At 43.3% G+C, this 144179-nt stretch overlaps 1 non-coding gene across 1 annotated transcript; it reads left to right on the top strand.

The window, feature by feature from the left end:
- The first annotated feature begins 47100 nt into the window (after positions 1–47100).
- TRNAN-AUU (transfer RNA asparagine (anticodon AUU)) lies at positions 47101–47174 on the top strand. The gene has a single exon. It is a non-coding gene; the product is annotated as a tRNA-Asn (tRNA).
- The last annotated feature ends 97005 nt before the right edge of the window (positions 47175–144179 follow it).

Here is a 144179-nt window from a genome sequence, read left to right as displayed (position 1 = left end):
ATATATAATGCTATATACTATGCCATAGTGGTGCTTACTATATAACACCTCCTACTGCGTTCCCCCTGGCAATGAGCATGACACCCAGAGAGTGAAACCCCTGGCAATGAGCATGACACCCAGCACGTGAAACTCTTGGCATTGAGCAGTTTTTGTAAAAGTAATTAGAAGCTTTACTGTAGGGCATAGTGTATCACAGATATTGTGGTGAGTGACATAATATGTTCCAAAGGGCATTAATGTGTGGGGCTTAACATGGTGGAAATTACTGTACTTTTTTCCCTGTGGTGGCCGAGGTCTGTTGGTGCAGGGTCAAGAACTGGGGTGTAAGGTAGTCTTTGCCTGCAAGGCTACGCTCATTTTATGGAGACCATACCCATACATTTAAGTGTGGCATATACCTGCGCTTGCTCGCGGGGTGAGAACATCTCCCTAATTGAATTCAGCGATATGAATAGAGGTTGTGCAGCAGCCACAGAAAGGGTTAATCTCTGCAGCTTGTCACTAAATTACATTGTTGCAATTTTAGCTGGGAGCTGCAATAATTACTCTAATACATAACACAGCCAACACTTCTATATTCACACAATATACTGCATGGTGAATATAGCAGTGGGTTGCAGAGAAAAAGAAATATGCTGGCAAAAAAATCCAATTGAGTGATTAAACAGCTCTTCATTTTCTGGCTTTATTTTTATGCTAACAAATTTGTTCTCTGAAAAGTGTCCACAAAGCCAAGTATCTGATTAACACCTTTGTAGGGATGGTTTTTCACCTATTACTAAATTAAACTTGCTTCATTGGAAAGGCAGCAAGATGCATCGTCATTTCAATATCTACTGAAATAATACAGGTTGACACCAGGAAACATTAACGCCACTGCATCCTTGCTGCTTTCTCATGTGGAAGTCTGTTTAATGTGAAAACAAGGTGATATCTAATTAGCACACAGGTAAGGAATTAAGAAAATCTTTATTTAAGGGTGAAGATGTTTCTCACAAAATCGTTACCCCAATGCATCATTGAAATTCAAGCTGGAAAGATGATTTTAATATATCACTTGTACATTTTGTATTGCTCTTCTGGTGACAATGTAGTTTGTTTTTGTCAATTACCATTTTAATAATAGGGTAAAGAAAATTAAGTGAATTTTTGAAAGAAAACAATACTGTCAATATACTATTAAACAAATTAAAATGGTAAAAGTTATTGTACTTTAAGTAAAAATAAAAGAGCTAAAATATCAATCCCAATTTTGGATTACTTTAATTAAAAAAAAATGCATATAGCAGAGGATAGTTTCAATCTGCCTACCTCTGGGTTATCGGCCCAGCATGCTTCCATTGCAGTACTCTGCTGCACATGTAAGTGCAAGAGATCCTGAAGCACTCACTCATCATGGGAAAGTACCAATGTGTTTCTTCGTTGGTTGATGGAAGAAACATCTTACAAAAACTCTCCAGATTATTGACTTTTTAAAGTTTTTCTAGGAAACGTTCTAGATGAATGCTTATTAGCCTTTGTCAGTATGTAATTTTTGCAAAGTGTCTCTGTGGCGCAATCGGTTAGTGTGTTCGGCTATTAACCAAAAGGTTGGTGGTTCAATCCCACCCAGGGATGTAATTGGCCTTGTGATCGGATTTTGGTGATATTTAAGTAGACAAGTCAAAATTTCAAACCCCCTGTTATGGTGTGGGTACCTGGCCTTCCCTGATGTAATCAGAGTTAGATTTGATTCAGTGATTTTATAAAAACAGCTAGGAAGCACAATTTAGCAGTAGGTTGCAGAGAAAAAAAATATGCTGGCAGAAAAATCCAATTGAGTGATTAAACAGCTCTTCATTTTCTGGCTTTATTTTTATGCTAACAAATTTGTTCTCTGAAAAGTGTCCACAAAGCCAAGTCTCTGATTAACACCTTTGTAAGGATGGTTTTTCACCTATTACTAAATTAAACTTGCTTCATTGGAAAGGCAGCAAGATGCATCCTCATTTCAATGTCTACTGAAATAATACAGGTTGACACCAGGAAACATTAACGCCACTGCATCCTTGCTGCTTTCTCATGTGGAAGTCTGTTTAATGTGAAAACAAGGTGATATCTAATTAGCACACAGGTAAGGAATTAAGAAAATCTTTATTTAAGGGTAAAGATGTTTCTCACAAAATCGTTGCCCCAATGCATCATTGAAATTCAACCTGGAAAGATGATTTTAATATATCACTTGTACATTTTGTATTGCTCTTCTGGTGACAATGTAGTTTGTTTTTGTCAATTACCATTTTAATAATAGGGTAAAGAAAATTAAGTGGATTTTTGAAAGAAAACAATACTGTCAATATACTATTAAAACAAATTAAAATGGTAAAAGTTATTGTACTTTAAGTAAAAATAAAAGAGCAAAAATATACATCCCAGTTTTGGATTACTTTAATTAACAAAAAAAATGCATATAGCAAAGGATAGTTTCAATCTGCCTACCTCTGGGTTATGGGCCCAGCATGCTTCCATTGCAGTACTCTGCTGCACATGTAAGTGCAAGAGATCCTGAAGCACTCACTCATCATGGGAAAGTACCAATGTGTTTCTTTGTTGGTTGATGGAAGAAACATCTTACAAAAACTCTCCAGATTATTGACTTTTTAAAGTTTTTCTAGGAAACGTTCTAGATGAATGCTTATTAGCCTTTGTCAGTATGTACTTTTTGCAAAGTGTCTCTGTGGCGCAATCGGTTAGTGTGTTCGGCTATTAACCAAAAGGTTGGTGGTTCAATCAGACCCAGGGATGTAATTGACCTTGTGATCGGATTTTGGTGATATTTAAGTAGACAAGTCAAAATTTCAAACCCCCTCTTATTGTGTAGGGTACCTAGCCTTCTCTGATGTAATCAGAGTTAGATTTGATTCAGTGATTTTATAAAAACAGCTAGGAAGCACAATTTAGCAGTGGGTTGCAGAGAAAAAGAAATATGCTGGCAAAAAAATCCAATTGAGTGATTAAACAGCTCTTCATTTCTGGCTTTATTTTTATGCTAACAAATTTGTTCTCTGAAAAGTGTCCACAAAGCCAAGTCTCTGATTAACACCTTTGTAGGGATGGTTTTTCACATATTACTAAATTAAACTTGCTTCATTGGAAAGGCAGCATCCTCATTTCAATGTCTACTGAAATAATACAAGTTGACACCAGGAAACATTAACGCCACTGCATCCTTGCTGCTTTCTCATGTGGAAGTCTGTTTAATGTGGAAACAAGGTGATATCTAATTAGCACACAAGTAAGGAATTAAGAAAATCTTTATTTAAGGGTGAAGATGTTTCTCACAAAATCGTTGCCCCAATGCATCATTGAAATTCAAGCTGGAAAGATGATTTTAATATATCACTTGTACATTTTGTATTGCTCTTCTGGTGACAATGTAGTTTGTTTTTGTCAATTACCATTTTAATAATAGGGTAAAGAAAATTAAGTGGATTTTTGAAAGAAAACAATACTGTCAATATACTATTAAAACAAATTAAAATGGTAAAAGTTATTGTACTTTAAGTAAAAATAAAAGAGGCAAAATATCAATCCCAGTTTTGGATTACTTTAATTAACAAAAAAAAATGCATATAGCAGAGGATAGTTTCAATCTGCCTACCTCTGGGTTATGGGCCCAGCATGCTTCCATTGCTGTACTCTGCTGCACATGTAAGTGCAAGAGATCCTGAAGCACTCACTCATCATGGGAAAGTACCAATGTGTTTCTTCGTTGGTTGATGGAAGAAACATCTTACAAAAACTCTCCAGATTATTGACTTTTTAAAGTTTTTCTAGGAAACGTTTTAGATGAATGCTTATTAGCCTTTGTCAGTATTTACTTCTGCAAAGTGTCTCTGTGGCGCAATCAGTTAGTGTGTACGGCTACTAACCAAAAGGTTGGTGGTTCAATCACACCCAGGGACGTAATTGACCTTGTGATCAGATTTTGGTGATCTTTAAGTAGACAAGTCAAAATTTCAAACCCCCTGTTATGGTGTAGGGTACCTGGCCTTCTCTGATGTAATCAGAGTTAGATTTGATTCAGTGATTTTATAAAAACAGCTAGGAAGCACAATTTAGCAGTGGGTTGCAGAGAAAAAGAAATATGCTGGCAAAAAAATTCAATTGAGTGATTAAACAGCTCTTCATTTTCTGGCTTTATTTTTATGCTAACAAATTTGTTCTCTGAAAAGTGTCCACAAAGCCAAGTCTCTGATTAACACCTTTGTAGGGATGGTTTTTCACCTATTACTAAATTAAACTTGCTTCATTGGAAAGGCAGCAAGATGCATCCTCATTTAAATGTCTACTGAAATAATACAGGTTGACACCAGGAAACATTAACGCCACTGCATCCTTGCTGCTTTCTCATGTGGAAGTCTGTTTAATGTGAAAACAAGGTGATATCTAATTAGCACACAGGTAAGGAATTAAGAAAATCTTTATTTAAGGGTGAAGATGTTTCTCACAAAATCGTTGCCCCAATGCATCATTGAAATTCAAGCTGGAAAGATGATTTTAATATATCACTTGTACATTTTGTATTGCTCTTCTGGTGACAATGTAGTTTGTTTTTGTCAATTACCATTTTAATAATAGGGTAAAGAAATTTAAGTGGATTTTTGAAAGAAAACAATACTGTCAATATACTATTAAAACAAATTAAAATGGTTAAAGTTATTGTACTTTAAGTAAAAATAAAAGAGCCAAAATATCAATCCCAGTTTTGGATTACTTTAATTAAAAAAAAAAAGCATACAGCAGAGGATAGTTTCAATCTGCCTACCTCTGGGTTATGAGCCCAGCATGCTTCCATTGCTGTACTCTGCTGCACATGTAAGTGCAAGAGATCCTGAAGCACTCACTCATCATGGGAAAGTACCAATGTGTTTCTTCGTTGGTTGATGGAAGAAACATCTTACAAAAACTCTCCAGATTATTGACTTTTTAAAGTTTTTCTAGGAAACGTTTTAGATGAATGCTTATTAGCCTTTGTCAGTATACACTTTCGTAAAGTGTCTCTGTGGCGCAATCAGTTAGTGTGTACGGCTATTAACTAAAAGGTTGGTGGTTCAATCCCACCCAGGGACGTAATTGACCTTGTTATCAGATTTTGGTGATCTTTAAGTAGACAAGTCAAAATTTCAAACCCCCTCTTATAGTGTAGGGTACCTGGCCTTCTCTGATGTAATCAGAGTTAGATTTGATTCATTGATTTTATAAAAACAGCTAGGATGCACAATTTAGCAGTGGTTTGCAGAGAAAAAAAATATGCTGGCAGAAAAATCCAATTGAGTGATTAAACAGCTCTTCATTTTCTGGCTTTATTTTTATGCTAACAAATTTGTTCTCTGAAAAGTGTCCACAAAGCCAAGTCTCTGATTAACACCTTTGTAAGGATGGTTTTTCACCTATTACTAAATTAAACTTGCTTCATTGGTAAGGCAGCAAGATGCATCCTCATTTCAATGTCTACTGAAATAATACAAGTTGACACCAGGAAACATTAACGCCACTGCATCCTTGCTGCTTTCTCATGTGGAAGTCTGTTTAATGCGAAAATAAGGTGATATCTAATTATCACACAGGTAAGGAATTAAGAAAATCTGTATTTAAGGGTGAAGATGTTTCTCACAAAATCGTTGCCCCAATGCATCATTGAAATTCAAGCTGGAAAGATGATTTTAATATATCACTTGTACATTTTGTATTGCTCTTCTGGTGACAATGTAGTTTGTTTTTGTCAATTACCATTTTAATAATAGGGTAAAGAAAATTAAGTGGATTTTTGAAAGAAAACAATACTGTCAATATACTATTAAAACAAATTAAAATGGTAAAAGTTATTGTACTTTAAGTAAAAATAAAAGAGCCAAAATATCAATCCCAGTTTTGGATTACTTTAATTAACAAAAAAAAAGCATATAGCAGAGGATAGTTTCAATCTGCCTACCTCTGGGTTATGGGCCAAGCATGCTTCCATTGCTGTACTCTGCTGCACATGTAAGTGCAAGAGATCCTGAAGCACTAACTCATCATGGGAAAGTACCAATGTGTTTCTTCGTTGGTTGATGGAAGAAACATCTTACAAAAACTCTCCAGATTATTGACTTTTTAAAGTTTTTCTAGGAAACGTTTTAGATGAATGCTTATTAGCCCTTGTCAGTACATACTTTTGCAATGTGTCTCTGTGGCGCAATCAGTTAGTGTGTACGACTATTAACCAAAAGGTTGGTTGTTCAATCCCACCCAGGTACGTAATTGACCTTGTTATCAGATTTTGGTGATCTTTAAGTAGACAAGTCAAAATTTCAAACCCCCTGTTATGGTGTAGGGTACCTGGCCTTCTCTGATGTAATCAGAGTTAGATTTGATTCAGTGATTTTATAAAAACAGCTAGGAAGCACAATTTAGCAGTGGGTTGCAGAGAAAAAGAAATATGCTGGCAAAAAAATCCAATTGAGTGATTAAACAGCTCTTCATTTTCTGGCTTTATTTTTATGCTAACAAATTTGTTCTCTGAAAAGTGTCCACAAAGCAAAGTCTCTGATTAACACCTTTGTAGGGATGGTTTTTCACCTATTACTAAATTAAACTTGCTTCATTGGAAAGGCAGCAAGATGCATCCTCATTTCAATGTCTACTGAAATAATACAGGTTGACACCAGGAAACATTAACGCCACTGCATCCTTGCTGCTTTCTCATGTGGAAGTCTGTTTAATGTGAAAACAAGGTGATATCTAATTAGCACACAGGTAAGGAATTAAGAAAATCTTTATTTAAGGGTGAAGATGTTTCTCACAAAATCGTTGCCCCAATGCATCATTGAAATTCAAGATGGAAAGATGATTTTAATATATCACTTGTACATTTTGTATTGCTCTTCTGGTGACAATGTAGTTTGTTTTTGTCAATCACCATTTTAATAATAGGGTAAAGAAAATGAAGTGGATTTTTGAAAGAAAACAATACTGTCAATATACTATTAAAACAAATTAAAATGGTAAAAGTTATTGTACTTTAAGTAAAAATAAAAGAGCCAAAATATCAATCCCAGTTTTGGATTACTTTAATTAACAAAAAAAAAATGCATATAGCAGAGGATAGTTTCAATCTGCCTACCTCTGGGTTATGGGCCCAGCATGCTTCCATTGCTGTACTCTGCTGCACATGTAAGTGCAAGAGATCCTGAAGCACTCACTCATCATGGGAAAGTACCAATGTGTTTCTTCGTTGGTTGATAGAAGAAACATCTTACAAAAACTCTCCAGATTATTGACTTTTTTAAGTTTTTCTAGGAAACGTTTTAGATGAATGCTTATTAGCATTTGTCAGTATGTACTTTTGCAAAGTGTCTCTGTGGCGCAATCAGTTAGTGTGTACGGCTATTAACCAAAAGGTTGGTGGTTCAATCCCACCCAGGGACGTAATTGACCTTGTTATCAGATTTTGGTGATCTTTAAGTAGACAAGTCAAATTTCATACCCCCTGTTATTGTGTAGGGTACCTGGCCTTCTCTGATGTAATCAGAGTTAGATTTGATTCAGTGATTTTATAAAAACATCTAGGAAGCACAATTTAGCAGTGGGTTGCAGAGAAAAAGAAATATGCTGGCAAAAAAATTCAATTGAGTGATTAAACAGCTCTTCATTTTCTGGCTTTATTTTTATGCTAACAAATTTGTTCTCTGAAAAGTGTCCACAAAGCCAAGTCTCTGATTAACACCTTTGTAGGGATGGTTTTTCACCTATTACTAAATTAAACTTGCTTCATTGGAAAGGCAGCAAGATGCATCCTCATTTAAATGTCTACTGAAATAATACAGGTTGACACCAGGAAACATTAACGCCACTGCATCCTTGCTGCTTTCTCATGTGGAAGTCTGTTTAATGTGAAAACAAGGTGATATCTAATTAGCACACAGGTAAGGAATTAAGAAAATCTTTATTTAAGGGTGAAGATGTTTCTCACAAAATCGTTGCCCCAATGCATCATTGAAATTCAAGCTGGAAAGATGATTTTAATATATCACTTGTACATTTTGTATTGCTCTTCTGGTGACAATGTAGTTTGTTTTTGTCAATTACCATTTTAATAATAGGGTAAAGAAAATTAAGTGGATTTTTGAAAGAAAACAATACTGTCAATATACTATTAAAACAAATTAAAATGGTAAAAGTTATTGTACTTTAAGTAAAAATAAAAGAGCAAAAATATCAATCCCAGTTTTGGATTACTTTAATTAACAAAAAAAATGCATATAGCAAAGGATAGTTTCAATCTGCCTATCTCTGGGTTATGGGCCCAGCATGCTTCCATTGCAGTACTCTGCTGCACATGTAAGTGCAAGAGATCCTGAAGCACTCACTCATCATGGGAAAGTACCAATGTGTTTCTTCATTGGTTGATGGAAGAAACATCTTACAAAAACTCTCCAGATTATTGACTTTTTAAAGTTTTTCTAGGAAACGTTCTTGATGAATGCATATTAGCCTTTGTCAGTATGTAGTTTTTTCAAAGTGTCTCTGTGGTGCAATTGGTTAGTGTGTAAGGCTGTTAACCAAAAGATTGGTGGTTCAATCCCACCCAGGAACGTAATTGACCTTGTGATCAGATTTTGGTGATATTTAAGTAGACAAGTCAAAATTTCAAACCCCCCTCTTATTGTGTAGGGTACCTGGCCTTCTCTGATGTAATCAGAGTTAGATTTGATTCAGTGATTTTATAAAAAACAGCTAGGAAGCACAATTTAGCAGTGGGTTGCAGAGAAAAAAAATATGCTGGCAAAAAAAATCCAATTGAGTGATTAAACAGCTCTTCATTTTCTGGCTTTATTTTTATGCTAACAAATTTGTTCTCTGAAAAGTGTCCACAAAGCCAAGTCTCTGATTAACACCTTTGTAGGGATGGTTTTTCACCTATTACTAAATTAAACTTGCTTCATTGGAAAGGCAGCAAGATGCATCCTCATTTCAATGTCTACTGAAATAATACAAGTTGACACCAGGAAACATTAACGCCACTGCATCCTTGCTGCTTTCTCATGTGGAAGTCTGTTTAATGCGAAAACAAGGTGATATCTAATTAGCACACAGGTAAGGAATTAAGAAAATCTTTATTTAAGGGTGAAGATGTTTCTCACAAAATCGTTGCCCCAATGCATCATTGAAATTCAAGCTGGAAAGATGATTTTAATATATCACTTGTACATTTTGTATTGCTCTTCTGGTGACAATGTAGTTTGTTTTTGTCAATTACCATTTTAATAATAGGGTAAAGAAAATTAAGTGGATTTTTGAAAGAAAACAATACTGTCAATATACTATTAAAACAAATTAAAATGGTAAAAGTTATTGTACTTTAAGTAAAAATAAAAGAGCCAAAATATCAATCCCAGTTTTGGATTACTTTAATTAACAAAAAAAAAGCATATAGCAGAGGATAGTTTCAATCTGCCTACCTCTGGGTTATGGGCCCAGCATGCTTCCATTGCTGTACTCTGCTGCACATGTAAGTGCAAGAGATCCTGAAGCACTAACTCATCATGGGAAAGTACCAATGTGTTTCTTCGTTGGTTGATGGAAGAAACATCTTACAAAAACTCTCCAGATTATTGACTTTTTAAAGTTTTTCTAGGAAACGTTTTAGATGAATGCTTATTAGCCCTTGTCAGTACATACTTTTGCAATGTGTCTCTGTGGCGCAATCAGTTAGTGTGTACGGCTATTAACCAAAAGGTTGGTGGTTCAATCCCACCCTGGTACGTAATTGACCTTGTTATCAGATTTTGGTGATCTTTAAGTAGACAAGTCAAAATTTCAAACCCCCTGTTATGGTGTAGGGTACCTGGCCTTCTCTGATGTAATCAGAGTTAGATTTGATTCAGTGATTTTATAAAAACAGCTAGGAAGCACAATTTAGCAGTGGGTTGCAGAGAAAAAGAAATATGCTGGCAAAAAAATCCAATTGAGTGATTAAACAGCTCTTCATTTTCTGGCTTTATTTTTATGCTAACAAATTTGTTCTCTGAAAAGTGTCCACAAAGCAAAGTCTCTGATTAACACCTTTGTAGGGATGGTTTTTCACCTATTACTAAATTAAACTTGCTTCATTGGAAAGGCAGCAAGATGCATCCTCATTTCAATGTCTACTGAAATAATACAGGTTGACACCAGGAAACATTAACGCCACTGCATCCTTGCTGCTTTCTCATGTGGAAGTCTGTTTAATGTGAAAACAAGGTGATATCTAATTAGCACACAGGTAAGGAATTAAGAAAATCTTTATTTAAGGGTGAAGATGTTTCTCACAAAATCGTTGCCCCAATGCATCATTGAAATTCAAGATGGAAAGATGATTTTAATATATCACTTGTACATTTTGTATTGCTCTTCTGGTGACAATGTAGTTTGTTTTTGTCAATCACCATTTTAATAATAGGGTAAAGAAAATGAAGTGGATTTTTGAAAGAAAACAATACTGTCAATATACTATTAAAACAAATTAAAATGGTAAAAGTTATTGTACTTTAAGTAAAAATAAAAGAGCCAAAATATCAATCCCAGTTTTGGATTACTTTAATTAACAAAAAAAAATGCATATAGCAGAGGATAGTTTCAATCTGCCTACCTCTGGGTTATGGGCCCAGCATGCTTCCATTGCTGTACTCTGCTGCACATGTAAGTGCAAGAGATCCTGAAGCACTCACTCATCATGGGAAAGTACCAATGTGTTTCTTCGTTGGTTGATAGAAGAAACATCTTACAAAAACTCTCCAGATTATTGACTTTTTTAAGTTTTTCTAGGAAACGTTTTAGATGAATGCTTATTAGCATTTGTCAGTATGTACTTTTGCAAAGTGTCTCTGTGGCGCAATCAGTTAGTGTGTACGGCTATTAACCAAAAGGTTGGTGGTTTAATCCCACCCAGGGACGTAAATGACCTTGTTATCAGATTTTGGTGATCTTTAAGTAGACAAGTCAAATTTCATACCCCCTGTTATTGTGTAGGGTACCTGGCCTTCTCTGATGTAATCAGAGTTAGATTTGATTCAGTGATTTTATAAAAACATCTAGGAAGCACAATTTAGCAGTGGGTTGCAGAGAAAAAGAAATATGCTGGCAAAAAAATTCAATTGAGTGATTAAACAGCTCTTCATTTTCTGGCTTTATTTTTATGCTAACAAATTTGTTCTCTGAAAAGTGTCCACAAAGCCAAGTCTCTGATTAACACCTTTGTAGGGATGGTTTTTCACCTATTACTAAATTAAACTTGCTTCATTGGAAAGGCAGCAAGATGCATCCTCATTTAAATGTCTACTGAAATAATACAGGTTGACACCAGGAAACATTAACGCCACTGCATCCTTGCTGCTTTCTCATGTGGAAGTCTGTTTAATGTGAAAACAAGGTGATATCTAATTAGCACACAGGTAAGGAATTAAGAAAATCTTTATTTAAGGGTGAAGATGTTTCTCACAAAATCGTTGCCCCAATGCATCATTGAAATTCAAGCTGGAAAGATGATTTTAATATATCACTTGTACATTTTGTATTGCTCTTCTGGTGACAATGTAGTTTGTTTTTGTCAATTACCATTTTAATAATAGGGTAAAGAAAATTAAGTGGATTTTTGAAAGAAAACAATACTGTCAATATACTATTAAAACAAATTAAAATGGTAAAAGTTATTGTACTTTAAGTAAAAATAAAAGAGCAAAAATATCAATCCCAGTTTTGGATTACTTTAATTAACAAAAAAAATGCATATAGCAAAGGATAGTTTCAATCTGCCTATCTCTGGGTTATGGGCCCAGCATGCTTCCATTGCAGTACTCTGCTGCACATGTAAGTGCAAGAGATCCTGAAGCACTCACTCATCATGGGAAAGTACCAATGTGTTTCTTCATTGGTTGATGGAAGAAACATCTTACAAAAACTCTCCAGATTATTGACTTTTTAAAGTTTTTCTAGGAAACGTTCTTGATGAATGCATATTAGCCTTTGTCAGTATGTACTTTTTGCAAAGTGTCTCTGTGGTGCAATTGGTTAGTGTGTAAGGCTATTAACCAAAAGATTGGTGGTTCAATCCCACCCAGGAACGTAATTGACCTTGTGATCAGATTTTGGTGATATTTAAGTAGACAAGTCAAAATTTCAAACCCCCCTCTTATTGTGTAGGGTACCTGGCCTTCTCTGATGTAATCAGAGTTAGATTTGATTCAGTGATTTTATAAAAAATAGCTAGGAAGCACAATTTAGCAGTGGGTTGCAGAGAAAAAAAATATGCTGGCAAAAAAAATCCAATTGAGTGATTAAACAGCTCTTCATTTTCTGGCTTTATTTTTATGCTAACAAATTTGTTCTCTGAAAAGTGTCCACAAAGCCAAGTCTCTGATTAACACCTTTGTAGGGATGGTTTTTCACCTATTACTAAATTAAACTTGCTTCATTGGAAAGGCAGCAAGATGCATCCTCATTTCAATGTCTACTGAAATAATACAAGTTGACACCAGGAAACATTAACGCCACTGCATCCTTGCTGCTTTCTCATGTGGAAGTCTGTTTAATGCGAAAACAAGGTGATATCTAATTAGCACACAGGTAAGGAATTAAGAAAATCTTTATTTAAGGGTGAAGATGTTTCTCACAAAATCGTTGCCCCAATGCATCATTGAAATTCAAGCTGGAAAGATGATTTTAATATATCACTTGTACATTTTGTATTGCTCTTCTGGTGACAATGTAGTTTGTTTTTGTCAATTACCATTTTAATAATAGGGTAAAGAAATTTAAGTGGATTTTTGAAAGAAAACAATACTGTCAATATACTATTAAAACAAATTAAAATGGTAAAAGTTATTGTACTTTAAGTAAAAATAAAAGAGCCAAAATATCAATCCCAGTTTTGGATTACTTTAATTAAAAAAAAAAGCATACAGCAGAGGATAGTTTCAATCTGCCTACCTCTGGGTTATGAGCCCAGCATGCTTCCATTGCTGTACTCTGCTGCACATGTAAGTGCAAGAGACCCTGAAGCACTCACTCATCATGGGAAAGTACCAATGTGTTTCTTCGTTGGTTGATGGAAGAAACATCTTACAAAAACTCTCCAGATTATTGACTTTTTAAAGGTTTTCTAGGAAACGTTTTAGATGAATGCTTATTAGCCTTTGTCAGTATACACTTTCGTAAAGTGTCTCTGTGGCGCAATCAGTTAGTGTGTACGGCTATTAACTAAAAGGTTGGTGGTTCAATCCCACCCAGGGACGTAATTGACCTTGTTATCAGATTTTGGTGATCTTTAAGTAGACAAGTCAAAATTTTAAACCCCCTCTTATAGTGTAGGGTACCTGGCCTTCTCTGATGTAATCAGAGTTAGATTTGATTCATTGATTTTATAAAAACAGCTAGGATGCACAATTTAGCAGTGGTTTGCAGAGAAAAAAAATATGCTGGCAGAAAAATCCAATTGAGTGATTAAACAGCTCTTCATTTTCTGGCTTTATTTTTATGCTAACAAATTTGTTCTCTGAAAAGTGTCCACAAAGCCAAGTCTCTGATTAACACCTTTGTAAGGATGGTTTTTCACCTATTACTAAATTAAACTTGCTTCATTGGAAAGGCAGCAAGATGCATCCTCATTTCAATGTCTACTGAAATAATACAAGTTGACACCAGGAAACATTAACGCCACTGCATCCTTGCTGCTTTCTCATGTGGAAGTCTGTTTAATGCGAAAACAAGGTGATATCTAATTATCACACAGGTAAGGAATTAAGAAAATCTTTATTTAAGGGTGAAGATGTTTCTCACAAAATCGTTGCCCCAATGCATCATTGAAATTCAAGCTGGAAAGATGATTTTAATATATCACTTGTACATTTTGTATTGCTCTTCTGGTGACAATGTAGTTTGTTTTTGTCAATTACCATTTTAATAATAGGGTAAAGAAAATTAAGTGGATTTTTGAAAGAAAACAATACTGTCAATATACTATTAAAACAAATTAAAATGGTAAAAGTTATTGTACTTTAAGTAAAAATAAAAGAGCCAAAATATCAATCCCAGTTTTGGATTACTTTAATTAACAAAAAAAAGCATATAGCAGAGGATAGTTTCAATCTGCCTACCTCTGGGTTATAGGCCCAGCATGCTTCCATTGCTGTACTCTGCTGCACATGTAAGTGCAAGAGATCCTGAAGCACTCACTCATCATGGGAAAGTACCAATGTGTTTCTTCGTTGGTTGATGGAAGAAACATCTTACAAAAACTCTCCAGATTATTGACTTTTTAAAGTTTTTCTAGGAAACGTTTTAGATGAATGCTTATTAGCCCTTGTCAGTACATACTTTTGCAATGTGTCTCTGTGTTGCAATCAGTTAGTGTGTACGGCTATTAACCAAAAGGTTGGTGGTTCAATCCCACCCAGGTACGTAATTGACCTTGTTATCAGATTTTGGTGATCTTTAAGTAGACAAGTCAAAATTTCAAACCCCCTGTTATGGTGTAGGGTACCTGGCCTTCTCTGATGTAATCAGAGTTAGATTTGATTCAGTGATTTTATAAAAACAGCTAGGAAGCACAATTTAGCAGTGGGTTGCAGAGAAAAAGAAATATGCTGGCAAAAAAATCCAATTGAGTGATTAAACAGCTCTTCATTTTCTGGCTTTATTTTTATGCTAACAAATTTGTTCTCTGAAAAGTGTCCACAAAGCAAAGTCTCTGATTAACACCTTTGTAGGGATGGTTTTTCACCTATTACTAAATTAAACTTGCTTCATTGGAAAGGCAGCAAGATGCATCCTCATTTCAATGTCTACTGAAATAATACAGGTTGACACCAGGAAACATTAACGCCACTGCATCCTTGCTGCTTTCTCATGTGGAAGTCTGTTTAATGTGAAAACAAGGTGATATCTAATTAGCACACAGGTAAGGAATTAAGAAAATCTTTATTTAAGGGTGAAGATGTTTCTCACAAAATCGTTGCCCCAATGCATCATTGAAATTCAAGCTGGAAAGATGATTTTAATATATCACTTGTACATTTTGTATTGCTCTTCTGGTGACAATGTAGTTTGTTTTTGTCAATCACCATTTTAATAATAGGGTAAAGAAAATGAAGTGGATTTTTGAAAGAAAACAATACTGTCAATATACTATTAAAACAAATTAAAATGGTAAAAGTTATTGTACTTTAAGTAAAAATAAAAGCCAAAATATCAATCCCAGTTTTGGATTACTTTAATTAACAAAAAAAAATGCATATAGCAGAGGATAGTTTCAATCTGCCTACCTCTGGGTTATGGGCCCAGCATGCTTCCATTGCTGTACTCTGCTGCACATGTAAGTGCAAGAGATCCTGAAGCACTCACTCATCATGGGAAAGTACCAATGTGTTTCTTCGTTGGTTGATAGAAGAAACATCTTACAAAAACTCTCCAGATTATTGACTTTTTTAAGTTTTTCTAGGAAACGTTTTAGATGAATGCTTATTAGCATTTGTCAGTATGTACTTTTGCAAAGTGTCTCTGTGGCGCAATCAGTTAGTGTGTACGGCTATTAACCAAAAGGTTGGTGGTTCAATCCCACCCAGGGATGTAATTGACCTTGTTATCAGATTTTGGTGATCTTTAAGTAAACAAGTCAAATTTCATACCCCCTGTTATTGTGTAGGGTACCTGGCCTTCTCTGATGTGATCAGAGTTAGATATGATTCAGTGATTTTATAAAAACATCTAGGAAGCACAATTTAGCAGTGGGTTGCAGAGAAAAAGAAATATGCTGGCAAAAAAATCAAATTGCGTGATTAAACAGCTCTTCATTTTCTGGCTTTATTTTTATGCTAACAAATTTGTTCTCTGAAAAGTGTCCACAAAGCCAAGTCTCTGATTAACACCTTTGTAGGGATGGTTTTTCACCTATTACTAAATTAAACTTGCTTCATTGGAAAGGCAGCAAGATGCATCCTCATTTCAATGTCTACTGAAATAATACATGTTGAAACCAGGAAACATTAACGCCACTGCATCCTTGCTGCTTTCTCATGTGGAAGTCTGTTTAATGTGAAAACAAGGTGATATCTAATTAGCACACAGGTAAGGAATTACGAAAATCTTTATTTAAGGGTGAAAATGTTTCTCACAAAATTGTTGCCCCAATGCATCATTGAAATTCAAGCTGGAAAGATGATTTTAATATATCACTTGTACATTTTGTATTTCTCTTCTGGTGACAATGTAGTTTTTTTTGTCAATTACCATTTTAATAATAGGGTAAAGAAAATTAAGTGGATTTTTGAAAGAAAACTATACTGTCAATATACTATTAAAACAAATTAAAATGGTAAAAGTTATTGTACTTTAAGTAAAAATAAAAGAGCAAAAATATCAATCCCAGTTTTGATTACTTAAATTAACAAAAAAAAATGCATATAGCAAAGGATAGTTTCAATCTGCCTACCTCTGGGTTATGGGTCCAGCATGCTTCCATTGCAGTAATCTGCTGCACATGTAAGTGCAAGAGATCCTGAAGCACTCACTCATCATGGGAAAGTACCAATGTGTTTATTCGTTGGTTGATGGAAGAAACATCTTACAAAAACTCTCCAGATTATTGATTTTTTAATGTTTTTCTAGGAAACGTTCTAGATGTATGCTTATTAGCCTTTGTCAGTATGTACTTTTTGCAAAGTGTCTCTGTGGCGCAATCGGTTAGTGTGTTCGCTATTAACCAAAAGGTTGGTGGTTCAATCCCACCCAGGGACGTAATTGACCTTGTGATCAGATTTTGGTGATATTTAAGTAGACAAGTCAAAATTTCAAACCCCCTCTTATTGTGTAGGGTACCTGGCCTTCTCTGATGTAATCAGAGTTAGATTTGATTCAGTGATTTTATAAAAACATCTAGGAAGCACAATTTAGCAGTGGGTTGCAGAGAAAAAAAATATGCTGGCAGAAAAATCCAATTGAGTGATTAAACAGCTCTTCATTTTCTGGCTTTATTTTTATGCTAACAAATTTGTTCTCTGAAAAGTGTCCACAAAGCCAAGTCTCTGATTAACACCTTTGTAAGGATGGTTTTTCACCTATTACTAAATTAAACTTGCTTCATTGGAAAGGCAGCAAGATGCATCCTCATTTCAATGTCTACTGAAATAATACAAGTTGACACCAGGAAACATTAACGCCACTGCATCCTTGCTGCTTTCTCATGTGGAAGTCTGTTTAATGTGAAAACAAGGTGATATCTAATTAGCACACAGGTAAGGAATTAAGAAAATCTTTATTTAAGGGTGAAGATGTTTCTCACAAAATTGTTGACCCAATGCATCATTGAAATTCAAGCTGGAAAGATGAATTTAATATATCACTTGTACATTTTGTATTGCTCTTCTGGTGACAATGTAGTTTGTTTTTGTCAATTACCATTTTATTAATAGGGTAAAGAAAATTAAGTGGATTTTTGAAAGAAAACAATACTGTCAATATACTATTAAAACAAATTAAAATGGTAAAAGTTATTGTACTTTAAGTAAAAATAAAAGAGACAAAATATCAATCCCAGTTTTGGATTACTTTAATTAACAAAAAAAAATGCATATAGCAGAGGATAGTTTCAATCTGCCTACCTCTGGGTTATGGGCCCAGCATGCTTCCATTGCAGTACTCTGCTGCACATGTAAGTGCAAGAGATCCTGAAGCACTCACTCATCATGGGAAAGTACCAATGTGTTTCTTCGTTGGTTGATGGAAGAAACATCTTACAAAAACTCTCCAGATTATTGACTTTTTAAAGTTTTGCTAGGAAACGTTTTAGATGAATGCTTATTAGCCTTTGTCAGTATGGACTTTTGCAAAGTGTCTCTGTGGCGCAATCAGTTAGTATGTATGGCTATTAACCAAAAGGTTGGTGGTTCAATCCCACCCAGGGACCTAATTGACCTTGTTATCAGATTTTGGTGATCTTTAAGTAGACAAGTCAAAATTTCAAACCCCCTGTTATGGTGTAGGGTACCTGGCCTTCTCTGATGTAATCAGAGTTAGATTTGATTCAGTGATTTTATAAAAACAGCTAGGAAGCACAATTTAGCAGTGGGTTGCAGAGAAAACAAATATGCTGGCAGAAAAATCCAATTGAGTGATTAAACAGCTCTTTATTTTCTGGCTTTATTTTTATGCTAACAAATTTGTTCTCTGAAAAGTGTCCACAAAGCCAAGTCTCTGATTAACACCTTTGTAAGGATGGTTTTTCACCTATTACTAAATTAAACTTGCTTCATTGGAAAGGCAGCAAGATGCATCCTCATTTCAATGTCTACTGAAATAATACAGGTTGACACCAGGAAACATTAACGCCACTGCATCCTTGCTGCTTTCTCATGTGGAAGTCTGTTTAATGTGAAAACAAGGTGATATCTAATTAGCACACAGGTAAGGAATTAAGAAAATCTTTATTTAAGGGTGAAGATGTTTCTCACAAAATCGTTGCCCCAATGCATCATTGAAATTCAAGCTGGAAAGATGATTTTAATATATCACTTGTACATTTTGTATTGCTCTTCTGGTGACAATGTAGTTTGTTTTTGTCAATTACCATTTTAATAATAGGGTAAAGAGAATTAAGTGGATTTTTGAAAGAAAACAATACTGTCAATATACTATTAAAACAAATTACAATGGTAAAAGTTATTGTACTTTAAGTAAAAATAAAAGAGCCAAAATATCAATCCCAGTTTTGGATTACTTTAATTAACAAACAAAAAAATGCATATAGCAGAGGATAGTTTCAATCTGCCTACCTCTGGGTTATGGGCCCAGCATGCTTCCATTGCAGTACTCTGCTGCACATGTAAGTGCAAGAGATCCTGAAGCACTCACTCATCATGGGAAAGTACCAATGTGTTTCTTCGTTGGTTGATGGAAGAAACATCTTACAAAAACTCTCCAGATTATTGACTTTTTTAAGTTTTTCTAGGAAACGTTTTAGATGAATGCTTATTAGCCTTTGTCAGTATGTACTTTTGCAAAGTGTCTCTGTGGCGCAATCAGTTAGTGTGTACGGCTATTAACCAAAAGGTTGGTGGTTCAATCCCACCCAGGGACGTAATTGACCTTGTTATCAGATTTTGGTGATCTTTAAGTAGACAAGTCAAATTTCATACCGCCTGTTATGGTTTAGGGTACCTGGCCTTCTCTGATGTAATCAGAGTTAGATTTGATTCAGAGATTTTATAAAAACATCTAGGAAGCACAATTTAGCAGTGGGTTGCAGAGACAAAGAAATATGCTGGCAAAAAAATCAAATTGCGTGATTAAACAGCTCTTAATTTTCTTGCTTTATTTTTATGCTAACAAATTTGTTCTCTGAAAAGTGTCCACAAAGCCAAGTCTCTGATTAACACCTTTGTAGGGATGGTTTTTCACCGATTACTAAATTAAACTTGCTTCATTGGAAAGGCAGCAAGATGCATCCTCATTTCAATGTCTACTGAAATAATACAGGTTGACACCAGGAAACATTAACGCCACTGCATCCTTGCTGCTTTCTCATGTGGAAGTCTGTTTAATGTGAAAACAAGGTGATATCTAATTAGCACACAGGTAAGGAATTATGAAAATCTTTATTTAAGGGTGAAGATGTTTCTCACAAAATCGTTGCCCCAATGCATCATTGAAATTCAAGCTGGAAAGATGATTTTAATATATCACTTGTACATTTTGTATTGCTCTTCTGGTGACAATGTAGTTTGTTTTTGTCAATTACCATTTTAATAACAGGGTAAAGAAAATTAAGTGGATTTTTGAAAGAAAACTATACTGTCAATATACTATTAAAACAAATTAAAATGGTAAAAGTTATTGTACTTTAAGTAAAAATAAAAGAGCAAAAATATCAATCCCAGTTTTGATTACTTAAATTAACAAAAAAAATGCATATAGCAAAGGATAGTTTCAATCTGCCTACCTCTGGGTTATGGGTCCAGCATGCTTCCATTGCAGTACTCTGCTGCACATGTAAGTGCAAGAGATCCTGAAGCACTCACTCATCATGGGAAAGTACCAATGTGTTTCTTCGTTGGTTGATGGAAGAAACATCTTACAAAAACTCTCCAGATTATTGATTTTTTAATGTTTTTCTAGGAAACGTTCTAGATGTATGCCTATTAGCCTTTGTCAGTATGCACTTTTTGCAAAGTGTCTCTGTGGCGCAATCGGTTAGTGTGTTCGGCTATTAACCAAAAGGTTGGTGGTTCAATCCCACCCAGGGACGTAATTGACCTTGTTATCAGATTTTGGTGATATTTAAGTAGACAAGTCAAAATTTCAAACCCCCTGTTATGGTGTAGGGTACCTGGCCTTCTCTGATGTAATCAGAGTTAGATTTGATTCAGTGATTTTATAAAAACAGCTAGGAAGCACAATTTAGCAGTGGGTTGCAGAGAAAAAAAATATGCTGGCAGAAAAATCCAATTGAGTGATTAAACAGCTCTTCATTTTCTGGCTTTATTTTTATGCTAACAAATTTGTTCTCTGAAAAGTGTCCACAAAGCCAAGTCTCTGATTAACACCTTTGTAAGGATGGTTTTTCACCTATTACTAAATTAAACTTGCTTCATTGGAAAGGCAGCAAGATGCATCCTCATTTCAATGTCTACTGAAATAATACAGGTTGACACCAGGAAACATTAACGCCACTGCATCCTTGCTGCTTTCTCATGTGGAAGTCTGTTTAATGTGAAAACAAGGTGATATCAAATTAGCACACAGGTAAGGAATTACGAAAATCTTTATTTAAGGGTGAAGATGTTTCTCACAAAATTGTTGCCCCAATGCATCATTGAAATTCAAGCTGGAAAGATGATTTTAATATATCACTTGTACATTATGTATTGCTCTTCTGGTGACAATGTAGTTTGTTTTTGTCAATTACCATTTTAATAACAGGGTAAAGAAAATTAAGTGGATTTTTGAAAGAAAACTATACTGTCAATATACTATTAAAACAAATTAAAATGGTAAAAGTTATTGTACTTTAAGTAAAAATAAAAGAGCAAAAATATCAATCCCAGTTTTGATTACTTAAATTAACAAAAAAAATGCATATAGCAAAGGATAGTTTCAATCTGCCTACCTCTGGGTTATGGGTCCAGCATGCTTCCATTGCAGTACTCTGCTGCACATGTAAGTGCAAGAGATCCTGAAGCACTCACTCATCATGGGAAAGTACCAATGTGTTTCTTCGTTGGTTGATGGAAGAAACATCTTACAAAAACTCTCCAGATTATTGATTTTTTAATGTTTTTCTAGGAAACGTTCTAGATGTATGCTTATTAGCCTTTGTCAGTATTTACTTTTTGCAAAGTGTCTCTGTGGCGCAATCGGTTAGTGTGTTCGGCTATTAACCAAAAGGTTGGTGGTTCAATCCCACCCAGGGACGTAATTGACCTTGTGATCAGATTTTGGTGATATTTAAGTAGACAAGTCAAAATTTCAAACCCCTTCTTATTGTGTAGGGTACCTGGCCTTCTCTGATGTAATCAGAGTTAGATTTGATTCAGTGATTTTATAAAAAAACAGCTAGGAAGCACAATTTAGCAGTGGGTTGCAGAGAAAAAAAATATGCTGGCAGAAAAATCCAATTGAGTGATTAAACAGCTCTTCATTTTCTGGCTTTATTTTTATGCTAACAAATTTGTTCTCTGAAAAGTGTCCACAAAGCCAAGTCTCTGATTAACACCTTTGTAAGGATGGTTTTTCACCTATTACTAAATTAAACTTGCTTCATTGGAAAGGCAGCAAGATGCATCCTCATTTCAATGTCTACTGAAATAATACAAGTTGACACCAGGAAACATTAACGCCACTGCATCCTTGCTGCTTTCTCATGTGGAAGTCTGTTTAATGTGAAAACAAGGTGATATCTAATTAGCACACAGGTAAGGAATTAAGAAAATCTTTATTTAAGGGTGAAGATGTTTCTCACAAAATTGTTGACCCAATGCATCATTGAAATTCAAGCTGGAAAGATGAATTTAATATATCACTTGTACATTTTGTATTACTCTTCTGGTGACAATGTAGTTTGTTTTTGTCAATTACCATTTTATTAATAGGGTAAAGAAAATTAAGTGGATTTTTGAAAGAAAACAATACTGTCAATATACTATTAAAACAAATTAAAATGGTAAAAGTTATTGTTCTTTAAGTAAAAATAAAAGAGACAAAATATCAATCCCAGTTTTGGATTACTTTAATTAACAAAAAAAAATGCATATAGCAGAGGATAGTTTCAATCTGCCTACCTCTGGGTTATGGGCCCAGCATGCTTCCATTGCAGTACTCTGCTGCACATGTAAGTGCAAGAGATCCTGAAGCACTCACTCATCATGGGAAAGTACCAATGTGTTTCTTCGTTGGTTGATGGAAGAAACATCTTACAAAAACTCTCCAGATTATTGACTTTTTAAAGTTTTGCTAGGAAACGTTTTAGATGAATGCTTATTAGCCTTTGTCAGTATGGACTTTTGCAAAGTGTCTCTGTGGCGCAATCAGTTAGTATGTATGGCTATTAACCAAAAGGTTGGTGGTTCAATCCCACACAGGGACCTAATTGACCTTGTTATCAGATTTTGGTGATCTTTAAGTAGACAAGTCAAAATTTCAAACCCCCTGTTATGGTGTAGGGTACCTGGCCTTCTCTGATGTAATCAGAGTTAGATTTGATTCAGTGATTTTATAAAAACAGCTAGGAAGCACAATTTAGCAGTGGGTTGCAGAGAAAACAAATATGCTGGCAGAAAAATCCAATTGAGTGATTAAACAGCTCTTTATTTTCTGGCTTTATTTTTATGCTAACAAATTTGTTCTCTGAAAAGTGTCCACAAAGCCAAGTCTCTGATTAACACCTTTGTAAGGATGGTTTTTCACCTATTACTAAATTAATTTTGCTTCATTGGAAAGGCAGCAAGATGCATCCTCATTTCAATGTCTACTGAAATAATACAAGTTGACACCAGGAAACATTAACGCCACTGCATCCTTGCTGCTTTCTCATGTGGAAGTCTGTTTAATGTGAAAACAAGGTGATATCTAATTAGCACACAGGTAAGGAATTAAGAAAATCTTTATTTAAGGGTGAAGATGTTTCTCACAAAATTGTTGACCCAATGCATCATTGAAATTCAAGCTGGAAAGATGAATTTAATATATCACTTGTACATTTTGTATTACTCTTCTGGTGACAATGTAGTTTGTTTTTGTCAATTACCATTTTATTAATAGGGTAAAGAAAATTAAGTGGATTTTTGAAAGAAAACAATACTGTCAATATACTATTAAAACAAATTAAAATGGTAAAAGTTATTGTACTTTAAGTAAAAATAAAAGAGACAAAATATCAATCCCAGTTTTGGATTACTTTAATTAACAAAAAAAAATGCATATAGCAGAGGATAGTTTCAATCTGCCTACCTCTGGGTTATGGGCCCAGCATGCTTCCATTGCAGTACTCTGCTGCACATGTAAGTGCAAGAGATCCTGAAGCACTCACTCATCATGGGAAAGTACCAATGTGTTTCTTCGTTGGTTGATGGAAGAAACATCTTACAAAAACTCTCCAGATTATTGACTTTTTAAAGTTTTGCTAGGAAACGTTTTAGATGAATGCTTATTAGCCTTTGTCAGTATGGACTTTTGCAAAGTGTCTCTGTGGCGCAATCAGTTAGTATGTATGGCTATTAACCAAAAGGTTGGTGGTTCAATCCCACACAGGGACCTAATTGACCTTGTTATCAGATTTTGGTGATCTTTAAGTAGACAAGTCAAAATTTCAAACCCCCTGTTATGGTGTAGGGTACCTGGCCTTCTCTGATGTAATCAGAGTTAGATTTGATTCAGTGATTTTATAAAAACAGCTAGGAAGCACAATTTAGCAGTGGGTTGCAGAGAAAACAAATATGCTGGCAGAAAAATCCAATTGAGTGATTAAACAGCTCTTTATTTTCTGGCTTTATTTTTATGCTAACAAATTTGTTCTCTGAAAAGTGTCCACAAAGCCAAGTCTCTGATTAACACCTTTGTAAGGATGGTTTTTCACCTATTACTAAATTAAACTTGCTTCATTGGAAAGGCAGCAAGATGCATCCTCATTTCAATGTCTACTGAAATAATACAGGTTGACACCAGGAAACATTAACGCCACTGCATCCTTGCTGCTTTCTCATGTGGAAGTCTGTTTAATGTGAAAACAAGGTGATATCTAATTAGCACACAGGTAAGGAATTAAGAAAATCTTTATTTAAGGGTGAAGATGTTTCTCACAAAATCGTTGCCCCAATGCATCATTGAAATTCAAGCTGGAAAGATGATTTTAATATATCACTTGTACATTTTGTATTGCTCTTCTGGTGACAATGTAGTTTGTTTTTGTCAATTACCATTTTAATAATAGGGTAAAGAGAATTAAGTGGATTTTTGAAAGAAAACAATACTGTCAATATACTATTAAAACAAATTACAATGGTAAAAGTTATTGTACTTTAAGTAAAAATAAAAGAGCCAAAATATCAATCCCAGTTTTGGATTACTTTAATTAACAAACAAAAAAATGCATATAGCAGAGGATAGTTTCAATCTGCCTACCTCTGGGTTATGGGCCCAGCATGCTTCCATTGCAGTACTCTGCTGCACATGTAAGTGCAAGAGATCCTGAAGCACTCACTCATCATGGGAAAGTACCAATGTGTTTCTTCGTTGGTTGATGGAAGAAACATCTTACAAAAACTCTCCAGATTATTGACTTTTTTAAGTTTTTCTAGGAAACGTTTTAGATGAATGCTTATTAGCCTTTGTCAGTATGTACTTTTGCAAAGTGTCTCTGTGGCGCAATCAGTTAGTGTGTACGGCTATTAACCAAAAGGTTGGTGGTTCAATCCCACCCAGGGACGTAATTGACCTTGTTATCAGATTTTGGTGATCTTTAAGTAGACAAGTCAAATTTCATACCCCCTGTTATGGTTTAGGGTACCTGGCCTTCTCTGATGTAATCAGAGTTAGATTTGATTCAGAGATTTTATAAAAACATGTAGGAAGCACAATTTAGCAGTGGGTTGCAGAGAAAAAGAAATATGCTGGCAAAAAAATCAAATTGCGTGATTAAACAGCTCTTAATTTTCTTGCTTTATTTTTATGCTAACAAATTTGTTCTCTGAAAAGTGTCCACAAAGCCAAGTCTCTGATTAACACCTTTGTAGGGATGGTTTTTCACCGATTACTAAATTAAACTTGCTTCATTGGAAAGGCAGCAAGATGCATCCTCATTTCAATGTCTACTGAAATAATACAGGTTGACACCAGGAAACATTAACGCCACTGCATCCTTGCTGCTTTCTCATGTGGAAGTCTGTTTAATGTGAAAACAAGGTGATATCTAATTAGCACACAGGTAAGGAATTATGAAAATCTTTATTTAAGGGTGAAGATGTTTCTCACAAAATCGTTGCCCCAATGCATCATTGAAATTCAAGCTGGAAAGATGATTTTAATATATCACTTGTACATTTTGTATTGCTCTTCTGGTGACAATGTAGTTTGTTTTTGTCAATTACCATTTTAATAACAGGGTAAAGAAAATTAAGTGGATTTTTGAAAGAAAACTATACTGTCAATATACTATTAAAACAAATTAAAATGGTAAAAGTTATTGTACTTTAAGTAAAAATAAAAGAGCAAAAATATCAATCCCAGTTTTGATTACTTAAATTAACAAAAAAAATGCATATAGCAAAGGATAGTTTCAATCTGCCTACCTCTGGGTTATGGGTCCAGCATGCTTCCATTGCAGTACTCTGCTGCACATGTAAGTGCAAGAGATCCTGAAGCACTCACTCATCATGGGAAAGTACCAATGTGTTTCTTCGTTGGTTGATGGAAGAAACATCTTACAAAAACTCTCCAGATTATTGATTTTTTAATGTTTTTCTAGGAAACGTTCTAGATGTATGCCTATTAGCCTTTGTCAGTATGCACTTTTTGCAAAGTGTCTCTGTGGCGCAATCGGTTAGTGTGTTCGGCTATTAACCAAAAGGTTGGTGGTTCAATCCCACCCAGGGACGTAATTGACCTTGTTATCAGATTTTGGTGATATTTAAGTAGACAAGTCAAAATTTCAAACCCCCTGTTATGGTGTAGGGTACCTGGCCTTCTCTGATGTAATCAGAGTTAGATTTGATTCAGTGATTTTATAAAAACAGCTAGGAAGCACAATTTAGCAGTGGGTTGCAGAGAAAAAAAATATGCTGGCAGAAAAATCCAATTGAGTGATTAAACAGCTCTTCATTTTCTGGCTTTATTTTTATGCTAACAAATTTGTTCTCTGAAAAGTGTCCACAAAGCCAAGTCTCTGATTAACACCTTTGTAAGGATGGTTTTTCACCTATTACTAAATTAAACTTGCTTCATTGGAAAGGCAGCAAGATGCATCCTCATTTCAATGTCTACTGAAATAATACAGGTTGACACCAGGAAACATTAACGCCACTGCATCCTTGCTGCTTTCTCATGTGGAAGTCTGTTTAATGTGAAAACAAGGTGATATCTAATTAGCACACAGGTAAGGAATTACGAAAATCTTTATTTAAGGGTGAAGATGTTTCTCACAAAATTGTTGCCCCAATGCATCATTGAAATTCAAGCTGGAAAGATGATTTTAATATATCACTTGTACATTATGTATTGCTCTTCTGGTGACAATGTAGTTTGTTTTTGTCAATTACCATTTTAATAACAGGGTAAAGAAAATTAAGTGGATTTTTGAAAGAAAACTATACTGTCAATATACTATTAAAACAAATTAAAATGGTAAAAGTTATTGTACTTTAAGTAAAAATAAAAGAGCAAAAATATCAATCCCAGTTTTGATTACTTAAATTAACAAAAAAAATGCATATAGCAAAGGATAGTTTCAATCTGCCTACCTCTGGGTTATGGGTCCAGCATGCTTCCATTGCAGTACTCTGCTGCACATGTAAGTGCAAGAGATCCTGAAGCACTCACTCATCATGGGAAAGTACCAATGTGTTTCTTCGTTGGTTGATGGAAGAAACATCTTACAAAAACTCTCCAGATTATTGATTTTTTAATGTTTTTCTAGGAAACGTTCTAGATGTATGCTTATTAGCCTTTGTCAGTATTTACTTTTTGCAAAGTGTCTCTGTGGCGCAATCGGTTAGTGTGTTCGGCTATTAACCAAAAGGTTGGTGGTTCAATCCCACCCAGGGACGTAATTGACCTTGTGATCAGATTTTGGTGATATTTAAGTAGACAAGTCAAAATTTCAAACCCCTTCTTATTGTGTAGGGTACCTGGCCTTCTCTGATGTAATCAGAGTTAGATTTGATTCAGTGATTTTATAAAAAACAGCTAGGAAGCACAATTTAGCAGTGGGTTGCAGAGAAAAAAAATATGCTGGCAGAAAAATCCAATTGAGTGATTAAACAGCTCTTCATTTTCTGGCTTTATTTTTATGCTAACAAATTTGTTCTCTGAAAAGTGTCCACAAAGCCAAGTCTCTGATTAACACCTTTGTAAGGATGGTTTTTCACCTATTACTAAATTAAACTTGCTTCATTGGAAAGGCAGCAAGATGCATCCTCATTTCAATGTCTACTGAAATAATACAAGTTGACACCAGGAAACATTAACGCCACTGCATCCTTGCTGCTTTCTCATGTGGAAGTCTGTTTAATGTGAAAACAAGGTGATATCTAATTAGCACACAGGTAAGGAATTAAGAAAATCTTTATTTAAGGGTGAAGATGTTTCTCACAAAATTGTTGACCCAATGCATCATTGAAATTCAAGCTGGAAAGATGAATTTAATATATCACTTGTACATTTTGTATTACTCTTCTGGTGACAATGTAGTTTGTTTTTGTCAATTACCATTTTATTAATAGGGTAAAGAAAATTAAGTGGATTTTTGAAAGAAAACAATACTGTCAATATACTATTAAAACAAATTAAAATGGTAAAAGTTATTGTACTTTAAGTAAAAATAAAAGAGACAAAATATCAATCCCAGTTTTGGATTACTTTAATTAACAAAAAAAAATGCATATAGCAGAGGATAGTTTCAATCTGCCTACCTCTGGGTTATGGGCCCAGCATGCTTCCATTGCAGTACTCTGCTGCACATGTAAGTGCAAGAGATCCTGAAGCACTCACTCATCATGGGAAAGTACCAATGTGTTTCTTCGTTGGTTGATGGAAGAAACATCTTACAAAAACTCTCCAGATTATTGACTTTTTAAAGTTTTGCTAGGAAACGTTTTAGATGAATGCTTATTAGCCTTTGTCAGTATGGACTTTTGCAAAGTGTCTCTGTGGCGCAATCAGTTAGTATGTATGGCTATTAACCAAAAGGTTGGTGGTTCAATCCCACACAGGGACCTAATTGACCTTGTTATCAGATTTTGGTGATCTTTAAGTAGACAAGTCAAAATTTCAAACCCCCTGTTATGGTGTAGGGTACCTGGCCTTCTCTGATGTAATCAGAGTTAGATTTGATTCAGTGATTTTATAAAAACAGCTAGGAAGCACAATTTAGCAGTGGGTTGCAGAGAAAACAAATATGCTGGCAGAAAAATCCAATTGAGTGATTAAACAGCTCTTTATTTTCTGGCTTTATTTTTATGCTAACAAATTTGTTCTCTGAAAAGTGTCCACAAAGCCAAGTCTCTGATTAACACCTTTGTAAGGATGGTTTTTCACCTATTACTAAATTAAACTTGCTTCATTGGAAAGGCAGCAAGATGCATCCTCATTTCAATGTCTACTGAAATAATACAGGTTGACACCAGGAAACATTAACGCCACTGCATCCTTGCTGCTTTCTCATGTGGAAGTCTGTTTAATGTGAAAACAAGGTGATATCTAATTAGCACACAGGTAAGGAATTAAGAAAATCTTTATTTAAGGGTGAAGATGTTTCTCACAAAATCGTTGCCCCAATGCATCATTGAAATTCAAGCTGGAAAGATGATTTTAATATATCACTTGTACATTTTGTATTGCTCTTCTGGTGACAATGTAGTTTGTTTTTGTCAATTACCATTTTAATAATAGGGTAAAGAGAATTAAGTGGATTTTTGAAAGAAAACAATACTGTCAATATACTATTAAAACAAATTACAATGGTAAAAGTTATTGTACTTTAAGTAAAAATAAAAGAGCCAAAATATCAATCCCAGTTTTGGATTACTTTAATTAACAAACAAAAAAATGCATATAGCAGAGGATAGTTTCAATCTGCCTACCTCTGGGTTATGGGCCCAGCATGCTTCCATTGCAGTACTCTGCTGCACATGTAAGTGCAAGAGATCCTGAAGCACTCACTCATCATGGGAAAGTACCAATGTGTTTCTTCGTTGGTTGATGGAAGAAACATCTTACAAAAACTCTCCAGATTATTGACTTTTTTAAGTTTTTCTAGGAAACGTTTTAGATGAATGCTTATTAGCCTTTGTCAGTATGTACTTTTGCAAAGTGTCTCTGTGGCGCAATCAGTTAGTGTGTACGGCTATTAACCAAAAGGTTGGTGGTTCAATCCCACCCAGGGACGTAATTGACCTTGTTATCAGATTTTGGTGATCTTTAAGTAGACAAGTCAAATTTCATACCCCCTGTTATGGTTTAGGGTACCTGGCCTTCTCTGATGTAATCAGAGTTAGATTTGATTCAGTGTTTTTATAAAAACATCTAGGAAGCACAATTTAGCAGTGGGTTGCAGAGAAAAAGAAATATGCTGGCAAAAAAATCAAATTGCGTGATTAAACAGCTCTTAATTTTCTTGCTTTATTTTTATGCTAACAAATTTGTTCTCTGAAAAGTGTCCACAAAGCCAAGTCTCTGATTAACACCTTTGTAGGGATGGTTTTTCACCGATTACTAAATTAAACTTGCTTCATTGGAAAGGCAGCAAGATGCATCCTCATTTCAATGTCTACTGAAATAATACAGGTTGACACCAGGAAACATTAACGCCACTGCATCCTTGCTGCTTTCTCATGTGGAAGTCTGTTTAATGTGAAAACAAGGTGATATCTAATTAGCACACAGGTAAGGAATTAAGAAAATCTTTATTTAAGGGTGAAGATGTTTCTCACAAAATCGTTGCCCCAATGCATCATTGAAATTCAAGCTGGAAAGATGATTTTAATATATCACTTGTACATTTTGTATTGCTCTTCTGGTGACAATGTAGTTTGTTTTTGTCAATTACCATTTTAATAATAGGGTAAAGAGAATTAAGTGGATTTTTGAAAGAAAACAATACTGTCAATATACTATTAAAACAAATTACAATGGTAAAAGTTATTGTACTTTAAGTAAAAATAAAAGAGGCAAAATATCAATCCCAGTTTTGGATTACTTTAATTAACAAACAAAAAAATGCATATAGCAGAGGATAGTTTCAATCTGCCTACCTCTGGGTTATGGGCCCAGCATGCTTCCATTGCAGTACTCTGCTGCACATGTAAGTGCAAGAGATCCTGAAGCACTCACTCATCATGGGAAAGTACCAATGTGTTTCTTCGTTGGTTGATGGAAGAAACATCTTACAAAAACTCTCCAGATTATTGACTTTTTTAAGTTTTTCTAGGAAACGTTTTAGATGAATGCTTATTAGCCTTTGTCAGTATGTACTTTTGCAAAGTGTCTCTGTGGCGCAATCAGTTAGTGTGTACGGCTATTAACCAAAAGGTTGGTGGTTCAATCCCACCCAGGGACGTAATTGACCTTGTTATCAGATTTTGGTGATCTTTAAGTAGACAAGTCAAATTTCATACCCCCTGTTATGGTTTAGGGTACCTGGCCTTCTCTGATGTAATCAGAGTTAGATTTGATTCAGTGATTTTATAAAAACATCTAGGAAGCACAATTTAGCAGTGGGTTGCAGAGAAAAAGAAATATGCTGGCAAAAAAATCAAATTGCGTGATTAAACAGCTCTTAATTTTCTTGCTTTATTTTTATGCTAACAAATTTGTTCTCTGAAAAGTGTCCACAAAGCCAAGTCTCTGATTAACACCTTTGTAAGGATGGTTTTTCACCTATTACTAAATTAAACTTGCTTCATTGGAAAGGCAGCAAGATGCATCCTCATTTCAATGTCTACTGAAATAATACAGGTTGACACCAGGAAACATTAACGCCACTGCATCCTTGCTGCTTTCTCATGTGGAAGTCTGTTTAATGTGAAAACAAGGTGATATCTAATTAGCACACAGGTAAGGAATTACGAAAATCTTTATTTAAGGGTGAAGATGTTTCTCACAAAATTGTTGCCCCAATGCATCATTGAAATTCAAGCTGGAAAGATGATTTTAATATATCACTTGTACATTTTGTATTGCTCTTCTGGTGACAATGTAGTTTGTTTTTGTCAATTACCATTTTAATAACAGGGTAAAGAAAATTAAGTGGATTTTTGAAAGAAAACTATACTGTCAATATACTATTAAAACAAATTAAAATGGTAAAAGTTATTGTACTTTAAGTAAAAATAAAAGAGCAAAAATATCAATCCCAGTTTTGATTACTTAAATTAACAAAAAAAATGCATATAGCAAAGGATAGTTTCAATCTGCCTACCTCTGGGTTATGGGTCCAGCATGCTTCCATTGCAGTACTCTGCTGCACATGTAAGTGCAAGAGATCCTGAAGCACTCACTCATCATGGGAAAGTACCAATGTGTTTCTTCGTTGGTTGATGGAAGAAACATCTTACAAAAACTCTCCAGATTATTGATTTTTTAATGTTTTTCTAGGAAACGTTCTAGATGTATGCTTATTAGCCTTTGTCAGTATTTACTTTTTGCAAAGTGTCTCTGTGGCGCAATCGGTTAGTGTGTTCGGCTATTAACCAAAAGGTTGGTGGTTCAATCCCACCCAGGGACGTAATTGACCTTGTGATCAGATTTTGGTGATATTTAAGTAGACAAGTCAAAATTTCAAACCCCCTCTTATTGTGTAGGGTACCTGGCCTTCTCTGATGTAATCAGAGTTAGATTTGATTCAGTGATTTTATAAAAAACAGCTAGGAAGCACAATTTAGCAGTGGGTTGCAGAGAAAAAAAATATGCTGGCAGAAAAATCCAATTGAGTGATTAAACAGCTCTTCATTTTCTGGCTTTATTTTTATGCTAACAAATTTGTTCTCTGAAAAGTGTCCACAAAGCCAAGTCTCTGATTAACACCTTTGTAAGGATGGTTTTTCACCTATTACTAAATTAAACTTGCTTCATTGGAAAGGCAGCAAGATGCATCCTCATTTCAATGTCTACTGAAATAATACAAGTTGACACCAGGAAACATTAACGCCACTGCATCCTTGCTGCTTTCTCATGTGGAAGTCTGTTTAATGTGAAAACAAGGTGATATCTAATTAGCACACAGGTAAGGAATTAAGAAAATCTTTATTTAAGGGTGAAGATGTTTCTCACAAAATTGTTGACCCAATGCATCATTGAAATTCAAGCTGGAAAGATGAATTTAATATATCACTTGTACATTTTGTATTGCTCTTCTGGTGACAATGTAGTTTGTTTTTGTCAATTACCATTTTATTAATAGGGTAAAGAAAATTAAGTGGATTTTTGAAAGAAAACAATACTGTCAATATACTATTAAAACAAATTAAAATGGTAAAAGTTATTGTACTTTAAGTAAAAATAAAAGAGACAAAATATCAATCCCAGTTTTGGATTACTTTAATTAACAAAAAAAAATGCATATAGCAGAGGATAGTTTCAATCTGCCTACCTCTGGGTTATGGGCCCAGCATGCTTCCATTGCAGTACTCTGCTGCACATGTAAGTGCAAGAGATCCTGAAGCACTCACTCATCATGGGAAAGTACCAATGTGTTTCTTCGTTGGTTGATGGAAGAAACATCTAACAAAAACTCTCCAGATTATTGACTTTTTAAAGTTTTGCTAGGAAACGTTTTAGATGAATGCTTATTAGCCTTTGTCAGTATGGACTTTTGCAAAGTGTCTCTGTGGCGCAATCAGTTAGTATGTATGGCTATTAACCAAAAGGTTGGTGGTTCAATCCCACCCAGGGACCTAATTGACCTTGTTATCAGATTTTGGTGATCTTTAAGTAGACAAGTCAAAATTTCAAACCCCCTGTTATGGTGTAGGGTACCTGGCCTTCTCTGATGTAATCAGAGTTAGATTTGATTCAGTGATTTTATAAAAACAGCTAGGAAGCACAATTTAGCAGTGGGTTGCAGAGAAAACAAATATGCTGGCAGAAAAATCCAATTGAGTGATTAAACAGCTCTTTATTTTCTGGCTTTATTTTTATGCTAACAAATTTGTTCTCTGAAAAGTGTCCACAAAGCCAAGTCTCTGATTAACACCTTTGTAAGGATGGGTTTTCACCTATTACTAAATTAAACTTGCTTCATTGGAAAGGCAGCAAGATGCATCCTCATTTCAATGTCTACTGAAATAATACAGGTTGACACCAGGAAACATTAACGCCACTGCATCCTTGCTGCTTTCTCATGTGGAAGTCTGTTTAATGTGAAAACAAGGTGATATCTAATTAGCACACAGGTAAGGAATTAAGAAAATCTTTATTTAAGGGTGAAGATGTTTCTCACAAAATCGTTGCCCCAATGCATCATTGAAATTCAAGCTGGAAAGATGATTTTAATATATCACTTGTACATTTTGTATTGCTCTTCTGGTGACAATGTAGTTTGTTTTTGTCAATTACCATTTTAATAATAGGGTAAAGAGAATTAAGTGGATTTTTGAAAGAAAACAATACTGTCAATATACTATTAAAACAAATTACAATGGTAAAAGTTATTGTACTTTAAGTAAAAATAAAAGAGCCAAAATATCAATCCCAGTTTTGGATTACTTTAATTAACAAACAAAAAAATGCATATAGCAGAGGATAGTTTCAATCTGCCTACCTCTGGGTTATGGGCCCAGCATGCTTCCATTGCAGTACTCTGCTGCACATGTAAGTGCAAGAGATCCTGAAGCACTCACTCATCATGGGAAAGTACCAATGTGTTTCTTCGTTGGTTGATGGAAGAAACATCTTACAAAAACTCTCCAGATTATTGACTTTTTTAAGTTTTTCTAGGAAACGTTTTAGATGAATGCTTATTAGCCTTTGTCAGTATGTACTTTTGCAAAGTGTCTCTGTGGCGCAATCAGTTAGTGTGTACGGCTATTAACCAAAAGGTTGGTGGTTCAATCCCACCCAGGGACGTAATTGACCTTGTTATCAGATTTTGGTGATCTTTAAGTAGACAAGTCAAATTTCATACCCCCTGTTATGGTTTAGGGTACCTGGCCTTCTCTGATGTAATCAGAGTTAGATTTGATTCAGTGATTTTATAAAAACATCTAGGAAGCACAATTTAGCAGTGGGTTGCAGAGAAAAAGAAATATGCTGGCAAAAAAATCAAATTGCGTGATTAAACAGCTCTTAATTTTCTTGCTTTATTTTTATGCAAACAAATTTGTTCTCTGAAAAGTGTCCACAAAGCCAAGTCTCTGATTAACACCTTTGTAGGGATGGTTTTTCACCGATTACTAAATTAAACTTGCTTCATTGGAAAGGCAGCAAGATGCATCCTCATTTCAATGTCTACTGAAATAATACAGGTTGACACCAGGAAACATTAACGCCACTGCATCCTTGCTGCTTTCTCATGTGGAAGTCTGTTTAATGTGAAAACAAGGTGATATCTAATTAGCACACAGGTAAGGAATTAAGAAAATCTTTATTTAAGGGTGAAGATGTTTCTCACAAAATCGTTGCCCCAATGCATCATTGAAATTCAAGCTGGAAAGATGATTTTAATATATCACTTGTACATTTTGTATTGCTCTTCTGGTGACAATGTAGTTTGTTTTTGTCAATTACCATTTTAATAATAGGGTAAAGAGAATTAAGTGGATTTTTGAAAGAAAACAATACTGTCAATATACTATTAAAACAAATTACAATGGTAAAAGTTATTGTACTTTAAGTAAAAATAAAAGAGCCAAAATATCAATCCCAGTTTTGGATTACTTTAATTAACAAACAAAAAAATGCATATAGCAGAGGATAGTTTCAATCTGCCTACCTCTGGGTTATGGGCCCAGCATGCTTCCATTGCAGTACTCTGCTGCACATGTAAGTGCAAGAGATCTTGAAGCACTCACTCATCATGGGAAAGTACCAATGTGTTTCTTCGTTGGTTGATGGAAGAAACATCTTACAAAAACTCTCCAGATTATTGACTTTTTTAAGTTTTTCTAGGAAACGTTTTAGATGAATGCTTATTAGCCTTTGTCAGTATGTACTTTTGCAAAGTGTCTCTGTGGCGCAATCAGTTAGTGTGTACGGCTATTAACCAAAAGGTTGGTGGTTCAATCCCACCCAGGGACGTAATTGACCTTGTTATCAGATTTTGGTGATCTTTAAGTAGACAAGTCAAATTTCATACCCCCTGTTATGGTTTAGGGTACCTGGCCTTCTCTGATGTTATCAGAGTTAGATTTGATTCAGTGATTTTATAAAAACATCTAGGAAGCACAATTTAGCAGTGGGTTGCAGAGAAAAAGAAATATGCTGGCAAAAAAATCAAATTGCGTGATTAAACAGCTCTTAATTTTCTTGCTTTATTTTTATGCTAACAAATTTGTTCTCTGAAAAGTGTCCACAAAGCCAAGTCTCTGATTAACACCTTTGTAGGGATGGTTTTTCACCGATTACTAAATTAAACTTGCTTCATTGGAAAGGCAGCAAGATGCATCCTCATTTCAATGTCTACTGAAATAATACAGGTTGACACCAGGAAACATTAACGCCACTGCATCCTTGCTGCTTTCTCATGTGGAAGTCTGTTTAATGTGAAAACAAGGTGATATCTAATTAGCACACAGGTAAGGAATTACGAAAATCTTTATTTAAGGGTGAAGATGTTTCTCACAAAATCGTTGCCCCAATGCATCATTGAAATTCAAGCTGGAAAGATGATTTTAATATATCACTTGTACATTTTGTATTGCTCTTCTGGTGACAATGTAGTTTGTTTTTGTCAATTACCATTTTAATAACAGGGTAAAGAAAATTAAGTGGATTTTTGAAAGAAAACTATACTGTCAATATACTATTAAAACAAATTAAAATGGTAAAAGTTATTGTACTTTAAGTAAAAATAAAAGAGCAAAAATATCAATCCCAGTTTTGATTAATTAAATTAACAAAAAAAATGCATATTGCAAAGGATAGTTTCAATCTGCCTACCTCTGGGTTATGGGTCCAGCATGCTTCCATTGCAGTACTCTGCTGCACATGTAAGTGCAAGAGATCCTGAAGCACTTACTCATCATGGGAAAGTACCAATGTGTTTCTTCGTTGGTTGATGGAAGAAACATCTTACAAAAACTCTCCAGATTATTGATTTTTTAATGTTTTTCTAGGAAACGTTCTAGATGTATGCCTATTAGCCTTTGTCAGTATGCACTTTTTGCAAAGTGTCTCTGTGGCGCAATCGGTTAGTGTGTTCGGCTATTAACCAAAAGGTTGGTGGTTCAATCCCACCCAGGGACGTAATTAAACTTGTGATCAGATTTTGGTGATATTTAAGTAGACAAGTCAAAATTTCAAACCCCCTGTTATGGTGTAGGGTACCTGGCCTTCTCTGATGTAATCAGAGTTAGATTTGATTCAGTGATTTTATAAAAACAGCTAGGAAGCACAATTTAGCAGTGGGTTGCAGAGAAAAAAAATATGCTGGCAGAAAAATCCAATTGAGTGATTAAACAGCTCTTCATTTTCTGGCTTTATTTTTATGCTAACAAATTTGTTCTCTGAAAAGTGTCCACAAAGCCAAGTCTCTGATTAACACCTTTGTAAGGATGGTTTTTCACCTATTACTAAATTAAACTTGCTTCATTGGAAAGGCAGCAAGATGCATCCTCATTTCAATGTCTACTGAAATAATACAGGTTAACACCAGGAAACATTAACGCCACTGCATCCTTGCTGCTTTCTCATGTGGAAGTCTGTTTAATGTGAAAACAAGGTGATATCTAATTAGCACACAGGTAAGGAATTACGAAAATCTTTATTTAAGGGTGAAGATGTTTCTCACAAAATTGTTGCCCCAATGCATCATTGAAATTCAAGCTGGAAAGATGATTTTAATATATCACTTGTACATTTTGTATTGCTCTTCTGATGACAATGTAGTTTGTTTTTGTCAATTACCATTTTAATAACAGGGTAAAGAAAATTAAGTGGATTTTTGAAAGAAAACTATACTGTCAATATACTATTAAAACAAATTAAAATGGTAAAAGTTATTGTACTTTAAGTAAAAATAAAAGAGCAAAAATATCAATCCCAGTTTTGATTACTTAAATTAACAAAAAAAATGCATATAGCAAAGGATAGTTTCAATCTGCCTACCTCTGGGTTATGGGTCCAGCATGCTTCCATTGCAGTACTCTGCTGCACATGTAAGTGCAAGAGATCCTGAAGCACTCACTCATCATGGGAAAGTACCAATGTGTTTCTTCGTTGGTTGATGGAAGAAACATCTTACAAAAACTCTCCAGATTATTGATTTTTTAATGTTTTTCTAGGAAACGTTCTAGATGTATGCTTATTAGCCTTTGTCAGTATTTACTTTTTGCAAAGTGTCTCTGTGGCGCAATCGGTTAGTGTGTTCGGCTATTAACCAAAAGGTTGGTGGTTCAATCCCACCCAGGGACGTAATTGACCTTGTGATCAGATTTTGGTGATATTTAAGTAGACAAGTCAAAATTTCAAAGCCCCTCTTATTGTGTAGGGTACCTGGCCTTCTCTGATGTAATCAGAGTTAGATTTGATTCAGTGATTTTATAAAAAACAGCTAGGAAGCACAATTTAGCAGTGGGTTGCAGAGAAAAAAAATATGCTGGCAGAAAAATCCAATTGAGTGATTAAACAGCTCTTCATTTTCTGGCTTTATTTTTATGCTAACAAATTTGTTCTCTGAAAAGTGTCCACAAAGCCAAGTCTCTGATTAACACCTTTGTAGGGATGGTTTTTCACCGATTACTAAATTAAACTTGCTTCATTGGAAAGGCAGCAAGATGCATCCTCATTTCAATGTCTACTGAAATAATACAGGTTGACACCAGGAAACATTAACGCCACTGCATCCTTGCTGCTTTCTCATGTGGAAGTCTGTTTAATGTGAAAACAAGGTGATATCTAATTAGCACACAGGTAAGGAATTAAGAAAATCTTTATTTAAGGGTGAAGATGTTTCTCACAAAATCGTTGCCCCAATGCATCATTGAAATTCAAGCTGGAAAGATGATTTTAATATATCACTTGTACATTTTGTATTGCTCTTCTGGTGACAATGTAGTTTGTTTTTGTCAATTACCATTTTAATAATAGGGTAAAGAGAATTAAGTGGATTTTTGAAAGAAAACAATACTGTCAATATACTATTAAAACAAATTACAATGGTAAAAGTTATTGTACTTTAAGTAAAAATAAAAGAGCCAAAATATCAATCCCAGTTTTGGATTACTTTAATTAACAAACAAAAAAATGCATATAGCAGAGGATAGTTTCAATCTGCCTACCTCTGGGTTATGGGCCCAGCATGCTTCCATTGCAGTACTCTGCTGCACATGTAAGTGCAAGAGATCCTGAAGCACTCACTCATCATGGGAAAGTACCAATGTGTTTCTTCGTTGGTTGATGGAAGAAACATCTTACAAAAACTCTCCAGATTATTGACTTTTTTAAGTTTTTCTAGGAAACGTTTTAGATGAATGCTTATTAGCCTTTGTCAGTATGTACTTTTGCAAAGTGTCTCTGTGGCGCAATCAGTTAGTGTGTACGGCTATTAACCAAAAGGTTGGTGGTTCAATCCCACCCAGGGACGTAATTGACCTTGTTATCAGATTTTGGTGATCTTTAAGTAGACAAGTCAAATTTCATACCCCCTGTTATGGTTTAGGGTACCTGGCCTTCTCTGATGTAATCAGAGTTAGATTTGATTCAGTGATTTTATAAAAACATCTAGGAAGCACAATTTAGCAGTGGGTTGCAGAGAAAAAGAAATATGCTGGCAAAAAAATCAAATTGCGTGATTAAACAGCTCTTAATTTTCTTGCTTTATTTTTATGCTAACAAATTTGTTCTCTGAAAAGTGTCCACAAAGCCAAGTCTCTGATTAACACCTTTGTAGGGATGGTTTTTCACCGATTACTAAATTAAACTTGCTTCATTGGAAAGGCAGCAAGATGCATCCTCATTTCAATGTCTACTGAAATAATACAGGTTGACACCAGGAAACATTAACGCCACTGCATCCTTGCTGCTTTCTCATGTGGAAGTCTGTTTAATGTGAAAACAAGGTGATATCTAATTAGCACACAGGTAAGGAATTACGAAAATCTTTATTTAAGGGTGAAGATGTTTCTCACAAAATCGTTGCCCCAATGCATCATTGAAATTCAAGCTGGAAAGATGATTTTAATATATCACTTGTACATTTTGTATTGCTCTTCTGGTGACAATGTAGTTTGTTTTTGTCAATTACCATTTTAATAACAGGGTAAAGAAAATTAAGTGGATTTTTGAAAGAAAACTATACTGTCAATATACTATTAAAACAAATTAAAATGGTAAAAGTTATTGTACTTTAAGTAAAAATAAAAGAGCAAAAATATCAATCCCAGTTTTGATTACTTAAATTAACAAAAAAAATGCATATAGCAAAGGATAGTTTAAATCTGCCTACCTCTGGGTTATGGGTCCAGCATGCTTCCATTGCAGTACTCTGCTGCACATGTAAGTGCAAGAGATCCTGAAGCACTCACTCATCATGGGAAAGTACCAATGTGTTTCTTCGTTGGTTGATGGAAGAAACATCTTACAAAAACTCTCCAGATTATTGATTTTTTAATGTTTTTCTAGGAAACGTTCTAGATGTATGCTTATTAGCCTTTGTCAGTATTTACTTTTTGCAAAGTGTCTCTGTGGCGCAATCGGTTAGTGTGTTCGGCTATTAACCAAAAGGTTGGTGGTTCAATCCCACCCAGGGACGTAATTGACCTTGTGATCAGATTTTGGTGATATTTAAGTAGACAAGTCAAAATTTCAAAGCCCCTCTTATTGTGTAGGGTACCTGGCCTTCTCTGATGTAATCAGAGTTAGATTTGATTCAGTGATTTTATAAAAAACAGCTAGGAAGCACAATTTAGCAGTGGGTTGCAGAGAAAAAAAATATGCTGGCAGAAAAATCCAATTGAGTGATTAAACAGCTCTTCATTTTCTGGCTTTATTTTTATGCTAACAAATTTGTTCTCTGAAAAGTGTCCACAAAGCCAAGTCTCTGATTAACACCTTTGTAAGGATGGTTTTTCACCTATTACTAAATTAAACTTGCTTCATTGGAAAGGCAGCAAGATGCATCCTCATTTCAATGTCTACTGAAATAATACAAGTTGACACCAGGAAACATTAACGCCACTGCATCCTTGCTGCTTTCTCATGTGGAAGTCTGTTTAATGTGAAAACAAGGTGATATCTAATTAGCACACAGGTAAGGAATTAAGAAAATCTTTATTTAAGGGTGAAGATGTTTCTCACAAAATTGTTGACCCAATGCATCATTGAAATTCAAGCTGGAAAGATGAATTTAATATATCACTTGTACATTTTGTATTGCTCTTCTGGTGACAATGTAGTTTGTTTTTGTCAATTACCATTTTATTAATAGGGTAAAGAAAATTAAGTGGATTTTTGAAAGAAAACAATACTGTCAATATACTATTAAAACAAATTAAAATGGTAAAAGTTATTGTACTTTAAGTAAAAATAAAAGAGACAAAATATCAATCCCAGTTTTGGATTACTTTAATTAACAAAAAAAAATGCATATAGCAGAGGATAGTTTCAATCTGCCTACCTCTGGGTTATGGGCCCAGCATGCTTCCATTGCAGTACTCTGCTGCACATGTAAGTGCAAGAGATCCTGAAGCACTCACTCATCATGGGAAAGTACCAATGTGTTTCTTCGTTGGTTGATGGAAGAAACATCTTACAAAAACTCTCCAGATTATTGACTTTTTTAAGTTTTTCTAGGAAACGTTTTAGATGAATGCTTATTAGCCTTTGTCAGTATGTACTTTTGCAAAGTGTCTCTGTGGCGCAATCAGTTAGTGTGTGCGGCTATTAACCAAAAGGTTGGTGGTTCAATCCCACCCAGGGACATAATTGACCTTGTTATCAGATTTTGGTGATCTTTAAGTAGACAAGTCAAAATTTCAAACCCCCTGTTATGGTGTAGGGTACCTGGCCTTCTCTGATGTAATCAGAGTTAGATTTGATTCAGTGATTTTATAAAAACAGCTAGGAAGCACAATTTAGCAGTGGGTTGCAGAGAAAACAAATATGCTGGCAGAAAAATCCAATTGAGTGATTAAACAGCTCTTTATTTTCTGGCTTTATTTTTATGCTAACAAATTTGTTCTCTGAAAAGTGTCCACAAAGCCAAGTCTCTGATTAACACCTTTGTAAGGATGGTTTTTCACCTATTACTAAATTAAACTTGCTTCATTGGAAAGGCAGCAAGATGCATCCTCATTTCAATGTCTACTGAAATAATACAGGTTGACACCAGGAAACATTAACGCCACTGCATCCTTGCTGCTTTCTCATGTGGAAGTCTGTTTAATGTGAAAACAAGGTGATATCTAATTAGCACACAGGTAAGGAATTAAGAAAATCTTTATTTAAGGGTGAAGATGTTTCTCACAAAATCGTTGCCCCAATGCATCATTGAAATTCAAGCTGGAAAGATGATTTTAATATATCACTTGTACATTTTGTATTGCTCTTCTGGTGACAATGTAGTTTGTTTTTGTCAATTACCATTTTAATAATAGGGTAAAGAGAATTAAGTGGATTTTTGAAAGAAAACAATACTGTCAATATACTATTAAAACAAATTACAATGGTAAAAGTTATTGTACTTTAAGTAAAAATAAAAGAGCCAAAATATCAATCCCAGTTTTGGATTACTTTAATTAACAAACAAAAAAATGCATATAGCAGAGAATAGTTTCAATCTGCCTACCTCTGGGTTATGGGCCCAGCATGCTTCCATTGCAGTACTCTGCTGCACATGTAAGTGCAAGAGATCCTGAAGCACTCACTCATCATGGGAAAGTACCAATGTGTTTCTTCGTTGGTTGATGGAAGAAACATCTTACAAAAACTCTCCAGATTATTGACTTTTTTAAGTTTTTCTAGGAAACGTTTTAGATGAATGCTTATTAGCCTTTGTCAGTATGTACTTTTGCAAAGTGTCTCTGTGGCGCAATCAGTTAGTGTGTACGGCTATTAACCAAAAGGTTGGTGGTTCAATCCCACCCAGGGACGTAATTGACCTTGTTATCAGATTTTGGTGATCTTTAAGTAGACAAGTCAAATTTCATACCCCCTGTTATGGTTTAGGGTACCTGGCCTTCTCTGATGTAATCAGAGTTAGATTTGATTCAGTGATTTTATAAAAACATCTAGGAAGCACAATTTAGCAGTGGGTTGCAGAGAAAAAGAAATATGCTGGCAAAAAAATCAAATTGCGTGATTAAACAGCTCTTAATTTTCTTGCTTTATTTTTATGCTAACAAATTTGTTCTCTGAAAAGTGTCCACAAAGCCAAGTCTCTGATTAACACCTTTGTAGGGATGGTTTTTCACCGATTACTAAATTAAACTTGCTTCATTGGAAAGGCAGCAAGATGCATCCTCATTTCAATGTCTACTGAAATAATACAGGTTGACACCAGGAAACATTAACGCCACTGCATCCTTGCTGCTTTCTCATGTGGAAGTCTGTTTAATGTGAAAACAAGGTGATATCTAATTAGCACACAGGTAAGGAATTACGAAAATCTTTATTTAAGGGTGAAGATGTTTCTCACAAAATCGTTGCCCCAATGCATCATTGAAATTCAAGCTGGAAAGATGATTTTAATATATCACTTGTACATTTTGTATTGCTCTTCTGGTGACAATGTAGTTTGTTTTTGTCAATTACCATTTTAATAACAGGGTAAAGAAAATTAAGTGGATTTTTGAAAGAAAACTATACTGTCAATATACTATTAAAACAAATTAAAATGGTAAAAGTTATTGTACTTTAAGTAAAAATAAAAGAGCAAAAATATCAATCCCAGTTTTGGTTACTTAAATTAACAAAAAAAATGCATATAGCAAAGGATAGTTTCAATCTGCCTACCTCTGGGTTATGGGTCCAGCATGCTTCCATTGCAGTACTCTGCTGCACATGTAAGTGCAAGAGATCCTGAAGCACTCACTCATCATGGGAAAGTACCAATGTGTTTCTTCGTTGGTTGATGGAAGAAACATCTTACAAAAACTCTCCAGATTATTGATTTTTTAATGTTTTTCTAGGAAACGTTCTAGATGTATGCCTATTAGCCTTTGTCAGTATGCACTTTTTGCAAAGTGTCTCTGTGGCGCAATCGGTTAGTGTGTTCGGCTATTAACCAAAAGGTTGGTGGTTCAATCCCACCCAGGGACGTAATTAAACTTGTGATCAGATTTTGGTGATATTTAAGTAGACAAGTCAAAATTTCAAACCCCCTGTTATGGTGTAGGGTACCTGGCCTTCTCTGATGTAATCAGAGTTAGATTTGATTCAGTGATTTTATAAAAACAGCTAGGAAGCACAATTTAGCAGTGGGTTGCAGAGAAAAAAAATATGCTGGCAGAAAAATCCAATTGAGTGATTAAACAGCTCTTCATTTTCTGGCTTTATTTTTATGCTAACAAATTTGTTCTCTGAAAAGTGTCCACAAAGCCAAGTCTCTGATTAACACCTTTGTAAGGATGGTTTTTCACCTATTACTAAATTAAACTTGCTTCATTGGAAAGGCAGCAAGATGCATCCTCATTTCAATGTCTACTGAAATAATACAGGTTGACACCAGGAAACATTAACGCCACTGCATCCTTGCTGCTTTCTCATGTGGAAGTCTGTTTAATGTGAAAACAAGGTGATATCTAATTAGCACACAGGTAAGGAATTACGAAAATCTTTATTTAAGGGTTAAGATGTTTCTCACAAAATTGTTGCCCCAATGCATCATTGAAATTCAAGCTGGAAAGATGATTTTAATATATCACTTGTACATTTTGTATTGCTCTTCTGGTGACAATGTAGTTTGTTTTTGTCAATTACCATTTTAATAACAGGGTAAAGAAAATTAAGTGGATTTTTGAAAGAAAACTATACTGTCAATATACTATTAAAACAAATTAAAATGGTAAAAGTTATTGTACTTTAAGTAAAAATAAAAGAGCAAAAATATCAATCCCAGTTTTGATTACTTAAATTAACAAAAAAAATGCATATAGCAAAGGATAGTTTCAATCTGCCTACCTCTGGGTTATGGGTCCAGCATGCTTCCATTGCAGTACTCTGCTGCACATGTAAGTGCAAGAGATCCTGAAGCACTCACTCATCATGGGAAAGTACCAATGTGTTTCTTCGTTGGTTGATGGAAGAAACATCTTACAAAAACTCTCCAGATTATTGATTTTTTAATGTTTTTCTAGGAAACGTTCTAGATGTATGCTTATTAGCCTTTGTCAGTATGTACTTTTTGCAAAGTGTCTCTGTGGCGCAATCGGTTAGTGTGTTCGGCTATTAACCAAAAGGTTGGTGGTTCAATCCCACCCAGGGACGTAATTGACCTTGTGATCAGATTTTGGTGACATTTAAGTAGACAAGTCAAAATTTCAAACCCCCTCTTATTGTGTAGGGTACCTGGCCTTCTCTGATGTAATCAGAGTTAGATTTGATTCAGTGATTTTATAAAAAACAGCTAGGAAGCACAATTTAGCAGTGGGTTGCAGAGAAAAAAAATATGCTGGCAGAAAAATCCAATTGAGTGATTAAACAGCTCTTCATTTTCTGGCTTTATTTTTATGCTAACAAATTTGTTCTCTGAAAAGTGTCCACAAAGCCAAGTCTCTGATTAACACCTTTGTAAGGATGGTTTTTCACCTATTACTAAATTAAACTTGCTTTATTGGAAAGGCAGCAAGATGCATCCTCATTTCAATGTCTACTGAAATAATACAAGTTGACACCAGGAAACATTAACGCCACTGCATCCTTGCTGCTTTCTCATGTGGAAGTCTGTTTAATGTGAAAACAAGGTGATATCTAATTAGCACACAGGTAAGGAATTAAGAAAATCTTTATTTAAGGGTGAAGATGTTTCTCACAAAATTGTTGACCCAATGCATCATTGAAATTCAAGCTGGAAAGATGAATTTAATATATCACTTGTACATTTTGTATTGCTCTTCTGGTGACAATGTAGTTTGTTTTTGTCAATTACCATTTTATTAATAGGGTAAAGAAAATTAAGTGGATTTTTGAAAGAAAACAATACTGTCAATATACTATTAAAACAAATTAAAATGGTAAAAGTTATTGGACTTTAAGTAAAAATAAAAGAGACAAAATATCAATCCCAGTTTTGGATTACTTTAATTAACAAAAAAAAATGCATATAGCAGAGGATAGTTTCAATCTGCCTACCTCTGGGTTATGGGCCCAGCATGCTTCCATTGCAGTACTCTGCTGCACATGTAAGTGCAAGAGATCCTGAAGCACTCACTCATCATGGGAAAGTACCAATGTGTTTCTTCGTTGGTTGATGGAAGAAACATCTTACAAAAACTCTCCAGATTATTGACTTTTTTAAGTTTTGCTAGGAAACGTTTTAGATGAATGCTTATTAGCCTTTGTCAGTATGGACTTTTGCAAAGTGTCTCTGTGGCGCAATCAGTTAGTATGTACGGCTATTAACCAAAAGGTTGGTGGTTCAATCCCACCCAGGGACGTAATTGACCTTGTTATCAGATTTTGGTGATCTTTAAGTAGACAAGTCAAATTTCATACCCCCTGTTATGGTTTAGGGTACCTGGCCTTCTCTGATGTAATCAGAGTTAGATTTGATTCAGTGATTTTATAAAAACATCTAGGAAGCACAATTTAGCAGTGGGTTGCAGAGAAAAAGAAATATGCTGGCAAAAAAATCAAATTGCGTGATTAAACAGCTCTTAATTTTCTTGCTTTATTTTTATGCTAACAAATTTGTTCTCTGAAAAGTGTCCACAAAGCCAAGTCTCTGATTAACACCTTTGTAGGGATGGTTTTTCACCGATTACTAAATTAAACTTGCTTCATTGGAAAGGCAGCAAGATGCATCCTCATTTCAATGTCTACTGAAATAATACAGGTTGACACCAGGAAACATTAACGCCACTGCATCCTTGCTGCTTTCTCATGTGGAAGTCTGTTTAATGTGAAAACAAGGTGATATCTAATTAGCACACAGGTAAGGAATTACGAAAATCTTTATTTAAGGGTGAAGATGTTTCTCACAAAATCGTTGCCCCAATGCATCATTGAAATTCAAGCTGGAAAGATGATTTTAATATATCACTTGTACATTTTGTATTGCTCTTCTGGTGACAATGTAGTTTGTTTTTGTCAATTACCATTTTAATAACAGGGTAAAGAAAATTAAGTGGATTTTTGAAAGAAAACTATACTGTCAATATACTATTAAAACAAATTAAAATGGTAAAAGTTATTGTACTTTAAGTAAAAATAAAAGAGCAAAAATATCAATCCCAGTTTTGATTACTTAAATTAACAAAAAAAATGCATATAGCAAAGGATAGTTTCAATCTGCCTACCTCTGGGTTATGGGTCCAGCATGCTTCCATTGCAGTACTCTGCTGCACATGTAAGTGCAAGAGATCCTGAAGCACTCACTCATCATGGGAAAGTACCAATGTGTTTCTTCGTTGGTTGATGGAAGAAACATTTTACAAAAACTCTCCAGATTATTGATTTTTTAATGTTTTTCTAGGAAACGTTCTAGATGTATGCCTATTAGCCTTTGTCAGTATGCACTTTTTGCAAAGTGTCTCTGTGGCGCAATCGGTTAGTGTGTTTGGCTATTAACCAAAAGGTTGGTGGTTCAATCCCACCCAGGGACGTAATTAAACTTGTGATCAGATTTTGGTGATATTTAAGTAGACAAGTCAAAATTTCAAACCCCCTGTTATGGTGTAGGGTACCTGGCCTTCTCTGATGTAATCAGAGTTAGATTTGATTCAGTGATTTTATAAAAACAGCTAGGAAGCACAATTTAGCAGTGGGTTGCAGAGAAAAAAAATATGCTGGCAGAAAAATCCAATTGAGTGATTAAACAGCTCTTCATTTTCTGGCTTTATTTTTATGCTAACAAATTTGTTCTCTGAAAAGTGTCCACAAAGCCAAGTCTCTGATTAACACCTTTGTAAGGATGGTTTTTCACCTATTACTAAATTAAACTTGCTTCATTGGAAAGGCAGCAAGATGCATCCTCATTTCAATGGTAAGTCAACCTTCTTGCCCTATGTTCCCTCTCAACGGATGAAGACGCATCATTATCTACCGCAGTCATTTTGGCCCAATAGATATGCAAGAAGTTAAGATTCCCCTTTCTTTGCAGGTAGAGGAAGGAAAAGGAAGAGGTCTGTAGCCTCTTCAAGATCGCAGGACCAGAGATTGTCCTCTGCTTCTGCCAAATCCACTGCATGACACTGGGGCTTTCTTGCAGGAGCCCACACCAGTGGGGGCACGTCTAAAACTCTTCAGTCAGTTCTGGATTCATTCGGACCTGGACTCGTGGGTTTTACAAATAGTGTCCCAAGGGTACAAACTGGGGTTTCAAGATGTTCCCCCTCACCGATTGTTCAAATTGGCCTTAGTCAGCAGGGAGAATGTTTTTATTCAAGCCTCTTCGTGGTCCCGAAGCCGGACGGCTCAGTCAGACCAATCTTAAATCTGAAATCCCTCAATTTCTTCCTAAAGAAATTCCATTTCAAGATGGAATTTCTCAGGGCAGTGATCTCCAGTCCGGAGGACGGAGATTTCATGGTTTTGGTAGACATAAAGGATGCCTACTTACATGTTCCCATTTAGCCACTGCCTCAAGCTACCTAAGGTTTGCAATTCAGGATTGTCATTACCAATTTCAGACATTGCCGTTTGGTCTGTCCACGGCTCCGAGGATTTTCACCAGGGTGATGGCGGAAATTATGGTTCTCCTTCGCAAGCAAGGAGTCACAATTATCCCGTACTTGGATGATCTCCTGATAAAGGCGAGATCCAGGGACCAGTTGGTGCAAAACATCTACTCTCCCTGACAGTTCTTCAACAACATGGTTGGCTCCTAAACTTGCCAAAATCGCAGTTGGTCCCAATGACGCGGTTGTTGTTTTTGGGAGTCATACTGTTAGGCGCCGGGGTCCGCTTGATGTTCTGCGCGGCCCGGCGCCTAGCAACTAGAGACGCCGTGCACGTACAGCCGCCGGCTCCCTAGCAACGCTAGACGCCGGGCGCGCTGAGCCGCACGGACCCTAGCAACGGGGACGCCACTGGCGGACCGCGTTCCCCGTTGCTAGGCTTTAGGAAATTAAGATATTCACCTGCTCTCTGGCCGTGCAGCAAGGCAGCTGCACGGCATTTATTCTAATCAGCCTTTAGCAGCTGATTGGAGGACTCCTTGTTAAATACACTCCCAGGGCTTCTCACAGACGCCGGTAATAGCTTCCTGCATGCTGCCTTTGTTTGCTGAGAGTCTGTTTCCAGTCCTGCTGTATCCGGTCATTCCAGTCCGCAGAAGTCCGGTATTCGGGAGTTGTCATCTCATCCCAAGAGGTCGTTTGGTTCCCTGGAGTCCTGACTGATCACCGTTTTATATCCAGTGGTGTTCGTGAGTTGCGGCTCTGCCGTGTGTTGCGGCTCAGCCGCTTTACCTTTTATATTTTGTGTTTGGAGCATTTGCGGAGGGTTCCGCTTCCACAAGTCCTCTCTGGTACTTGGCGGTGCCGGGTAGGAGAATTGGACAAGTGGATATTTTGGTTGTCCTTTTTCCTGGCGGTTTCTCCGCACATATTATAGTTTTGAGTTTGCTTAGCCCCTGGCCTGGTTGTTTAGTTAGAGGGCCTCTTGTTATCACCCTGTCTCGGGTTTCCCTTTGTCTCTCATTAAGACCGGGGGGCATCGAAGTTGGGCAGACATAATCCGCCCTTCAAACGCGGCTGCCAAGGGCTCAAGAAACCATAGTCTCGCAGGGGATTTCTGACAACACGGGTGAGACAACAGAGTTAGGGTGCCAGGGGCTATTTTCCTGTCCTGCTCCCTTCCCCAGCATTCCGTTCCAGTGCTCCAGTCCTTGCCATAAGATCTTCTCTGACCAGAGTGCTGGAATCATAACATTATTACCGGCCATACCAAAACTTAAAATTAAACGGGGTTTAATTTTTTCTCATTCAGTTTTGTGAGAGTTTATCGGCCTCATGAATCCAACAGGTTTAGGGCCAAATCCTGGTCAGCTCTTAGTCAGCCAGATTCAAGAACTTACTCAGATGGTTCAGGATCTTTCTCTTCGGGTGAAGTCGCAGGAAGATCTTTTGCGAGCTTCCCCAAGGGTAGTCCCTGAACCAAAGATGCATTTGCCTGACCGTTTTTCTGGTGATAGAAAAGAGTTTTTTAATTTTAAAGAATCCTGTAAACTTTATTTTCGTTTAAGACCGACTTCCTCGGGTACTGAATCTCAGCGGGTCGGGTTTATTATTTCTTTGCTCCAGGGGGATCCTCAGACCTGGGCATTTGGTTTAAGAGCAGAGGATCCGGCATTGTTGTCAGTTGACGCTTTTTTTGAGTCTTTAGGGCTCTTGTATGATGACCCTGATAGAGAGGCGTCCGCTGAAAGTCAGTTGCGCGCTCTCAGACAGGGTAGAAATCCTGCAGAGGTTTATTGTACGGAGTTTCGCCGTTGGTCGAACGACTGTGGCTGGAATGACCCAGCCCTGCGCAGTCAGTTTCGCCTCGGCTTATCAGAGTCTATAAAAGACAGTCTCCTTCAGTACCCCGCTCCTGAGACTCTCGATAAACTCATGGAGCTTTCTATTAAGATTGATCGTCGTCTCAGAGAGCGGAGGGCTGAAAAAGGAGCACCTGTAAGGTCAAGTCCGTGTGTATATTCCATTCCTGAAGACGTAGAGGAGACCATGCAGATGGGTCTCTCCCGGCTGTCTCCTGAAGAAAGAGCCAGAAGGCAAAATTCTGGTCTTTGTCTGTACTGTGGGGGTAAGGGACATTTTGCTCGTAATTGTCCGAACAAGTCGGGAAACGCTTTGACCAGGTGAATTGTGAGGGGGTTCACCTAGGTCTGCAGCTTATCTCCTCGAATAACTCCCTTTTAGTCCCAGTTAAAGTTTCCTTTGGCAGCCTCAGTTCTTCGGTGTCGGCTTTTGTTGACAGTGGAGCTGCAGGAAACTTTATGGATTTAACTTGGGCTAAGGCCTTAGGCATTCCTCAGTTACCTTTGGGTAGGTGTGTCACCATGCATGGCTTAGATGGGAGTCCGCTGTCTAATGGGATTATTTCTCTCCGTACACCCCCTGTACTACTTACAGTAGGAGCTCTACATTCCGAGAAAATCGAGTTCTTTCTTACACATTGCCCAGCAGTTCCAGTTGTTCTGGGTCACCCTTGGCTGGCCTTTCATAATCCCACCATTGATTGGCGGTCGGGGGAGATTTCACATTGGGGTACTTTTTGTGATAAGGAATGTATCACGTTTCCAGTCAGAGTAGCAGCTATCATTCCAGAACTCATTCCGGTGGAATACCAGGAGTTTGCTGATGTTTTCTCCAAAGGCAATGCGGACATTCTGCCTCCCCATCGGCCTTATGATTGTGCTATTGAGTTAATTCCTGGTGCCGCATTGCCAAAGGGAAGATTATATGCATTATCCGGGCCAGAAACTGCGGCTATGAATGATTATGTAAAGGAGAGCCTTGAGAAAGGATTTATTAGACCATCAAAATCTCCTTTAAGTGCAGGCTTCTTCTTTGTGGAGAAAAAGGATGGCTCGCTTAGACCTTGCATTGATTTTAGAGCCCTGAATAAGATCTCAGTTAAAAACACCTATCCTTTGCCGTTGATTTCTGTACTCTTTGATCAGTTACGTTCTGCTGTGATTTTTTCTAAAATTGACCTTAGAGGAGCGTACAACCTCATCCGAATTAAATCTGGAGATGAGTGGAAAGCGGCCTTCAGTACTCAGTCGGGTTACTACGAATACCTGGTGATTCCGTTCGGCCTGTCCAATGCTCCGGCAGTTTTTCAAGACCTCATTAACGATGTGCTCCGTGACTTCCTAGGGAAATTCGTGGTCGTTTACTTAGACGACATCCTGATTTTTTCTAAATCAATGGAACAACATGTTACCCAGGTGCGTCTGGTTCTTCAAAAGTTATGTGAGAATCATTTATATGCCAAGCTGGAGAAGTGTGAGTTTCATGTCACGGAAGTATCTTTTTTAGGGTACATAATTTCCCCTCAGGGATTTTCCATGGAACCAAAGACACTCCAGGCCATCCTTAGTTGGGCGCAACCCACCAATTTAAAAGCAATTAAGCGTTTTTTAGGGTTTGCAAATTATTATAGGAGGTTCATTCATTCTTTTTCTGACCTGGTTGCTCCCATTGTAGCTCTGACAAAGAAAGGACCAGATCCTACCAACTGGTCGCGTGAAGCTGAGTTGTCCTTCCGGGCCTTGAAACAAGCCTTTGTTTCGGCTCCAGTCCTCAGACATCCTAATCCGGAATTGCCCTTTGTGGTGGAGGTTGATGCCTCGGAGGTTGGAGTGGGGGCTATCCTTTCTCAAAAGGATCCGGAGTCTCTGGAGTTACATCCTTGTGCCTTTATGTCCAGGAAATTCTCCTCCGCTGAATCCAACTATGACGTTGGTAATCGGGAGTTACTGGCGGTAAAATGGGCTTTCGAGGAGTGGAGGCATTGGCTGGAGCGAGCAAAACATACTATTTCGGTATTGACTGACCATAAGAACCTGCAATACATTGAATCGGCTAAGCGGCTTAATGCCCGGCAGGCACGTTGGGCATTATTTTTTACGCGTTTCAAATTTATAATCACTTTCAGGCCTGGTTCCAAGAATACTAAGGCTGATGCCCTGTCACATAGCTTTCTTCCGGTTCACAATAACAATCCTGTTACCCCCATACTTCCATCTTCGGTCATCTGGGCGGGCCTCACACAAGATTTATTTACCCAGTTAAAACAGCTTCAACACCAAGCTCCTAGAATTACTCCTGCTGGTCGTCTTTACGTCCCTGAGTTTTTGAGAGTTACTGTTTTAACGGAATTCCATGATAACAAAGTTTCAGGGCATCCAGGAGTCTCTAAGACATTGGAGTTAGTCTCTCGCTCAGTATGGTGGCCTGGTCTTTCTAAAGACGTCAAGGACTTTGTTTATTCATGTCAGGTTTGTGCACAGCATAAGGTTCCCCGTTCCTTGCCCATCGGGCAACTTATGCCCTTAAATGTTCCTCTCAGGCCGTGGTCTCATATTTCCATGGATTTTGTGGTTGACCTTCCCCTTTCAGCCGGATTCCGAGTCATATGGGTGGTAGTGGACCGTTTTAGTAAAATGGCTCATTTTATTGCTCTTCCCCGATTGCCTTCTGCCCAAGGGTTGGCAGTTTTGTTTCTCCGCCATGTATTCAGGCTTCATGGGTTGCCTACTGATATTGTTTCTGATCGGGGTCCACAATTCATCGCACAATTCTGGAAATGTTTTTGTGCCTCATTGAAGATGAAATTGTCGTTAACATCCGGTTACCACCCACAATCCAACGGGCAAACCGAACGAGTTAACCAATCATTGAAACAATATTTGCGCTTGTATTCAGCCAAACTCCAGAATGATTGGTCCGAGTTTCTTACGTTGGCTGAATTTGCTTACAATAATTCTTGTCATTCCTCCACTAAAGAGTCTCCATTCTTTTCAGTTTTTGGTTTTCACCCCAGAGCTAATTCTTTTTTTCATCATTCCTCAGTCTCCTCGCTTACCTTAACCTCCCATCTCAGAGCCATTTGGAAAAAGGTGCACCTTGCTCTCAGAAAAGCGGCCTTTCGAGAGAAGAAATTTTCTGACAGGCTCCGACGTCCTTGCACTTTTAAGGTGGGAGATAGGGTGTGGTTGTCGACTCGCAACATCAGGCTTCGACAATCCTCAGCTAGACTGGGACCCAAATTTATTGGGCCATTTCTTATTATTAAAAGAGTCAACCCAGTTGCCTTTCGGTTACGTTTACCAAGATCTCTCAGGATTGGAAATACGTTTCATTGTTCCCTGTTGAAACAATACGTTTCTTCCAGTAGATTTCCTCGGAAGATCTCTCAGGGTAGATCTCCAGTGGATGTACAGGGACAACAGGAGTTCTTGGTAGAGAAGGTTCTCGATTCCAAATTGTCCCGGGATCGGCTGTATTTTCTGGTTCACTGGAAAGGCTATGGTCCGGAGGAAAGGTCTTGGGTCCTGGATAAGGATCTTCATGCCCCGAGGCTCAAGAGGGCATTTTTTCGGGAATTTCCTCAGAAACCTGGCTTTAGGGGTTCCTTGACCCCTCCTCAAGGGGGGGGTACTGTTAGGCGCCGGGGTCCGCTTGATGGTCTGCGCGGCCCGGCGCCTAGCAACTAGAGATGCCGTGCACGTACAGCCGCCGGCTCCCTAGCAACGCTAGACGCCGGGCGCGCTGAGCCGCACGGACCCTAGCAACGGGGACGCCACTGGCGGACCGCGTTCCCCGTTGCTAGGCTTTAGGAAATTAAGATATTCACCTGCTCTCTGGCCGTGCAGCAAGGCAGCTGCACGGCATTTATTCTAATCAGCCATTAGCAGCTGATTGGAGTACTCCTTGTTAAATACACTCCCAGGGCTTCTCACAGATGCCGGTAATAGCTTCATGCATGCTGCCTTTGTTTGCTGAGAGTCTGTTTCCAGTCCTGCTGTATCCGGTCATTCCAGTCCGCAGAAGTCCGGTATTCGGGAGTTGTCATCTCATCCCAAGAGGTCGTTTGGTTCCCTGGAGTCCTGACTGATCACCGTTTTATATCCGGTGGTGTTCGTGAGTTGCGGCTCTGCCGTGTGTTGCGGCTCAGCCGCTTTACCTTTTATATTTTGTGTTTGGAGCATTTGCGGAGGGTTCCGCTTCCACAAGTCCTCTCTGGTACTCGGCGGTGCCGGGTAGGAGAATTGGACAAGTGGATATTTTGGTTGTCCTTTTTCCTGGCGGTTTCTCCGCACATATTATAGTTTTGAGTTTGCTTATCCCCTGGCCTGGTTGTTTAGTTAGAGGGCCTCTTGTTATCACCCTGTCTCGGGTTTCCCTTTGTCTCTCATTAAGACCGGGGGGCATCGAAGTTGGGCAGACATAATCCGCCCTTCAAACGCGGCTGCCAAGGGCTCAAGAAACCATAGTCTCGCAGGGGATTTCTGACAACACGGGTGAGACAACAGAGTTAGGGCGCCAGGGGCTATTTTCCTGTCCTGCTCCCTTCCCCAGCATTCCGTTCCAGTGCTCCGGTCCTTGCCATAAGATCTTCTCTGACCAGAGTGCTGGAATCATAACACATACTGGACACAGAAGAGGTTTTCTTCCAGTGGAAAGGCTATGGAGATCCAGAGTCTGGTCAAACAAATTCTGAAACCAGCAAGAGTGTTAATCCATCAATGCATTCAGTTGCTGGGGAAGATGGTTGTGGCCTACGAGGCCATTCAGTTTGGCAGGTTCCATGCCAGAGTGTTCCAGTGGGACCTGTTGGACAATTGGTCCGGATCCCACCTACACATGCACCGGAGGATAATCCTGTCTTCCAAGACCAGAATCTCACTCCATTGGTGGCTGCACAGTTCTCACCTCCTAGAGGGGCGATGGTTCGGGATCCAGGACTGGATCCTAGGGACCACAGATGCAACCCTCCGAGGCTGGGGAGCAGTCACACAGGGGGAAAATGTCCAAGGAAGATGGTCAAGTCAGGAAAGTTGTCTCCACATAAATGTTCTGGAGTTAAGGGCCATTTAATAACTGCAGACACAGTACACACTGGGACGGGTGCCCAGCATCCTCAACAGACTAAGAGAAAAGGATTTACCGGTAGGTATTAAAATCCTAGTTTCTCTAACGTCCTAGAGGATGCTGGGGACTCCGTAAGGACCATGGGGATAGACGGGCTCCACAGAGTTCATGATCTTCACTGAGGTAGCGTACAGCACTGCAGCTGTGCGCCATTGCTCCCATACACCTCACATACTCCGGTCACTGTAAGGGTGCAGGGCGCAGGGGGGGCGCCCTGGGCAGCAATATAAACCTCTTTTTGGCAAAAATATAACATATATACAGCTGGGCACTGTATATATGTATGAGCCCCCACCAATTTTACAGTTTAAGCGGGACAGAAGCCCGCCGCCGAGGGGGCGGGGCTTCTCCCTCAGCACTCACCAGCGCCATTTTTTCTCCACAGCACCGCTGAGAGGAAGCTCCCCGGACTCTCCCCTGCTTATACCACGGTAGAGATGAGGGTTGAAAAGAGAGGGGGGGCACATAATTCGGCGCAAATTACATACAGCAGCGCTACTGGACAAACATTAAGTTACTGTGTTATTCCTGGGTTATATAGCGCTGGGGAGTGTGCTGGCATACTCTCTCTCTGTCTCTCCAAAGGGCCTTGTGGGGAAACTGTCTTCAGAAAAAGTATTCCCTGTGTGTGTGGTGTGTCGGTACACGTGTGTCGACATGTCTGAGGAAGAAGGCTATATTAGAGAGGAGCAGGAGCAAATGAATGTGGTGTCTCCGCTGACACCTGATTGGATGGATATGTGGAATGTTTTAAATGCTAGTGTAAACTCATTGTACAAAAGATTAGACAAGGCTGAAGCTTTGGGACAGTCAGGGACTCAACCCATGCCTGATCCTATGTTGCAGGGACTGTCAGGGTCTCATAAGCGCCCACTATCCCAGATTGTTGACACAGATACCGACACGGATTCTGACTCCAGTGTCGATTACGATGATGCAAAGTTACAGCCAAAATTGGCAAAATCCATTCGATATATGATTATGGCAATAAAAGATGTTTTGCACATCACAGAGGAACCCCCTGTCCCTGACAAGAGGGTACATATGTACAAGGGAAAGAAGCCTGAGGTAACCTTTGAGGGGGTCACACGAGCTGAACGAGTTATGTGAAAAAGCTTGGGAATCTCCAGATAAAAGACTGCAGATTTCCAAAAGGATTCTTATGGCGTATCCTATTCCATCAACGGATAGGTTACGATGGAAATCCTCACGTAGGATGGACAAAGCATTAACACGCACAGCTACAGTTGGAAAATCAAATTTTTTACCTTATGTTCCCTCACAGCATAAGAAAGCTCCGCATTATCAAATGCAGTCCTTTCAGTCACAAAGAAACAAGAAAGTGCGAGGTGCGTCCTTTCTTGCCAGAGGTAGGGGCAGAGGAATAAAGCTGCACAACACAGCTAGTTCCCAGGAACAGAAGTCCTCCCCGGCCTCTACAAAATCTACCTCATGACGCTGGGGCTCCACTGGCAGAGTCCGGCCCATGTGATGTCATGCAGCTGCTCTGACCACGCCTCCTGTTTCTCCGTTGCCGACCCCATTTTGAAACCGTGCCCCCGCACCGCTCCATCTCCGACTTGGAAATGGAGTGTTGTTGACCCCCCTCCCCCCCCCCCCCTTCACCGATTCACAGGCAGAGGTGATCGCATTATCTGCGGGGTGCCGCAGAAAATGCAGGCGTATGCTCTTAGCTGTTTTTGCAGTTGGATTGCGATCCAACCTGAATCAGGCCCCATTACCTATCACAATGCACTGCGGGTAGTACAAAATGGGGTTAATATAGGAGAAAACCCCCCAGAGCTGTGCTCCTTAACTGTCCCTGGTGGCTAGTGGAGCGGCTGCCCAGTAATCAGTGTCCACGCCAGTGCGCACACGGCCCGCCCCCATCAGCGGCCTCGTGATCCCGGAGGGCGGTGTGTGTGTGACTGACCTTAGGAAGAAACCGGAGCCTCCGCTGCAGTGACCCAGCAACCGGGGCACGGGAGTATACTGCGCCACTGGGAGTGATGGAGCTGCAGTAAAGAGGTCTATTAGACCTAGCCTGCTGCAGCCCTTGTAGATTCTTATAAAAAAAGTTCTTCTTTTCTTGCCAAAATTAATAGCTAAGAATAGGCTGCCTGAGGCAGCCCCCTGTTAAGTGGCCTGCTACTGAAGGCACCAACTACAAACTGAGCTCCCTGTTCATGGAAGCGAGGTTATAGAGGAGGGGGCGCTGAGCATCTTGGGAACAGTCAAAAGCTTTGAGCCTATTGGTGCCTCAGATCAAGATCCTACTCTGGTGTACATATACAATGTGAATCCTTGTGGAGTCCAGTGTACCCCACAGAAGAAATGAATGCGTCACACCCATTGGCAGCAACATTAGAATAGCTGCTGATGGGCACAATTGAGAAAGGAAGGGGGGAAAACATTTGAATCCAGCACATATATGTAATTTGAATATGTAATTTGTACCTTCCTACTTTAAAATGTAATGGATGAACCTCACCCTGTGAGAACTATCTTCATGATCAAGAGATCTCATATGCAAGATAAGTATGTGTTGGGATAGGGCTGTGGAGGGCGGCTGCTCGGGCACACCCCTGTCAAGTTAAGGAGATTCAACTGAGGAAGCACAAGGGAACTCTCATCTGGGAACAACAACTGCAGGGAGAACACATTTTCAGCCTTCTGCTGCCTAATACTGAAGCACCCCCAAACAACAAACCAAATGCAACAACTACTGCAAGCATTCCAGGGGGAAGGCCTGCAGCAGATGGATTTGCATATAGTGATGTCATCCAAGCAGTGGGCATAGTTGGCTGCAACCCTCGTCTGCATATGAAAAGAGAAAAGGGTCACGCAGGGCATGGCGGCCTTTGTGGGGTTGCGCTTGGATGACCCCTAAATCGCTTTATACACCCCCACCCCCCATCAGTGTGGGCTCATGTTGGCCATGCCCCAGCCCCTGAAGCATTCAAGCTGATTTCTTGCAGCAGCTGGACCCAGAAACAGCTCCAGAGTTGCTCTACAAGACAAGTAAAAGGGTGTGAGCCCTGCAGCACCACCTGTAGTTTGCATACACACATATATAGGACAGCATCTCTTATATGCCCCAGGGTCAATAAAATAGTATCCTTATCTAGGGTATCCATCCCCTCAGATAAGGTATCCGTCCATGCCGCTACAGCACTACACACCCAGGCCGACGCAATTGCCGGTCTGAGTAAGGTACCTGAATGTGTATAAATGGACTTCAGGGAAATCTCCTGTTTGCGGTCAGCAGACTCTTTGAGGGTAGCCGTATACTGGGACGGGAGGGCTACCTTCTTGGATAAGCGTGTTAATGCTTTGTCCACCCTAGGGGAGGATTCCCATCGTAACCTATCCATTGATGGGACAGGATACGCCATAAGAATCCTTTTGGAAATCTGCAGTCTTTTATCTGGAGATTCCCAAGCTTTTTCACATAACTCGTTCAGCTCGTGTGACCCCCTCAAAGGTTACCTCAGGCTTTTTCACCTTGTACATATGTACCCTCTTGTCAGGGACAGGGGGTTCCTCTCTGATGTGCAAAACATCTTTTATTGCCATAATCATATATCGAATGGATTTTGCCAATTTTGGCTGTAACTTTGCATCATCGTAATCGACACTGGAGTCAGAATCCGTGTCTGTATCTGTGTCAACAATCTGGGATAGTGGGCGCTTATGAGACCCTGACAGTCCCTGCAACATAGGATCAGGCATGGGTTGAGACCCTGACTGTCCCAAAGCTTCAGCCTTGTCTAATCTTTTGTGCAATGAGTTTACACTAGCATTTAAAACATTCCACATATCCATCCAATCAGCTGTCAGCGGAGACACCACATTCATTTGCTCCTGCTCCTCTCTAATATAGCCTTCTTCCTCAGACATGTCGACACACGTGTACCGACACACCACACACACAGGGAATGCTTTTTCTGAAGACAGTTTCCCCACAAGGCCCTTTGGAGAGACAGAGAGAGAGTATGCCAGCACACACCCCAGCGCTATATAACCCAGGAATACACAGTAACTTAATGTTTGCCCAGTAGTACTGCTGTATGTAATTTGCGCCAAATTATGTGCCCCCCCCCCCTCTTTTCAACTCCCTTGTCTACCGTGGTATAAGCAGGGGAGAGTCCGGGGAGCTTCCTCTCTGCGGTGCTGTGAAGAAAAAATGGCGCTGGTGAGTGCTGAGGGAGAAGCCCCGCACCCTCGGCGGCAGGCTTCTGTCCCGCTTAAACTGTAAAATTGGCGGGGGCTCATACATATATACAGTGCCCCGCTGTATATATGTTATATTTTTGCCAAAAAGAGGTTTATATTGCTGCCCAGGGTGCCCCCCCCCCCTGCGCCCTGCACCCTTACAGTGACCGGAGTGTGTGAGGTGTATGGGAGCAATGGCGCACAGCTGCAGTGCTGTGCGTTACTTCAGTGAAGATCATGAAGTCTTCTGCCGCCTCTGAAGTCTTCTTTTCTTCTCATACTCACCCGGCTTCTATCTTCCGGCTCTGCAAGGGGGACGGAGGCGCGGCTCTGGGACGGACGGCGAGGGTGAGATCCTGCGTACCAATCCCTCTGGAGCTAATGGTGTCCAGTAGCCTAAGAAGCTGGACCTTGCAACTCAGAGAGTAGGGCTGCTTCTCTCCCCTCAGTCCCTCGATGAGGGAGTCTGTTGCCAGCAGTGCTCCCTGAAAATTAAAAACCTAACAAAATACTTTCTGTCAGAAAGCTCAGGAGAGCTCCTGAAAAGCACCCAGTCTCCACTGGGCACAGTATCAAACTGAGGTCTGGAGGAGGGGCATAGAGGGAGGAGCCAGTGCACACCCAGAACTAAAGTCTTTCTTAAAGTACCCATGTCTCCTGCGGAGCCTATCTATCCCCATGGTCCTTACGGAGTCCCCAGCATCCTCTAGGACGTTAGAGAAAATAGGATTTTAATACCTACCGGTAAATCCTTTTCTCTTAGTCCGTAGAGGATGCTGGGCACCCGTCCCAGTGCGTACTGTGTCTGCAGTAATTAAATGGCCCTTAACTCCAGAACATTTATGTGGAGAAAACTTTCCTGACTTGACCATCTTCCTTGGATGTTTTCCCCCTGTGTGACTGCTCCCCAGCCTCGGAGGGTTGCATCCATGGTCCCTAGGATCCAGTCCTGGATCCCGAACCATCGCCCCTCTAGGAGGTGAGAACTGTGCAGCCACCAATGGAGTAAGATTCTGGTCTTGGAAGACAGGATTATCCTCCGGTGCATGTGTAGGTGGGATCCGGACCACTTGTCCAACAGGTCCCACTGGAACACTCTGGCATGGAACCTGCCAAACTGAATGGCCTCGTAGGCCGCAACCATCTTCCCCAGCAACAGAATGCATTGATGGATTAACACTCTTGCTGGTTTCAGAATTTGTTTGACCAGACTCTGGAACTCCATAGCCTTTCCACTGGAAGAAAGCCTCTTCTGTGTCCAGTATGACTCCCAGAAACAACAACCGCGTCATTGGGACCAACTGCGATTTTGGCAAGTTTAGGAGCCAACCATGTGTTAGGGTCTCCTGCCCTGTGCTGCCACGTCGTCATGGCAACCGGGAGACAAGTGCTAGTGGAGTAACCTGAGCGCAGCTGATACTCCGGTTCGGGTATTTTGCTGTGCAGTGGTTATAGGCTCTGTGCACGGCAGGGGATCCGGTGCTGGTTTTTGTGCTCACAGTCTGTGAGGTCTGAGTGGGGCGTGGACAGCACCTGCTTTATAGGGCCTCTTTTCAGGGTGAGCAGATGCTGCTGAATCTTTGTTGGTTAGTCAGTTCATGAAAGTTAGCCAGTACTGTGTAGCTTTGTATTTGTTTGTTGCTTACTGCAAATAGGCCTGGGGATTTGGTATTACACTCTGCCAATCCAGACCTAGCAGTAAGACTGGAGTCAGTCGTTTAGCTTGCTGGGGTTCTGTTACTACTCTGTGAACTTAGCAAGTTTGCGGCTGTATTCTAAGACTTGCCTGTCTAATCCTGTCTCACTGTGCTAGGTGTCAGGGGTCAGTTTAGTGGCAGTAAGCTAAAACCTGTACACTGCAAGTGAGAATTAGGATTGTGGAGATTCTCCTTGTGTCTATCTTTCCATCTCTGACCAAGGAGTTTACTGCCACACCCGTTGGTAACCCTTTAGGGTTTTGCTGTTGCCCTTAGCAACAGCATTTCGGGTTCTCTACGTATTAAAACACAACATCTTGCTTTTTTCCATCTGAGCAGTTCTAATACAAGGGAGATACCCAGTTCCTTAGCCTCTGGGCTTCTCTGTTCACTTTGTGTGTGTTTTGTTACCCTATCACCTTCTGTGTACGTTATGTCATATTCCCCAGTTTGTCTGTGAGTCCATTTGTTTTGCATAACAGTTCAAACACCAGTACATTCCTGCAGACACTGGAGTGCATAACAGTTCTGACACCAGTACTTTCCTGCAGGCACTGGTGTGCATAACATATTCAGCAGCCTAATACTCCTGTTGAAATTTTGTGGGAATATGGAGCATACCCCTCAAAATACGTTGCAACAGGTGGTCGATCAGGTGCAGGTCCTGACTCGACAATTTAATGATTTGTCCATTAAAATGCACACCTCCCAGGCTGCTGGCGGAGCTCCCGCAGCAGCAGCACCTGCAGGGGTTAAGGAGCCGAAAGTAAATCTCCCGGATCGTTTTTCTGGAGATCGCTCGCAGTTCTTTTGTTTCAAGGAGAGCTGCAAGCTATACTTCCGGCTTAGGCCTCAGTCTTCTGGGTCGGAGATTCAGCGGGTGGGCATAGTGATTTCCTTGCTACAAGGAGACCCACAGGTCTGGGCATATGGGTTGCAGCCTGACTGTCCGTCGCTTAAAAGTGTTGATGCTTTTTTTACGGCACTGGGCATGTTGTATGATGACCCTGACAAGACGGCCTCAGCCGAGGCTCAGATTTCGATCCTTAAGCAAGGGCGAAGGCCAGTTGAGGTTTACTGTACGGAGTTTCGGAGGTTGGCCCATGATACCCAGTGGAATGACCCAGCCCTGAGACACCAGTACCGAAGAGGTCTTTCAAACCAGATAAAGGACCAACTGGTACAATATCCCTTGCCTGATAGCTTGGATCAGCTCATGCAGTTATCCATCCGGGTGGATAGACGGCTGAGAGAGCGTAGGCTTGAAAGGGAGACTGAGATTTCCTTCCTTCCCAAGGGAACCTCAGACTCTGAGGAATTTTCTGAGGAGCCTATGCAGATTGGGGCTACCCGCCTCTCCTCGCGTGAGAAGATGCGGAGGAGACAGCAGGGGTTGTGTTTGTACTGTGGGAATAAAGGTCATGTGGTAGTATCATGCCCAGAAAAGCCGGAAAACTTCAGGGCCTGAGGGTGATGGGAAATATCCTGTCAGGCCAGAAGTCAGAATTTCCCAAGAAGACTTTTATCATTCCGGTGACCTTGAAGATCCTCGGTCAAACTGTCAAGACTGAGGCCTTTGTGGACAGTGGGGCCGACGGGGTTTTTATGGACCGCCAATTCGCCCTGAAACACTCTGTTCCCTTAGTACCCTTGGCATCGGAAATTGAGATTTGTGGGTTAAACGGGGAACCATTATCCCAAGGTAAAATTACCTCTTGCACTAGCCAGATTTCTTTGTTTATTGGAGCCACACACTCTGAAAAATTGTCCTTTTATGTGACTGTCTGTACTTTTGCCCCATTGGTGTTGGGGTTACCCTGGTTAAGGGCCCACAATCCTCAATTTGACTGAGTTTCTGGGGAGATTCTTAGTTGGGGTACTGATTGTTTCAGGAGTTGCTTGAGCCTTCCAGTCAGGCTCTCGCAGCTAAGTTTGCCAGGATTGCCAGGGTGTTATGCAGATTTTGCGGACGTGTTCTCCAAAAAAGTTGCAGAGGTACTACCTCCCCATCGCCCCTATGACTGTGCCATTGATTTGTTGCCAAATGCTAAGCTTCCCAAGAGCAGGTTGTACTCCCTGTCACGTCCTGAGACTCAGGCTATGGCAGAGTACATTCAGGAGAACTTGGCTAAGGGATTTATCAGACCTTCACAGTCTCCAGTTGGGTCGGGGTTCTTATTCGTGGGTAAAAAGGACGGTTCGTTGCGACCCTGCATCGACTTCAGGGAATTGAACCGTATCACGATTAAAAACTCATACCCACTGCCTCTCATTTCGGTCTTGTTTGACCAGCTTCGTACTGCCACCATTTTTTCTAAGATTGACCTACGCGGTGCGTACAATCTAATCCGAATAAGAGAGGGGGATGAATGGAAGACTGCCTTTAATACCCACTCAGGGCATTATGAATATTTGGTGATGCCTTTTGGGCTCTGTAATGCCCCGGCAGTCTTCCAGGATTTCATGAATGATGTGCTCAGGGAATATTTGGATAGATTCTTAGTTGTATACTTAGATGACATCCTAATCTTCTCCCATTCCCTGGAGGAACATCGGAAGCATGTACGCTTAGTCCTCCAGAAACTCAGAGACCACCGGCTTGGGGCGAAGCTGGAGAAGTGCGAATTTGAAGTTCAGCAAATCGCATTTCTAGGATATATTATCTCCCCAGAAGGTTTCCAAATGGAGGGTTCCAAGGTACAGGCAGTCCTGGATTGGGTGCAGCCCACTAGTTTGAAGGCGCTTCAGCGTTTCCTGGGCTTTGCAAATTTTTATAGACGATTTATCGCTGGATTTTCGTCTATAGTGGCGCCCTTGGTGGCACTCACTAAGAAAGGGGCGGATGTTGCTCACTGGTCTTGTGAGGCTAAAGCGGCTTTTGCCCGTCTCAAAAGGGCATTTGTTTCGGCCAAGGTGCTGCGACACCCAGATCCAGAGCGTCCTTTTGTGGTGGAGGTGGATGCCTCTGAGATGGGTATTGGGGCAGTGCTTTCTCAGATGGGAGTGTCTGATAATCGCCTTCATCCCTGTGCTTACTTTTCCCGTAAATTTTCGCCTGCCGAGATGAATTATGACGTGGGTAACCGGGAATTGTTGGCTATTAAGGATGCACTCGAGGAGTGGAGACACTGGCTTGAGGGGGCTAAGTTTGTGGTCTCAATTCTCACTGACCATAAGAATCTGGCATATTTAGAGTCAGCGAAGCGTCTCAATGCCAGGCAGGCACGATGGGCTTTGTTTTTTGCTCGCTTTAATTTTTTGATAACATATCGCCCTGGGTCAAAAAACATCAAGGCTGATGCGCTCTCGCGGAGTTTTGCTCCAATCCAGGAGACCACCGAGGAGCCGTTGCCCATTGTTTCCCCATCATGTATTAAAGTGGGCATTACCCAGGACCTCTTATCATTAGTCCTTAGAGCACAGGAGCAGGCTCCTCCAGACCTTCCGGTAGGTCTTTTGTTTGTGCCTCCTAGGTTAAGACAGCGAGTGTTCCTGGAATTCCATGCCAAGAAGTCGGCAGGTCACCCGGGTATTGCCAGAACTCGGGAGTTGCTATCTAGGGCGGTGTGGTGGCCCTCGGTGGCTAAGGATGTGGATCAGTGGGTTCGGGCATGTGACATCTGTGCCCGAAATAAGACTCCTAGAGGGGTTCCTGTTGGCCCATTACATCCACTCTCTATCCCATCTAAGCCATGGACCCACATTTCAATGGATTTTGTGGTGGACTTGCCCAAATCCTCGGGGATGACAGCCATCTGGGTTGTCGTTGACAGGTTTTCGAAGATGGCGCACTTCGTTCCACTGGTTGGGCTGCCATCAGCCAGACGCCTGTCTGAATTATTTATGCTGCATGTTGTGCGTCTCCACGGGTTGCCACTTGATGTGGTCTCTGACCGCGGATCCCAGTTTGTGGCCAAATTCTGGAGGGCATTTTGTTCCGATCTCCAGATTTCTGTCAGCTTGTCGTCAGGCTACCATCCGCAGTCTAATGGGCAGACTGAAAGGGTGAACCAGTCCTTGGAGCAGTTCCTCAGGTGTTATGTCTCCAAGTGTCAGACTGACTGGGTTGCTCATCTGTCCATGGCGGAGTTTGCCTATAACAACGCGGCTCACTCTGCTACAGGGATCTCTCCCTTCCTTTGTGTGTATGGGCATCATCCTAAGGCCAATTCTTTTGACCCCCTGGACTCCACGCCTGGTGGTTCCTCTGTGGTTTCGGTCCTTAGAGGTATTTGGCGGAAAGTGAAGAAAGCCCTTGTGTCTGTGTCATTAGTGACCAAAAGGGTTTTTGATAAGCGGAAAAGACCCTGCAGCTTCAAATTAGGAGACTTCGTCTGGTTGTCTACCAAGAATTTGAAGTTGAGACAGCCATCTCATAAGTTAGGGCCCCGGTTCATCGGCCCTTATAAGATCACCAGGGTTATCAATCCGGTGGCATTTCAGTTAGATCTGCCCCGTTCTTTGGATATCAATAAAACATTTCATTGTTCCCTTTTAAAACGGGCGATTAGTAATCCTTCTTCCAGTGGAAGACCTTCCCCTCTTCTGATACGTGGCCAGAGGGAGTTTGTTGTTGAAAGGATTCTTGACTCCAAGGTGGTTCGGGGTCGGCTGTCATTTTTGGTGCACTGGAAGGGGTATGGCCCGGAGGAGCGGTCGTGGGCGCGCAGTTGTGATCTTCATGCCCCCAGACTGATACGCTCTTTCTTCTCGCAGTTCCCCGATAAACCCGGTGGTAGGGGTTCTTTGACCCCTCGTCAGAGGGGGGGTACTGTTAGGGTCTCCTGCCCTGTGCTGCCACGTCGTCATGGCAACCGGGAGACAAGTGCTAGTGGAGTAACCTGAGCGCAGCTGATACTCCGGTTCGGGTCTTTTGCTGTGCAGTGGTTATAGGCTCTGTGCACGGCAGGGGATCCGGTGCTGGTTTTTGTGCTCACAGTCTGTGAGGTCTGAGTGGGGCGTGGACAGCACCTGCTTTATAGGGCCTCTTTTCAGGGTGAGCAGATGCTGCTGAATCTTTGTTGGTTAGTCAGTTCATGAAAGTTAGCCAGTACTGTGTAGCTTTGTATTTGTTTGTTGCTTACTGCAAATAGGCCTGGGGATTTGGTATTACACTCTGCCAATCCAGACCTAGCAGTAAGACTGGAGTCAGTCGTTTAGCTTGCTGGGGTTCTGTTACTACTCTGTGAACTTAGCAAGTTTGCGGCTGTATTCTAAGACTTGCCTGTCTAATCCTGTCTCACTGTGCTAGGTGTCAGGGGTCAGTTTAGTGGCAGTAAGCTAAAACCTGTACACTGCAAGTGAGAATTAGGATTGTGGAGATTCTCCTTGTGTCTATCTTTCCATCTCTGACCAAGGAGTTTACTGCCACACCCGTTGGTAACCCTTTAGGGTTTTGCTGTTGCCCTTAGCAACAGCATTTCGGGTTCTCTACGTATTAAAACACAATATCTTGCTTTTTTCCATCTGAGCAGTTCTAATACAAGGGAGATACCCAGTTCCTTAGCCTCTGGGCTTCTCTGTTCACTTTGTGTGTGTTTTGTTACCCTATCACCTTCTGTGTACGTTATGTCATATTCCCCAGTTTGTCTGTGAGTCCATTTGTTTTGCATAACAGTTCAAACACCAGTACATTCCTGCAGACACTGGAGTGCATAACAGTTCTGACACCAGTACTTTCCTGCAGGCACTGGTGTGCATAACACCATGTTGTTGAAGAACTGTCAGGGAGAGTAGATGTTTTGCACCAACTGGTCCCTGGATCTCGCCTTTATCAGGAGATCATCCAAGTACGGCATAATTGTGACTCCTTGCTTGCGAAGGAGAACCATCATTTCCACCATCACCCTGGTGAAAATCCTCGGAGCCGTGGACAGACCAAACGGCAACGTCTGAAATTGGTAATGACAATCCTGAATTGCAAACCTCAGGTAGCTTGATGCAGTGGCTAAACGGGAACATGTAATTAGGCATCCTTATGTCTACCAAAACCATGAAATCTCCTTCCTCCGGACTGGAGATCCCTACCCTGAGAGATTCCATCTTGAAATTGAATTTCTTTAGGTAGAAATTGAGGGATTTCAGATTTAAGATTGGTCTGACTGAGCCGTCCGGCTTCGGGAGCACAAAGAGGCTTGAATAAAAACCTTCTCCCTGCTGACTAAGGCCGATTTGAACAATCGGTGAGGGGGAACGTCTTGAAACCCCAGTTTGTACCCTTGTGACACTATTTGTAAAACCCACGAGTCCAGGTCCAAATTAATCCAGAACTGACTGAAGTGTTTTAGACGTGCCCCCACTGGTGTGGGCTCCTGCAAGAGAGCCCCAGCGTCATGCAGTGGATTTGGCAGAAGCAGAGGACGATCTCTGCTCCTGCGATCTTGAAGAGGCTACAGACCTCTTCCCTCTTCTCCTTCCTCTACCTGCAAAGAAAGGGGAATCTTAACTTCTTGCATATCTATTGGGACAAAATGACTGCGTTAGACAATGATGCGTCTTCATCCGTTGAGAGGGAACATAGGGCAAGAAGGTTGACTTACCTGCGGGAGCTGCCGAGATCAAATTAACTAGGCCGTTGCCAAACAAGGCTTCACCTTCATAGGGAAGAGACTCCCTTTCTTCTTGGAGTCAGCATCAGCATTCCCTTGGTGAATCCACAATGCCCTCCTATCCGAGACTGCCATGAAATTGGCCCGTGAACTCAAGAGTCCTATATCCCTTGCAGTCGTAAGTATGCTGCAGTGTCCTTGATATGATCCAACGTAAGGAGTATCCCATCTCTCCAAGATATCTATATCGGAAGACAAGGTATTCGACCAATTCTTGAATACTACTACTCACCCATGCGCATGTAATGGCAGGTCTAAGTAATGTACCCGTGGTTACATAACTAGAAATAATGTAGCTTCCTGCATACGATCCGCTGGATTTGTGACAGGGCCCCGTGCAGAACAGGGGGTGACTCCCACTTTATTCTGTCCGCAGCAGGAAATGAATAAACAATCGGAAACCTTTTGGAGATTTGAAACCATCTTGTCGAGCTGGCCCAGACTTTCTCAAACAGAGATGGAGGAACGTTACATCAGCTTTCATTATATATCTATATATACATACATATAGACCCCTTTGTCAGGAACAGCAGGGTCCTCAGTGATGTTAATATGTCCTTAATATCCACAATCATGTACTGAATGCTCCTTGCCAATATAGGATCTAATCAGGAAATATTATGGTCGACATAGGAATCAGTATCCGAGTCAGTATCAGTGTGTAGTAACATTTTTGCGGGCCTGAGGGAAAAGAAGCATAGCCATGAACATCACATCTATTCTCTACGTCTGTGTCTGGGACACAGATTTATCCAACCTCACTCTGATATTATTGAAACTTTCACCCAGTCAGTTATTGGTGGTGCCAACAGGGCCACCATCATATGTCTGCATTCCTAATATAGTTTCCTCTTGGGAAAAACATTCAGCCACCGACATGTTGACACACATGTACCAAGTACCCACAGACACATCGGCTTATGGGGGATAGACCTACAGTAAATCTGTCAGAGGGACAGAGAGGATTTTTTAGCTCACAACCCAGCGCCAAAAGTACACAGTCTGGGAAATAATAAACTCTATAGTGATAGACTTGTAACGCTCTATAGATGTGCTGGTGAGGTGAGGAAGAAGCCCCGCCGCTGTAATGGCACGCTTCTGTCCCGCTCAGAAACAAATAATTAATTACGCTGGCGGGGTAAGGACAGTGCCCAGGCACTAATGTCCACTTTTGCCAGCCTTTTGTGAGGAATTTATGCTGCCCAGGGTGCCCCCCCCCCACCCACCCACATGCCCTGCACCCTGCAGTGCCTGTGTTTGTGTGGAAGCATGGCGCACAGCATTCCGCTCGCTGCGTGGTACCTCAGAATGCCGTCACTGGAGAAGAAGTCTTCTGTTCTTCTGCTACTCGCCTGTCTTCTGACTTCTGGCTCTGTAAGGGGGTGATGGCAGGCTACGGGAGTGGGCATCTAGGCGTACCCAGCGATCAGCACCCTCAGGAGCTAATGGTGTCCTGTCAGCCAGAAGCAGAGCCATTGAACTCACTAGAAGTTGGTCATACTTCTCTCCCCTAAGTTCCACGAAGCAGGGAGACTGTTGCCAGCAGCCTCCCTGAAAATAAGAAAAACTAACATAAGTATTTTCAGAGAAACTCAGTAGAGCTCCCCTGTAGTGCATCCAGTCTCACTGGGCACAATTCTAAAACTGGAGTCTGGAGGAGGGGCATAGAGGGAGGAGACAGTTCACACCCTTTGAAAGTCTTAAAGTGCCCATGTCTCCTGCGGATCCCGTCTATACCCCATGGTTCTTAATGTGATCCCAGCATCCTCTAGGACGTATGAGAAAACAAATAACGCACACACGAGGAGGAGAGAACAAAGGAAGCTATAAGGAGGGGAAGGGAGGGGAGGGGAGGGGGGGGGAGGTAAGGTAGTAAAGGGATATTGGATAAACTACAACCTTATACATACTCATTAATGTACCAGTAGTTAGAAGTAGAAGAGCTCTAACAGAAACCACAAAGCTTATCTAAAGCCACACCACACTGGATATGCCCAATCTCATTTGATCTTTGAAGCAAAGCAGTATTGGACTTTGTTACTACCAAGCAGTCTCCCATCCATGTATTATCAGATTCTTTAGGTGTTTTTAAACTACCAACACCCTTTTCTTGGTACTGTACATTTAATTTTTACACATATTCTTTTATGTACCAGAAGTTAGAAGTAGAAGAGCTCTAACAGAAACCACGAGCTCATCTACAGCCACAGCCAGGGCCGGTGCAAGGTTTCTAGGCGCCCTAGGCAAAGCTACACAATACCGCCCCTGCCCCCTCCCCCCTTTCGGAAACCCAGCATGCGGGTCTTAGCACATACGGGAAATGTGGGTAAAAACCCCAAAACTAGGTTTTTACCACATTTTCCCATTAGTACATCCCGCAGGATGGGTATGGTATACTGGCTGTAAGGATGCCGGCGGTCAGAATACCGATCCCAGCATTCCGACTGGCTAAAACCTGACAGGGGAGTTTAGGTAAGAGAACCCTACTCCTCCCCATAACTTTCTCTCCCTGCAGCCTAAACCTGACCCTAATCTCTCCTCCAGCAGCCTAACCCTATCTCTCCCTTCCCACAGCCTAACAATCACCTCCCCCTCCTGCAGTTTAACCCTAACCACCCTGCAGCCTAACCCTAACCTTCCCCACCCCCTGTAGCCTAACCCTCACCTCCCCCTCCCGCAGCCTAACCTTAATCCCCCCACCCCCTGCAGCCTAACCCTAACCTTCCCCACCCCCTGCAGCCTAACTCTAACCAAACTTTCGTTCGGGAACCCAGCTGTTACTGATACTGCCGTTGGCATTTTTACTGCTGTCAGGATTCCGGAGATGGCATTCGGTCTGCCAGGATGCTTAATGCTGGGATCCCAGCTACATCCCCATCACGCCCAGTGTGCTGACTCTTAGTGGAAACTCTAGGACAGGTTGCTGCTGTAATGCTGCAGGTGTACCCAGGGTGTGCAAGAACCGCTAGCCCAGGGCTGGATTAAGCCTTTGGGAGGCCATAGGGCCCTAAAGACAGGAGGGCCCTCTCCGTCATGTCAGCATCACATCCTTGGCTGTGCCTATCAGTCACCTTTCCAGAGCTTTGAGTATTTGGAAAATGCAGTCAAACCTTCAAAAACTGCAGTTTGCAAAGTTATGATTGCATTTTAGTGTTAGCCCCCCCCCCCCCCGCATTTTAGTGTTAGCCCCCCCCCCATGTACCGACACATGCAGGAGTTGCCCATGCACAATGCCCAGGACCAAGAACACCAGTCTCTGCTCAAAGTAGTCACAGGAAGGTGCCGCTAGCCACGTACCTGCCCTGGCTGGGTGTCCATATTTGCAGCGGCAGCCACTTACCTACGTGAAGCAGGGCAGGGAGTACATACTGCTGCATGTGCAGACTACAGTGAGTGTAATGTGGCCAGGGAGGGAGAGAGAGGGAACAGGACCACATCTGCTGTTGCTGCTAGCCATTACTACATGTCCCTCTGTAAACTGCAGCTCAGCCTGTTCAGCTCCACAAGCTGAATGTTCAGCACCCCTCACCCCTGGCTTAGTCTGGCTTGTGCCTCCTTATGCTTAGCCCAGTACCATGCTGGGAGCTGGCTGCACACAGTATAACTTTCTAGACACTGTTTGCACTGCATTTCTCCCCCACCACCTACGAGTCTACGACCTCCGTTCACACTCACAGCACAGCCTAATAAATCATGCAGAGAGGGGCTGCCGCTGATCTCCGTAGATCACAGGGGAGGAGGTCTGTACAGTGGCATCCTCGCATGCTGCTTAGTGCTGGACTGAAATCACTGAATAGAAAGAGGATCAAGGACGGACTTTGCTAGGGAGGAGGTAGAGGGGGCGAACGCTCCAATCAACCCTGCCTTCGACCCCCCCTCCTATCAGTTACTGCGTTATTTTCCATTCATGTTCGGGAGGGGGGCGAGGACTGCAGAGAGGAGTGTACATAAGAAGAGGCGGCTGCCAGGTAGTATACACTTACATTGTCAGTGCTGCTGTGTGTGCCGGCTGATAACAGGGGGGGGGGGGCGGCTATGGCATCCCTGCTCCGCTCCTCATCTCTTAAGGAAGAGGAGGAGCTGAGCTAAGACAGTAATATAGGAGCACTCATCAGCAGCGTGCGGTACCGCCCTCCAGTGGCCGGCGCTCATAGGCAGCTGCCTAAAGCTGCCTAGTGGTAGCGCCGGCCCTGGCCACAGCACACTGGATTTGCCCAATCTCTCCTGATCATGGAAGCTGAGCAGTATTGGTCCTGGTTTTAGTACTTGGATGGGAGACCACCAGGAAATACCAGGAGCTGTGTGTATTTTTACAATACCAACACCGTTCTCTTGATGCATTCCATTTTGAAACATTGGGGCAGATCTATTAAGCCTGGTGAACTGATAAAGTGCAAGGTGATAAAGTACCAGCCAGTCAGCTCCTAACTGTCATTTTTCAAACCCAGCCTGTGACATGGCAATTAGGAGCTGATTGGCTGGTACTTTATCACCATGCAAATTATCATTTCACCAGGTTTAATAAATCGTCCGCTTATTCATTTATGTACGAGTAGTTAGGAGTAGAAGAACTCTAACAGAAACCACTAAGCTCATCTACCGCCACACCACACTGTATATGCCCAATATCACCTGATCTTAGGCCTGGTTTGTTCTTGGATGTGAGACCACCTGGGAATACCAGGTGCTGTAGGTAGTTTTATACTACCAACACCGTTCTCTTGATGCATTCTATTTTGAAACTTATTCATTGATGTAGAAGTTAGAAACAGCAAAAATCATCTACAGCCGCATCACACTGGATATGTCCAATCCAGTGGCGTAACTAGAAATTTTTCTCCCCCAAGCCAAAAAATTCTTCGGCGCCCCCCCCCCCCCCCCCCTTCATGCTCCATAATTGGGAGCAAGAAAGGGATAAATATGCGCGCGCCTTAGGCGCGCGCGTCAAAAAAGGGGCGTGGTTTTGTTGGAGTGGGCGTGGTTTCGCATAAAGGGGCGTGGCATTGCAGGAAAAGACTACCTTATACCCCAGTTTTGCAACCTGCACGCCCATACGTTGGCCACCACAGGAAAGAAAAATAATCCTGATTCATGCGCCTTACATTATTTGTCATTTTTCCTCCTTATAGTAATGCCCAGTATACATTATGCCACATACTGCAATGGCCCTTAGACATTATGCCGCACACAATAATGCACGACACAATATGCACACACTGTAATGCCCCCGACACATTATGCCACACACCGTAATGTCTGTGACACATTATGCCACACACCGTAATGCCTGTGACACATTATGACAGGAATCGCAATGCCCGTTATACATTATGCTACACACTGCAATGCCCCTGATACATTATAGCACATACAATGTCTGTGACACATTATGACACACACCGCAATGTCCGTGATACATTATGCCACACACTGCAATGCCCGATACATTATAGCACATACAATGCCTGTGACACATTATGCCACACACTGCAATGACCTTGAGACATTATACCACAATGCCCGTGATATAGTATACCATACACCGTAATGCCTGTGACACATACCGCAATGCCCTGCCTGTTATACCCTATGCCACACATCGCAATGCCCGTTATGTATTATGCCACACTGCAATGACCCTGAGACATTATACCACATACCACAATGCCCGTGATATAGTATACCACACACCGTAATGCCTGACACATTATGACACACACCGCAATGTCCGTGATACATTATGCCACACACTGCAATGACCCTGAGACATTATACCACATATCACAATGCCCGCGATATAGTATACCATACACCGTAATGCCTGCGACACATTATGACACACACCGCAATGTCCGTGATACATTATGCCACACACCGTAATGCCCATTACACATTAAGTCCTACAGTAAGGCTTCTAATTACTTTTCAATTACCTGCTCGTTGTCAGGGGTTTCATGCACTGGGTGTCATGCTCGTTGCCAGGGGTTTCATGCTCTTGGTTCCATGCACGGTGCCAGGGGTTTTCATGCTCAGGGTGTCATGCTCGTTGCCAGGGGTTTCATGCACTGGGTGTCATGCTCGTTGCCAGGTGTTTCATGCACTGGGTGTCATGCTCGTTGCCAGATGTTTCATGCACTGGGTGTCATGCTCGTTGCTAGGAGGTAGTCCTTGTTGCTAGGGCTGTGCTCCCAGTGCCACATATGTCCCCAGTGCCAGATATTCCCCCACGGTGCCAGGTACTTACATGCCCCAGTGCCAAATATAGTCGTCCCCCCCATGTGCCAGGTACACATATGCCCCCAGTGCCAGATATTCCCCCCCAGTGCCATATATGCCCCCAGTGCCAGATATTCCCCCCAGTGCCATATATGCCCCCCGTGCCATATATGCCCCCAGTGCCAGATACCCCCCCCAGTGCCATATATGCCCCCAGTGCCAGATATTCCCCCCCAGTGCCATATATGCCCCAGTGCCAGATATCCCCCCCAGTGCCAGATATGCCCCCAGTGCCAGATATTCCCCCCAGTGCCAGAAATGCCCCAGTGCCAGATATTCCTCCGCCCCCCCGTGCCATATATGCCCCCAGTGCCAGATATTTACCCCCCCCCCCCCGCCGTCGCTTTTTGGAGGGACACGGAGGGCACAGCTCGTCTCTCCTGTGTCCCTCCTGCTGCATCATCTCCGGCGGCCGCGGGTCTAATAGGGGGAAGTGCCGGTTCGTGAGCCAATTAGAGCTCACGGACGGCACTTCCCCCTATTAGACCCGCGGCCGCCGGAGATGATGCAGCAGGAGGGACACAGGGAGGCGCGCTGTGTGCCCTCCGTGTCCCTCCAAAAAGCGGCGGAGGGAAGGAGACTGCAGACTGACATGCGGACGCTCGTCCGCATGTCAGTCTGCTGTAAATCAGTGGCGCCCCCGCAGCCCCTCGCCCCCAAGCCACCGCGAGGACTGCGGGGGCAGTAGTTACGCCACTGGTCCAATCTCATCTGATGATGGAAGCTAAGCAGTGTTGTGCCTGGTTTGTTTTTGGATTTCAAGTCCTGCCTTCTGGTTTGGCCACGGCACCTCGGATATTCACCAAGGTCATGGCCGTGATGACGACCCTTCACCATCAGAGAATCAGGATCCTGCCAAATCTGGACGACTTGCTGATCCTGGTGAACTCCCAAGAGGTTCTCCACAGTTATCTGGAACTGGCGGTCCAATTCCTAAAAGTCCACGGGTGGCTCATCAACTGAAAAAAGTCCTCGCTGGTCCCTGCTCGGAACATTGTGCACCTAGGGGCACTGCTGGACACACACAGCCAACAATTGTTTCTGTCTCCAGAGAAAGTCCTGAAAATTCAGGACAGTATCGTCCTCTCTCGCCCAAGAGTGTTGATACACACGGCGATGCAAGTACTAGACCTCATGGTGTCGGCTTTCGATATGGTAGAGTACGCTCAATTTCATTACCGCCCTCTGCAGAGGTTAATCCTCTCCAAGTGGGACGGCCTGCCTCATCGGATGATGTCTCAAATGATCTCCTTGACTCCGGAGGTTCGTCTGACACTGAGCTGGTGGCTACAGGACCAACAGTTGAGCAGGGGCCATCCCTTCTGGATCTCCAACTGTGTCCTCCTGACAATGGATGCCAGTCTTTTGGGCTGGGCCATGGTGTTGGAGCAACACTTTCTCCAGGGTCGGTGGACCAGGGAGGAATCTCTCCTCCTGATATACATTCTGGAATTGCAGGCAGTGTTCAATTAATTGACACTGGCCCTGCCTCTAGTACAGAACAGGCCTGTTCAAGTACAATCTGACAACGCCACCACGGTAGTGTACACAAATCATCAAGGCGGCACTCGAAACTGCATGGCAAAGCTGGAAGTATCAAAAATCCTCCGTTGGGTAGAAAGTCATCTGACAGCAATATCGGCAGTGTTCATTCCCAGAGTCCTCAACTAGGAAGCGGATTTCCTCAGTCGTCAGGACGTTCACGCTGGAGAGTGGAGAGGCCGCAGCAGAAATGTCTGCACTGGTGTCAGTAGGTGACTGAGGCAGGGATGACTGGGAGATAGTGGGTGACTGAAGCATGTATGAGTGGGAGATAGTGGGTGACTGAGGCCGGGGTGACTGGGAGATAGTGGGTGACAGGGAGATAGTGGGTTACTGAGGGAGGGGTGATAGGAAGGGGTTGGGTAAGTATGGGAAGAAAGTGGGTGACAGGTATAATAAATGACTAAGGCAGGGGTGATAGGGAGATAGTGGATGACTGTGGCAGGGGTGACAGGGACAGTAAGAGACTGAGGCAGGGGTGACAGGGATAGTGGCTGACTGAGGCAGGGGTGACTGGGAGATAGTGGGTGACTGAGGCAGGGTTGACAGGGATAGTGGGTGACTGAAGCAGGGGTGATAGGGTGACAGTGGGTGACTAAAGCAGGGGTGACTGGTATAGTGGGTGACTGAGGCAGGGATCGCAGATATAGTGGTTGACTGAGGCAGCGGTGACTGGGAGATAGTGGGTAACTGAGGCAGGGGTGACAGGGAAAGTGTGTGACTCAGGCAGGGGTGATAGGGAGATAGTGGGCTGCATATCTCTGCCTCACTGCAGCAGCACATTCCTGCTTCAATGACAGCAGCACATCCCTACCTCACTTATAGCAGCACATCCCTGCCTCGCTGACAGCAGCACATCCCTGCCTCGCTGACAGCAGCACATCCCTGCCTCGCTGACAGCAGCACATCCCTGCTTCGCTGACAGCAGCACATCCCTGCTTCGCTGACAGCAGCACATCCCTGCTTCGCTGACAGCAGCACATCCCTGCCTCGCTGACAGCAGCACATCCCTGTCTCGCTGACAGCAGCACAGCACTGCTTCGCTGACAGCAGCACATCACTGCTTCACTACCAGCAGCACATCCCTGCCTCACTGGCAGCAGCACATCCCTGCCTTACTGACAGCTGTATATAGGGCCTAATTCAGACCTGATCCCTGCTGTGCATATTCACACAACAGGAGATCAGGTCTGAAGTGCGTGTGTGCTGGTGCCGCAGTGCACCGGCACATGCCAGAGATGCGATCAGCATCTCTGCCCAGTGAGCGCCTCTGCCTGATTGACAGGCAGAGGCGGTCACTGGGCAGGAGGAGTCGGGCCAGCGGCGTTGTGCCGCCATTTTGGGGGCACAGTCAGGACAACGCAGACATGACCGGACCGTATGGGGGCGGGCCGTGACGGCTGCGTGACCCGGACAGCAACGGGCCTTATTTACTAAAATCTCAGATAAATTTTATGGCATTTATGTGCAGTCTAGTTTGCACAGTTGATAGAGTGTTGATCTTGCACTATCAATGTAAGCCTCACATAGGTTTGATACACATGTAAGTTTGTTTTTATTTTACTACATTGTGGTTTGTGGCTCTATACCATGTAATGCATGTCTTTTAACAGTAGTCAAGTCTTCCAATGTGCTTGTTAGTGAAACCCAATAGATAGCTTTATTTTATTTTGTTTCTTCAAATATTGAATGCATATGTCTTATAACTTTTTTTTTTTTTCAATATACAGGTTGAGTATCTGTATATACATTTTTATTATAAGATTTTCAATGACACAAGTACATCCAAGTTGCAGATTATGGATTGTGAAGGACAAATCAACCATATAAACAATTTAAGCAATTTAAATTGCATGCAGGTAGTAGAATATCAAACTCCTTGGATGAGAGTTGGTCGTAATAAACTAGGATAGAAAAGAATAAAGTAGAAAATAAGATTTTAAACCTACCGGTAAATCTTTTTCTCGTAGTCCGTAGAGGATGCTGGGGACTCCGTAAGGACCATGGGGATAGACGGGCTCCACAGGAGACATGGGCACTTTAAGAAAGACTTTAGTTCTGGGTGTGCACTGGCTCCTCCCTCTATGCCACAGTTAGAGAAACTGTGCCCAGAGGAGACGGACAGTATGAGGAAAGGATTTTGTTAATCCAGGGCAAGATTCATACCAGCCACACCAATCACACCGTATAACTTGTGATAAACTACCCAGTTATCAGTATGAAAAAACAACATAGCATCAGTGCAGGACCGATGCAACTATAACATAACCCTTATTGAAGCAATAACTATATACAAGTATTGCAGAAGTAGTCCGCACTTGGGACGGGCGCCCAGCATCCTCTACGGACTACGAGAAAAAGATTTACCAGTAGGTTTAAAATCTTATTTTCTCTAACGTCCTAGAGGATGCTGGGGACTCCGTAAGGACCATGGGGATTATACCAATGCTCCAAAACGGGCGGGAGAGTGCGGATGAATCTGCAGCACCGATTGAGCAAACATGAGTTCCTCCTCAGCCAGGGTATCAAACTTATAGTATTTTGCAAAGGTGTGTGAACCCGACCAAGTAGCAGCTTGACACAGCTGTAGTGCCGAGACCCCTCGGGCAGCCGCCCAAGAAGAGCCCACTTTCCTCGTGGAATGGGCCTTGACCGATTTCAGTAACTGCAATCCAGCCATAGAATGCGCTTGCTGAATCGTGTTACAAATCCGGCGAGCAATAGCCTGCTTTGAAGCAGGGGCACCAATCTTGTTGGTTGCATACAGGACAAACAGCGCTTCAGTTTTCCTGACTCTAGCCGTCCTGGCCACGTAAATTTTCAAAGCCCTAACCACATCAAGTAACTCGGAATCCTCCAAGTCACGCGTAGCCACAGGCACCACAATAGGTTGGTTCATATGAAAAGATGAGACCACTTTTGGTAGGAATTGAGGACGGGTCTGCAATTCCGCTCTATCCACATGGAATACCAAATATGGGCTTTTATGTGACAAAGCCGCTAATTCCGACACTCGCCTAGCCGAAGCCAAGGCTAATAACATGACCACCTTCCATGTGAGATATTTTAACTCCACTGTTTTAAGTGGTTCAAACCAGTGTAATTTTAGAAAACTTAACACCACGTTAAGGTCCCAAGGTGCCACCGGAGGCACAAAAGGAGGCTGAATATGCAGCACTCCTTTTACAAAAGTCTGAACTTCTGGAAGAGAAGCCAATTCTTTTTGAAAGAAAATGGATAAGGCCGAAATCTGGACCTTAATAGAGCCTAATTTTAGGCCCAAATTCACTCCAGTTTGTAGGAAGTGAAGGAAACGGCCCAGATGGAATTCTTCCGTAGGAGCATTCCTGGCCTCACACCAAGAAACATAATTTCGCCATATACGGTGTAATGTTTTAACGTTACATCCTTCCTAGCCTTTATCAGCGTAGGGATGACCTCAACCGGAATGCTAGGATCCGGCATTCAACCGCCATGCCGTCAAACGCAGCCGCGGTAAGTCTTGGAACAGACAGGGCCCCTGATGCAACAGGTCCTGTCTTAGAGGGAGAGGCCACAGATCTTCTGTGAGCATTTCCTGCAGATCCGGATACCAGGTCCTCCGTGGCCAATCTGGAACAATGAGGATTGTTCTCACTCCTCTTTGTCTTATTATCCTCAACACCTTGGGTATGAGAGGAAGAGGAGGAAATACATAGACCGACCGGAACACCCACGGTGTCACTAGGGCGTCTACAGCTACTGCCTGAGGGTCTCTTGACCTTGCGCAATACCTCTGTAGCTTTTTGTTGAGCCGGGACGGCATCATGTCTATCTGTGGCAGTTCCCACCGACTTGTAATCTGTGCAAAGACTTCCTGATGAAGTCCCCACTCTCCCGGATGTAGGTCGTGTCTGCTGAGGATGTCTGCTTCCCAGTTGTCCACTCCCGGAATGAACACTGCTGACAGTGCGCTTGCGTGATTCTCCACCCAGCGAAGAATTCTGGTGGCTTGTGCCATCGCCACTCTGCTTCTTGTGCTGCCTTGGCGGTTTACATGAGCCACTGCGGTGACGTTGTCTGACTGGATCAGAACCGGTTGGTCGCAAAGTAAGGTCTCCGCTTGACGTAGGGCATTGTATATGGCCCTTAGTTCCAGGATGTTGATGTGAAGACAAGTCTCTTGACTTGACCAAAGACCTTGGAAATTTCTTCCCTGTGTGACTGCTCCCCAACCTTGGAGGCTTGCGTCTGTGGTCACCAGGATCCAGCCCTGAATGCTGAATCTGCGTCCCTCGAGAAGGTGAGCACTCTGCAGCCACCACAAGAGTGATACCCTGACCCTGGGGGACAGGGTGATCAACCAATGCATCTGTAAATGTGACCCGGACCACTTGTCCAGTAGGTCCCATTGGAAAGTCCTCGCATGGAACCTGCCGAATGGAATGGCCTCGTATGATGCCACCATCTTTCCCAGGACTCGAGTGCAGTGATGCACTGACACCTGTTTTGGTTTCAATAGGTTCCTGACAAGAGTCATGAGTTCCTGGGCCTTTTCTATCAGGAGATAAACCCTCTTCTGGTCTGTGTCCAGAATCATGCCCAAGAAAGACAGACGAGTAGTAGGAATCAACTGCGACTTCGGGATATTGAGAATCCAGCCGTGTTGCTGTAACACTTTCAGTGAAAGTGATATGCTGTTCAGCAACTGCTCTCTTGATCTCGCTTTTATGAGATCGCCCAAGTACGGGATAATTGTGACACCTTGCTTGCACAGGAGCACCATCATTTCCGCCATTACCTTGGTGAAAATTCTCAGGGCCATGGAGAGACCAAACAGCAACGTCTGAAATTGGCAATGACAGTCCTGTACCGCAAATCTGAGTTACGCCTGATGAGGTGGATAAATGGGGACATGAAGGTATGCATCCTGTACACAAATGCGGACAACAGGTGTCAAGCCGTGTGTTGCCTTTTTCAAGCTGTAATAAGTAGGGATAAGGACGTTAACCACCTCGGAACATCCTCCCTTATATGTCACCTGCAGCGCATTCATCATAAGTCAGTGACAAGTTCAAAAACTTTGGATGACAGCGGAAGCAGTCCACTAACCACTAAATCCCTTCCTCTTGTAACCAAGCTCCTGCAAACCACACCACCAACTCCCTCAGTGTCAATTTCCTCCTTAGACAGGAGAGCCAATAGTCCTGCAGGTCATGTCACTGGCAAGTCTGACGAGTCCTCTCCTGCCTGGGATTCCTCCGATGCATCCTTGAGTGTAACGCCTACTGCTGCTGGCGCTGCTGTTGTTGCTGCTGGGAGTCGATCGTCATCCCAGAGGGGAAGTCGGAAGACCACTTGTACTTCTTCCAGTAAGCAATTGACTGTCCAACAGTCCTTTGCGAGGAAGATGAAATATCACAGCAGTCATCCTGCTGCAAAGCGGATAACTCAGGTCTGGGTGGTGAGAAACGTGGTTCCGGTATCCATCGTTAATTTAGAGGCAACTAGAGACTTGATTGAGGTACTGTGTCCCCGGTACCAAATACCCTCTAGGTTCCATTTCTCTAGGCAGGCGATACCGAAAATGTACACAGACCTCAGAAAAAGAGTCACCAGTGTCCTAAAAAATGCAGTTGTACCCAATGTCCACTTGTCTGTGGTTAAGTGGAGCAGGGCAGACTCAGGACTATATGACTGTGACAGCCCACTGGGTAGATGTATTGCCTCCCGCAGCAAGAACAGCAGCGGCGGCACCAGTAGCAGCATCTCGCAATTGCCAACTCGTTCCTAGGCAGGCTACGCTTTGTATCACCGCTTTCCATAAGAGGCACACAGCTGACAACCTCTTACGGAAACTGAGGAACATCATCGCAGAATGGCTTACCCCAATTGAACTCTCCTGGGGATTTGTGACATCGGACAACGCCACCAATATTGTGCGTGCATTACATCTGGGCAAATTCCAGCACGTCCCATGTTTTGCACATACATTGAACTTGGTGGTGCAGAATTATTTAAAAAACGACAGGGGCGTGCAAGAGATGCTGTCGGTGGCCCGAAGAATTGCGGGCCACTTTCTGCCTTCAGCCACCGCATGCCGAAGACTGGAGCACCACCAAACATTCCTGAACCTGCCCTGCCATCATCTGAAGCAAGAGGTGGTAACGAGGTGGAATTCAACCCTCTATATGCTTCAGAGGATGGAGGAGCAGCAAAAGGCCATTCAAGCCTATACATCTGCCCACGATATAGGCAAAGGAGGGGGAATGCACCTGACTCAAGCGCAGTGGAGAATGATTTCAACGTTGTGCAAGGTTCTGCAACCCTTTGAACTTTCCACACGTGAAGTCAGTTCAGACACTGCCAGCCTGAGTCAGGTCATTCCCCTCATCAGGCTTTTGCAGAAGAAGCTGGAGACATTGAAGGAGGAGCTAAAACAGAGCGATTCAACTAGGCATGTGGGACTTGTGGATGGAGCCCTTAATTTGCTTAACCAGGATTCAATCTGTTGAAATCAGAGCACTACATTTTGGCCGCCGTGCTCGATCCTAGATTTAAAACCTACATTGTATCTCTCTTTCCGGCAGACACAAGTCTGCAGAGGTTCAAAGACCTGCTGGTGAGAAAATTGTCAAGTCAAGCGGAACGTGACCCGTCAACAGCTCCTCCTTCACATTCTCCCGCAACTGGGGGTGCGAGGAAAAGGCTAAGAATTCCGAGCCCACCCGCTGGCGGTGATGCAGGGCAGTCTGGAGTGAGTGCTGACATCTGGTCCAGACTGAAGGACCTGGCAACGATTACTGACATGTCGTCTACTGTCACTGCATATGATTCTGTCACCTTTGAAAGAATGGTGGAGAAAAAGAGGCAATTTGGAGGCCCTTGCACAAACTGGCTTTATTCTACCTAAGTTGCCCTCCCTCCAGTGTGTACTCCGAAAGAGTGTTTAGTGCGGCCGCTCACCTTGTCAGCAATCGGCGTACAAGGTTACTTCCAGAAAATGTGGAGAAGATGATGATCATCAAAATTAATTATAATCAATTCCTCCGTGGAGACATTCACCAGCAATTGCCTCCAGAAAGTACACAGGGATCTGAGATGGTGGATTCCAGTGGGGACGAATTAATAATCTGTGAGGAGGGGGATGTACACAGTGAAAGGGGTGAGGAATCGGAGGATGATGAGGTGGACATCTTGCCTCTGTAGAGCCAGTTTGTGCAAGGAGAGATTGATTGATTCTTTTTTGGTGGGGGCCCAAACCAACCAGTCATTTCAGTCAGTCGAGTGGCAGACCCTGTCGCTGAAATGATGGGTTCGTCAATGTTTTTCTTTTCAATCTAAGCCCCTGCAGTTTTCTGTAAGCATCTGCTTCGCTATGATGATCAACAAGTCACAAGGGAAAACACTCAGGGCTGGAGGCGTAGATCTTAGGACCAGCTGCTACAAGCATGGCAGAGGTGTCACTATCACTGGTGACACCCAGAGAGGCGGCGAGGGAGATTGTAATGCAGTGCGCGCAGATAAGCAGCGCAATGGTAAAAAGGAGGCATGGTCTCATAGGTAGGGGCGTGGCCTGAATCACCATTTTGTTGCTGCGGGTATCCCGGGGGTTGGGGGCTGTACCCGGGGACTAGTGTGTGAGTGGTGCTGGCTCCTGCACAGTGACAGAAACTGGGTGTTGCACGTAATGTCACAGTGAAACACCCATATTCTGTCACTGAAGAAGAGCCGGCACTTTGGTGTCACCCCACTTGGCGGGTGACACTCGGGTGTGTGCCGCAACCCCGTTGTGATGCCACTGACCCATGGGAAGCTTTACGTGGCTTACCCATGTGTTAGTAGCCCCAAGCATCTTTTGTGTTAGTCCCTGAAGAAAAACTTCAAATATTGTTTACAATTTTGTAATCAATGGCCTAATTCAGTAAGGATTGCAAATTCTGCTAAGTAACAGAATTTGCAATCCTTTGGTTCGCATGCTGGGGCATTCCATCACAGGGCATGGCTACCCAGCATGCCGCCTCCCTTCTTGACCACGCTGAAATTGCAGTCTCAGTGCAGTTCAGCGTGATCATAAAAAATGGGTTAGCCTCCTGTTGGTGCAGACTGTACGTGTGCGCAGGAAGCCGCCACCATTTTTGTGATCGCAACGGCTGCATGTGATGTCATGCAGCCGCTCTGACCACGCCTCCTGTTTCTCCGTTGAAGCCCTGCCCCCGCACCGCTCCATCTCCGACTTTGAAATGGAGTGTTGCTGACCCCCCCCCCTCCCGCACCGATTGACAGTCACAGAAAATGCAGGCGCATGCGTATGCTCTTAGCAATTTTTGCAGTTGGATTGCTTATTGTGATTGCAATCCAACCTGAATCAGGCTCTATTACCTATCACAATGCACTGCAGGTAGTACAAAATGGGGTTAATATAGGAGAAAAACCCCCAGAGCTGTGCTCCTTAACTGTCCCTGGTGGCTAGTGGAGCGGCTGCCCAGTAATCAGTGTCCACGCCAGTGCGCACACGGCCCGCCCCCTACTGCCACGCTGGATCACGGTATAGTGTGGGCACAGAAGCCCCTTACCTCCCTTTCATCAGCGGCCTCGTGATCCCGGAGGGCGGTGTGTGTGTGACTGACCTTAGGAAGAAACCGGAGCCTCCGCTGCAGTGACCCAGCAACCAGGGCACGGGAGTATACTGCGCCGCTGGGAGTGATGGAGCTGCAGTAAAGATGTCTATTAGACCTAGCCTGCTGCAGCCCTTGTACATTCTTATAAAAAAAGTTCTTCTTTTCTTGTCAAAATTAATAGCTAAGTATAGGCTGCCTGAGGCAGCCCCCTGTTAAGTGTCCTGCTACTGAAGGCACCAACTACAAACTGAGCTCCCTGTTCATGGAAGCGAGGTTATAGAGCAGGGGGCGCTGAGCATCTTGGGAACAGTCAAAAGCTTTGAGCCTGTTGGTGCCTCAGATCAAGATCCTACTCTACACCCCAATGTGAATCCTTGTGGAGTCCAGTGTACCCCACAGAAGAAATGAATGTGTCACACCCATTGGCAGCAACATTAGAATAGCTGCTGATGGGCACAATTGAGAAAGGAAGGGGGGAAAACATTTGAATCCAGCACATATATGTAATTTGAATATGTAATTTGTACCTTCCTACTTTAAAATGTAATGGATGAACCTCACCCTGTGAGAACTATCTTCATGATCAAGAGATCTCATATGCAAGATTAGTATGTGTTGGCAGAGGCGCTCACTGGGCAGAGATGCTGATCGCACTGCGGCACCAGCACACACACACACACACTTCAGACCTGATCTCCTGTTGTGTGAATATGCACAGCAGAGATCAGGTCTGAATTAGGCCCTATATACAGCTGTCAGTAAGGCAGGGATCTGCTGCTGCCAGTGAGGCAGGGATGTGCGGCTGTCAGTGAAGCAGTGATCTGCTGCTGCCAGTGAGGCAGGGATCTGCTGCTGCCAGTGAGGCAGGGATGTGCTGCTATAAGTGAGGCAGGTATGTGCTGCTGTCAATGAGGCAGGGATGTGCTGCTGTCAGTGAAGCAGGGATGTGCTGCTGTCAGCGAGGCAGTGATCTGCTGCCCACTATCTCCCTATCACCCCTGCCTGAGTCACACACTTTCCCTGTCACCCCTGCCCCAGTTACCCACTATCTCCCAGTCACCGCTGCCTCAGTTAACCACTATACCTGCGACCCCTGCCTCAGTCACCCACTATACCAGTCACCCCTGCTTTAGTCACCCACTATCTCTGTCACCCCTGCCTCAGTCAACCACTATCTCCATATCACCCCTACCTCAGTCACCCACTATCCCTGTCACCTCTGCCTCAGTCACCCACTGTCACCCTATCACCCCTGCCTCAGTCACCCACTATCCCTGTCACCCCTGCCTCAGTCTCCTACTGTCCCTGTCACCCCTGCCACAGTCATCCACTATATCCCTATCACCCCTGCCTTAGTCACTGACTATTTCCCAGTCACCCCGGCCTCAGTCACCCACTATCTCCCAGTCATACATGCTTCAGTCACCCACTATCTCCCAGTCATCCCTGCCTCAGTCACCTACTGACACCAGTGCAGACATTTCTGCTGCGGCCTCTCCACTCTCCAGCGTGAACGTACTGACGACTGAGGAAATCCGCTTCCCAGTTGAGGACTCCGGGAATGAACACTGCCGATATTGCTGGCAGATGACGTTCTACCCAACTGAGGATTTTTGATACTTCCAGCTTTGCCATGCAATTTCGAGTGCCGCCTTGATGATTTGTGTACACTACCGTGGTGTCGTTGTCCGATTGTACTTGAACAGGCCTGTTCTGTACTAGAGGCAGGGCCAGTGTCAATGAATTGAACACTGCCCGCAATTCCAGAATGTTTATCGGGAGGAGAGATTCCTCCCTGGTCCACCGATGGTGAAGGGTCGTCATCACGGCCATGACCTTGGTGAATTTCCGAGGTGCCGTGGCCAAACCAGAAGGCAGGACCTGAAATCCAAAAACTAACCAGGCACAACACTGCTTAGCTTCCAACATCAGATGAGATTGGACATATCCAGTGTGATGCGGCTGTAGATGATTTTTGCTGTTTCTAACTTCTACTTCTAACTACTGGTACATCAATGAATAAGTTTCAAAATATAATGCATCAAGAGAACGGTGTTGGTAGTATAAAACTACCTACAGCACCTGGTATTCCCAGGTGGTCTCACATCCAAGAACAAACCAGGCCTAAAATCAGGTGATATTGGGCATATACAGTGTGGTGTGGCTGTAGATGAGCTTAGTGGTTTCTGTTAGAGTTCTTCTACTTCTAACTACTCGTACATAAATGAGTAAGCAGCCGATTTATTAAACCTGGTGAAATGATAATTTGCATGGTGATAAAGTACCAGCCAATCAGCTCCTAATTGCCATGTCACAGGCTGGGTTTGAAAAATGACAGTTAGGAGCTGACTGGCTGGTACTTTATCACCTTGCACTTTATCAGTTCACCAGGCTTAATAGATCTGCCCCAATGTTTCAAAATGGAATGCATCAAGAGAACGGTGTTGGTAGTATAAAACTACCTACAGCACCTGGTATTCCCAGGTGGTCTCACATCCAAGAACAAACCAGGCCTAAAATCAGGTGATATTGGGCATATACAGTGTGGTGTGGCTGTAGATGAGCTTAGTGGTTTCTGTTAGAGTTCTTCTACTTCTAACTACTCGTACATAAATGAGTAAGCAGCCGATTTATTAAACCTGGTGAAATGATAATTTGCATGGTGATAAAGTACCAGCCAATCAGCTCCTAATTGCCATGTCACAGGCTGGGTTTGAAAAATGACAGTTAGGAGCTGACTGGCTGGTACTTTATCACCTTGCACTTTATCAGTTCACCAGGCTTAATAGATCTGCCCCAATGTTTCAAAATGGAATGCATCAAGAGAACGGTGTTAGTATTGTAAAAATACACACAGCTCCTGGTATTTCCTTGTGGTCTCCCATCCAAGTACTAAAACCAGGACCAACACTGCTCAGCTTCCATGATCAGGAGAGATTGGGCAAATCCAGTGTGCTGTGGCTGTAGATGAGCTGGTGGTTTCTGTTACAGCTCTTCTACTTCTAACTTCTGGTACATAAAAGAATACATGTAAAAATTAAATGTACCAAGAAAATGGTGTTGGTAGTTTAAAAACACCTAAAGAATCTGATACTACCAAGCAGTCTCCCATCCATGTATTAACAAAGTCCAATACTGCTTTGCTTCAAAAATCAAATGGATTGGGCATATCCAGTGTGGTGTGGCTTTAGATAAGCTTTGTGGTTTCTGTTAGAGCTCTTCTACTTCTAACTACTGGTACATTAATGAATATGTATAAGGTTGTAGTTTATCCAATATGCCTTTACTACCTTACCTTTCAACCCCCCCTCCCTCCCCTCTTCTCCTTATAGCTTCCTTAGTTCTCTCCTCCTCGTGTGTGCGTTATTTGTTTTCTCATACGTCCTAGAGGATGCTGGGGTCACATTAAGAACCATGGGGTATAGACAAGATCCGCAGGAGACATGGGCACTTTAAGACTTTCAAAGGGTGTGAACTGTCTCCTCCCTCTATGCCCCTCCTCCAGACTCCAGTTTTAGTATTGTGCGCAGTGATACTGGATGCACTACAGGGGAGCTCTACTGAGTTTCTCTGAAAAGACTTGTTAGTTTTTTTTATTTTCAGGGAGGCTGCTGGCAACAGTCTCCCTGCTTCGTGGGACTTAGGGGAGAGAAGTATGACCAACTTCTAGTGAGTTCAATGGCTCTGCTTCAGGCTGACAGGACACCATTAGCTCCTGAGGGTGCTGATCGCTGGGTACGCCTAGATGCACACTCCCGCAGCCTGCCGTCACCCCCTTACAGAGCCAGAAGACAGGTGAGTAGCAGAAGAACAGAAGACTTCTTCTTCAGTGACGGCATTCTGAGGTACCGAGCAGCGAGCGGAACGCTGCGCGCCATGCTCCCACACAAACACAGGCACTGCAGGGTGCAGGGCACGGGGGGGGGGGGGGGGGGGGCACCCTGGGCAGCATAAATTCCTCACAAAAGGCTGGAAAAAGTGGACATTAGTGCCTGGGCACTGTCCTTACCCCGCTAGCGTAATTAATTATTTCTGAGCGGGACAGATACGCGCCATTACAGCGGCGGGGCTTCTTCCTCACCTCACCAGAACATCTTTAGAGCATTACAAGTCTATCACTATAGAGTTTATTATTTCCCAGACTGTGTACTTTTGGCGCTGGATTGTGAGCTGAAAAATCCTCTGTGTCCCTCTGACAGATTTACTGACGGTCTGTCCCCCATAAGCCGGTGTGTCTGTGGGTACTTGGTATATGTGTGTCAACATGTCGGTGGCTGAATGTTTTTCCCAAGAGGAAACTATATTAGGAATGCAGACATATGATGGTGGCCCTGTTGGCACCACCAATAACTGACTGGGTAAAAGTTTCAGTAATATCAGAGTAAGGTTGGATAAATCTGTGTCCCAGACACAGACTTAGAGAATAGATGTGATATTCATGGCTATGTTTCTTTTCCCTCAGGCCCCGCTGGGTCGCAAAAATGTTATTTTGCCCAGTTACTACACACTGATACTGACACGGATACTGATACTTATGTCGACCATAATGTTTCCTGATTAGATCCAATATTGGCAAGGAGCATTCAGTACATGATTGTGGATATTAAGGACATATTAAAATCACTGAAGACCCTGCTGTTCCTGACAAAGGGGTCTATATGTATGTATATATAGATATATAATGAAAGCTGATGTAACGTTCCTCCATCTCTGTTTGAGAAAGTCTGGGCCAGCTCGACAAGATGGTTTCAAATCCCCAAAAGGATTCTGGTTGTTTATTCATTTCCCGCCGCGGACAGAATAAAGTGGGAGTCACCCCCTGTTCTGCACGGGGCCCTGTCACAAATCCAGCGGATCGTATGCAGGAAGCTACATTATTTCTAGTTATGTAACCACGGGTACATTACTTAGACCTGCCATTACATGTGCATGGGTGAGTAGTAGTATTCAAGAATTGGTCGAATACCTTGTCATCCGATATAGATACCCTGGAGAGATGGGATACTCCTTACGTTGTATCATATCAAGGACACTGCAGCATACTTACGTGAGACTGCAAGGGATATAGGACTCTTGAGTTCACGGGCCAATTTCATGGCAGTGTCGGATAGGAGGGCATTGTGGATTCACCAAGAGAATGCTGATGCTGACTCCAAGAAGAAAGGGAGTCTCTTCCCTATGAAGGTGAAGCCTTGTTTGGTGACTGCCTAGTTAATTTGATCTCGGCAGCTCCCGCAGGTAAGTCAACCTTCTTGCCCTATGTTCCCTCCCAACGGATGAAGACGCATCATTATCTGATGCAGTCATTTCGGCCCAATAGATATGCAAGAAGTTAAGATTCCCCTTTCTTTGCAGGTAGAGGAAGGAGAAGAGAGAAGAGGTCTGCATCCTCTTCAAGATCGCAGGAGCAGAGATCATCCTCTGCTTCTGCCAAATCCACTGCATGACGCTGGGGCTCTCTTGCAGGAGCCCGCACCAGTGGGGGCATGTCTAAAACTCTTCAGTCAGTTCTGGATTCATTCGGACATGGACTCGTGTGTTTTACAAATAGTGTCCCAAGGGTACAAACTGGGGTTTCAAGATGTTCCCCCTCACCGATTGTTCAAACATTAAGTTACTGTGCTATTCCTGGGTTATATAGCGCTGGGGTATGTGCTGGCATACTCTCTCTCTGTCTCTCCAAAGGGCCTTGTGGGGGAAATGTCTTCAGTAAAAGTATTCCCTGTGTGTGTGGTGTGTCGGTACGCGTGTGTCGACATGTCTGATGAAGAAGGCTATATTAGAGAGGAGCGGGAGCAAATGAACGTGGTGTCTCCGCCGACACCTGATTGGATGGATATGTGGAATGTTTTAAATGCTAGTGTAAACTCATTGCACAAAAGATTAGACAAGGCAGAAGCTTTGGGACAGTCAGGGTCTCAACCAATGCCTAATCCTATGTCGCAGGGACTGTCAGGGTCTCATAAGCGCCCACTATCCAGATTGTTGACACAGATACCGACACGGATTCTGACTCCAGTGTCGATTACGATGATGCAAAGTTACAGCCAAAATTGGCAAAATACATTTGATATATGATTATGGCAATAAAAGATGTTTTGCACATCACAGAGGAGCCCCCTATCCCTGACAAGAGGGTACATATGTACAAGGGAAAGAAGCCTGAGGTAACCTTTCCCCCCTCACACGAGCTGAACGAGTTATGTGAAAAAGCTTGGGAATCTCCTGCAGATTTCCAAAAGGATTCCCCTTTCCCATCAACGGATAGGTTACGATGGGAATCCTCCCCTTGGGTGGACAAAGCATTAACACGCTTATCCAAGAAGGTAGCCCTCCCGTCCCAGGATACGGCTACCCTCAAAGAGTCTGCTGACCGCAAACAGGAGATTACCCTGAAGTCCATTTATACACATTCAGGTACCTTACTCAGACCGGCAATTGCGTCGGCCTGGGTGTGTAGTGCTGTAGCGGCATGGACGGATACCCTAGATAAGGCTACTATTTTATTGCCCCTGGGGCATATAAGAGATGCTGTCCTATATATGTGTGTATGCAAACTACAGGTGGTGCTGCAGGGCTCACACCCTTTTACTTGTCTTGTAGAGCAACTCTGGAGCTGTTACTGGGTCCAGCTGCTGCAAGAAATCAGCTTGAATGCTTCAGGGGCTTGGGCATGGCCAACATGAGCCCCACACTGATGGGGGTGTATAAAGCGATCTAGGGGTCATCCAAGCGCAACCCCACAAAGGCCGCCATGCCCTGCGTGACCATTTTCATATGCAGACGAGGGTTGCAGCCAACTATGCCCATTGCTTGGATGACATCACCATATGCAAATCCGTCTGCTGCAGACCTTTCCCCAGGAATGCTTGTACTAGTTGTTGCATATGGTTTGATGTTTGAGGGTGCTTCAGTATTAGGCAGCCTTCCGCCCTCTCATGTTCATCTGAAAATATGTGGTCTCCCTGCAGTTCCCTTGTGCTTCCTCAGTTGAATCTCCTTAACTTGACGGGTGTGTGCCCGAGCAGCCGCCCTCCACAGCCCTATCCCAGCACATGCTTTTCTTGCGTATGAGATCTCTTGATCATGAAGATAGTTCTCACAGGGTGAGGTTCATCCATTACATTTTAAAGTAGGAAGGTACAAATTACATATTCAAATTACATATATGTGCTGGATTCAAATGTTTTCCCCCCTTCCTTTCTCAATTGTGCCCATCAGCAGCTATTCTAATGTTGCTGCCAATGGGTGTGACACATTCATTTCTTCTGTGGGGTACACTGGACTCCACAAGGATTCACATTGGGGTGTAGAGTAGGATCTTGATCTGAGGCACCAACAGGCTCAAAGCTTTTGACTGTTCCCAAGATGCTCAGCGCCCCCTCCTCTATAACCTCGCTTCCATGAACAGGGAGCTCAGTTTGTAGTTGGTGCCTTCAGTAGCAGGCCACTTAAGAGGGGGCTGCCTCAGGCAGCCTATTCTTAGCTATTAATTTTGACAAGAAAAGAAGAACTTTTTTTTATAAGAATCTACAAGGGCTGCAGCAGGCTAGGTCTAATAGACATCTTTACTGCAGCTCCATCACTCCCAGCGGCGCAGTATACTCCCGCGCCCTGGTTGCTGGGTCACTGCAGCGGAGGCTCCGGTTTCTTCCTAAGGTCAGTCACACACACACCGCCCTCCGGGATCACGAGGCCGCTGATGAAAGGGAGGTAAGGGACTTCTGTGCCCACACTATACCGTGATCCAGCGTGGCTGTAGGGGGCGGGCCATGTGCGCACTGGCGTGGACACTGATTACTGGGCAGCTGCTCCACTAGCCACCAGGGACAGTTAAGGAGCACAGCTCTGGGGGGTTTTCTCTTATATTAACCCCATTTTGTACTACCCGCAGTGCATTGTGATAGGTAATAGAGCCTGATTCAGGTTGGATTGCAATCGCAATAAGCAGTCCAACTGCAAAAATTGCTAAGAGCATACGCATGCGCCTGCATTTTCTGCGGCACCCCGCAGTTAATGCGATCGCCTCTGACTGTCAATCGGTGCTGGGGGGGGGGTCAGCAACACTCCATTTCCAAGTTGGAGATGGAGCGGTGCGTGGGCAGGGCTTCAAAATGGGGTCGGCAACGGAGAAACAGGAGGCGTGGTCAGAGCGGTTGCATGACATCACATGCAGCAGCTGCGATCACAAAAATGGTGGCGGCTTCCTGCGCACACATACAGTCTGCACCAACAGGAGGCTAACCCATTTTTTATGATCACGCTGAACTGCACTGCGACTGCAATTTCAGCATGGTCAAGAAGGGAGGCGGCATGCTGGGTGGCCCCAGCATGCGAACCAAAGGATTGCAAATTCTGTTACTTAGCAGAATTTGCAATCCTTACTGAATTAGGCCCATTGATTACAAAATTTATTTGTAAATATTTGAAGTTTTTCTTCAGGGACTAACACAAAAGATGCTTGGGGCTACTAACACATGGGTAAGCCACGTAAAGCTTCCCATGGGTCAGTGGCATCACAACGGGGTTGCGGCCCACACCCGAGTGTCACCCGCCAAGGGGGGTGACACCAAAGTGCCGGCTCCTCTTCAGTGACAGAATATGGGTGTTTCACTGTGACATTACGTGCAACACCCAGTTTCTGTCACTGTGCAGGAGCCAGCACCACTCACACACTAGTCCCCGGGTGCAGCACTCAACCCCCGGGATACCCGGAGCAACAAAATGGAGATTCAGGCCAACAGGCCACACCCCTACCTATGAGACCATGCCTCCATTTTACCATTGCGCTGCTTATCTGCGCGCACTGCATTACAATCTCCCTCGCTGCCTCTCTGGGTGTCACAAATGATAGTGACACCTTTGCCATCCTTGTAGCAGCTGGTCCTAAGATCTACGCCTCCAGCCCTGAGTGTTTGCCCTTGTGACTTGTTGATCATCATAGCGAAGCAGATTCTTACAGAAAACTGCAGGGGCTTAGATTGAAAAGAAAAACATTGACGAACCCATCATTTCAGCAACAGGGTCTGCCACACGGCTGACTGAAATGACTGGTTGGTTTGGACCCCCACCAAAAAAGAAGCAATCAATCTCTCCTTGCACAAACTGGCTCTACAGAGGCAAGATGTCCACCTCATCATCCTCTGATTCCTCACCCCTTTCACTGTGTACATCGCCCTCCTCACAGATTATTAATTCGTCCCCACTGGAATCCACCATCTCAGATCCCTGTGTACTTTCTGGAGGCAATTGCTGGTGAATGTCTCCACGGAGGAATTGATTATAATTCATTTTGATGATCATCATCTTCTCCACATTTTCTGGAAGTAACCTCGTACGCCGATTGCTGACAAGGTGAGCGGCTGCACTAAACACTCTTTTGGAGTACACACTGGAGGGAGGGCAACTTAGGTAGAATAAAGCCAGTTTGTGCAAGGGCCTCCAAATTGCCTCTTTTTCCTGCCAGTATACATACGGACTGTCTGACGTGCCTACCTGGATGCGGTCACTCATATAATCCTCCACCATTCTTTCAAAGGTGACAGAATCATATGCAGTGACAGTAGACGACATGTCAGTAATCGTTGCCAGGTCCTTCAGTCCGGACCAGATGTCAGCACTCACTCCAGACTGCCCTGCATCACCGCCAGCGGGTGGGCTCGGAATTCTTAGCCTTTTCCTCGCACCCCCAGTTGCGGGAGAATGTGAAGGAGGAGCTGTTGACGGGTCACGTTCCGCTTGACTTGACAATTTTCTCACCAGCAGGTCTTTGAACCTCTGCAGACTTGTGTCTGCAGGAAAGAGAGATACAATGTAGGTTTTAAATCTAGGATCGAACACGGTGGCCAAAATTTATTGCTCTGATTTCAACAGATTGAATCCTGGTTAAGCGAATTAAGGGCTCCATCCACAAGTCCCACATGCCTAGCGGAATCGCTCTGTTTTAGCTCCTCCTTCAATGTCTCCAGCTTCTTTTGCAAAAGCCTGATGAGGGGAATGACCTGACTCAGGCTGGCAGTGTCTGAACTGACTTCACGTGTGGCAAGTTCAAAGGATTGCAGAACCTTGCACAACGTTGAAATCATTCTCCACTGCGCTTGAGTCAGGTGCATTCCCCCTCCTTTGCCTATATCGTGGGTAGATGTATAGGCTTGAATGGCCTTTTGCTGCTCCTCCATCCTCTGAAGCATATAGAGGGTTGAATTCCACCTCGTTACCACCTCTTGCTTCAGAGGATGGCAGGGCAGGTTCAGGAATGTTTGGTGGTGCTCCAGTCTTCGGCACGCGGTGGCTGAATGCAGAAAGTGGCCCGCAATTCTTCGGGCCACCGACAGCATCTCTTGCACGCCCCTGTCGTTTTTTAAATAATTCTGCACCACCAAATTCAATGTATGTGCAAAACATGGGACGTGCTGGAATTTGCCCAGATGTAATGCACGCACAATATTGGTGGCGTTGTCCGATGTCACAAATCCCCAGGAGAGTCAAATTGGGGTAAGCCATTCTGCGATGATGTTCCTCAGTTTCCGTAAGAGGTTGTCAGCTGTGTGCCTCTTATGGAAAGCGGTGATACAAAGCGTAGCCTGCCTAGGAACGAGTTGGCATTTGCGAGATGCTACTACTGGTGCCGCCGCTGCTGTTCTTGCTGCGGGAGGCAATACATCTACCCAGTGGGCTGTCACAGTCATATAGTCCTGAGTCTGCCCTGCTCCACTTAACCACGGACATGTGGACTAGTGGACATTGGGTACAACTGCATTTTTTAGGACACTGGTGACTCTTTTTCTGAGGTCTGTGTACATTTTCGGTATCGCCTGCCTAGAGAAATGGAACCTTGATGGCATTTGGTACCGGGGACACAGTACCTCAATCAAGTCTCTAGTTGCCTCTGAATTAACGATGGATACCGGAACCACGTTTCTCACCACCCAGGCTGACAAGACCTGAGTTATCCGCTTTGCAGCAGGATGACTGCTGTGATATTTCATCTTCCTCGCAAAGGACTGTTGGACAGTCAATTGCCTACTGGAAGTAGTACAAGTGGTCTTCCGACTTCCCCTCTGGGATGACGATCGACTCCCAGCAGCAACAACAGCAGCGCCAGCAGCAGTAGGCGTTACACTCAAGGATGCATCGGAGGAATCCCAGGCAGGAGAGGACTCGTCAGACTTGCCAGTGACATGGCCTGCAGGACTATTGGCTCTCCTGTCTAAGGAGGAAATTGACACTGAGGGAGTTGGTGGTGTGGTTTGCAGGAGCTTGGTTACAAGAGGAAGGGATTTAGTGGTCAGTGGACTGCTTCCGCTGTCATCCAAAGTTTTTGAACTTGTCACTGACTTATGATTAATGTGCTGCAGGTGACGTATAAGGGAGGATGTTCTGAGGTGGTTAACGTCCTTACCCCTACTTATTACAGCTTGACAAAGGCAACACACGGCTTGACACCTGTTGTCCGCATTTGTGTACAGGATGCATACCTTCATGTCCAAATTTATCCATCTCATCAGTCGTACCTCAGATTTGCGGTACAGGACTGTCATTGCCAATTTCAGACGTTGCTGTTTGGTCTCTCCACGGCCCAGAGAATTTTCACCAAGGTAATGGTGGAAATGATGGTTCTCCTGCGCAAGCAATGTGTCACAATTATCCCGTACTTGAGCGATCTCATAAAAGCGAGATCAAGAGAGCAGTTGCTGAACAGCGTATCACTTTCACTGAAAGTGTTACAGCAACACGGCTGGATTTTCAATATCCCAAAGTCGCAGTTGGTTCCTACGACTCGTCTGTCTTTCTTGGGCATGATTCTGGACACAGACCAGAAGAGGGTTTATCTCCCGATAGAAAAGGCCCAGGAACTCATGACTCTTGTCAGGAACCTATTGAAACCAAAACTTGTGTCAGTGCATCACTGCACTCGAGTCCTGGGAAAGATGGTGGCATCATACAAAGCCATTCCATTCGGCAGGTTCCATGCGAGGACTTTCCAATGGGACCTACTGGACAAGTGGTCTGGGTCACATTTACAGATGCATTGGTTGATCACCCTGTCCCCCAGGGTCAGGGTATCACTCCTGTGGTGGCTGCAGAGTGCTCACCTTCTCGAGTGACGCAGATTCGGCATTCAGGACTGGATCCTGGTGACCACAGATGCAAGCCTCCAAGGTTGGGGAGCAGTCACACAGGGAAGAAATTTCCAAGGTCTTTGGTCAAGTCAAGAGACTTGTCTTCACATCAACATCCTGAAACTAGGGGCCATATACAATGCCCTACGTCAAGCGGAGACCTTACTTTGCGACCAACCGGTTCTGATCCAGTCAGACAACGTCACCGCAGTGGCTCATGTAAACCGCCAAGGCGGCACAAGGAGCAGAGTGGCGATGGCACAAGCTACCTTTGCATTTTTCTCCCAAACGAAGGACACTAGAATGAAAATGTTAAAGCCTCCTGTTAGTGCTTCATCTACACGGTATAGCCCTGAATTTTCCAATGCGTAGCTCTTTGCAAAAGAGAGATATTGGCAAGGAAAAGCTGTCTTGTACCTTTGCATTTTTCTCCCAAACGAAGGACACTAGAAAGAAAATTTTAAAGCCTCCTGTTAGGCCATCATCTACACGGCATAGCCCTGAATTTTCCAATGCGTAGCTCTTTGCAAAAGAGAGATATTGGCAAGGAAAAGCTGTCTTGTACCTTTGCATTTTTCTCCCAAACGAAGGACACTAGAAAGAAAATTTTAAAGCCTCCTGTTAGGCCATCATCTACACGGCATAGCCCTGAATTTTCCAATGTGCAGCTCTTTGCAAAAGAGAGATATTGGCAAGGAAAAGCTGTCTTGTACCTTTGCATTTTTCTCCCAAACGAAGGAAACTAGAATGAAAATTTTAAAGCCTCCTGTTAGTGCTTCATCTACACGGTATAGCCCTGAATTTTCCAATGCGTAGCTCTTTGCAAAAGAGAGATATTGGCAAGGAAAAGCTGTCTTTCAACTCTTCCACAACTGAAAAACAGATAGTGTTCCCAAGCCGTCCATCCTGTAATATCTTCAGTCTCTTGTCAATGAAGAAAACAATCCCTCCAGCAGACTCTTCAACCACGATACAAGATCACAGCCAAAAGGGCGAGAAGCAACTACACTTGCGTTTAACCAAAATGGCTAAAACTTAGTGGAGGAAAGTGCAGTGCACCAAAACATAAGCTGACACAATCATGGAGAATGCGCCAGCATATATGCTCTTCTATCTATATTTTGCAAACCTGCTCTTGTCCCCTCCAGCTGCTCCATGTAGATTTGACGCCTGGCAAGGTGCATAACCCACTGACAAGCAGGCACACTCCTGCATGAGTTTTCACTCTCACTAGCAGGATGATACACATTCATTTGCATGTGCTCCACCTCTGACACACCGCCCACCCAACCACCCAGTCACCAGAGCCACCCACAAGCCAACTGGCTCCGTGATTTAATTTGCACAGTGCAGTCATCCAGGCAGCATGTCCTTCTCAATGGAATAATCTCTGGTTCCATGGAATCTTCCGCATTGGAATGCTGCGGAACAAAAAGGATTTAAACATTCAGCTTGCTAGCATTCAATGTACCTGCGGCTTGGCTCTAGCACATGGGTCTTCATCCTGTGGCCCTCCAGCTGCTGTGAAACTACACATCCCAGCATGCCCTGCCACAGTTTTGCTATTAAGGTATGCTAAAACTGAGGCAGGGCATGCTGGTATATGTAGTTCCACAGCAGCTGGAGGGTCGCAGGTTGAAGACCCATATTCTAGCATGCCTGTTCTATGATGCATGTTCCGTGATGTCACAATCAGCTTGGAATGGGGTGTCTAGCATGCATTTGCTGACAGCCACTTGAGGGAGACACACATCAGGAGATGCAGCATATCGGAGGTCTTCGATGCCTTTCCAGCAAATGCACACCACCAGCTGCTGGTCTGGACACAAAACAATACCCACAATTGAAGGCTCAAAATGCCCAACTACAGGATTAATGTAAGTAGTGAATTTAGGAATGAATTTAGAAGTAGGAAATTAAGTTAGTTCACAAGTACATTCAAATTCCGATCTAAAGTCTAGGTAGGCCTCACGTCCTGGCAGCCCCCAGCATTTAAAAATGCCTTGATTAGAGGTAGGGAATTAAATGTAGATAAGAAGTAGACACAAAATAACACTCCACAGAGCAATTATCAGGTGTCTTTATCAATTGTTGCATTTAAAAAATCAAGCAATTAGGGAACACAATGTTGCGACAATGTAACCCTATTTGCAAAATAGTACTAAATAAGTTTGTCGATGTAAGACATTTGCAAAGGCGCAAACAAAACACGCTGGAAAATGCAACTGAATCTGTTTTTGGAGGTTAGAATAGATGCAGGATCAAGTAGCTCAATGGGTAGGGTGTTTGATTAGAATTCAACAGGTTATAGATTTGAATCCTGGGTATGATAGTTTGAGGTGTTATTTAATAAAGTATGTTTATATATTAGTCACACATGGCTTACTTTTACAAATGGCATGTCACCAGTTAGTGCTGACTGCTGATATGCCATTTGCACAAACACCCCATGTGTGACTGTATATGCAGTTAAGGAGGGCACCCCGGCAATACCACAAACCATTGAGTGTCAAGTATACTAGATATATCTTCATATCTCATGTGCTTTCTCTGAGACCAATCTTGTTATGCCCCTTCCCCACAAGGCATGCGCCTTTTGTCCATATTGCAAAAATGGGGAGGGGAGGGGGGGGGGCATATAATTCTCTGTCACAGGGCACCAAAAAGTCTAGTTATGGCTCTGGTATGCATTATGTAATCTGGCAGACCATATCTCCAACACTGGCTGGTTGGAATAGAAATCCGGTTATCTATGTGAGCAAATGACCATCAACGATTTACTCTCAAACACTAGAAAATGGACAAACATGGTCCCCTAAACAAATTGGTTAAATTTTGGGTTTAACCAATTTGTGTAATGACCATTTTTGACCACTTTTCTAGTGTTTGGGAGCAAATGGTTAATTGACATTTGCTACTATACATTACCAGATTTTCATTCCACCCATCCAGACTGGATAGATAGCCTGACAGATAATTGTGTAGTGTACGCCCAGGATAACTGTCAGTTGTGCTTTCTTTTATGACGGCACATAAATGGGTGGGCAGATCCAGAGCAAGCACTGCCCACTCATGCATAGTTGTCAACTGATGTGAAGTTCCAGGGGGCAATCTCAGTTATAAAGAAAAGTATCTGGAAATTGTCCCTAGTTTAAAAAAAAATTAAAAAAAAAATTGATCAACTCCATTTATTTAGTATGATATCCCAGCAGTCAGAACAACATACTTTATTAAATAACACATCTCAAACTACCATACCCAGGATTCAATTCAAACCTATAACCTGTTGAATTCTAATCAAACACCCTACCTATTGAGCTATTTGATCCTGCATAAAAATTGTGAACATTATATGAAGCTATTGGTACTTTGCAAAAAAAAAGTATCAGCATTACAACGCAGCAGATCCATGCAGTTTGCAGCCACACACTACATGTATCTGCTCAGCCACAATGCTGATTATTTCTTCACAAAGTACAAGGTGAGCTCCAAACAGAATTCTCTAGCTTAGAATTATACCTTTCTATGCCAAACCTAGAAGTCGGGCCCCCCACCCTGGGATCCCCCAGAGGGAGGCCTGCACCGTCATGCGGCAGGCTTGTCCGTTTTGGAAGCAGGCTGATGGGCAGCCCAGGCTTGCTTCAGTCTGGGCTTGGCAGGTCTGGAAGCATGAGCTTGCTTTGGGTATGCCTGACCTTGGGTACGCTTTACCTGAGGGATGAAAGGGCCAAGGGAAAGTACTTTTAGCCTTCTGCGTGGTAGGAGTCATACGAGGTAGGCAAGCTGTTTTAGCAGTAGCCAGATCAGCTACAATCTTATTGAGGTCTTCTCCAAAGAGAGTGTCTCCCTTGAAAGGAAGCACCTCCAGGGTTTTCTTGGAATCCATATCCACCGACCAGGATCTCAACCAGCTGTATAAAGTATTACCTTGGAACTGGCTCTCCACTCCCCATTATCTGGTTATCATGGCTTCCTCCGCCAGTGTCCAGACTCGCTTGCTGAAGCTCGGCCACTTCTTCCTAGCAGCAGGCTCCTGGATCACTGGGCAGCAGAGGTGCTTGGGAGCCGGAAGGGGGCGGAGCAATCAGGCAGGCAGTTGCAGTGCTGCCCAGCTATCTGTGGTGTGAGAAGAAGCAGGGGCACCCCACCGCTGGCAGTGCTGCAGCTAGCGGTGGTGGCAGCGGCGAGGCTGCTGGGCTGGGTCTTGAAAAAGGTTGAAAGAAGGGTTTTACGGCATGGAATGTACAAACTGCGAGACCCTGCTGGTAGCGCCTTCGTCTATTTAGTAGGAAGGGCACGTAACAGCCGGGGGGCAATGGAGGAAGCCCCTTTAGGGCTGGAGCCCCTTCAGGGCTGGAGCCCGGCGGCAACTGACTCCGTTGTCTCTGGCAGTTCTGCCCCTGGACTAGAGGAATGGTCAAGAACATGGCAACATTTTATGCCAAAAAATGCAAAATCATACACGTCTCAAAAATGCAAAGGCTAACTATAATATTAAGGGCATTATAATGGCAAGAGGAAAGCTATCTAAGTATTACTATTTCAGGTGAGCAATGTAACAAAGCAATAGGAAAGGCAAGTCAGATGCTTGTTTGCATAGGTTAAAGAACCAGTAGCAGAAAAAAGTAATACAGGTTGAGTATCCCATATGCAAATATTCCGAAATACGGAATATTCCGAAATACGGACTTTTTTGAGTGAGACTGAGATAGTGAAACCTTTGTTTTTTGATGGCTCAGTGTACACAAACTTTGTTTAATACTCAAAGTTATTAAAAATATTGTATTAAATGAACTTCAGACTGTGTGTATAAGGTGTATATGACACATGAATGAATTCTGTGAATGTACACACACTTTGTTTAATGCACAAAGTTATAAAAAATATTGTCTAAAATGACCTTCAGGCTGTGTGTATAAGGTGTATATGAAACATAAATGCATTCTGTGCTTAGATTTAGGTCCCATCACCATAATATCTCGTTATGGTATGCAATTATTCCAAAATACAGAAAAATCCGATATCCAAAATTCCTCTGGTCCCAAGCATTTTGGATAAGGGATACTCAACCTGTAATGCCACTGTATAGGTCCTTGGTACAGCCACATTTAGAATCCTGTGTTCAGTTCCAGAAGCCATATCTCCAGAAGGCTGTAAATACTGTCGAAGTCAGAAAAATGTCTTAATGCACACTGCCATATTTGCACCGCACACTGGTCCGTGCTGCGCATGCGTACGCTCTCCCGTGGAAGCGCATACCCGCAATAGCGTGCACTCGCACGCGCAGTATGCGCATTTACGGTAGAGTTTATGTGATCGTAGCGTGCGACTCATTCGTTACAAATATTCACAATTAATGTATTTCATAGATCATGTTCCCCTCAATAGTTTCTGTAAGTTTGGTTTAGATAGAATGTCCCTGAGCGGAGGAATCCCTCTTTGTATTGCACGAAGGGTCTAACAGGAGTCATACAGCAGTGTTTGATACCCATCGGAAGAGTATTTAATTAGCAATATTCCGGTGTTGGTTTGGAGCGTATTAATCGCTCGTGCGAATAGTTATGGACATAAGAAGTTTATGTCCATTTCTATGATTTGCACATACTCAGGTATGCGGCGGGAAACCCAGTTCCCCACCCACCTGAGCTGTTGGAAATCAGCACAGCCCACCTGTATGAATCAACCTATGACCTTTGGTTACAGTACAGGGCCGAATTCCTGTGTCCAATAAACTGTAGGATTGTAGGGACTAGGAGATTGCATTGTGTGTGGGGCATAAATAGGCAGACCGACCACATCCAGCTCTCACTCTCTCATCAACGGTTATCTGCTGATAATCGGGAGCTGGATATCGAGGCGCAGGCGATCATACCCTTTGTGCGTAAGTTCTCTCCGTAATCATTGTCTTTCTGTGAGCCAATTCCTCTCTCTCTCTCTGTGTCTATCTCTCTCTCTCTCTATTTTCTCTTTTCTCTCATATCTCCCCTAGACTAAACTTTATAGTATTGTATTGTATTGTGTTAGACCAGGATAGTATTGTAGTTTATCCCTTAGTTAGGTGTTTGGTTAGGAAGTCTTTGTTATATTGTAGTGTATCATTTGTACTGTGTTACTCTTTTACAAGTATACTAGATATAATACAGATAATAGGCTTTGGAACCCTAAATCAGTATTTGTGTATTTACTATAGTGTTAAGTGTTCACTTGAGCGTCGGTGACGCTCAAACAGCTTTGTAGGTAGTCAGGTTACACAAGGTTGCATTTACACCCTGTACTCACATTAAGGTATTCTGTGTGTTTCATCGGTATAAGGTTTAATATCAAGGTATAGTGTTGTGAGCGTCTGCATCGCTGGTGACCTCCTCGTGGTCTCGAGCGTATGCTACGCCATAGCGAATCTTTCCCCTAGACTTAACCAATAACGTGTCCTGTGATCACTGGGCCGCGAGCGAACGTGACGCTTGAGCGTCTCGCCTACGGCTGAGCGATCGCTACGCAGATAGCGTACCATTACGGTACTTCTTAAGTAAACAGCGTACAGTGTTCTTAGCTTCATAAGGGTTGGTTATACGACAAAGGAATTTAGCATTGTCAATTGCGGGCTCGCCCGGTCCTTTTCACATCTGCACTAGGTAGATCAGCAGACTTTATCCCCCAGCAAAAGGGTGGGAGGTTGTCTCGCAGTTGCTGACGGGATAAGCGTCTGCTTCGCTTAGGTAAAGAGTGCTGAAGGAACCCGGTAACCGGAAGTAAGAACAAAACGCTTGTGTCTTTTTAAAACTGTTTATTTTTTTCTTTTGTCTTGCATACGCACGCATATATACCTGCATTTCTTTTCACTTGTGTATTTCATTTTTCGTATATCACTATTCCTGTTTGCCACATTTTTATAGTTGATAGAAAGTGCTAAAAAAGAGATTTGCTGTTATTTAAAAGTAGAGGTAATAGTTAAAGTATAGAACAAACACACGGTTTGTCTGAGATACAAGGCAGTCAGTGTGGATTGCGGTAGATGATCAGGGATCATCTACATTGATAAATAAATATATTGTGTTACGGTGGATCCTTTGCATTGCGTACACGTGTCGCTAACAAAGACTAGCGTACGCAATCCAAAAGGCAGACGCACGCAGCGTTCATTACGCAACGTAGCGTCTGGTTACGCCCACGTAGCCCAAGTCACGAAAAGCGATAAGTAACGCACAGCGGTAGATAACGCGACGCGGTAAATAACGCAAATCTATTTTTTGGAAAATCTGAAATTTAGTTTAACAGATCCTGCTCCTAATTGGTAACACTCTTGGCCTGAAGACAATTTCTGCGCAGAAATAGATATAGAAACAAAGTGTACATGTGTTGAGTGAGTGTGTTTTGTATACAAAAGTTTATATAACTTTAAGGTGGAACCAAAAGGAAAGTCGGGTACTCGTTAAGGAACATACGTGTAAGTGACATATACGGTGGCCAGGGAGGCATCTCTGGTTAAAATAATATTTGAGCATTAGAGTATAGCGGACCATAAGGTAACAAGACCAGGAGGTCATAAGGAACAAGACCAGGAGGTCGTAAGGTAAAAAGGTCCGCTATAAAAGTCCAGTGGCACAACGCCTGGGGTGTTGGTGCAGAACCCATATAGGCCATACAAGCTCTGGTTGAAGGAATCGCAGCCGGAAACATCGATTCCATTGATCTTTCAGTACATGACAAGTAGTGCTCGTATACTGAACGATTGGACCGCACGTTATTGTGTGCAGTAGTTAGTAATCTGACCTAATACCATTAGAGTAAAGTGGTCACAAACGCTATCTGTACATTCTGACGTGATTTGTGTAATTTTTTATTTTTGGAAGGGAAGTTCGCTGGTCACTCAGGAACTATCTAACAACCCCAACTTTACTGGAAAGAGTAAGTGTCCTGCGGGTAACCCTCATATGTTCCAGTAAACTAAAGGTTCACAGGGGCCCTGGGTTGGGTACCACAGCTCTGGTTTACAGTGATTGCGGCACAGGCCAACGTGGGCGAGAAGTAAGTGGGGTACTTGATAAACCACCACCGCCGGCCTGCCCAAGGACATCTTGGTTTGTTTGTAAGGGTGCGCTGAAAGCCTTGATATTCAAGGAGGAATAAGCAACGCCTGCAGATTATGGGGGCCATTTGTTCCGGTAGGGGGCGATCAACCCAGGTTCAGGTTGATTCGGAGAACCGATCCATCGGGTCGGCACGATATGTGATGTGTAAGAAATATGGAAATCACGCTGAAGTTTTTTGTGATGAATGGGAGAGAATGACTGTACAAGACAGGGACAAGTTCCCAAGAATAGGTAGCTTCAGTCCAGAGGTGTTACAAAATTTAAGGAGGAGGATAAGTCTCGTTGAACCAACGAAGAGACAAAATAAACATTATGAATATTTACAGTTATGGCAACAGGAAAGTGAATTACAAAGAGAGTCTATTGACTTTTCTGACTCTTATCTTGAGAGGAGAGACATGGCATCGGGAGAGGAGTTGATTGCGGAGAGAAAAGCACAAGGGTGGAACAATAAAAACGCTCTTAGCAACTGTAATATAGATTATAAGAATAAGTGTAATAAATGTAACAATGATTATTGTAATACTGTTGAATGTACAACTATTAACCTGTGCCAGTTGCACCCCATGTCAAACCTCCCTCAGGAATACAAACAAGACAGTGAGCCCAGAACGATGTCAGCACCTCTTCCAACAACCATCACAGAAGCCATCCAGGTGGACACGACCAAATTGGTAAAGGCAATAATCGAACCCCCTAACGGAGGGTCAGGTGAGGTCGTGTCCCCAGGTACGTACAATGTTTCATATCACGCACAAACAGATATACCCCAAAATGTAAGATCAACACAAGATGATGTAACTGAGCTCGATCTGGCCAGGGTGATCTCAGTCCCCAAAGGGAAGACTGACGATCAGGGAATCATTCCCGTCAAGGACAGTGCAATGCGCTGTCTCTTGTCCCGGACCGAATTGAGATCAATTATGTCTGAATTTCCTGATCCTAGGAAAAATCTAGCCAAATGTCAAAGGTTTATAAAAGAACTAGGAAACGCCACAGAACCCACCAACAAAGAGTGGCGGACAGTGCTGAGGGCATGTTTGCCCTCCAGGGTTGACCCTGAAAAGTTCATTGCTGATTGTAAATTAAACACAGAGGTACCTTGTACGGAGGAACACAATCAGGAATGTATTAGGCAGATTAACCGACAGTTAGGAATATATTTCCCAGCTGCTGTCAAGTGGAATGAAATTTTCTCCATAAGACAAAACGAAAGGGAAAATGTTTCTAATTATTTCAATCGAGCACTGCAAATAATGGCTGGAAACACTGGGATCACAGACATCAAGACAAATGCACAACATAGAGGAATAGCGGTTAAGGTATTAATGAATGGTTTAAAAGATGAATTAAAAACAAGGGTACAGACCACCAACCCAAACTGGAGAGATATCTCGGTGACTGCACTAAGAGAGGCCGTCATCAATCAGGATCAGAATATCACCAGATACAGAGAGTCACAAAGAGATAAGTTAATGGCAACAAAAATACAGGCCCAAACCACAAGACCACCCCAACAAAAGCCCCACACCCCTGCGAGAAATCCAGATATGGTAGTCTGTTACCATTGTCATAGAAAGGGACACATTGCAAGAGATTGTAGATCACGAGAAAGACAACACCATAATCATAAAATCCAAGGAACCAGGGAAGTACAGGGGAAACGATTGATGATGATGAGCATCCGAGCGTTTGAGGAGGCATCAAATCAGCCAAGACCCCATTTCACTGACACTTGGAGGAAACCCAGGATTTGTTACCATTGTAGGAGAGAAGGGCATTATGCCCACAACTGTAATAACACACATAAAGTTAGACCCCCTAGACCAAGAAATGAGCAAAATTACAATACACACCATTACAATCAAGGATCACATAGGCAGTAAAGGTGATTGTTAGGAATGGAGGCAAGCCTGAGGTAACGGTTAATGAAGTGGGAGGTCATTCACTGAAGACACGGGAATGACCAGGTTAAACGTTGTAAATGTATTTGTGAAAAATGTTTTTCTCTTTTCTCACTCTCTATCCCCACCTCTGATGATTATTGGTAAGAATTCAAACATTGTATATTCGCCTGGTCCTTGTAGAAGTCTACCAAACCCCAGCATGACCTATCCACCACAATGTATTCTGGCCAGATACAGACAGTGGAATAATGCAAGTGCTGGTGGGGAGGGACTGCTCAAGGAGACCATTAGACACGTAGATACGACAGCCTGATAGTCTGACAATGTTTTTCTAATGCTAACAATGTTTTCTTACAATGTTTAAAAATGCTTTGTTTCTCTTCTCTTATTGGTGGTTATTGTCGGGTTATGTAATGTATATATGCACATGAATTGTTCTCTATCTCTTTTGTTTTTTTTATTTTCTCTCTCTTCTCACTCATGTTCCCATGATTTAAAGATGGTATGCCACCCCTAAGTGTTAACCAATGGTAATGCCAGATTTTGCTCCACACAGAAAGATCGCTAGTTAGGAAGAAAGATTACATCACCAGAAGGTTCATTCGGAAGACTGAAGAGACAGCACCTTTTGAGAGGACAGCAGAACAAAAAGAACAACAAAACGAGAGAACTTATTATCGTAACGAGTTCTCTCCCCCTCAAACTGATTTTCTTATACCCCATTTACAAATTTCTTCTTTTCTCCTCCTGTAAGATGGACTTGCCCCAAGAGACTGTGACATGGATTTTCCCGCTAACCATGATGTTTACCAGAGCAGTCTGTTTCGGTGAGAGTACCAGTGAGGTCGAGAAAGGATCCAGAAAGGTCCTGATGACTGAGACGGAGGTGTAAATTTCCAATAGCAACTCAATCACCAAGCAAAGGCGAGTACCGGGCACGATCTAACAACCATGTTATTTGTAAACAATTGTGAAGGATTGTTAGTTCAAAAAAAAAAAAAAGAAAATTGTATCTGTAGGCTCTGTGATAATCTGGTTGAAGATGGATGCATAAAGAAATGCCAATCTAGTTTTAATATCCATATGGACCGGCATCCATTGAGTGACTATCACTCTCTAGTGGGTAACGTATTAAACCAAACAGATTGTTGGGTATGCTCTCAAGTACCTCAGGGTCACAGCAAATCAGGGCTAGTACCATTTCCTTTAACGTTAGGGGAGGTACTTGAGCTAAGTGGTGGGAGACCGGTGGACCGGAGGTTTAATATCTCCAGCCCTCCTAGTTTGAAGCTCCACCAATACCATGTGGATAGGTCCCTCATATGTTTTAACATCTCCAATCCCAGAAAACCGGGAAATTGGGAAGTGTCATGGAGCAACCTTACCATGACCTTTTCACACAGAGCAGATAGAATGCCTACAGATACAGAGCTCGTACGCCACATAGACAGTAGAGGAAAATCATTCCGGTATCGATATACCTTAGGAAATAGGATTACTAAAGTTGGAGAGGTATCACCAGGATACTGTGCACATATCGTACAAACTGATACGTGCATTAGACAGATGGAAGAATTAGGGTCAGGAGATTTCACCTGGAAGGTTTGTAACATGGTCATGTCCTCCTCCGTCCCTTATGTTCTCCCCGATGATGCATATTTCATATGCGGGAGAAAGGCGTACAAGTGGCTTGCCCCAAACTCTGAAGGATTGTGTTATATTGGAAAAGTATTGCCTGAAGTGATGACTGTTACACATGACAAAATGAAGGACATACACCGTGGTGCCCAAGCTCCTTATACTCACACTCACTACGAGCACCTTGTTAAAAGACAACTGTCAGAAAGGTTAGAGCATCCGGCCTCTGATCTTATCCATGAATCCACCGGGATTCAGGTTCTGGTAGCGTTAGATTTCACTCGCACCGCTCGAGGTGTGATGAATTATAAATACATTTCCGCACTCGCCAATTTGTTAGATAATATCACTGAAATGTATGATGACACGTTTAGATACACCGGAAGAGAACTCCAAGCTTACAAAACGGAACTAGTTCAGCATAGGATGGTTCTTAATTACCTTACAGCAGTAACAGGCGGATATTGTGTTACATTGGCAACACAGTACGGCATAAAGTGTTGCACGTACATCACAAATAGTACCGAGGATCCGGTAGAGGTCATAGACCAAAAGATGGATGATATTCTGCAATTAAAATGGGAATTTCGTCGAAAACACAATCTCACCCTTGTTGCTGTAGGTAATGAGCTGACTGGTTGGGTGTCATGGTTGAACCCGCGAAATTGGTTCTCCGGTTTGGGAGAGTGGGCTCAAGGAGTCATAATGGATGTTGGAAAGTTTCTACTGTGTATCTTGGGTGTCGTTATATCGATTGGATTGATATTTAGATGCGGGCAGGCTTTGACGAAGTGTAAACAAAGTACGAAAGTGATGAGCTTGAGGAGTGAGGAAACTGTAATTAACCTGGATTTGATTTATGACCCAATGCTAGAAACCATGACGTAATGATGTAATGAGTATACGGTCCGTCTTTCACCCATTTCTATGTTTTCCTCCGAGGTACAAAGACCCACGTAGACGAAGGATTTGATGAGCCAAGGGGCCGACAACGGAAAGATGGAAAGAGGAAGAGCAGACGACCTGATATACAAGATTTTGATGGACAATGCCATGGGTACCCCAGTTTCCCTAGGAACTTTAAAATCACGCTAGCCCAACATTTTTTTGTAAATCCATGGACGTTGATTGCTTTACTCACGATTTATGAGCAAAAGCACAAAGAAGAAGACTCCAAGCAAATGACACCAATCAAGACCTCAATCGACGAATGTACATTTCCCTGACATAGAATATCATTGCATTTTCCATAAGTGTTCTTTATCTTCATCTCTACAACCCTCAGGTAATGACACACATAGTCGATAGGGAATACAGGCACAGATATCAGCAACCACATACCTCCCCCATTCATGTATCATCAACTAAAATGTGCATCCCCATTTTGTTGCAACCACAGCCGAAATGAGCTCGGTAGAGTTTGACAGCCCATCCACAGACCCTTAGTACGGGATAAGAAGGAATTCAAATGTATACTTCGCAATACCTCGAAGCTTGATTTACCACACGTACGGCACGATGATACATGACCCCCCCCAAACATGGACTCATACACACATGCTTCTACTTTCTCACTAGGTCATACCCTCTTCACACCTTCTCCTCTCTCCTCCCCTACCCAACCATGGAAATCAATTAACCCCTGACTTACATTTTTCTCCTTAAATGTTTTGTGGCAGTTATTATTGACTGCCAAAGGGTGGACTGTCGAAGTCAGAAAAATGTCTTAATGCACACTGCCATATTTGCACCGCACACTGGTCCGTGCTGCGCATGCGTACGCTCTCCCGTGGAAGCGCATACCCGCAATAGCGTGCACTCGCACGCGCAGTATGCGCATTTACGGTAGAGTTTATGTGATCGTAGCGTGCGACTCATTCGTTACAAATATTCACAATTAATGTATTTCATAGATCATGTTCCCCTCAATAGTTTCTGTAAGTTTGGTTTAGATAGAATGTCCCTGAGCGGAGGAATCCCTCTTTGTATTGCACGAAGGGTCTAACAGGAGTCATACAGCAGTGTTTGATACCCATCGGAAGAGTATTTAATTAGCAATATTCCGGTGTTGGTTTGGAGCGTATTAATCGCTCGTGCGAATAGTTATGGACATAAGAAGTTTATGTCCATTTCTATGATTTGCACATACTCAGGTATGCGGCGGGAAACCCAGTTCCCCACCCACCTGAGCTGTTGGAAATCAGCACAGCCCACCTGTATGAATCAACCTATGACCTTTGGTTACAGTACAGGGCCGAATTCCTGTGTCCAATAAACTGTAGGATTGTAGGGACTAGGAGATTGCATTGTGTGTGGGGCATAAATAGGCAGACCGACCACATCCAGCTCTCACTCTCTCATCAACGGTTATCTGCTGATAATCGGGAGCTGGATATCGAGGCGCAGGCGATCATACCCTTTGTGCGTAAGTTCTCTCCGTAATCATTGTCTTTCTGTGAGCCAATTACTCTCTCTCTCTCTGTGTCTATCTCTCTCTCTCTCTATTTTCTCTTTTCTCTCATATCTCCCCTAGACTAAACTTTATAGTATTGTATTGTATTGTGTTAGACCAGGATAGTATTGTAGTTTATCCCTTAGTTAGGTGTTTGGTTAGGAAGTCTTTGTTATATTGTAGTGTATCATTTGTACTGTGTTACTCTTTTACAAGTATACTAGATATAATACAGATAATAGGCTTTGGAACCCTAAATCAGTATTTGTGTATTTACTATAGTGTTAAGTGTTCACTTGAGCGTCGGTGACGCTCAAACAGCTTTGTAGGTAGTCAGGTTACACAAGGTTGCATTTACACCCTGTACTCACATTAAGGTATTCTGTGTGTTTCATCGGTATAAGGTTTAATATCAAGGTATAGTGTTGTGAGCGTCTGCATCGCTGGTGACCTCCTCGTGGTCTCGAGCGTATGCTACGCCATAGCGAATCTTTCCCCTAGACTTAACCAATAACGTGTCCTGTGATCACTGGGCCGCGAGCGAACGTGACGCTTGAGCGTCTCGCCTACGGCTGAGCGATCGCTACGCAGATAGCGTACCATTACGGTACTTCTTAAGTAAACAGCGTACAGTGTTCTTAGCTTCATAAGGGTTGGTTATACGACAAAGGAATTTAGCATTGTCAATACATTAGGGCAACTAAAATTGTGCATGGCCTACATCACAAAACTTACCTGGAAATACTAAAAAATGTTGATGTGTATAGTTTGGAGAAGGGAAGAGGGAACATACAGTAATAGAAACATTAAAATATATAGGGAGGAATGTAATAGGGTGTGAGAATCAGAAAGTGAGAGATTTTGTGTTTTTTCCTGTTTTTTTTTTTATTGTTTGTTTTTTAAAGTGGCAATCCTTTACATGGAAAAACCAGGTTGATATTTGCCACCGTGGGCATGTGTAGAAGGGGCACTGCTACTGTTGGCATTATGTGTGTAAGCTGCACTGATATGGTGGTTATGTGTATAAAGGGCACTGCGACTGTGGGTATTATTATTATTATTATTATTATTATTATTATTACATGCGGTGTAATGACAATAAGATAGTGCTACTGTGTGGCGTATTTTGATTTGGGGTGCTATTGTGTGGCCATGCCCCTTCCTTGTGATACCACACCTTCTTTTTTTAAGGAGCGCACTGTCCCTTTATTAAGTATTGGAGAGAGGGCCCAAATTAATAGTTTGCAGGGAGGCGCCAAACACCCTAGCACTGGCCCTTTGGTAGGGGACAGGATTTGCTTCTGCTTGTGCACATATGTTATGATTGCCAGCCAACAGCACTGGTTTTGCCTATAACACTAACTATAAATATTTTGAATTGGTCCTGGACCACCAATCCAAGGCACCCCTGCAAGTGTCCTGAGGCACCCCAGGGTGCAGTTTGAGAACCACTGGTCTAGTGAGTACCCAGGATAATTATTGTAGCTGGTCTGCGGGTAACAGCTCTCAGATCCACTTCTAGAAAAAATGCAGCAATGTAATTTGAGTGACAAACTGCAGAGATGAACCCTTTCTGTGACTGCTGCACAGGGATCACACAAACTCTATTCATAGGGCTGACTTCACTTAGGGGAGATGTTCTCACCCCGCAAAGAAGTGCGAGTATATACCGCACTTACGGTACCATTGGATTTACAGATATTTTCTTGCAATACACTATGGGGGTCATTCTGAGTTGATTGCTCGCTAGCAGTTTTTAGCAGCCATGCAAACGCATTGTCGCTGCCCACTGGAGAGTGTATATTCACTTTGGAGAAGTGCGAACACTTGAGCAGCCGAGCGCCTGCAAAATCGTTTCAAAATAAGACCAGCACTGTAGTTACACTTCGTGTGCGTTGATTCTAACAACCGAGGGACGGCTTTTGATGTCACACACCCATCCAGCGAATGCCCAGCCACGTCTGCATTTCTTCTGCCACGCCTGCATTTTTCCAAGCACTCCCTGAAAACGGTCAGTTGACACCCAGAAACGCCCTCTTTCTGTCAATCTCCTTGTGGCCTGTTCTGTGATTGGAATAATCGCTAGAACTAGTGCAAAACCACAAGGGACTTTGTACCCGTACGATGCGCATGCACATTACGGAGCATGCGCATGCACAGATTAGCCATTTTTTTTCAACTGATTGCTACGCAGCGAACAACGGCAGCAAGCGATCAACTCGGAATGACCCCCTATATACATAGAAACATGGATTTTTACTGCAGGAATTATGGTTAGTTTAGGGGTATCGGTTAGGGTCAACAGAGGTGTAGCTAGGGGTCCAAGCGCCCCTGGCAAAGTAAGGGACTGGCGCCCCCCCTTTCGATAAAGCATTGCAGTCCATTGGCGGTTACCATGTTGGAGCCACAGCAACTGACCCCCTCCCCCACACGCTGCCCTACATCATCGGCTGGGATTCACTGTTGGTGTGAAGCCACTGGGAACATTCTGGTAGCATTAGCAGCAGTCTGTGTCATAGATAGGGAAGGCAGAAGGTTAACTAGCTAATAGCAGTCTGTTGGCAGCAGAGGCTGGGCGGGGGGCTGAGAATGAGCCAACGCTGATCAGTGTCCAGTCTGCTCAGACAAAAATATTTTGTGATCAGGGCTGGTTCTAGACCAAAGGAGCCAATGGCAAAAATTTCCTTTGGCACCCCCCCCCCCCACACACACATACACACACACACACACACACACACACACACAAACACACACACACACACACACATACACACACACACACACACCAAAAAAGAACATATCCCAGTTTAACATAACGCTATGTGGTGCAAGGTGTGGAGCTGGTCACTTGTATCAGACCTCTGACATTTGCCTTTTCACCCATATTGCATACTTTTTCTTGCAGGTTGTGTCTTAATTCAAGAAGTGTTCTAAGTACTTCAGCTTAGTATCTTTACTGACCCCTCTTTACCCCACACTACATAACTGACCCCTCTATACCCTACACTACATCACTGACCTTTCTATAACCATCACTGCATTACTGACCCCTCTATACAGTACACTGACCTCTATATACCTGCTAGTACATCCCTGATGCCTATATTCCCTAAGCTAAATCCCTGACGCCTCTATTCCCTACGCTACATCCCTGACTTCTCTATTCCCTATGCTACATCCCTGACGCCTCTATACCCTACGCTACATCCTGTCACAACTGAGGGCCTGAGCTGACGGGAGGCAGCCTCAGTTGTAGGGGCTGAGATGTACCGGAACCTGGGAGGTTGTATCAGACCCCTGGACATGTAAGTAACATGAATAATAACTGCCCGAAGGCGTGACCACGACAACTTGGATAAAAGTCAATGATGTTTATTATGACAAATCCGCAACACAGCAGCAGTAAAAGAAAACGTAAAAGTCAGCAAATAATAAATACAGTTCCTGGGTACTACAGGATGGCAGGAGCCACAGGGCACTGGTAGTGTGAGATAGTTCTTATGATCTTCTAGATGGAAAGTCCTTACCAGGCCCGACTGTAGCAATGGAGATAACCCAGGATTGTGCCAGCTGGTGTTCCAGGAAAAGCTGGGTTGCTGAAGGTAAAACAGCTGCTGTGGATACTGGCTGGAACCAGACTGTTGTTAGCACGGAGTGGATACTGGCTGGAACCAGTTAAATAATAAATGAACTTGGGAGCGATGAAATATGAACTGAAATGTAGAACTTGAGAGCGGAGAAATAATAATACCGGTGGAGAGTGGTAAAGTGTAGAAAGGACACCGGCCCTTTAAGGAAAGCTGTACTCTGCTGGAAGCTGAGCTGGAAGCAGGTAATGTTGTAGCTGGAAACAGATGAATCCACAATGGATTGGAGAGTCAGGCTACACCGCAGGTGGAATGCTGGTGCGGGTCTCTATGGTGGAAGTCTTGAGACAGGAGCTGGAACCTGGAAGACAATCACAGGAGAGAGACAAACAGGAACTAGGTTTGACAACCAAAGCACTGACGCCTTCCTTGCTCAGGCACAGTGTATTTATACCTGCAGCAAGGAAGGGATTGGCTAGGCAATTATGCAGATTATCAATACTGAGAACAGATTGGTGGAAATGATCAGCTGACAGAATCCAAGATGGCTGCGCCCATGCAGACACTTGGAGGGAAGTTTGGTTTGTAATCCATGTGGCAATGAAAACAGTAATGGCGGCGCCGGCCACCGGAGACAGGAGGCGCCAGGCTGACAGATGCACATCCAACCACGCGGACACAGCGGAGGCCGCGGCCGACGTAATCGCCACTCAGACACTCTGCATGCAGAAGTTCAGGGACGGCGGCGGAGGCCGCGGGAGACGCCATGCCAGGTGTAATATGGCGTCCACTGTGACAGCGTCCCAGAGTGACAGGATAGGATACAGGAATGTACACATCAGGATAACAGATGGGATCCGGTCCTGGAGCGCTGAGCCAGCCTTAGGAGGCATCTGATGGGTAAGAAATGGCGTCCAGATACCCGGATCGTGACAGCACCCCCCCCTTTAGGAGTGGCCCCAGGACACTTCTTTGGCTTTTGAGGAAACTTGGAATGGAATCTCCGGACCAAGGCAGGAGCATGGACATCAGAAGCATTGGTCCATGAACGTTCCTCAGGACCATAACCCTTCCAGTCAATAAGATATTGTAGTTGACCGTAACGGTGACGTGAGTCCAGGATCTTGGCCACTTCATACTCAACGCCTCGTTGAGTTTGGACTTTCGGAGTTGGAGGAAGTGAGGAATGAAACCGATTCAAGATCAGCGGTTTCAACAGGGAAACATGGAATGTCCTGGGTATTTTTAAGAAGGGAGGCAACTGGAGTCTGTAAGCAACAGGATTGATGACTTGTTCAATCTTGAAAGGACCGATATAGCGAGGTGCAAACTTCATACTGGGAACTCTTAACCTCAAATTCTTCGTGGATAACCATACCCGATCACCCACCTTGAGAGCAGGAACTGCTCGACGCTTCTTATCCGCAAACTTCTTGTACCTGAACGATGCCTTGAGCAGAGCTGATCGTACGCTCTTCCAGATATTGGCAAACTGATGCAAGGTGATATCCACTGCGGGAACAGAAGTTGCTGGAAGCGGTTGGAACTCAGGGACTTTAGGGTGGAATCCAAAGTTAGTGAAGAATGGTGTTGAAGCAGATGAAGAATGATACTGGTTGTTATGACAGAACTCGGCCCAGGGAAGTAATTGAACCCAGTCATCTTGAGAGGAGGACACATAGATGCGGAGGAAGGCCTCCAAGTCCTGATTCACCCTCTCGGTTTGACCATTGGTCTGAGGATGGTAAGCCGTGGAAAACTTTAGCTTGACTTGGAGGACTTGACATAAACTTCGCCAGAATTTGGCTGTGAATTGAACTCCTCGATCTGAGATAATTTCTTCAGGAAGACCGTGGAGTCGGAAGATCTCTTGTATGAATACTTGAGCCAACTTGGAAGCTGACGGAAGACCGGTGAGAGGAATGAAGTGTGCCATCTTGGTGAACCGGTCAACTACCACCCAGATGGTATTGAACTTGTTGCACATGGGTAAGTCTGTAATGAAATCCATCGACAAGTGGGTCCATGGTCGACGGGGAACGGATAGTGGAACCAGTTGCCCCGCAGGCGACTGGCGGGATACTTTATGTTGGGCACACTTTGGGCAAGATGCAATAAACTCCAAGACGTCCTTTTTCAGAGTTGGCCACCAATAGGACCTAGAGATAAACTCCAGGGTTTTTTGGATACCTGTATGTCCGGCAAAACGGGAAGCATGGGCCCAATGCATGAGCTTCTTCCTTAGCATCGGCTTCACAAAACTTTTCCCTGATGGGGGCATAGAGTCCATCCCTACCGTGGAGAATGCCAACGGATTTATAATAGGATGCTTGTCTGAAGACTCTGACTCATTTTCTTGCTCCCATGAGCGGGAAAGGGCATCGGCCTTGCGATTCTGAGAGCCCGGACAGAACTGGAGTTTAAAGTCGAACCTGGAAAAGAAAAGTGCCCATCTGGCCTGACGAGGGTTGAGACATTGTGCGCCCTTCAGGTATAAAAGGTTCTTGTGGTCTGTAAGTATGGTGATTGAATGAGAAGCTCCCTCCAACAGATACCTCCACTCTTCTAGAGCGAGCTTGATGGCTAGCAACTCCTGGTCGCCAATGGCATAGTTGCGCTCAGCTGGGGAGAACTTCCGGGAGAAGAAACTGCAAGGGTGTAAATGGCCATCTTTAGCCCTCTGAGATAACACCGCTCCTACTCCAACGGAGGAGGCATCCACCTCTAAGATGAAAGGAGAGTCGATGTCAGGCTGTTTCAGAACAGGCGCAGAGATGAACCTTTGTTTTAAAAGATGAAATGCTTGCATGGCTTCTTCAGACCACTTGGACGGGTTAGCACCCTTCTTAGTGAAAGCAGTAATAGGTGCCACAATGGTGGAAAAGTCTCGTATAAACTTTCGGTAATAGTTGGCGAACCCTAAGAACCTCTGGACCCCTTTGAGGGTTAAGGGTACCGGCCAATTTTGGATTGCTTGTAGTTTCTCAGGATCCATCTCTAGTCCGGAACCAGACACAATGTACCCTAGAAACGGAATGGACTTGACTTCAAAGACGCATTTTTCTAATTTGCAATAGAGATGATTGACACGGAGACGGGACAGAACCTTTTTAACCCAAAAACGATGTTCCTCTAAATCGTTGGCAAAAATGAGGATATCGTCTAGATAGACCACGACATGACGGTATAGAATGTCTCTGAAGATCTCATTGACAAAATGCTGGAAGACAGCTGGAGCATTGCTCAATCCGAAGGGCATGACGAGGTACTCATAATGTCCGTCACGGGTGTTAAAGGCGGTCTTCCACTCGTCACCCTCACGGATCCGGATGAGATTGTATGCACCTCGCAAGTCCAGCTTTGTAAAGATGGTAGCTCCGCTAACTCTGTCAAAGAGCTCAGTAATCAGGGGTAAAGGATAATGGTTCTTGATGGTAATGTCGTTCAAACCTCTGTAGTCGATGCACGGCCGCAGACCACCATCTTTCTTTTTTACAAAAAAGAAGCCTGCGCCGGCTGGGGAAGAAGAAGGTCGAATGAACCCCTTTGCTAGGTTCTCTTTAATGTATTCCTCCATAGAATGCGTCTCAGGCAGAGACAACGGATAAGTTCGGCCTCGAGGTGGAACCTTCCCTGGAACGAGATCAATCGGGCAGTCCCATTCTCTATGAGGAGGAAGGATATCAGCAGAAGCTTTACTGAACACATCCGTGAAATCTTGATATGGAGGAGGTGGAACATCAGACGACCTGGGGGAGGAAGAACAGACAGGCAATACTTTAAACAAACATGTCTCTGCACAGGAGGAACCCCATGCCAGGATTTGCGTAGTCGTCCAATCAATTGTAGGATTGTGAAGACGGAGCCATGGAAGGCCCAGGACCACAGGATGTGTGGCTCTTGGAATCACTAAAAGTGAAATAAGTTCGGAATGAAGAACTCCCACTCTCAGACGAACTGGTAGAGTCCTTAGAGCAATAACAGTATCAAAAATTTTACTGCCATCCACGGCAGTTAAGGAAAAGGAGGAAGGAAGTCTCTCGGTGGGTAGGGACCACCGTTTAACATAGGCTTCAGTAATAAAGTTCCCAGCTGCTCTGGAATCAAGGAGGGCAATGACGTTCCGATAACGTTGAGCGACTTGAAGCGAGACTGGGAGATTACAATCATGAGGAGATGGAGAGGAGATCATTACTCCTAGCCGGCCCTCTCCTGGGCGAGCTAGGGTTTGGAGTTTTCCCGGACGTTCGGGACAGGCATTGATGGTGTGAGACGGAGCTGCACAGTAAAGACAAAGAGACTCAGAGAGACGTCTTCGGCGCTCAGCAGGAGTTAAACGGGAACGGCCAATTTGCATGGGCTCATCTTTAGATGGTGACAGTTGACGAGGAGGAGGAGCAGAAGATTTTGGAGCAGATGATCTTCCACGCTCAGTTGCTCTCTCTCTGAAACGTAAATCAACTTTCGTGCAGAGTGAGATTAGCTCATCTAACTTAGAAGGTAAGTCTCTGGTAGCTAACTCATCTTTAATAAGCTCAGATAAGCCATGCCAGAATGCAGCATACAGGGCCTCGTCGTTCCATGCCAGTTCGGATGCCAGGATCTGGAACTGTATCAGATATTGTCCTACAGTACGTGACCCCTGGCGTAAACGGAGAATCTCGGATGAAGCTGAGGTTACCCGGCCTGGCTCGTCGAAGATGCGCCTGAATGTTGACACGAATGCAGTGTAAGAAGATAGCAGGGTGTCGGACCTCTCCCATAACGGTGATGCCCAGTCAAGGGCGGAGCCACTGAGAAGAGAGATGATGTAGGCAATTTTTGTACGGTCACTGGGAAAATTGCCAGGTTGTAGCTCAAACTGAATCTCACACTGGTTGAGAAATCCCCTGCAGAATCTTGGAGATCCGTCAAATTTTGCTGGCGTTGGAAGATGAAGACGTGGAGCAGAAATGGGTAAGGTGGGTGGGGTTATAGCTGGAGTCACTGTGGTTGACGCACCAGATGCGCCTGATCCACGGAGAGTTGTCTGAATCCCATCCAGCCGAGTAGAGAGATCCTGGAGACAGCGGATGATGTGGCCCTGTGCAGCCTCCTGATGTTCTAGTCGGGCTGCCAGTTCTTGCATCGGCCTGGCCGCTTGATCCTGGTCTCCGGCTGGATTCATTAGGTCAGTGCTTACTGTCACAACTGAGGGCCTGAGCTGACGGGAGGCAGCCTCAGTTGTAGGGGCTGAGATGTACCGGAACCTGGGAGGTTGTATCAGACCCCTGGACATGTAAGTAACATGAATAATAACTGCCCGAAGGCGTGACCACGACAACTTGGATAAAAGTCAATGATGTTTATTATGACAAATCCGCAACACAGCAGCAGTAAAAGAAAACGTAAAAGTCAGCAAATAATAAATACAGTTCCTGGGTACTACAGGATGGCAGGAGCCACAGGGCACTGGTAGTGTGAGATAGTTCTTATGATCTTCTAGATGGAAAGTCCTTACCAGGCCCGACTGTAGCAATGGAGATAACCCAGGATTGTGCCAGCTGGTGTTCCAGGAAAAGCTGGGTTGCTGAAGGTAAAACAGCTGCTGTGGATACTGGCTGGAACCAGACTGTTGTTAGCACGGAGTGGATACTGGCTGGAACCAGTTAAATAATAAATGAACTTGGGAGCGATGAAATATGAACTGAAATGTAGAACTTGAGAGCGGAGAAATAATAATACCGGTGGAGAGTGGTAAAGTGTAGAAAGGACACCGGCCCTTTAAGGAAAGCTGTACTCTGCTGGAAGCTGAGCTGGAAGCAGGTAATGTTGTAGCTGGAAACAGATGAATCCACAATGGATTGGAGAGTCAGGCTACACCGCAGGTGGAATGCTGGTGCGGGTCTCTATGGTGGAAGTCTTGAGACAGGAGCTGGAACCTGGAAGACAATCACAGGAGAGAGACAAACAGGAACTAGGTTTGACAACCAAAGCACTGACGCCTTCCTTGCTCAGGCACAGTGTATTTATACCTGCAGCAAGGAAGGGATTGGCTAGGCAATTATGCAGATTATCAATACTGAGAACAGATTGGTGGAAATGATCAGCTGACAGAATCCAAGATGGCTGCGCCCATGCAGACACTTGGAGGGAAGTTTGGTTTGTAATCCATGTGGCAATGAAAACAGTAATGGCGGCGCCGGCCACCGGAGACAGGAGGCGCCAGGCTGACAGATGCACATCCAACCACGCGGACACAGCGGAGGCCGCGGCCGACGTAATCGCCACTCAGACACTCTGCATGCAGAAGTTCAGGGACGGCGGCGGAGGCCGCGGGAGACGCCATGCCAGGTGTAATATGGCGTCCACTGTGACAGCGTCCCAGAGTGACAGGATAGGATACAGGAATGTACACATCAGGATAACAGATGGGATCCGGTCCTGGAGCGCTGAGCCAGCCTTAGGAGGCATCTGATGGGTAAGAAATGGCGTCCAGATACCCGGATCGTGACACATCCCTGATGCCTCTATTCCCTACGCTACATTCCTGATGCCTCTATAACCTACGCTACATCCCTGACGCCTCTATACCCTACGCTACATCCCTGACGCCTCTATACAGTACAATGCATTACTGATCCCTCTAGACCATACATCCTCATTACATCAGAGAGATAGTGAAACACTGGAAAAAATAAGGATAAAGTGGACTACAGAAACTGATGCTCTAAACAAAGGAGAGAGAGAGAAAAGCACAAGGGAAAGTGGGCAATCGGAACACCATAGAGAGAGGAGAGATAGAAATGCCTGAAAAAGTAAAGGGGGTTGGGTATGGCATCCGGCGCTCGGGATTCCAGCAGTCACATGATACCTAATCCTAATCCTAACCCTCTGGGGGGGTGGCGGATAGGGCTTACCCTCAGGGGGTGGCAGCTAGGACTAACCCCCCCCCCCTCCTAGTGCCTTCCCTAACACCCCCTCCCCCGGTCCTAACCCTCGCTCCAATACTCGCCTTCGGGATGTTGGCTGTCTGTGTGCCGGCACCAGTCTCCCAAGTGGTGTCAGGATTCCAACATCGGTCAAATGACCGCCGGTATACCGTCTGCCGGGATGGTAAATGTATCCTGAGGACAGGTAGTGAGTGTGGAGGGATAGGTGGTTCAGTAAAATGTAACAGCTCAAACTGCGATCATTCACTGATAAATTGATTTATAGCTCTCCCTTTTTAACCATTGCAGTCATAAAAGCAATGTTTTTTAAACTTTTAAATAAAGCTTGTTAGCATCCCCAGCACACTGTATATGCTGGGAGATGTAGTTCTCAATATGAAAACATTTAATTACTGTATGAACTCTAATTCCCCAACTGAAACCTCTCACAAACACACACTCCTAAATCTAGTACACACACACACACACACATTTCCCCAGTACTGACAACTCTCATCACTTCCACACACTGACAACTCCCTCCTGCTCCTCTCCCCACTGACACTGACAGCTCCCTCACAGTCACACACATCCTCCACCCCCCCACCCCCCCACCCCCCCACACACACTGATAGCACACATGCACAAATCCCCCCCTCCTCGACACTAACTGTCACGGACTGCTTGGGCAGCAGGGGGCAGGCTCTGACTTGAAGTGCTGAAATTCAACAGCTCTCTCGAACTTGCAAGGCATGGCTGTGCAGCTGTCTCCAGCCATCTCCTTGCCCACTGTGTAATTTGTGGCGTTCTCTGATGTTCCCCGCTCTGCCTCTACAACCGGCACATAATGTACAGCAGTGGTGACTCCTGAGTATGGGCCTGGAGAACTCCGCCTACCGGGGGGTAGGGATTAATAATTTCAAAGGGGCAGAGCTAGGAGTAAAGCAGTGGACAGCAGTTGAGGGGCGTTTCAAACTGTAACAGGGTTGGGACAATTTCAGTATCCTTCCCTCACCGTCTAATTGGTCAGTCCCACGCTGATTGCCATAGCGCCCTTTCGAGACTGCAGAACTCTATCCCTTAGCCACGGTTGGCACAGCTGGATGGTGCCCCTGGCAAGTGCCATCCTGGCCAAGGGGTAGATACGCCCCTGAGGGTCAGGGCCAGAAACAGAAATCTCGGGGCCCAGTACACTGATATCTCTGGGGCCCCCTCAACCCCCCCTTAACTTGGCAGAGGGATCTTTAAAAAAAAATGGAGCCTTTGACTCGGACCGTCAGTGAGGCCGGCAGATGGTTTTCATACTGGGCTATCCAGCTCTTCGGTGGCGGTGGCAGGGACATTCAGAAAAGGGCCAGCACAGCAACATGCATAATAATGGCAATACAGTATGGACCACAGGGACTGGACAAAGTGATGGGGTAAAAGGAGGGGGGAGGGTTTAGTTGGCCTGTTAATTGTTTTCCTGCTTAAATTGAGCAGTTGGTGGATACACTTTAAAAAGCAATATTGGCACTGTGGCCCCATTATTTCTGTTCTTAATACTTGGAGCCCTGAACAAGTGTCCCCTTTGTCCCCCCTGTCACCGGGCCTGTTCAGGCGTTACCTATGGAGAAGCTGCGACATGACATCCTAGGACACGATACTGCACCATGCATCACCATTATATTTCAGTGTGCCTTGTCAATATTTAAATCTTGTTCTGTGTGACGTGAGTTGTAAATGGTTGAAAATCTCTGTGCTACAGTATCGTCACCATGTAGTTATAACAACACCGCAAAACCACCAAAAGACGTGTTTTGGTAGAGGGACTGCTGGAGGGGCCCATTGGGGCCCCCAGTTTGCTACCCCACCCCAGTATACCTGTGCTGTAGCCAGTGGAAGGGGCACTATCTTCCCGGTGATCTCTTCGGGAAGATGGTGCCGCACATAGAAAGCAAAGACTCTGGCTGCACTCTCCTGCCCTCGCTCTAAGCAAGGTGATCGGGCCACAAAAGGACCCCTGTCGGACCCCTGCCGGACCCCGGCCTGTGGGCCACAAAAGGATGCATTGGGGGCGGCATGCGGCCCATGGGTTTGACACCCCTGCCCTAGAGTATCAAAATTTGTTTCACGGCACCCCTAGGCCAAAGTTTTTTTTATTGAGAAATTCAGAAAAAAATATAAAATTAAGTAAATTGTGTTTATAGCATGTCATCCTCAGGTTCAGTTATGTTGTGAGGGAATGGTTTTGCCAATTTAATAAAGTATAAATAATTTTAATTGGTCCTGGACCACCAAACTATGCTACCAGTGCAAGAACCCCAGTTTGGAAACTACTGCCATAAAATAAACCTTTTTTGTTTTTTTTAAACTACATGTAATACACCTTAGAGCTCAGTTCCTAAAAGGTTTTAAACCCTTGCATACAGTAAACTACACATATTTAAAAATCCTACACCGGGCAAAAGTGCTCACGGGCCAATTTCATGGCAGTCTCGGATAGGAGGGCATTGTGGATTCACCAAGGGAATGCTGATGCTGACTCCAAGAAGAAAGGGAGTCTCTTCCCTATGAAGGTGAAGCCTTGTTTGGCGACGGCCTAGTTAATTTGATCTCGGCAGCTCCCGCAGGTAAGTCATCCTTCTTGCCCTATGTTCCCTCTCAACGGATGAAGACGCATCATTATCTGACGCAGTCATTTCGGCCCAATAGATATGCAAGAAGTTAAGATTCCCCCTTCTTTGCAGGTAGAGGAAGGAAAAGAGGGAAGAGGTCTGTAGCCTCTTCAAGATCGCAGGAGCAGAGATCGTCCTCTGCTTCTGCCAAATCCACTGCATGACGCTGGGGCTCTCTTGCAGGAGCCCGCACCAGTGGGGGGCACGTCTAAAACTCTTCAGTCAGTTCTGAATTCATTCGGACCTGGACTCGTGGGTTTTACAAATAGTGTCCCAAGGGTACAAACTGGGGTTTCAAGACGTTCCCCCTCACCGATTGTTCAAATCAGCCTTAGTCAGCAGGGAGAAGGTTTTTATTCAAGCCTCTTCGTGGTCCCGAAGCCGGACGGCTCAGTCAGACCAATCTTAAATCTGAAATCCCTTAATTTCTACCTAAAGAAATTCAATTTCAAGATGGAATCTCTCAGGGTAGTGATCTCCAGTCCGGGGGATAAAGGAGATTTCATGGTTTTGGTAGACATAAAGGATGCCTACTTATATGTTCCCATTTAGCCACTGCATCAAGCTACCTGAGGTTTGCAATTCAGGATTGTCATTACCAATTTCAGACGTTGCCGTTTGGTCTGTCCACGGCTCCGAGGATTTTCACCAGGGTGATGGCGGAAATGATGGTTCTCCTTCGCAAGCAAGGAGTCACAATTATCCCGTACTTGGATGATCTCCTGATAAAGGCGAGATCCAGGGACCAGTTGGTGCAAAACATCTACTCTCCCTGACAGTTCTTCAACAACATGGTTGGCTCCTAAACTTGCCAAAATCGCAGTTGGTCCCAATGACGCGGTTGTTGTTTTTGGGAGTGATACTGGACACAGAAGAGGTTTTCTTCTAGTGGAAAGGCACTGGAGATCCAGAGTCTGGTCAAACAAATTCTGAAACCAGCAAGAGTGTTAATCCATCAATGCATTCAGTTGCTGGGGAAGATGGTTGCGGCCTACGAGGCCATTCAGTTTGGCAGGTTCCATGCCAGAGTGTTCCAGTGGGACCTGTTGGACAAGTGGTCCGGATCCCACCTACACATGCACCGGAGGATAATCCTGTCTTCCAAGACCAGAATCTCACTCCATTGGTGGCTGCACAGTTCTCACCACCTAGAGGGGCGATGGTTCGGGATCCAGGACGGGATCCTAGGGACCACGGATGCAACCCTCCGAGGCTGGAGAGCAGTCACACAGGGGGAAAACATCCAAGGAAGATGGTCAAGTCTTCCTTGGATGTTTTCATCTCCACATAAATGTTCTGGAGTTAAGGGCCATTTAATAACTGCAGACACAGTACGCACTGGGACGGGTGCCCAGCATCCTCTACGGACTAAGAGAAAAGGATTTACCGGTAGGTATTAAAATCCTATTTTCTCTAATGTCCTAGAGGATGCTGTGGACTCCGTAAGGACCATGGGGATAGACGGGCTCCGCAGGAGACATGGGCACTTTAAGAAAGACTTTAGTTCTGGGTGTGCACTGGCTCCTCCCTCTATGCCCCTCCTCCAGAACTCAGTTTGATACTGTACCCAGTGGAGACTGGGTGCTTTTCAGGAGCTCTCCTGAGCTTTCTGACAGAAAGTATTTTGTTAGGTTTTTAATTTTCAGGGAGCACTGCTGGCAACAGACTCCCTCATCGAGGGACTGAGGGGAGAGAAGCAGCCCTACTCTCTGAGTTGCAAGGTCCTGCTTCTTAGGCTACTGGACACCATTAGCTCCAGTGGGATTGGTACGCAGGATCTCACCCTCGCCGTCCGTCCCAGAGCCGCGCCGCCGTCCCCCTCGCAGAGCCGGAAGATAGAAGCCGGGTGAGTATGAGAAGAAAAGAAGACTTCAGAGGCGGCAGAAGACTTCATGATCTTCACTGAGGTAACGCACAGCACTGCAGCTGTGCGCCTTTGCTCCCATACACCTCACATACTCCGGTCACTGTAAGGGTGCAGGGCGCAGGGGGGCGCCCTGGGCAGCAATATAAACCTCTTTCGCAAAAATATAACATATATACAGCTGGGCACTTTATATATGTATAAGCCCCCACCAATTTTACAGTTTAAGCGGGACAGACGCCCGCCTCCGAGGGGGCGGGGCTTCTCCCTCAGCACTCACCAGCGCCATTTTTTCTCCACAGCACCGCTGAGAGGAAGCTCCCCGGACTCTACCCTGCTTATACCACGTTAGACAAGAGGGTTGAAAAGAGGGGTGGGGGGGGCACATAATTCGCAAATTACATACAGCAGCACTACTGGGCAAACATTAAGCTACTGTTTTATTCCTGGGTTATATAGCGCTGGGGGGTGTGCTGGCATACTCTCTCTCTGTCTCTCCAAAGGGCCTTGTGGGGAAACTGTCTTCAGAAAAAGCATTCCCTGTGTGTGTAGTGTGTCGGTACACGTGTGTCGACATGTCTGAGGAAGAAGGCTATATTAGAGAGGAGCGGGAGCAAATGAATGTGGTGTCTCCGCCGACAGCTGATTGGATGGATATGTGGAATGTTTTAAATGCTAGTGTAAACTCATTGCACAAAAGATTAGACAAGGCAGAAGCTTTGGGACAGTCAGGGTTTCAACCCATGCCTGATCCTATGTTGCAGGGACTGTCAGGGTCTCATAAGCGCCCACTATCCCAGATTGTTGACACAGATACCGACACGGATTCTGACTCCAGTGTCGATTACGATGATGCAAAGTTATAGCCAAAATTGGCAAAATCCATTCGATTTATGATTATGGCAATAAAAGATGTTTTGCACATCACAGAGGAACCCCCTGTCGCTGACAAGAGGGTACATATGTACAAGGGAAAGAAGCCTGAGGTAACCTTTCCCCCCTCACACGAGCTGAACGAGTTATGTGAAAAAGCTTGGGAATCTCCAGATAAAAGACTGCAGATTTCCAAAAGGATTCTTATGGCGTATCCTTTCCCATCAACGGATAGGTTACGATGGGAATCCTCCCCTAGGGTGGACAAAGCATTAACACGCTTATCCAAGAAGGTAGCCCTCCCGTCCCAGGATACGGCTACCCTCAAAGAGTGTGCTGACCGCAAACAGGAGATTACCCTGAAGTCCATTTATACACATTCAGGTACCTTACTCAGACCGGCAATTGCGTCGGCCTGGGTGTGTAGTGCTGTAGCGGCATGGACAAATACCTTATCTGAGGGGATGGATAGCCTAGACAAGGATACTATTTTATTGACCCTGGGGCATATAAGAGATGCTGTCCTATATATGTGTGTATGCAAACTACAGGTGGTGCTGCAGGGCCCACACCCTTTTACTTGTCTTGTAGAGCAGCTCTGAAGCTGTTACAGTGCCCAGCTGCTGCAAGAAATCAGCTTGAATGCTTCAGGGGCTTGGGCATGGCCAACATGAGCCCCACACCGAAGGAGGGTGGGGGTGTTTAATGCAAACTTGGGGTTATACAAGCGCCGCAAAAGGCCGCCATGCCCTGCATGCCCCTTTTCTCTTTTCATATACAGATGAGGGTTCCAGCCAACTTTGGCCCACTGCTTGGATGACATCACCGTATGCAAATCCGTCTGCTGCAGACCTTCCCCCAGGAATGCTTGCAATAGTTGTTGCATATGGTTTAATGTCTGAGGGTGCTTCAGTATTAGGCAGCCTTCCGCCCTCCCATGTTCATCTGAAAAGATGTGGTCTCCCTGCTGTTGTTGTCCCCAGACGAGAGTTCCCTTGTGCTTCCTCAGTTAAATCTCCTTAACTTGACGGGGGTGTGCCCGAGCAGCCGCCCTCCCCAGCCCTATCCCAACACATACTTATCTTGCATATGAGATCTCTTGATCATGAAGATAGTTCTCACAGGTTGAGGTTCATCCTGGCTGGAGAGCGCTGATGGGGACAGCAGCGGGGCTTCAGCAGAAGGGTGAGTATGTGTGGCCAGAGACCTCCCTTCCCATGTGCAGGCCTGCAGAGTCTGCCACGCAGGATGGGGCATGTGGCACTCTCCCTCCCAGGGGCTCTTCCAGATGTAGCTCCTCAGCAGTATTTTTCCCGGGCTGCGCGGCGCTCTCCCCGACTGGCATCCGCCCTGGAACACTGCCTTCCTCAACGCAACATCAGCAGGGGGCCCTGGCCTCATCACCATCCCAGGTCTTTCTCATGTATGTATCATGTATGTGTGTGTGATATATGTATGAATCATATATGTTTGTGATATATCTATCTATCTATCTATCTATCTATCTATCTATCTATCTATCGTATGTGTGTGTATATATATGTATCTATCATGTATGTATGTATGTATCTATCTTGTATGTATGTGTTCTATCTATCTATCTATCTATCTATCTATCTATCTATCGTGTGTGTGATATATGTATGTATCTATCATGTATGTGTTATATGTATGTATCACACCTTCCTCTATACAAACATACATACATACATACATACATACATACACACACCTATATCTGTACGTACACTGACATACACACACCAACATCTATACATTAACACGCTGACCCCTAAACGTACACCAACGTACCCACACCTGCATCTATACCTACACATGCTGACACGTGGACGTACACCGGCTTACCCACATGTGAATCTATACATACATGTGCTGACACCTGGACATACACTGATGTACCCACACCTAACATCTATACATACACATGCTAACACCTGGACGTATACAGACGTACCCACATTTGCATCCATGCATATATAGATGTAGGTGTGTGTACGTCAGTGTACGTCCAGGTGTCAACGCGTGTATGTATAGATGCAGGTGTGGGTACGTCTGTGTATGTCCAGGTGTCAGAATGTGTATGTATAGATGCAGGTGTGGGAACGTCAGTGTAGGTTCAGGTGTCAGCGCGTGTATGTATAGATGCAGGTGCTTGTATGTCCAGATGTCAGTGCATGTATGTATAGATACAAGTGTGGGTACGTCGGTGTATGTCCATTTGTCAGCGCGTGTATATATAGATGCAGGTGCTTGTATGTTGGTGTATGTCCAGGTGTCAGCATGTGTATGTATAGATGCAGGTGTGGGAATGTTGGTGTATGTCCAGGTGTCAGGGCGTGTATGTATGGATATTAGGTGTGGGTACATCAGTGTATGTCCAGGTGTTAGCGCATGTATGAATAGATGCAGGATAATAATCACACAGCGTGCCCCCCACCAACCACAAACCTCCCCCACCCCCCTGTATGACATAAACACCGCTAATTCCACTTACACACAATAATTTCAGTTTGCGACCAGGAGCCGGCAATGTATGTGCACCCAAATGAAGCCACTGTACATGCCCTGCAGGCTGCTATGTACTGCACAGGTGCAACAAATGTAAATGCCCTATCTTTAAAATGGGGCATATTTTACTAAATTAAAAAAACCTGTAACTTTCTGTAAAACCTTAACCCCAAAAGGCACTACACTAACATCGGGGTGTAGAGTTGGATCTTGATCCAAGGCACCAACAGGCTAAAGCTTTGACTGTTCCCAGGATGCCTTGCACCGCCTCCTCTATAACCCTGCCCAGTGGCGTAACTAGACCTTTGTGGGCCCCATAGCAAAATTCTGAATGGGCCCACCAGCACTCAACAAGAATGAGTGGCGTTTGGGGTCAGAAAAGTAGAGGGGAAGGGATCTGACAGAGTAGGGGGCAGGACATGAATGAATAGAAACTGAGGTGTCCATTATATAAAGAAATACAGTATGTGTGTCTGTGTGTATATCACACACACACACATATATAAGGGAAATTCAAATGCCCTCAATTATTGCGCACATTACACTCTGGTTTAGGTGCACAAAGCACCTAAACCTGAATAAAGTAATGGGCGCGATCATGAAAAGACACCGTTTGGTTGCCCAAATGGGTCTCTTTGCACACATTTCAGCTTGTTTCCCCTGGGGGTAGCGAGCTGAAATAAACATGTCGCACCCGTTGGCAGCAACATTAGAATAGCTGCTGACGGGCACGATTGAGGGAGGAAAGGGACATTTGAATCCAGCCCATAGATGCAATGTGAATATGTAATTTGTACCTTCCTATCTTAAAATGTATATAGTAGTGTTTACACTAGAGGTCTTTCCGAACCCCCTAATCCTAACATTGTAATTTGCTTTAGGGCGCACCTCCAATTAGTCTAGTGTTTCGTATTTTCACATTAAATACTTTCTTGCATTGGTTGGTTAAAGATTAGATCGTATATTTTTCTAGATATAGCTGTGCATAGTCTACAAGGCTACATGCTTCTCCCCTAACTAGAGATGTGCAGCGGGCATTTTTCGTGTTTCATGTTTTGGTTTTGGTTTCGGATCCGCAGTTGTGTTTTGGATACGGACGCGTTTTGGCAAAACCACCCTTTCGGGTTTTGTATTCGGGTGATTTTTTTTTAAAACCTCAAACAGCTAAAATCATAGAATTTGGGGGTAATTTTGATCCTATAGTATTAAGCTCAATAACCATAATTTCTACTCCTTTCCAGTCTATTCTGAACACCTCACACCTCCCAATATTATTTTTAGTCCTAAAATTTGCCCCAAGGTCCCTGGATGACTAAGCTAAGCGACCCAAGTGGGCAGCACAAACACCTGGCCCATCTAGGAGTGGCACTGCAGTGTCAGACAGGATGGCACTTAAAAAAATAGCCCCAAACAGCACATGATGCAAAGATAAATAAAAAAAGAGGCGCAAGATGAAATTGTAGTGTGTCTCTCCTGCTCAGTGTCAGTTCTCAGTAGTATCCTCATCAGTGCTCAGTATCACTGCTCATTGTCTTGTGCTGCAATGTGGTGCTCAGTATACTAGAGTACATTACTAATAGTCCAGTGCTGCATCTTGCTGCTCAGTGTCAGTTCATCCTCATCAGTGCTCAGTATCACTGCTCATTGTCTTGTGCTGCATTGTGGTGCTCAGTATACTACAGAACATTACTAATAGTCCAGTGCTGCATCTGGCTGCTCAGTGTCAGTTCTAGTAATCTCATCAGTGCTCCGTATCACTGCTCATTGTCTTGTGGTGCTCAGTATACTACAGTACATTACTAATACTCCAGTGTCTTGTGCCGCATATGGCTGCTGTAGGGTGCTGTGGTAGTGTCCTGTCACTGTGCATATGTCATCATTCCAGTCACAGTGATATCTGGTATCTATCTAGTGGTATCTAATTCCAGACATTACCACCGTCTAATTCCAGATATATTACTGGCATATAATTCCACACATTAAAAAATGGAGAACAAAAAGGTGGAGGGTAAAATAGGGAAAGATCAAGATCCACTTCCACCTAGTGCTGAAGCTGCTGCCACTAGTCAAGGCAGAGACAATTCAATGCCATCAACATTATGTAATGATTATACGATACATTATATATCATATCATTGTATGGTTGTAAAATACAACTTAAAAACTTTAATGAATAAATACATAAAGTAGCTTTTATGTAACCTTTTTAAACCTATTAGCATAGACCGAATCTCATCGTGTGTATAGGCCTTTAGTTCAACAACAGCATGGGACCAGTTAGTGTGTTTTGACCACTGCACAGCACCTGGTGTTATATAGTAAGCACCACTATGGCATAGTATACAGCATTATGGGCCTGATATGAGTGTGACCAGCGGTGATGTGGAATGCAGTAGGAGGTGCTGTTTAGCAAGCACCACTTCTATATTCACCATGCAGTATATTGTGTGAATATAGAAGTGTTGGCTGTGTTATGTATTAGAGTAATTATTGCAGCTCCCAGCTAAAATTGCAACAATGTAATTTAGTGACAAGCTGCAGAGATTAACCCTTTCTGTGGCTGCTGCACAACCTCTATTCATATCGCTGAATTCAATTAGGGAGATGTTCTCACCCCGCGAGCAAGCGCAGGTATATGCCACACTTAAATGTATGGGTATGGTCTCCATAAAATGAGCGTAGCCTTGCAGGCAAAGACTACCTTACACCCTAGTTCTTGACCCTGCACCAACAGACCTCGGCCACCACAGGGAAAAAAGTACAGTAATTTCCACCATGTTAAGCCCCACACATTAATGCCCTTTGGAACATATTATGTCACTCACCACAATATCTGTGATACACTATGCCCTACAGTAAAGCTTCTAATTACTTTTACAAAAACTGCTCAACGCCAAGAGTTTCACGTGCTGGGTGTCATGCTCATTGCCAGGGGTTTCACTCTCTGGGTGTCATGCTCATTGCCAGGGGGAACGCAGTAGGAGGTGTTATATAGTAAGCACCACTATGGCATAGTATATAGCATTATATATATTGTGAGCACTGGTGATGTCGAGTGCAGTAGAGCTGCTGCTGGGTAATTACAATTTACTACAACCACCAATATATTCTGCTGCACTATATATATGCAAAGCTAATTCTGCTGGGTAATTACAATTGACTACAACCACCAATATATCTGCTGCACTATATCTATATTTGCAAAGCTAATTCTGCTGGGTAATTACAATTGACTACAACCACCAATATATTCTGCTGCACTATATCTATATATGCAAAGCTAATTCTGCTGAGTAATTACAATTGACTACAACCACCAATATATTCTGCTGCACTATATCTATATATGCAAAGCTAATTCTGCTGGGTAATGCAAATTGAAACATTATTGCATAGTATGTTTATTTTTAAGTACTTTTTTAAAGTTTTGAATGATATAGACCCAGTTTAATCTTTGTGGAATGCCTGGTTGTTGTTTTTAAGGTAATTTATTGCCTGGCATTTGAGGGGGTGGGGTGTGGTTACAGATTTCAATTATTGGTTTCACTTGTAATAGTCTTCTACTTAAGTCCAATGGTGTAGGCTGTGCAAAGCCATTTGGCTGTGCATTTATTGATCTAAGCGTGCATTTTTATCAAAGCGTGATAAAATTGACACATAACAGCAGTGTTCAATCAGCGTTCAATCGAAGTGAAAAAGAAGGAAAACAGAAGCACACCAATCTAACAAAACAAAGAAAACTGAAGAACTAATAACAAATGTGAGTCACTTACTCCTCAGATCACTCACCTCCTGATTGTTGCATCTGATTACATAGCACAGAACTACCTTACTTGGACATTTCATAAACCATCCATTTCACCTACAAATGCCTGTATCTGTATTATTGTAATTTTGTTTTTTAAGCACAGCTGCACCAATGCAATTTTACCTGCAAACACTTAAAACATCTAACATAATTACCATTGCTTCTTAAACCTCTCACAATCCTTTCATTTCTTACACTCCAAATACATTTCTGCACCCACTTTATCTACGCTTTTGACTCATTTCATACTAAATCTACACCCCTTGAGCCTACACTGCTTTTCTCACCTGCATTTCTGCAATTCTTCTGCTCGGATTGCCTTACAGTCTCCTCTCCTACTTCCACTACTTCAACCTATTTACCTACTTAACACTATGTCAAGGTTTTCTTATACTCCCCACATCACTCAGTGTCTACCTAATAATGTATCTTTATCCTTCCCCCACTAGTCTCCTCCACCTCCTCCTCTCTCCCCTCCTCTGTCTCCCCTCCATCCCTCTGTTTCCTTCCCCCACCTTTCCTGTTACCCCACTTTCATTCACCTCTGCCCCATGGTCCTGCTACCCCACAACTCAGCCCTGCTCCCTCTCTCCCTTCCCTGTCACCTCCCCACACCCCCATCCACATCACACTGACCTCCCTCCCTGCCCACCTCCTGCAGTTTCCCCTCCTAGCTCAGGCACCCGTACCATCACTACTCTCTCATCATCCCTGCCCTCAAAGTTAATCCCACCTAATCGCTACAGCAACCCTGAAAATCTAATTCACATCTCTCCCACAAACTCATACCCCCTATCCTGTGCCCTTTGGAATGCCAGATCTGTTTGTAACAAACTGGTCCCCACTCATGACCTTTTCATTTCCAACTCCCTACACCTACTAGCCATTACTGAAACTTGGATTACGCCCTCTGACACTACTTCTGCTGCTGCTCTCTCTGCTGGGGGCCTTACATTCACACACACACCCCGACCTGGGGGTCGCCATGGGGGTGGTGTTGGGGTCCTTTTACCTTCTAGTTACTCCTACCAACTCATACCACCAGAACCATCCCTTATATTCTCTACATTTGAGGTCCACGCCATATGCCTCTTCCAACCAGTCCATCTTAGAGTAGCTGTCATTTACCGCCCCCCTGGCACTGCTTCCAAATTCATCGACAACTTTGCTTCCTCACTTCCTCTCTTCTGACATTCCCACCATTATCCTAGGCGATTTCAACATCCCTATTGACATCCCCACACAATCCCCTGCCTCTAAACTCCTTAACCTCACCTCTTCACTTGGTCTCTCCCAGTGGACCTCCTCACCCTCCCATGTGAATGGGAGCTCACTGGATCTGGTCTTCACTCACCGCTGTGATATTTCTGATTTTTCCAACTCCCCATTTCCCCTCTCTGACCACCACCTGCTCTCCTTCAACCTATCTCTCTCGACTTCCCCATCTCTACCTCCTAAGGCTACCATCACTAAGCGTAACATTGAAGCTATTGACACCACATTCCTTTCCTCCCTGTTTGACTCACTTCTCTCTCCTATTCTCTCTCTCTCATGCCCTGAACAAGCCACTTCCACATACAATGCTTCCCTTACTTCTGCTCTTGACTCTGTTGCTCCACCAACCACTATTCACCCTTGCAAATTAACACCTCAACCCTGGCACACCAAATGCACCAGATATCTGCAAAAATGCTCATGTACTGCTGAGCGACACTGGAGGAAATCACGCTCTAGGGCAGACTTCCTCCATTTCAAACTTATGCTCTCATCCTTCAGTGCTGCCCTTTCTCTTGCTAAACAGTCATACTTCAAGAACCTCATCTCCTCCCAGTCTTCCAACCCCCGGCGCCTCTTTGCCACTCTCAACTCACTCCTCTGCCCACCTCCACCTCGTCTCCCTTCCTCACTCTCTGCTCTTGACTTTGCCACTTACTTCACATCCAAAATTGACTCCATACGTCAGGACATCACATCACACCAGACTATCAGTAACCAGCCTTCTCCCATCCCTTACCAACCCTCCCCATCCCTCGCACCAACTCTGTCATCTTTCTCCCATGCATCTGGAGAGGAAGTCATGGCCCTCATTCGTTCCTGTCCCCTCACCACCTCCCCACTTGACCCTATCCCCTCCCGCCTCCTTTGCCACCTCTCTTCTTCTGCTTGTTCCCATCTTTCCCACCTTCTCAATCTCTCCCTCTCATCAGGCACTGTCCCCTCTGCCTTCAAGCACGCTCTCATCTCTCCTATTCTTAAAAAACCTACCCTTGATCCAAACACTCTCTCCAACTACCGACCCATCTCTCTCCTCCCTTTTGCCTCCAAACTCCTTGAGCGTATTGTCTACAACCGCCTTACTTCCTTTCTTTCCTCACACTCACTGCTTGACCCATTCCAGTCTGGCTTCCGTCCTCTCCACTCCACTGAAACTGCCCTTACAAAAGTATGCAATGACCTCCATGCTGCTAAATCTAAGGGACACTACTCTCTACTTATTCTACTTGATCTCTCTGCTGCTTTTGACACTGTGGACCATCCTCTCCTACTGCAAATCCTTCACTCCATTGGTCTGCGTAACACTGCCCTCTCTTGGTTGTCGTCCTACCTTTCTGACCGTTCATTCTCTGTCTCCTCTCATGACTCCACCTCCCCCTCACTTCCACTAACTGTAGGGGTACCCCAAGGTTCTGTCCTTGGTCCTCTTCTCTTCTCTCTCTATACGTCCTCACTAGGTAAGCTCATTAGTTCTTTTGGTTTCCAATATCATCTCTATGCTGATGACACTCAAATCTATCTTTCCTCTCCAGACCTCTCCCCTACTCTCCTCACTCGTATCTCCAACTGTCTCTCTGCTATCTCTTCCTGGATGTCCCAGCGCTTTCTTAAACTTAACATGTCTAAGACCGAGCTGATCATCTTCCCTCCCTCCCGCATAATCTCACCTCCTACAATCTCATTATCTATTGATGGCACTACTATCTCCTCTACCCCCCAAGCGCGCTGTCTTGGAGTAATCCTTGACTCCTCCCTCTCCTTCAAACCACACATTCAGCACCTCTCACAAACCTGCCGTTTTCATCTAAAAAATATTTCCAGGATCAGACTTTTTCTGACCCAGGATGCTACTAAGACTCTTATCCACTCACTGGTCATCTCCAGACTGGACTGCTGTAATCTCTTCCTGACTGGCATTCCTGACAAATACCTCTCTCCACTCCAATCTATCCTCAATGCTGCTGCCCGGCTCATTTTCCTCACCAAACGCACTACGTCCACCTCTCCTCTCTTACTAGTCCTTCACTGGCTCCCCTTCCCTTTCAGAATCCATTTCAAGCTTCTCACACTTGCTTACAAAGCCCTCACCCACTCCTCTCCCATCTACATCTCTGATCTTATCTCGCTTTACACTCCCACCCGTCCTCTTCGCTCTGCTAATGCACACCGACTCTCCTGCCTACGGATTACTTCCTCCCACTCCTACCTCCAAGATTTTTCACGTGCTGCACCACTTCTCTGGAATTCCCTACCTCTCCCCCTCAGACTCTCCACCTCTCTACAAAACTTCAAACGGGCTCTCAAGACCCACTTCTTCACCAAACCCAGCCAAATCTCATCCTAAACCTCTGTTCCATGCTCTCTATGTACCCCATCTGTCTCACCCCTGTCTGTCTACCCCTCCCTTTTAGAATGTAAGCTCTCACGAGCAGGGCCCTCTTCCCTCATGTGCTTACTCTTTTCTTACTTTAATAATCTTCAGCTGCACCAAATCCAGCAGTCTTCTGCCACCTGATACTTATTCCAGTGTCATCTGCTGATGTAGCTATGTTTATTTACCCTGTACTTGTCCTATATTGTCGTCAACTGTAAGTTGCTGTTTTCCTGTTTGATTATTTGTTTATGTACTCTGTAATTGGGCACTGCGGAACCCTTGTGGCGCCATATAAATAAAGGATAATAATAATAATAATAAATAATATAATATATAGCATTACGGTACAGTAGGCCACTGCTCTACCTACCTCTGTGTCGTCAAGTATACTATCCATCCATACCTGTGGTGCATTTTAGAAAAAAACATGTCTCGGCAGAGCAATCTATAAATCCATCATTTTTCAGACAGCAACAGTGGGTATTGTAATAGTCACCCAATCCATCACTTTTATAGGGTTACATGCACCCACATGCTACAGCCTGTCTCAATAATTTTACTGTCACGCTGTGTGTGTTTGTGTTTTTATTTGGTTTTTTTTTGTTGTTGTAGAACTACAGGTACCAGCAAGCCCGTTATTTCCCCGCCTGCTGGTACTTGAGGTTCTCCAAGTACCAGCAAGCGGGGGAGGCTTGCTGGGCATTGTAGTTCCACAACGAAAAAACAATATTCTTTTTTTACACACATGGCTATCAGCCCGGCACCCACCACCCAGGGGTGCTGGGGACAGCCTCGGGCTTCACCCCTGGCCCTTGGGTGCCTCGAGGGGAGGAACCTCTTGATTTAAGGGGTCCCCACTCCTCCAGGGAACCCCGGCCAGGGGTGACTAGTTGGAGGGGTAATGCCAGGGCCGCAGGGACCTACATAAAAGTGTCCCCCGGCTGTGGCATTATCTCTCTGGCTAGTGGAGCCCGGTGCTGGTTTTAAAAATATGGGGGACCCCTACATCTATTGTCCCACGTATTTTTGGAACCTGGACCGGTCTAAGAGCCCGGTGCTAGTTGTCTAAATACGGGGAACCCCTGTCCAATTTTTCCCCCAGTATTTAAATAACCAGGACCGGCTCAAAGAGCCCGAGGCTGGTTATACTAAGGAGGGGGGACCTCACGCATTTTTTTTAACCCATTCAGACCCTTCTCCTTTAAGTTAATGGAAGCCCTGGACAACAAAATTGCATTCATGTCCTCCTCCCTCACCCTTCCCAGTCCCAAACACTCATTTTTTTTTTCTTTAAAAATTTATAATATATAACGAGAACAATGAGCAGGCAGGCAGCGGGCATTGGCGGCATCGGACTGAGATAGAAATTAGTGGTGGAGGGCTGGGTCAGTTGATTGTGGGCGAGTTTGTAAGCCATTGGCGGTGGCAGCGGGTATCGGCTCAGAGGCAGTAGCGGGCATTGGCTAAGGGTCATCGGCAGGATTCGGCGGACATTATGGCTGTAGTGCCTCACTAGCCACTGACCTCACCGCACGCCACTGTGGGACAGATGTAACATGCAGAGAGAGGTAGATTTGGGAGGGGGAATGTCCTAGCATAACTGTTAATTGCAGTGTAATACTGTAATTCAGCTGTGCAGCATTTGTGGCTAAATGTCAAAGAAGCCAGTATTTACCCTGCATGCAAAACAATAAATGTATTTGAACATACCTCCCAACTATCCCAATTTTTGCAGGACAGTCACTTTTTTGGGGAATGTCCAGCTAACCCAAACAACCCCCCCCCTTCCCATGGGGAAGGGGGGGGGGGGGGTGGAAGGCTCCCTGTAGCTTGTTGCTCTGCAAATATGCACATTGTGGGTAATTCAGACCTGATCGCTAGGGTGTGTTTTTTCCATCCCTGTAATCAGAAAGTTGCCGCCTACAGCGGAAGGGAAAATTTGCTGTGCAGGTGTGTGATCACATGTGCACAAGAGCTGCACAGCTCAGCACTTACTCAGCCATTGAGGTGACGTCACAAATCCTCCCACAAAACGCCGGGTCCCTCCAGTGTTTTTCCGGACACTCCCTAGAAACATTCAGTTGCCACCCACACAAACACCCTCTTCTTGTCAATCTTCTTGTGATCTCCGGACCGTCGCACTTACGCATTGTGGCGCATACGCATGTGCAGTGCAGACCAGATTGCCCGCTGGGTGAAAATAAATTGAAGCGATCTGGTCTGAATAAGCCTCAATGTCTATTCACGGGAGACAGAGGGGCTGGGGCATGGCCAGCAGCTCACAGAGCACCTATAATGACAAAAATGGGAGACATGGCTCATGATCGCGATATACCTGCGAAGGTACGCCCTCTACTGATTGACAGGCAGAGGCATTCGCATTTTCTGCGGGGCACCCGGAGAAAATGTAGGCACACGCACAGGATGGACCCTGCGTATATGCCCCCATCCTCTTCATAGTTTTTGCGGTTGGAACGCGTATTACGATCCAAACTGAATTAGGCCCTATATGTCTTATATACACGAGCAGTGTGAAAACATCAATCGATGGGGGTAATTCCAAGATGATCGCAGCAGGAATTTTGTTAGCAGTTGGGCAAAACCATGTGTACTGCAGGGGAGGCAGATATAACATGTGCAGAAAGAGTTAGATTTGGGTGAGTTATTTTGTTTCTGTGCAGGGTAAATACTGACTGCTTTATTTTTACACTGCAAATTAGATTGCAGATTGAACACACCACACCCAAATCTAACTCTCTCTGCACATGTTAAATCTGCCTTCCCTGCAGTGCACATAGGTGGTCATTCCGAGTTGTTCGCTCGGTAATTTTCTTCGCATCGCAGCGATTTTCCGCTTAATGCGCATGCGCAATGTTCACACTGCGACTGCGCCAAGTAAATTTGCTATGCAGTTAGGAATATTACTCACGGTTTTTTCATCGTTCTGGTGATCGTAATGTGATTGACAGGAAGTGGGTGTTTCTGGGCGGAAACAGGCCGCTTTAGGGGCGTGTGGGAAAAAATGCTACCGTTTCTGGGAAAAACGCGGGAGTGGCTGGAGAAACGGAGGAGTGTCTGGGTGAACGCTGGGTGTGTTTGTGACGTCAAACCAGGAACGACAAGCACTGAACTGATCGCACTGGCAGAGTAAGTCTCGAGCTACTCAGAAACTGCACAGAGATGTCTTATCGCAATATTGCAAATCTTTCGTTCGCAATTTTAAGATGCTAAGATTCACTCCCAGTAGGCGGCAGCTTAGCGTGTGCAATGCTGCTAAAAGCAGCTTGCGAGCGAACAACTCGGAATGAGGGCCATGGGGGGTAATTCTGAGTTGATCGCAGCAGGATTTTTGTTAGCAGTTGGGCAAAACCATGTGCACTGCATTTACGAACAGATGATTTTTTTATATAAATTTTAAAATGTTAGTAAATGTGTGTGTTTTTTTCAACCTGGAAGCCCAACATCGATTAAGATCGATCTTAAATAGACCCCTGGGTTTTAAGGATATCCATGGTTGAGTCCAATGGTTAATTCACATTGACCGAAGTTCTAATTAAGTCACCTGTGCTCAAGCATGATATCCTTAAAATCTGGATTGCAATGACAGCATTTTGGAACTATGCCTAAGGGTTTAATTTTTACATTTATCCACTGACAATAAATCTACCTACAATATCCCTGTAACTGTTATGATTACAGTATTTCACTAAATAATTTAATTTGCTGAACCTTCTGTAAAAAGAAATATTAAGCTGCTGTAATTCCCAGATGCAGCAAATTTGTTAGCTAGTGGGCAAAACCATGTGCACTGCAGGGATGGGGGGGGGGGGGGGGCAGATATAACATTTGCAGAGAGATTTAGGTGGGTTATATTGTTTGTGTGCAGGGTAAATACTGGCTGTTTTGTTTTTACACTGCAATTTAGATTTCAGTTTGAACACACCGCACCAAAATCTAACTCTCTCTGCACATATTATACACCCCCCCCCCCCCTGCAGTGTACATGGTTTTAGCTAATAAATTTGCTGCTGTGATCAGATCTGAGTTAAGCCCTATGTATTTGGCACTGGCAAAGGGTTAGAGGCCTTGCTGTAGAGCTCACACCTTTCTTATCATGCATTGTAATATTTCCTATGTCCTGATGTTGTGCTCTCTGCTCCATCCAAGTAAACAGCAATGTAGCATGGCTATCAAAGAGCGTGAAGATTGCAGATTTCCTGGGATTAATGCTAAGGAATGCTATTCCAGAGGCTGCTGCTTTAATTCAAGTGTCACTGGGGTTAAATGGTGTTTTTACCTTAAAAACACAGGTAGAGTATATAGTACAGTGGTAAAGTGGGAGCATGTAGTGCTATTGATTACAGATTTGATGGAGCTTAAACATGGATAAGGTCCATGGCTCTAAGAGTTTATCTTGTGTATCCTTTATTCTTAGTCATGGTCAGATAAGATTAGAAAATACCATTTAAGTGGAAATTTCCTGTTAGCTGTTTTTCAGTTTGCTCAACTGTCTGATTAACTGCTCCTAAAAAAGGACCAAAGGAGCTAAATTGCCCTGTGATCTAGCTAAATTGCCCCAGTTAAAAAAAAAAAAAAAAACTAAGCTGCTGTAATTCCTGGATGTTTCCTTACTGCATCAACAGGAAGTGACAAGAAACAATGTAATGTGGAACCGTACAGCAGAAGGGATAGCGGCTACCCCACAATAAGTGCAGCGGAATGTAAGAAGAGGAATTGTTGCTTTGACTGCAGCATTCCCGGGGTTAACTGGTGTTTCTTCAAGTCACAAGGTATGGAGCTGCTGTATAGTTACTCGCAAGTCAGTAGTTGTATGATGCTCACACCTGTTAAGCTGGATACACACAGAATGCCCTACACAGGGGGTGAAATGAGCGCCCCCCCCCACCCCCCGTACGCTCAGCACACATCACGCTGTGCTGAGCGGGGGGAGAGATGTGTGCTGAGCAGTTCGCTCAGCACACATCTCTCCCCAAAATCAGGCCGTGAATACGGACCTTTAAACTGGATCCACACTTAGATTATCTGTCCAATTTTTTTTCCTAGTTGAAACAAAATTATGCTAATATGTGGCAGCAAATTACAATTGACCATTTGCTCACAAACACTGGAAAACATCCAAAAATGGTCATTTAGATAAATTGGTTAAATCCATTTCATTTAGCTAATTTATCCAAACTACCTTTATTGTATCTTTGTGGGTGAATGATGTGTGGGTCAGTGTTGAGGGTGGTGGAGGAGATGGGTAATAGGCACAGCAGGGTGTGGACAGTCAAATAGTGTGCTTAGAGGTTCAGAGTCATTGTATGAGACTCTGGCAACAGTGACTTGATGAGTCTGGTGTCCATAGGGTGGGACGCATTAACCTTTTTATGCTATTGAAATAGTTCTCCTCCTGACCGACGCAGTTCCTTGCTCCGAGGTTGGTGTATTGTCCTGTTGCAGCGCCTCTCCACTGTGGTCACAGTGAGCTGTGTGGTGTTGCTGGCGCATGCCAATCTCCCCCCAACCTCCCTCTTGCATTTCAGACCTACGTACGCATGATGGGATCTTGTATGATATGCGCGTGTGCTGTAGAGATGAAAGTGGGGGTGAGGAGGCAGATCGTGAGATGGGGAAACTTTGTGGACTGTTAGCGAAGGGGAGCACTGGGCAATCTGAGTTGCAAAGAGGGCAGCAGAAGAGGTTATTGCATGTGCACTGGTGACAGGTCCATCCTTGGTGGCCAGCCTCAGTGGTAAAGGGGTACATGAGCTAGTGTCCCTTGGCCAGCCATGTACCATGGCCACCTCCCTACCTCCTATATATTCTCCCTGATCTGTCACTTTGTTACGGTCTGCTGCTGGCACTGGTGTATCGTCCTGCAGTTGCCGTCTCCGCCCATTGCTGTGACTTCCCCCAGAGTTAGCCACACAGAGTGACAGATCTGGGAAAATATATAGGAGATCATTACTTTCACTTGCAGCCTACCTTATTTTTTGCAGCCTAGCATGCTCCTGACCCCTTCTCTCACTAATACTTATACAACATTCATGAACTCATCTTAAGGTTTCTTTATTATTCAGTCACACTGTCTTGGATCCAAACCATTTCCTGTGGCATTGCAGTCAAACAATTGAGCTATTTACCCTTGCATAGAAAGGTATAATCTAAGCTAGAGAATTCTATTTGGAGCTCACCTTGTACTTTGTGAAGAAATAATCAGCTTTGTGGCTGAGCAGATATATGGAGTGTGTGGCTGCACACTGCATTGATCTGCTGAGTTGCAATGCTAATAATTTTTTTTTTTGCAAAGTACCAATAGCTTCATTGTGAAGGTGGAAAGAAGGGTGTTACGGCATGGAATGTACAAACTGCGAGACCCTGCTGGTAGCGCCTTTGTCTATTTAGTAGGAAGGGCACGTAACAGCCGGGGGGCAATGGAGGAAGCCCCTTTAGGGCTGGAGCCCGGCGGCAACTGACTCCGTTGTCTCTGGCAGTTCCGCCCCTGGACTAGAGGAATGGTCAAGAACATGGCAACATTTAATGCCAAAAAATGCAAAATCATACACGTCTCAAAAATGCAAAGGCTAACTATAATATTAAGGGCATTATAATGGCAAGAGGAAAGCTATCTAAGTATTACTATTTCAGGTAAGCAATGTAACAAAGCAATAGGAAAGGCAAGTCAGATGCTTGTTTGCATAGGTTAAAGAACCAGTAGCAGAAAAAAGTAATACAGGTTGAGTATCCCATATCAAAATATTCCGAAATACGGAATATTCCGAAATACGGACTTTTTTGAGTGAGACTGAGATAGTGAAACCTTTGTGTTTTGATGGCTCAGTGTACACAAACTTTGTTTAATACTCAAAGTTATTAAAAATATTGTATTAAATGAACTTCAGACTGTGTGTATAAGGTGTATATGAAACATAAATGAATTCTGTGAATGTACACACACTTTGTTTAATGCACAAAGTTATAAAAAATATTGCCTAAAATGACCTTCAGGCTGTGTGTATAAGGTGTATATGAAACATAAATGCCTTCTGTGCTTAGATTTAGGTCCCATCACCATAATATCTCGTTATGGTATGCAATTATTCCAAAATACAGAAAAATCCGATATCCAAAATTCCTCTGGTCCCAAGCATTTTGGATAAGGGATACTCAACCTGTAATGCCACTGTATAGGTCCTTGGTACAGCCACATTTAGAATCCTGTGTTCAGTTCCAGAAGCCATATCTCCAGAAGGCTGTAAATACATTAGGGCAACTAAAATTGTGCATGGCCTACATCACAAAACTTACCTGGAAATACTAAAAAATGTTGATGTGTATAGTTTGGAGAAGGGAAGAGGGAACATACAGTAATAGAAACATTTAAATATATAGGGAGGAATGTAATAGGGTGTGAGAATCAGAAAGTGAGAGATTTTGTGTTTTTTCCTGTTGTTTTTTTTTTTTTTTTGTTTGATTGTTTGTTTTTAAAGTGGCAATCCTTTACATGGCAAAACCAGGTTGATATTTGCCATGTAAAGGATTGCCACCGTGGGCATGTGTAGAAGGGGCACTGCTACTGTTGGCATTATGTGTGTAAGCTGCACTGATATGGTGGTTATGTGTATAAAGGGCACTGCGACTGTGGGTATTATTATTATTATTATTATTATTATTATTATTATTATTATTACATGCGGTGTAATGACAATAAGATAGTGCTACTGTGTGGCGTATTTTGATTTGGGGTGCTATTGTGTGGCCATGCCCCTTCCTTGTGATACCACACCTTCTTTTTTTAAGGAGCGCACTGTCCCTTTATTAAGTATCGGAGAGAGGGCCCAAATTAATAGTTTGCAGGGAGGCGCCAAACACCCTAGCACTGGCCCTTTGGTAGGGGACAGGATTTGCTTCTGCTTGTGCACATATGTTATGATTGCCAGCCAACAGCACTGGTTTTGCCTATAACACTAACTATA

The sequence above is a fragment of the Pseudophryne corroboree genome, unplaced genomic scaffold (genome assembly GCF_028390025.1).
Source record: "Pseudophryne corroboree isolate aPseCor3 unplaced genomic scaffold, aPseCor3.hap2 scaffold_344, whole genome shotgun sequence".
Classification (NCBI taxonomy): Eukaryota; Metazoa; Chordata; class Amphibia; order Anura; family Myobatrachidae; genus Pseudophryne; species Pseudophryne corroboree.
This window is presented reverse-complemented; position numbering and strand designations above follow the sequence as displayed.